The sequence below is a fragment of the Mustela lutreola genome, chromosome 10, assembly GCF_030435805.1.
Source record: "Mustela lutreola isolate mMusLut2 chromosome 10, mMusLut2.pri, whole genome shotgun sequence".
NCBI lineage: Eukaryota > Metazoa > Chordata > Mammalia > Carnivora > Mustelidae > Mustela > Mustela lutreola.
This window is the reverse complement of record NC_081299.1, coordinates 110,026,097-110,147,992: the sequence shown is the minus strand read 5'-3', so window position 1 is coordinate 110,147,992 and position 121,896 is coordinate 110,026,097. Positions and strand designations below refer to the sequence as shown.

The window sequence follows — 121,896 nt, the reverse complement described above, 5'->3', positions numbered from 1 at the left end:
GCCCAACTGAGGCAGTGAGGGAGACCACTGGAGGTTTATGAGCAGGTGGGTGATGAGATCGGCTCTGTGCTTGGAAGGCTGTGCTAGCTGTGGAACCTGGAATGGATGTGAGAGGTGTGAGCCCAGGAGAGGGGAAGTGTAACCCTAACACTTTCTCCCACTCAAACAGAATATATTTGTGCATTGGTCTCGTGCCCCATCTGAGATCCTTCCCAATTGAGGGCAAAAAGTTTATTGTGTTCATCTGTGGAACTATTACGATAGAAAATTGGAGTGTATTACAAAGTGGAAGAACTGGAATCCAGCTATCCATCAGCAAGTGAACAGAGGGCGCCTGGGTGGCTCAGTTGGTTAAGCATCTGCCTTGGGCTCAGGTCTTGGTGCCAGGGTCTCGGGATCAAGCCCCTCATTGGGCTCCCTCCCTGCTTAGCGGGAAATCTGATTCTCCCTCTGCCCCTCTCCCTACTCATGCTCTCTCTCTGTTTCAGAAGTAAATAAATAAAATCTCTTAAAAAAAAAAAAAGGAATTTGAGTGAAAGAAGCCAGACACAAAGGATACACGCTGTAGGATTCTAGTTACATAAAACTTTAGAAGTCGAACTATCTCTAATAGCAGTGGATATTATATGTAATAACCAGTGGTTGCCTGAGGGCAGGGATGGGGGCAAAGTAGGTCATTGGTGAAGGGGGCAGAGAGAAGAATTATGAAGGGAGACTAGGAAATTCTGGGGGTGGGGTGATGCATATGTTCATTATTTTCAGTGTAGTGATGTTTTCATTGGTATATAATGTATGTATGTCAAAGCTTAGCAAATTATACTTTAAACATGCAGTTTATTGAATGCCAATTATAACTCAATAATGTTAAAAAAAAAAAAAGTACAGGTGGATATGGTAGAAAAATGAAGGAAGGAAGGTAGAAAAAAGAAGGTGTCCCTTGAGCTGGAAGATAGAGCTTTGGCTTGAAAAGAATGCTCTGGCCAAGCCAGAAGGAAGGGGCAGTCCAGTCCAGACCTGAGCAAAATAGGCTTAGTGGAAGGTGAGCAGACCCTTTTCAGTAGAGCAGAAAATCTCCCTAACCTCACAGGGGACCAGTAGGAAACAGAGCTATAAAAGCAGGGAGAGGCGGATTCTGGAGAGTTTTGAACATCAAGGTTTTTGTTTTGTTTTGTTTTGTTTGTTTTCTCGTTTTGTTTTGTGTTTTAGGGGCCGGTGGAGAGGGGCAGAAGGACAGGGAGACAGAGGAGAATCTTAAGCAGGCTCTGTGCAGGCATCCCGGGCTCAATCTCACAACCCTGACATCAATGACCTGAGCAGAAATCAAGAGTCAGATGCTTAACAAACCGAGCCACCCAGGCACCCTTGAATATCAAGCTTTTCTTTTTTTTTTTAGATTTTTATTTATTTATTTGACAGAGAGAGAGAAAGAGATCACAAGTAGGCAGAGAGAGAGGGGAAGCAGGCTCCCTGCTGAGTAGAGAGCCTGATGCCGGACTCGATCCCAGGACCCTGAGATCATGACCTGAGCCGAAGGCAGAGGCTTAACCCACTGAGCCACCCAGGCACCCCGAATATCAACCTTTTTAAAAGCATACATTGGACTGCAGTTCCATCACTCACTTCCCCACTGATCCAGGACAAGTTCACTTCTCTGAGACTCTGTTTCCTCCAACTATAAAATAAGGATGATAATAGCGGAACCTACTTTCACAGTGGTTGTGAAGATGAAATGAGGCAACGCAGGTAAAGCCCTTGGCTGAGGACCCTGGAAACAGTTAAGCGCTCAATGAGTAGAAGTAATTATTATTATAACAATGACTATTATTAACCCTAACATAAGCAAATGTATACAGATGTTTGACAGGAGGAAAAAGTGATCAAAGAGGATCTTTAGGATTAAACTCACCATCCCTAAATTAGCTCCCCTCCAGAGTTAAAATTCCAAATTCCAAATTCATCTTTTCCCCCTTCCCCGCTCTACAACTTCCTTCCTAATAAACACTATGCCCAGATGGAGCCTGAAACCAGTGACCAAGACTCTCTCATACTAGTAAAGGGATTCCAGCAGGTAAGTAAGTTGAGGTATGGCCTCTGGGTTGGAGACCCAGAACCCCCCAGTCCCAACCCCAGGGATTTCAGCCACCACCACTGTCACCACCATAGATTTATACACAGGATGCATCCTAAAGAGAATAAAGCAGGTGATATTCCTTTTAATTTTCATTTTAAAGCCTAAACAGTCCCCCTCCCCAACACCAAACTCCAGGGAGGGGTCCAAGGCGTCTAGAGATTGATCTTACTTCCTCAAATCCCTTAAACCCTGAACTAGGAGTTTATTCTCTGGAGCATCTGAAGAGAAGCCTCTTTGTGCCTCAGTTTCCTCATCTATAAAATGGGAGATAATAATGGTGACTATTTCATGAGGTTCTTGTGAGGGTTAATTATGTATAAAGGCTTAGACCTGTTGTCTGGTCCATGGTAAGTGCTCTATAGATGTTAAACATTTTTAAGGATTTCGTTTCTTCTGTCTTGTTTATAATGCTTCTTATTTGCGGTAATGTCTTTTTAAGTGACTAGGCCTCATAACAAGCTACTTCAGCCCCAGTGCACCTCTTGGGTAGAAGTAAGTTTGGCCAATGGCTTATAAGTAGTCATCCACCAAGTCAGAGGCAAACAGCTTTTCCACAGACCCAGCAGTAGTTTTATCTAACTTCATTTAATGAGAGAATATATCACAGATAAAAGGAATCCAGGCAAGCTTTTAAATTAATGGGTAATTTTATTAATAACAACAGCATCTACACATATTTGAAAATACATGTAGGAAACATAAGATTAATTCAGTTTACAATAATGTTTGGAGTCCACTTGAATTCGTGAAACCCTTAGGATCAACTCCAGGACCCCTTAGCCAAAAGTAGAGTTGAATAGCTGATCAGACCATCAGTGTCTTCATCAGCAAAAATCAAGGCTTGGACAGAAGGAGTGAACATTCTGTATTTGCACGAAATAAAACTAAAATGCAATTGTCTGCGCATTTAAGGATACAAAGGTGAACAATGTTAACTGCATGACCAGCGAACCAATTCCTTTGCTTTTCTCAACCTCCTCTGTAAAAAGGGGTTATTTGGCCTTGACTTTCTTGCAGTGTCTATCTTTACAGGGTTTCCTGATAAGTGAGAAGATGAGTATAAATTGAAAGCTCATCTTCCATGGGGAACAGAGTATCAGGATGGATACGGTGGGTGTCAGAAAAGGAGATGGGAAAAGGATCTTTCCAGCGACCAATACTCTGAATTTAATGAAAATCCAAGAGAGGATACACCACCAGAAGCATAATGGGAAAACTACCACAACCACCATTTTGGTGCAGAAAAGGAATCTTAACCTAGGCCTCCTCAGAGCTAATGCCCTGAAGGGACCCTGGACTGACTTGCCAAAGAGCTCCAAAAACATTTCTGTTTTCATCTTCACATTTATCGAATGCAAATGAACGGCACACATCATCCACGGAAGCGATTAAGAAAGGGATGGGGTGGGGAAATTAATTTGACAAATATTAATTAAGAATTTAAGTGTCCACCATGTGCCAGGCAGACTGTCGCTGATAATTTAGCAGAAAACCAGACCAACAAAGTCTCTGTTAAGGGCTTAAGGAGAAAGACCATTAATAAGAAAATAAACGAACCGGACAATTTCTGACAGCTGCTAGGAGGAAGAGAAAACAATGAGATCAGATGATAGGCAGGAACGAGACGCAAATTCCTGAGTGGGACGTGGAAAGGTCTCCGAGAGGTGACTTTTTGAGCCCAGCCCTAAATGACCAGCGCCTTGCAGTGACGCAAGGCCGGGGCGTTCCGAGACTAGAAAATTAAATGCAAAAACGATCCACAAACCGAGAAATAATTGGGATGTCAAAGCCCCAAAGCAAGCGTCGGAAACCAGAATCTACGAATTCCGGAGAGGGCGCGCGATTTTGAATATTCATGTCGTCCAATCAGGGAAAGGCTAAGACCCAGCAGTGGCTTAGGCTCCACCCTCAGTGCCCAGACCGCTGGTATCACCGGAGGCCACACCGCAGGGCAGAAGTGGTGACTGGACGCCCGCAGCTGCCAAACACTCAAAATTCTTCAAGGCTCTGACGCAATGTTCTCGGGACCTGGGTTTAGTTGTCCTGGGGCCCTCCTTAAAAGTGAAGATGACCGAAACCACTCATTTCGTTTTAGAACACCGATGGAACGTACACCCAACAGAGTCACCAGGACACAATAGTCTGGGGATGGAAGTTGAGAAGCGGATTTCCGTATTCTAACACGAAAAGAACTTGTAAGAAAACTAAGCAGTTGCGGGGTTAAGACGCGCCCCAGATTAAAAAGCAAAGACAGTCACGCGCCAAGATCTCATGTAGGAAAGGCTTAAAAAGCTACGTGTACCATCTTCCAGGATCTTTCACAAGTGGAGTAACTTACTTTGTGGGAGCAAGTGAGGGAAAATAAGTGAACAAAGCTCTTTTCTGGTGATTAGGTGGGTGGCTCTGAAAAGAGCCTTTGGAGTCAAGCGGCCGGCGACTCCTACGAGCGCCGTGTCCCGGCAGGGACTCACTTAGAGCTGGTGTACTTGGTGACCGCCTTGGTGCCCTCGGACACGGCGTGCTTGGCCAGCTCGCCGGGCAGCAGCAGGCGCACGGCCGTCTGGATCTCCCGCGACGTGATGGTGGAGCGCTTGTTGTAATGCGCCAAGCGGGAGGCCTCGCCGGCGATGCGCTCGAAGATGTCGTTGACGAAGGAGTTCATGATGCCCATGGCCTTGGACGAGATGCCGGTGTCCGGGTGCACCTGCTTGAGCACCTTGTACACGTAGATGGAGTAACTCTCCTTGCGGCTGCGCTTGCGCTTCTTGCCGTCCTTCTTCTGGGCTTTGGTGACAGCCTTTTTCGAGCCCTTCTTGGGCGCGGGAGCGGATTTGGCCGGCTCAGGCATTATAAAACACCACACGGGTTAGCAAAGAAAAGAAGTGCGAGAATGGGCGGGCCTGATCCTTTTATAACCACCGTATGCAAATTAGGGCTCCAAAAGCCCTTAGTTTCTATTGGACCTTGTAGGAACCTTGTGTTATCAGCAATGACTACGTAACAACACCTACTCTTGCCCTCATTGGCCAGTTCTGGAGCCAATTTAGGACCAATGAAAAGCTCGTTCATGACCCCACCCCTAGCAAAGCTTATAAAGGCTTTTCAATCGCAGGCATTTCAATTCTGTTTTGTTGTGCGGTTTCGTGGTTCTGGTGTTTTAGCTTCACAGTCAATCATGTCTGGTCGTGGCAAGCAAGGAGGCAAGGCCCGCGCCAAGGCCAAATCGCGGTCGTCTCGCGCCGGCCTGCAGTTCCCGGTGGGCCGAGTGCACCGGCTGCTGCGCAAGGGCAACTACGCCGAGCGGGTGGGGGCCGGCGCGCCGGTGTACATGGCGGCGGTGCTGGAGTACCTGACGGCGGAGATCCTGGAGCTGGCGGGGAACGCGGCCCGAGACAACAAGAAGACGCGCATCATCCCGCGCCACCTCCAGCTGGCCATCCGCAACGACGAGGAGCTCAACAAGCTGTTGGGCAAAGTCACCATCGCCCAGGGCGGCGTCCTGCCCAACATCCAGGCCGTTCTCTTACCAAAAAAAACTGAAAGCCACAAAGCCAAAAGTAAATAAAACCCTGACAAGCCAAAGACCAAAGGCTCTTTTTAGAGCCACCCAAGTTTTCAAAAAAAGAGCTAATGCGCTATTTCGTTATCAGCCCCTCCGTTGACCTTTTGGTGGCTCTTAAAAGAGCCTTTGGGGTTAGTGGGGATGGTCTCGACCTTCCTAATTATTTGTTCTTGCCAGGCTTGTGACTCTCCGTTTTCTTGGGCAACAAAACTGCCTGGATATTGGGCAGGACGCCGCCCTGCGCAATGGTGACACCCCCAAGTAACTTGTTGAGCTCTTCGTCATTTCTCACGGCTAGCTGCAAATGGCGAGGGATGATGCGCGTCTTCTTGTTGTCTCGGGCCGCGTTCCCCGCCAGCTCCAGGATCTCCGCCGTCAGATACTCCAGCACCGCGGCCAGGTACACCGGCGCGCCGGCCCCCACCCGCTCGGCGTAGTTGCCCTTGCGCAGCAGCCGGTGCACTCGGCCCACCGGGAACTGCAGGCCGGCGCGAGACGACCGTGATTTGGCCTTGGCGCGAGCTTTGCCTCCCTGCTTTCCGCGTCCTGACATTACGGCCAAATTGCAGTTACAGCTTCTTATTCAAGGAGAAGGAAGTGGAAAGGATAACCAATTTGGTGTAATTTATAAGAGCTACCGGGAGGGGTAAAGGGAAGTAGCCCAGTGAAACAGCCAATAGGAAGGCGGAAAGCAGCCTCTTCGTTTGAATCCTGCACTACGAGGAAATGACGGATTTCGTAAGTACCTACCAATCGCTGGGAGCCACATTAAAGCCCCTTATTTGCATGCCAGGATTTTTAAAGAAAGAAGGCTTTCGGACCAAACGCTGTTTTGTTTTGCCTTTTACTGAATGGGGATTTTCTTGTTTCCAGTTTAGAGAAGGGCGGGGGTCGTTTTCTCCGCCGCCCCCTCCCCCTTCACAGTTAGAGCTAGAAGAACAATCATAAGAAGGACCCACAGGGTCTCCAGAGAGCCTTCAGCAAATTGCTCCCACTCGAGGATACGGATTCTGAATCTGATTATCCCCTTGAGCTTTAAGTTATCCTCAAGTCTCGCCTTTTCTGTCTTCACAGCCAGACTTCCAAAAGAATATGTTACTAAGGCCGTCCGCTTTCTCTGCAATGGAATAGTGGCCTTTGGTGTGGTTTCGCCTCCTCCCCCCCACCCCGCCCCCAGCCGCCTACGCTCTTCCGAATCCACGTAACCAAGGACTGGACACCTGTCTTCCTGCTCTTGACCTCCAGGAGGCAACCGATACCGCCTTGAAACTTGCTGCCTTGGCTTTCAAAATGTCTTCCGATTTCCCTCCTCCTGCTCCTTTTTCTCTGCCCGTCCCTACAATCCGGTGTCCGTCTGGGCTCTGCCTCCTACCCAACACCTGCCTCCACCCTTCACTCTTCCCGGGGAGTCTTCCCACTTCCATGCTTTCAATTATAGACATCCAGATTTGTCCCGGAAGCTTAGACCCTGACCCCAAACTGCTTACCGGGTACTTCAGCCCATTTGTCCCAACAGTTCGAACTCTCCAAAAGGCCCCAGTCGCCTCTGTTTGCTCTTTCTCTGAATACAACCTAAGCCAGTGTCTTCCTTTATCTGCATCTCAACAGCACATCCGGTCACTTCCCTAACATCTCTTCAGCCTTTTCGCCGTGCTCTTGTCTGCCTCCCCACTGCTCGCTTAGACTTCAGCAACAGCCCAGCAGATTTGTTTTCCTTCATCCTCCAGACGCCTTCTAGAGAAATCTTTACTGAGAATCTTGTTTCCTTCTCCTCAGCTTCCCACCCTGGAGTGTTCTACACCTCTCACACCATTTGCATTCTAGAATGCTACAAAAAATAGACAGGGCACCTGGGTGGCTCAGTGGGTTAAGACTCTGCTTTCGGCTCAGGTCAGGATCTCAGGGTCCTGGGATCGAGTTCTGCATGGGGCTCCCTACTTGGCAGGGAGCCTGCTTCCTCCTTTCTCTCTTTGCCTACCTCTCTGCCCTGCCTACTTGTGATCTCTCTCTGTCAAATAAATAAAATCTTTTTTAAAAAAAAAAAAAAAAAGAATACACTTAAACCCTCTTCCTTGAGCCCATTTCAGATGTTTTCTCTTTCATCCTCGCCTTTATTGAACTGACCTTTATCAAGTACCTGCAAGGCAAAGGGGATAAAGATAGCTGAAACTGGAAAATAGAGGAAATTTAAACTCTGGAAGTTAAAATCAACTATTTGTAGAGATTATCTCTGGTAAGAATACTGGTGTAGATTTGTGAAACACCCATGTCCAATCAAAGGTTTTTTCAATAGCAGAATGTACCCGAAGGTGATTCTAACCCCATCAGCTGTATCACGGTAGAAGATGCATGTATTAATAGAAAGAGGTGGTCCACACAGAGTCTCAACAGGGCAATCACAGTAGGAATGTGTTGTTCTTCCAGCACTAAGAATGTATATTTATATGTCTGCTAGACACAAAGGTTTAGGCTATAACAGAAGGGTCCTTGGAAAAAGCTCAGCCTTTTCTCACAACCTGGGTGAAAGAGTTCTGACTGTCTCTCTTAGCTCAGATTCTAGGTTCAATTAACCACGTTCTGATTGTTCTACTTCAAGATACAAATATGAGACTGAGAAGGGGTGAGCCAGTTATGAGAAGATATATCACTGGAGGGTAATGACTTTGCATTCTAGACTATTCATAAGTTTCTTGTGTTGTTTTAGTAGTGTAAGTTCTCTCCCCAGTGAGCCAGTACCCTCTGGAAGTTCTGATCGTGTCAACTTTTCAGACCTATAGGGTCTGAACCCAGAGAGTGGGGACCCCACCACAACTCTGGCACCTTGAGAGGCCCTGCTTGAGGGGGCAGCTAACCTCCCCCTCTCTTTGACCTCTGGTCTCATTTTTACTTCTATGGCAGTGACCTGCTGCTATTAGGAAAGGTGAAGGGCAAAGAGATTTATACGGAACCTTATTGTGTGATAAGCTCTACGCTAGGGGCTACCTGTGACAATTGTTTGTGTCACAGATAAGGAAAGTGAGGCTCAGAGAAGTCAAAGCGCTTGCTGAAGGGGACACAGCCATTTACTGAGACATGATCTGAACTTGGGTCTGCCTGACTCAAAACCTGTGCTCTTCAGGGCATTCAAGCGGCCTCACTCACTAGGTGTCCAGCTGCAGGAGGCCACTTCACTTACACAGCCACCCTTTCTTCCTCTATTAAACAAAGGAAGAGAATGAGAGAAATTAGATTTAGTACATGAGATTCACCCAGCTATAAAACCTTATTAGATAAGTCTAGATAGGCCAATATCCTACAGATTATATGAGACTCAATTACTGTCTATCGCTCCCCAGAGCTCTTTGCCCAGCGCTCTTACTAGAGCTAGTAAAACAAGAAATAGAGCAGGCCATCCGTAAAAGTAGTGCAGCATCACAAACAGGCTGGCTCTTAGTTCCTTCAACAAAAAGGCAATTGGGATTTTTATTTTTTTTTAAGATTTTTTTTTTTTTTAAGATTTATTTATTTGAGAGAGAGAGAAAGCACAAGCAGGGAGGAGAGGGAGAAACAGGCTCCCAAGCAGGCAACTGGTATTTCTTGACAGGGAACTGAGTTCCTTTCCAGGCAATCTAGTTAATCAAGTATTTATTTTGTCTTCTGGCTCCATTCCACCACGTTCCTCTTCCTTCCCCTCTATAGCCGCCTTGCTCAGCACTACCCTCAGCCTCCTGCATACTGAGCGGCACACTGTTCGAGCAAGGCCTGAATGGCTAGAATGCTTTGTCCTCCTCTTGACCTGGCAGAACACTCCCCATCCTTCCGGGTTCAGATACCACCTGCTCCTTCATGAGGTCTTCCCTTCCCACACACACCGCCTCAGTGTGTACCCCCTCTCTGTTCATATCCTGCTGCTGGCACTTAACCACTCTGTAAGGTGCTTTGACTTTGCTCTCACTTCCTTTCTGTGACCCTCAAGGGAGAGACCATGTCTTCTTTGAATCTGCATCCTTAGTTCCTTCTATACGTGGCTCTATTATTAAATGTTTCCGGCATGAATAAATGGCATAACGCTCTTAGGGAATTAGCATCTTCTTTTCAAAAATCTTTCTCTTTACTCAACAACCACTCTCCAAATGCCAACTATAAACAGTACGTGGCGATAGCCAGAGTGATGGAAGATAGACCAAAAGCTCATCAATTACACAAAAATACATCCAACCATAATAGAGTTGTTAGAATAAATGACAACAAACGTAAAGAACCTAGTATGGAGCCTGGAACCCGAGAGGGCCCAAAACTGTATTAGGAGGCTGAAAAGGTTAACATCTGAGAGCCCATATTCTACAGCTTGACTCTGCATTGCTTTCCGGATCTGTGACTGTGGGCAAATTACCTCTCCTCTAAGGGTCTCTACTTCCTCACTGGTAGAGCAAAAGTAATAATAGTAGCTACTTCATGGGGTTAGAACAGTACCTAGCACCAACATTAACAGGGACATGACTAAAATTCTTTGGACTGATTCATCATTTCAAAAATAAACATTGGGTTTATCAGATAACCTAGCAATTCCATTCCTGGATATACATAAACAAACAGAAATGAATGCATGCAACGAAGAGCACATACCAGAATGTGGTATATTTGTATCCTGCCATACTATGCAACAGTGAGAATGAGCAAATTACTGCCACACCATCAGAGACAGTATTGGATGAAAGAATGCAAACACAAATGAATTCATGCTACGTGGCTCTTTTTATATGTAGTTTAAAATGGGCAAAACTAATCTATGGTGATAGATGTTAGAATAATAGTTACCTGTGGTGGGGTGGTATTGACTTCCCTGGAGCCTTCTAGGGTGCTGGAAATTTTCTGTATCTTGATATGGGTGTATTCATAAGGAGAATAAAACTGTATATTTATAAGTTCCTTATGTGTAAATTATACACAATAAGCACAAATTAAGCTTTCCAAGAACAAATATTGAAGTAATCATCATGGAGGGAAAGTGAGTATTTTGCAGGACATCCCAATCCTCATGTCACAGATTAGTGTTTACTGTTTTTTTTGTTTTGTTTTCTTTAATTACACATGAGGTGGCCACCCAGGCGCCCCTCTCTTGGTGTTTAAAGCCTCTAAAAGTCTCAGTCTGGCCATGACAAACCTTCACTACATAATAGATATTATGATTATGTTTTTATTAGAAACAAAGACACTAAGCTTGCCCTATGGAGTTTGCAATTTACAAAGCTTTTACAAAGCTTTCGTTCACTTTTGCAACAGAAATAATGATGTCATCAGCTCTCTCTTCATACATTAGTTCACATATCCATCCAATACGTTCAATTGAACACCCAGGTATGCCACTACTGACCTTGACATAACATATTTAGAACATAATGACTATAAGGGCAGGGGTGGCTCAGTTGGTTAAGTGTCCAACTCTTGATTATGGCTCAGGTTATATCTCAGGGTCCAGAGATCAAGCCCCAAGTCAGGCCTGTGCTGGGCGTGGAGCCTGCTTAAGATACTCTCCCTGTGCCCTTCTGCCCCACTCTCATGCTCGAAGAAAAAATAATAATAAAAATAATTTTTAAAAAGAACATAATGGATACATTTTCTCTGCCCAGATCTCTTCACATGGTTAGTTCCCCCTAGTCATTCAAATCTCTGTTTAAATCACCTCCTTCGCAAGGCCTTCTTCAAACACAGCCTCCATCATTCCCCATCAGTCACTGGATTAGCAAGCAGCAAAGGCCTGACCAAAAACAACTCCTATAGATTCCATCTCTTTAGCAGTATTCTAATCGATCTACTTCTCTCTAGCCCATCTCCTGCCTTCACTCAGATTCTTTCACCAGATTACTGCCAACGGCTTTTCTATTCTTCCTATCCCTCTAATACATTCTTCACACGCTAGCCAGAGCTATTTAGGAGAAAATCGGATTCTCTCTCATCATATACTCTCTCCTGACATGATTCTACCACCCCTACCCACTTCCCCACCCACCTATCCCAAGATAACCTCATTCCGTCTTCAGTAACCCCTGCTTCAGATACCTTCTCAGATGCTAAAATCAGTAGACAAAAACTTAATAACAAGATAACACATAGATTCAAAGTATCACCCACAGTTACAAGTGGAAAAAGAATAAATTTATAATGATGAAAACTGAAATATACCAGTTTAATAAATGATCGGAATTATCACCAGCCATGACATGTCAAATTACATGCCCATTGGTATGGTTCACTGAAAAGGGCTCAATATCACTTCTCCAGTATTCCTGCCAAAAATGTGTATCCTGAGTCTGAATCCTAGAGAAATAATAGACAAACCCAAATTGAGGGATGTTACAAAGTAAATGGTCTGTACTCTCCAATAATGTCAAAGTCATAAAAGACAAAGACTAAGGAACTATTCCTGATTAACAAAAACCAAAGAGACATAGCAACTGAATACAACATGTGACCCCGAGATTGGATCCGGAACCAGAACATGTTTTTTTCATTTTATACAAAAGAGATATTAGTGGGGAAATTAACAAATTTTGAGTAAGATCTGTATATTAGATAAAAGTACGGTATCAATGTCAATTTCCAGGGTTTGACAATTATATTGTAGCTATGTGAGAAAATGTCTTTTTTTTTTTTTTTAACTAAGTACACATCAGTAAATACAAGAGTTCTCCAGAGACAGGCGCCTGGGTGACTCAGTGGGTTAAGTGTCCAACTCTTGATTTCGGCTCAGGTCGTGATCTCAGGGTTGTGAAATCAAGCCCCACGATACCCCCTGCACTGGACGTGGAGTCTGCTTAAGATTCTCTCTCCCTCTCCTTCTGCCTTCCCCTCACTTAAAAAAAGCAGGGAGGGGGAGCTCTCCAGAGAAACAGACTCATAGGATATATAAATATATTTGTATATATGTATATATATGGAGAGAGAAGGATTTATTATAAGGAATTGGCTCACATGATTATGGAGGCTGACAAGTCTCAAGATTTGGCAGATGGGTCAGCAAGCTGGAAACCTGGGAGAGCTGATGAAGGCCTGCAAACAAGGAGAATCAATGCTGCTGTTCCCATCCGAGGGCCAGTAGGCTGGAGACCCAGGAAGAGTCAATGTTTCAGTCTGAGTCCCAAAGCAGGAAAAAAGCCATAGTCCCAAGTCAAAGGCATCCAGGCAGGAAAGAACTCCTCTCTTTCTCAAAGAGGACCAGCCTTTTTGTTCTATATTCAGGCCTTTGACTGATTGATGAGGCCCATCCATATCAGGAAGGCAATCTGTTTTGCCCATTTAAATGTTAATCTCATCCCCCAAAGCCCAGAATAATGTTTGACCAAATATCTGGGCACACTATAGCCCAATCAAGTTGACACATAAAATTAACCATCACAGCTGCTTAGAGGTAAGTGGGGCTTTATCTCTGAAACTTATTCTCAGATGGTCCAGAAAAAAATTATTTATGTGTAAATAAATACATAGAAATAAAGCAAACATAATGAAATGTTAATATTTGGATAATCTGAGTATCAGAGGAGGGATTATGTATTGGAGACACTCCATTTTTCACCCGTGTTGCAGAATACCTCAGTTCAGTCTGTCTCCTGTGTGTTTCTTCCCTGTGAGTCTCCTCTACTGGTCACATAAAACACCTCACTTCCAAATGTGTGGTTTTCCCCCAACACTAAACAATCTTCCACAACTCCAGCTGGGTGGCCTACAATTTAATTCATTTCTGACACCGATCCACCCAGGGACAGTATCACATCCCGCAGGTTACAGGGCTCAGTCCCACAGGACTATCCCCCACCCACACACACATACACTTCAGACACCAGCTGTAAGCCCAGGCTGTCTGTCACCCGTCCTCCTGACCAACTGACTATAAATTAGGGTTCCAATGTTCCCCTCCTTTGGGTTCTAATAATTTGCTAGAGCAGCTTACACACCTCACGAAAACATTTTACTTACATTTACCAGTTTATTACAAAAGGATATGATAAAGGATACAGAAGAACACCCAGATGGAAGAGAAAGGGCGAGGTATGTGGGACGGGGCTCTCCTACAGGCCGCTCTCCCAGTACCTACATATGCTCGCCAGCCCAGAAACTGCCCAAGCTCCATACTTCTGGGATCTTATGGAAAATTTATCACATCGGCACGATGTATCATTAACTTCATCTTCAGCCCCTCTCCCTTCTCAAGAGAACGGGAGTGGGACTGGAAATTCCAAGCTTCTAATCATGACCTGGTCTTTCTGGAGACCACCCCTCAGGCAGGATCCCCCCTCAGAGTTGCCTTATTAGAACAAAAGACACTCCTATCACCCATGAAGTTGCAAGGGTTACAGGAGCACTGTGTCAGCAACTGGGGTCAAAGACCAATATTAGAACAAGAGTTGCTTCCAGTTAGGATCTTACAAGGTTTTTAGGAGTTTTATGCCAGGAACCTGGGCCAGGTACCAATATATATATTTTTTATTTTATATATATATAAATATATATATTTATATAATTCTATATATTTTAGTATCTCACAGGTATATATAGGAATTATTTGTATCATTTTGGGGATTTCTATAACTCTGAAAGTACTTCAGAAGGAAAAGTTAATAATAAAATACACGCACATAGAACCATATATCCAGCTTGCTATCTCTTCTAGAATGCCATAAAGACACTTCAGACTCAAGCCCAAAACTGAACTGGGCGCCGAATCTTCCCCTTCTCCACCCTTCAAACCGGGTCTCCTTCCAGCATTCTGTATCCTACAGAACAAACGCCGTCCATCCGGACGTACAAGCCTGATAGTCATCCTTGACCCGTCCCCTCCCATAACTAACCTATCACCACATCCTGGGATTTTACCCTGCTAATATATGTATCTTGTAGTCACAACTTCTCTCCACTTTCACCTTCACCTCCACCACCACCACCATCCAAGTCATCATCATCATCTCTCACTGAGCCCGCTACAAATAACTCTGCAGCCAACCTCCCTGCCTTCACCCTTACCTCTCCACCCATTCACATCACCTTTGCAAAATACAAATTTAAAGATAGCTTAATGCAATGCATGACCCTTGATTGGTTTCCCCAAAATAAAAAGTTATAAAGGACACTAATGAGACCACTGGGGAAATTTGCATGTCAGCTGTGTATGAGATAATAATATTGTATGAATGTTAAATGTCTTGCGTGTGGTAATGTTATTGTGGTTATGTAGGAAAAGGCCTTGTTTTCAGAAGATAGATGCTCGAGTTGATAGTAGTGCAATATAAAGATTTTTGCAACTAACTCCCAAATGACTGAGCAAAAATAACAATGATTTTATTATTGTTATTATAGACACAAAGTCAAAGAGAGACAAAGCCAGTCTGGTAAAATGTTGTCAGTGAATCTGGATGAAGCGTAAATAGGGAGCTCACTTTACTAATCTTGCAACTTTTCTGAAAGTTTTAAAAATTTTTTTAAAGGCTAGGAAAAAATATGTCATTATGTTCAATTTCTTGAGCGAGATAAAGATATTATGGTTATACAGGAGAATATACAGGTGATACATGTTGGTGTACTTGATGGTGAAATGCCTCTACTATCTGCAACTTATTTTCAAATTTGATAAGTATATTTTTAAAGTATACAGGTACTTGAATATATATTTATAGTACTTGAATATATATTTATAAGCATATACTATACATAAATGTAAAAAATATTGAAAAGTAGCTATTGCTTTGGATTCTATTTTTCTGCAGGTTTGACATTTTTCAAAATTAGAAGCTGGGGAAAATACTTGGGAATATATGGGAAAATAATCGATAACATATTAAAGATAAAAAATAAAGTACAAATTGAAAACTTACATATCATCTCGGAAAAAAGCTCATCCCGTTAAAGCCCTACTTAAAACCTTCACTAGCCTCCCACTGCTACCAGGATAAAGACAAAGCCACCTAACAAGGCCTACAAGGTCCAGTGTAGTCCAGCCCCTGCCTTCTACCTACTCACTCACTCCCCATCATTATCCCTGCCCCTCCCCCCGCCCCCCTCCAGGCTCCGACTACACTTAACTAGACCCTAAGTAACCACTCCTCCAGAGTTCTCTCTCCAGGCCTTTGCGTTTGCGACTACCACAGCTTGACTATGAGGGAACTGAGACAGCGCTTTGGAGCTGTCTCTTCTAAACCGTTCTCCTAAAATCTCCTCTCTGAAGTTTCTTCTGCGCCCCAGGTCTGGCTGACATGATTCCTTAGCACCCTGTTCTCCGTCCCATCATAGCACTTAGCACACAATATTGTAACTGCCCGCTTGCTTGTTCATCCTCAGTGCTATCAAAAATTCTCGAGGACCAGACCAGCTTTATTTCCCAGTCTTCAGGACTGGTCTGCGCACAGTAATTATGTGTCCAGTAAATGTAACAGATTCCATTTTCTTGTATGTAAAGTAAAGGAGTTCAGCTCGATGGCAATAAAATGTATCAAATAACAGCAGTCCCAACTGAGCAGGAATTCCCGGATTTTTTCCAACTCTGCTTCACAACCTAAGAGCACGAGTCGCCAAAGCTCATAGACTACAATTCCCGTTAGCCCTCGGGGCATCACGTGGGGCCTGCGCCCATGCTGCCTTTGCCGCGTAGCCAGGACTCCATTTCCCAGCGTGCCTCAGGACGCGACGACAGCATTTGTCCGAGAACTTCGGGAGTCGGGTCCCTGAGCCACAACTGCGGTAGCCAAGGCTGAGCGGAAGGTAGAAAGGGTCCAGCCTGGGGTTTAAAGGGGACACTGGCTCAACCGCAAACCCCGAGTTGCGCGTACCCGGTCTTTGCAACCCCTGCACTCCCTGCTAAATGGGCCTGCTAAATGTGCCTTGCACTTCCTGCTAAATGTGCCTGTTCGCGGGCCCTTTCCGATCCTTCGTAGGCCCTCTGCTGCTGGCCAAATTCCCCCACGTCACACAGAGGGGAGGGTTGGTGTCTGGAGTTGAGGCGGGCACCCTGCAGGAGCGGAGTGTGGATGTGGGCGGTTTGGGGTGGGAAGCCCTGACCCTCACTGCTCTGGGCCTTGTCTCTGCGGTAGCCGATGCTGAGTGGGCAGCTGCTCCGGCGCCTGTTCTCCATGGCTGGTCGCGTCTGTTTGTCCCGGAGCAGCGCAGGACTGGGGACTATCGGTCCCGTCGAGGCAGCCATTCGCACGAAGTTGGAGCAGGCCCTGAACCCCGAGGTGCTGGAGCTGCGTAACGAGAGCGGCGGCCATGCGGTCCCACCAGGCAGCGAGACGCATTTCCGCGTGGCGGTGGTGAGCTCTCGCTTTGAGGGACTGAGCCCCTTACAACGGCACCGGCTGGTCCATGCTGCCCTGTCTGAGGAGCTGGCTGGGCCAGTCCACGCACTGGCCATACAGGCACGGACCCCGGCCCAGTGGAAGGAAAACCCTCAACTGGACATGAGCCCCCCTTGCTTGGGTGGGAACAAGAAAACTCGGGGAACCCCTTGAGCCCCAGGAGAGGGAAGACCAGGATGCTAATGGTTTGTGAATAAACTACGGGCTTTCTTCCGGTCAATACAGTCTGGTGTTTGTAAGGGATAAGGATTCTTGGGCCCCATTCAGCCAGCATATATATATTCTCTGGAGATAGCAACTCATTTCAGATCAGAGCTTACCCAAGGAAAGAGTAGCCTCGGGTGATCGAGGAAGGGCTTCCCTGGGGGGAGTGACCTAATTGGATCTTTAAAGGAAAGTCTACTTAAACCGAAAAGGAGAGGAAAGATGTTACAAGTAGGGGGAAGAGCTCAAGCAAAGGCAGAGAAACTGAACGAGACAGTGACTTGCTTGGACAAGACAGGAGTTACAAATACATTTGAATTTCATACCAGGGAAATGTTTGCCTTTCTATCAGCCTGTCCATTTCCAAAAGGATTTGCCTTTTTTTCTCAGAAAAATCCTTACCAAAACAAAAACTAAAACACACTAAGGCAGTGCAAAGATGATATTACAAAAAATGGATATAGAAGGAGAAAACTTCATATATAGTCCTTTTCTTTAGGAGTCTTTTAAAGTTGTATTTCTGAGGGGAGCTGAAGTGATGTCCAGATAAACAACTTTAATGACCTCAATGTGGTAATAGACTCTAGATACTAAAGAAAAAGATGAACATAAATCTTGATCATTTTGAGCTATAGTTTAGACTGCATCTGGTTGGACAATAGGAAGTCAGAGTTTTGAGGAAGGGCATACCACAGAGCATTCTGGGGCAGAGTGACCTGGCAGTGATGTGTAAGTGAATTGGCATAGGAGATGAGAGGCACAGAGATCAACCAAGAGGGAAGGTGGGACCCTGACTTCAAGGTCAGCTGTAGGCATGGAAAGGATGGAGTTTTATTAGAGAGCTACCATTAAAAAAAAAAAATCAGAAAATGGCTTGATTAGAACACAGCACAGACATAGCCATTTGGGATTTTAAGGATTTATTTCCTTTTTATTTTTCATCGTAATTTTTCATTTCATTTTTCACATCAACAGAGTTGAGTTTAGGGGGGTTCTCCAGGAGAGCAGGAGAGATGGATGGGTCCTTTCAGAGGGCACAAGGGAGAAGGCTGCGTCCAGCAAATGAAGGGTAAGGAAAGGGGGTACACACTTGTACACTGGGCACTGGAGAAGGTGGTCCTTTGAGCACAGACACCAAAGAGTTAAACAGTCCCCACCTGGTTCAGTGTTACAAAATGGGGGGAGTGACCACAGCGTGGGGGCACCAGACGCAGCACGAGGAGGGTGAATTTGGATTTTCTTGTTGTTGTTTTCACTTTTTTCCTTTTAACTTTTTTTTTTTTTTAACATTTTACAAACAGCTAAAAACTACAACACGTCACAGCTACAGTGGGGGGAGGGGGAGCAGGAGGGCACCAAAGAAAGCAGCCACACAGTGGGGTGAGACAGGGCAGCTTAACTTACTGGGGCTATCATGTAGAAAGGGTGAAATGGGGAAACTGAGGCTTCTGGTCCCACATTAGGAGGTCCCTGGCTTATTGCCCAACCTCTTCCCACTTCAGAGGAGTTGCTAGGAGGGCCCCTGCTTTCTGCCCCTGCCCCAGCTCCTTGTGCTTTTTGATCTGCTGGTTTGACCCCATGCCTGGTTTCTTTCCCTCCCCTGCTACCCTGCCTGTGAGGGGACAGGTTGGGGGTGGGAGGGCAGCTGTGCGGTCCCTGTCTGTGCTACTGTGGGTAGAGCCTCTCACTCCAGAGGCCTGTGCTTCTTGAGAGGAGGTGAGGAGATGGACCTCGTCAGGTGCCCTTGGTCCGGCTAGACTGCAGGACTCCTCCTTGCCTGACCTGGGACTCCTCCCTCCTAGGCCTGGCCCAGAAACAAGATTAGGGGAGGGACTATGGGAGGCAGGTAGTGTGTGTATCCACAGAGATCACTCTTGGCTTATATCTTAGGACAGTGACACCCTGCCCCATGGCACATACATACACATACGTGAAGTGTTACACACACAATCACATACACACAGGCCTGCTGAGCTGCCTCAGAACTTAATATATAAATAAATAAGAATCAGCTAATTTCATAAAACTCAGGCTCCTTACTTGTAGCCCAAATTGGGGGGTTGGGAGTGGAGGCCAGGGGGCTGAGGTTTATTGCTACTCCCCCAGCATCTGACAGCTGTGAGAGGGCACCTGAGGCCCTTCCAACTCTGAGAAGTTCTTTTGGTCCATGGACTACACAGAGCCCCAGCCCCCCGCCAGCCCACAACCACATGCCCATGGTTTCACCAGGGCCTAGGTAGAGGGGATGAGGGGGAGGGCAGGAGGCCTGTTCTGGACCCCCTAGAGCCGGGAAGAGCTAGGACCCCTCACTAACACTGGGGGAGAAGGGGGATCCCGAGCCTTCTCCTGTGCAAAGTCAACGGGGGGAGGGGGTAGGAGGTGGGGAGGAGAGCTGCATCCCCAAATGGGGATGAAAGAGCCTTCCCTGTAGTTCCTGCCCACGGGGTCACACACATGCACACACGCACGCGTACACACAAACACACGGCTAAGACATGGAACACAGGGGAGTGGGGAGTGAGGCTGCTTGGGCCGGGATGGCAGGGCAGGGAGGGAGAAGGAGCCGTTGGCCTCACAGTGTGCCTGCCACCCTCGAAAGCCCGGCGGCCCTCTCACTGCAGCACCTGCCCCCGGGTCTCAGGCAACTTCAGGGCCAGAGAGCTCCCGAGGGCAAGCGCAGCCGAGGCAAAGAGGATGGGGGCAGCCTTGGTGATTCCCACAAAGGATGTGAAGATGCTGATCCCCAGCACGGCCGCCAGTTTACAGAGGGCGTTCAGGAAGCCGAAAGCTGTGGTCCTGCTCCAAGTCCCCAGGGCAGTCCGAAGAGGAGATAACGAAGAGGCACGGGAGGATTTGTGGGGGATGGGCAAGTAGGTGGGAGGGCAATGGAGAGATGGCAGGTGGTGTCCAAGAAGGAGAGGAAGGATGGAAGGAGAGGTGAGGCATGGACATCAGGGAATAGAGATTGGGAGGCAAGGTGAAAAGAAGACCAAAAAATTTGGTTAATAGCTAAGACTTCAAGGAGCAAATACTAAAGTTAACAGCCCTTAGAGGAGAAACTCCATGGGAATGTGCATCCCTCTAACCCTAAAGATGATCTCCCATTTAGCCCACTTCCTTATCCCACCTCCCCCAAAACCGGCGGCCCTGCCCCCACGACACTCTGACTACCTCTTGTCCGAGGGGTAGAGTTCAACGGTCAACACGTCCAGCGCGTTCCAGGATGCAATGCTGACCCCCCCAAAAAGGCAGAGCAGGGCGATCATGGCTGACTCGCTGTTCCCAAAAGACAGGAAGAAGCAGGAGACACAGGACATCACGCTGGAGCCAGCTGGAGCCAGGAAAGGAGGGAACATGAACCCAGCCACAGTGATGCCCATCCACGACCCACCCCATGCCATCAACCAGGCTTGAGGGTAGCCCAGGATGAGACTCTTCTTCCCCAAGGACTCAAAACGAAGGCTCCTCCCTCATCCCCAACCTCACTTATAATTCTCTTTCTACTAGTAACGTTGGTAACAACCATCTCTTCAATGACAGCTATAGGCCAGCGAGCCTGATCTTTACATGCATTGATCTAGTGCATCAGGCAAATACTGTCATCACCCCCATTTTGCAGACGAGACACCTGGGCTCAGAGAGGTGAAGTAACTTGCCCAAGGTAGGTGGCAGAGCTGAGATTCAAAACCCATAGCCTCCAAGCCTGCGTGCTCGCTATTCTGCCTACTCCTTTACCCCCCCAGAGAAGCTTCCACGCCAGGCCCCACCCCACCTCGCAGCCAAGACCTAAACAGAAGAGAGAACCTTCTCTGACTAAGCTTTTCCTTCAGAATCAGGGGAGAAGTGTGTTGACAGCCTCGCCCTGGGTCCCCGGCCCCCGAGTCAGTTCTGACACACCACCACCCACCAGCCCCCTTACCAAGCATCCGGAGCCTGCCAATCTTGTCCATAAGCAGGGCAGACACGATGTTCCCGGGAAGCACAGCCAGCGTCCCCAAGAAGCTGACAAAGTATACCATGTAGGCGCCTTCGCCGGTCCCTGTCACGTCCAGCGGGCAGCCCTCCTTGTTGTGCAGGAACGTACTGTTCACCAGACGGCTGTTCACAAACTTGTACTCAAACAGGTCTGGGGGCCAAGACCAAGGAAGGCAGGTGGTCAGTGAAATGTGATAAGGAGGCTCAAGGCAGGGCTCAGGGCGCTGCCTTTGTGGGGTTAGTGGGGCAGGGTGGAGGGGGTCGTGGGGGGCAGGGCTCTCAAACTTGCTCAGGGCATTCATTATAAAATATCAAATGAGAGCACCTTGGCAACCAGGATTGTTCCTATGGTGCAGGAAATGACCACAGTCTATGAAACGGAACAGTGGTACCGGCTGTTTCCAAGTTATCTCACTAATAATCTTTGCTTCTTAGTCATTCCTTTTGTCTGCCCTAGCTGACTTTAAGCAGTAGTGGTGCTGTGGGTCTAGGAAAAATTCCTGAGCCAGATATTAAAAATCATTAGAAGTCCTTTCCATTATTTTTCCTTGCAAGGTGGGAAAAACTTACCCAGTACTCCATTAGAGGTGGGATCCTCAGTCTAGCTGACAAAGCAGCAGTTCATGTTTGAGAATCACTGTTTTAAAAACTGGACTAATGTGGGGTGGGGGGTCACTGAGTTAAGCAGCAGACCCTTGATTCCCACTCAGGTGGTGATTTCAGGATAGTGGGGTCGAGCCCTTCGTGATGCTCCCTGCTTAGCAGGAACTCTGCTTAAAGCTCTTTCTCTTTCCCTCTGCCCCTCCCCGCCCCACCCCTCAAATAAATGTTTAAAAACAAAACAAAAATAAATACAAAACAGGGCACCTGGGTGGCTCAGTTGGTTAAGCAATTGCCCTCAGGTCAGATCATGATCCTGGAGTCCCAGGACCGAGTCCCACATCTGGATCCCTGCTCAGTAGGGAGTCTGCTTCTCCCTGTGCCCCTCCCCACCCATGCTCTTTCTCTCATTCTCTCTCTTTCAAATAAATAAATAAAATCTCTTTTTTGAAAAGATTTTATTTATTATTTATTTGACACACACAGAGAGATATCATAGGTAGGCAGAGAGGCAGGCAGAGAGAGAAGGGGGGAAGCAGGCTCCCTGCTGAGCAGACAGCCCAACATGGTGCTTGATCCCAGGACCCTGAGACCATGACCTGAGCCAAAGACAGAGGCTTTAACCCACTGAGCCACCCAGGTGCCCCCACAAATAAATAAATAAAATCTAAAAAAAAAAAAAAAAAAACACCACCAAAAAACAGGCACTTAAAAAAAACACACACACAAAAAAACAGACTAATGCAATGATTTCCAAACTTTTACCCACCAAATATCCCTTTTATGATTTTTTTCCTGAAGACCCTGTTGGAATGAGTTTTGCCCTCTTCCAAAGTGCATTCATAACATCACACAGTTACTTGAATTCCAGCTCAAAGGCAAATAACTTTGATGTTTTTGCCAGGTAGTCTTAAAACAGAGAACGTTTACAACGTTTAATTACAGAGAATGTTCCATTTCCGTTCGATTTTTTGAATTCTTGGTAGTAGCTCACAGGCCTGCGTACCACCTTCCTGCAGGGCCTCACAGATCTCAGCTTGTGAACCCTGAGCTAAGGAATGAGCAAGGCTCCTTCTCCCCCCTTCAGGGTCCACCCAGACCTTTGGTCTGACAGCCACCGGCCACACCACCTTACCAGTGTTATAGAACACAGTGTTGATGAACGTGCAGTTGCGGAAGAATGTGTTGCTCGAAGTGACATCCTCGAAATAACACTCCTCAAACAAGGAATCCTCAAAGGACACTGACTTCAGACGCAGCCCAATGAACCTGGAAGGCCAGGATGATGAGACATACTTTCCCTCATCCTCATACCCTCCTCCAAGACTCATTCCTTGGAAGTGAGGAGAAACCCCAGGTATTTACCCCCCAAACACCCTGTCTCCGAACTCCCAGGCTCATACAAGAAGTAGAAAGGACAGGGATGAAGTGACATGGAAAGCTCCCCATGTACTTGTCATTGAAGTACTGTCCCCCACGGTGGATCTGATTCTCCAGCGTGAAATTAAAGGTCACGTGTTCCACACGCTCCCCAGAGAACAACTTGGTCCGGGCTGCGTAGTCCACTGCCTGGAGATGGCGGATCATATCAGGAAACCAGACAGTCAGGCCGTAGTAGCTGGAGAGTCAAGGACGATGGCATCAGACAAGGCTCAGGATTAGGACCAAAGGGTCCAGAAATGAGGGGGAGAGTCAGGACCTTGCTCACCTCTCTAGCCTCATCCCCCCCCCCCCCCCCCGCTCCCTTCACCAACTGCCCAGGGTCTGGGGGGATTTCACATTGGTCTACTCACCCACCGCACTCTTATCTCCCATGCATCTGCTCTTCCCTCGGCCTGGAACAGTCTCCCCACCCCACCCCCAGCCTGTCCAACTTCCATCTGGTCTTCAGGACTCTGATCCCCACCGCCCCCACACACCCCCTCACCTGAATGACATGGTGAACCACACGCCCATCATCATCAGAGTGATGCGTCGATATTCGGGACCAAAACAGGAGAGGAAATTGCCCCAAACCTAGGTGGAACAGAAGAGTCAGACAGAGGCTGCACTAACTTCTAGTACCCCCAGGTCCCCCCTTCTCCAACTCAACCCCTTCCCTTCAGGTCACCCACCATCCCCACACACGGGCTCCAGCCCTGCCTTCACCGCCACCTCTCCCGCTCCCTTCTCTCTCTTCACGGAACCATCCCTCGTTACCTGCCCCCCCAGGCTCAGGGCCCGGACCCCCCAGCGCTGGTACCAAGTCCCCGTGTCTGACTGGATTTCGATCAACTCATCCTCCTGATGAATCGTCTTAATGTGGGTTACCTGGGGTCAAGAGAGGGGGTTAGCCATCATATAGTCTCTATTTCCCAACCCCATTCTGGAGCCTCGGTTTCTCCTCCGGGAGCAAAATGCAAGCAGGGGTCGGGGGACAGACGTGCCACGATACCCCAAGAGATGACATCGAGGGAGGGTATGGGGTATGGTTGGAGAGGTCAGGGAAGGTAGAGAGGGGCTGGTGGGGCTGGGACCGGAGTGCTATGGAGGATCATGGGGAGGGCTGTGGCTTACAGAGAAGACTCGCTCAGGATGGCCCTTGGCTCGCATGTTGGTGTCATGAACCTGCTTCAGCACCATCCAGGCCTCATCATGCTTCCCGTTCTAGAGCCACAGACACAGTTCCCATATCTGGGTTAGCTCCTGCCTGAGCCAGGGCAACAGGCCCCCTCCCTGTGGCTTCTCTAGTCCCAAGATACAAAAAGACTCCCCCCCACTACCTCCAACCTCTGGGCACAGACATCACCTGCTCTGAATGAGGCCCAAGAAGGGATACGGCAAAATATAATTGGACTTGGGCCATAGCAGGGGGAGTCCCGGAGACAGATACAACTACAGGTCCTAAGGATCCATGGGGACAATAAAAGAGAACTGAAAACAAGGGAATTGATGGTCAGAGGAAGAGCAGCTTCCTAACCCTGCTGGACCAAGATCTACTTGGAGAGGGAAGAAGTAGAGGATGGGAACGTCTCTTGAACTCTAAAGTCGGGACCAGGCCCACTGCCCACAACATCTTAAGCCACTCCTGGGTGAGGAGGTACCCTCGTTTCTCTGTGCACAGAGACCACCCCCTACAGAGATACAGCGCCAAACAAAGGAAGCAAGCCAAAGTCCCCAGAAGTATGGACCCTGCGAGGGTCCCCCAAACCAAACCTACCGTGAGTGCTTGAACACAGAACCCCCTGCCTCCCCTCCCCCAGGCCACCCCCCGCCCCACTCACCTCCAGGAAGAAGCGGGGGCTCTCCGGCTGTGTGGTCAGTGCGCCAATGGCAAACACGGAAGGGAAGGCGCAAACAAGGACAAACACCCTCCAGCTGTGGAACTGGTAAGCAGACCCCATCTGAAAGCTCCACCCTGGCAGGGACAAGTCAGCATCAGCAGAGAGGCCTGAGGCTGGGGGGGCTCCCACCACCAGGCACCCAGGCGAAGAGGGAGACACTGGGGCACGTTCCCTGGGGGCTGCTCACCGTAGTGGGGGATGATGGCCCAGGCCATGGCAGCGGCATACACTCCACCAATCATCCAAAACATGCAGAGCCAGCTCAAATGCTCCCCACGTTTCTCCTGGGCCAGAAACTCCGAGAAATAGGAGAAGACAATGGGGATGGACCCTCCAATCCTGGAGGGCATCGCAAGAACTGAGCATTAGAAAACAGCCCGTTCCTGATCCCTTGCCCCAGCGCTCTGCATCCCTGAGCGCCTTTCATCTGCCACACCTTAGTAAAAAGATTTCTCCCACAGTGCCCTGCATACTCCCTCCCCAGGAGCCAGGAACACCCATCCTGGGGACCCTGAGAGACAGGCAGGGAGGCCTCAGGGGCAGAGGAGGCGCAAACGTTGAATCTTGAAGATGACTGCAGAGTTGCACGAGGGAAGATAATTATGGACAAGAGGGGAAATGCCCAGAGGAGAAAGATGGGAAAAGAGTCTGAGGGCAGGCCTGTGGGGAGCAGGCCAAGGACAAGAGCTTGTGGCCCGGGCAATGAACACATGCTGGTACCTCAGGGAGTGTGGGAGTGTGATGGGTCAAGGCTTCCAAGTTCTGGCCGCCGTGGGTGTTAGCAAGGTCTTTTGTCAAATGCAGGAAATATGTCAGTAAGAAAAGGGATAACTCAAGGGTTCGCAGGCACCCAGGGCTAAGGCTGAGACCCACCAGGCCTCTTCATGAAGCCAGTCTCAGAATGGAATTAGAGGGTGGGTGGCAGACTGAGGAGTGCACCAGACAAGGGATGGTGTTCTGGACAGGCGGTAGATGGGTCCTGGACAGGGGGAAGAGGGCCTGAAGTTGGTAGGAGAAAGGAATTCATTCAACGCATACAGATTGGAGGGACATCTGGTATGCCGGCACTGTGTTGGGCTCTAGAAATACAACAGCGACCATGGACGGTCCTCCTTCAGGACTCCTCCAGGGGCTTAGGAAATGGCCACTCACCCAACCCCGGAAAGGAGGCGGCAGAAGAGGAAAGTGCCATAACCCTGGACGAAAGATGAGAAAAAGGCGAAGACGCTGTTGACCGAGAGCGAGATGAGCAGACACTGCCTCCGGCCCAGCCGATCAGCCAGACCTCCCCAGAGGAAGGCTCCCACCATCATGCCCAGGTAGACTATAAGGCCTGAAGGAGGGAAACAGAGGCAGTAGGGGTATGAGAGGACATGCTGCCTTTCTCGCACTTTGTGAGCATTAAGTGAGATAGAGCTGCAGCAGAATGGATTGAGGAGCTGGAGGACTTCTAGAATAGCTAAGTCTACCCAGAGATGAGAGCAAGTAAGAGAAGGTGAAATATGAGCGAAGATGGAAGGCCATCCCCGCAGGCCAGGGATTCAAAGGCAAGAAGGCAGACATGAGAGACCCCAGAATTCTTTCTTTCTCGCCCCACCCCCCCAACCCCTGCTCTCTCTTGCTTGCTCTCAGCTCTTGCTCTTTGTCTCTGTCTCTCTGTCCCTCTCTCTCTCTCTCTCTCACACACACACACCATCCCCATCTCTGGCTTGCCTGGAAGGAGCAATGGATTGTCCCACTCTCCCAAACCCTCCTAGGGTCACCTCTCCCCTCCCAGCCTTGATGCCCTCAAAGCAGCAGGAGGGGTCTCTCATGTACCTGGGAAAGCAGCTCCATTCCTTCTGCCCCCCCCCCCATGAAATCCCCCACACAGAACCTGTCTTTCACTCCTCCTAGCTCCAGGGCTTCTGGACCTAAAACTCTCCTGTTTCTTACTTCTTTCCTATATTCGGAGTTGGAGCTGATCTTAAAAATCATCTACTCCAAACTCTGCATTTTAGCCATGCTTCAGCCAAGCCCCAAGGAGTGGGGATCTGCCCAAGGTCTCATGGCAACTTGGGAGCAGGGCAAGAACGACAGATCCTTTGTGGGTGAGTCTGGGGAGTTTCCTCCCTCAGGGTTCACATCAGGAAGGGCCATTAGAGACCACTCACTGGCCCTTGAGCACTCCCAAGCCTGGCCAAGAGCAAGTATGACCCATCTTCTCTGGCTGAAGACAGGCCTAGGATTGTTCCCCTATCCTAGTCAGCCTAAACTGACTTCCCATCTAAACTAGGAAGTTTAGACACTGATTTGTTTCCCAGATCAGGGAAAGGGTCAAGTTGACAAAAGAGAAGTGTCCAAAGAAACATGGCCACCTCCTGGAGAACTAAGCAGACCACCACCCAAGCCCCAGCCCAGCACAAACGACCTCACTGTGACCCAGCCTCAAGAGTAGGGTGTGTGAGGGGAGAGTGTGCAGAGGAACTCCAAGCTCTCTGGGCACATCTTGGGACCAGGCTTCTAGGAGCCCAGTGGTAAGGACAGGGGTTCTCACGACCAAAGGTGTTTCTAGAGTTTGGGGCAGGACAGGGCTAGAGTGCCTCCCCAGTGTGTCTTACCTAGCATGCCTTTGTTGGAGTCTGACAGGCACATGTCTTTTTCAGCGCTGGGCAGCACAAAGCCCACCACAAAGACTTCGACACCATCAGCCATCAGTGCCAGGCCAAGCACGAAATAGAGTGTCCACTGGAAGCGGCCATGGCCACACTCCCGGAGGATGGCTTCATACTGCTGAGCTAGTTCTTCCCGTTCTTTCCGCCGTTGCGCCTCCCCCCGGCCGCCAGGGGGGCCCTCCCCGTCACCCAAGCCCCCCCTCCCTCCAGCCAGGGGAGCCCCATCTGCCATCCGCTCGCCTTTGCCCCCAGACTCTGCCCGGGGGATGCCCTGATACTCCCCCTCATAGATCTCATCATCCTCATCGTGGCCCTCAGTGGCATCACTGGACGCACCACCTTCCTCCTCGTCCTGGGCCCCTTCCCCACGGTAATAGCCATCAGCAGGGGCAGGGAAGTCATCGTCATCGTCCTCCTCCTCAAAGCGGGAGTAGGATCTACGGGAATATTCATCCTGGACTCTGTCCAGGCCCTTCACCACCTTCTTGGCCGCATGCTTCTTGACTTCCTTGGCAATGTCTTTGGCCCCACGGATGAAAGCTGCCCGGTCTCTGAAGCCTTCTTCCATGATGTCTTTGGGAATACTTCACTATACCTCCTCCACTCCCTGCTCCTTATTCAGATTTTGTTCAAGGATTTGTGAAGTTAGAAAGCCTCCTTCCTCCAGGTACTTAGATGAAGTGTGTTCAAATATCTCTAGCCACGGAATGAGAAAATAGGAAAGTCTAGGAGGGGAAATGAGGGTGAGGAGTGCTGGCCAATTCAGTTGGATACATGGGGAAGGGAGATGGGGAGCAGGGGAATAGGAAAGGAGAGGGGAGCCAGGTTGTGGGGGCTAAGACGAAGAGCCAGGATAACTCAGGAAAGTCCGCCTACTTTTCTTCTAGAAGCTTCGGGAGATCTAGAAAATATAAAAGGGGGGGGGGGAGGAGGTTGTGAAGCCTAAGATGGTAAAGAAGGCCAAGATAGAGCTCCCATCAACCAGAGCCCCTCTGGGGCCATGTATTACAGATGGTCTCCTTGCTTCAAGCCCACGCTCAGTAAAAAGGGGTGATTTCCTGGACCAACTGTGGACCGTTCAGTATAAGGTCCCTTACTTTGACCTTGGAGATCAGCCCTATGAGATTTCTCTAGAGTCAGGGTCACCTAGAGCCCTCCTCTTGATCCCCTGTCCCACATAAAGATCAGATTTCTTGCTTTACCACCAACCTGCAAAGAACAAAACAGGAAATATGGGAAACCAGAATTCTTTATTCTAATCCGCTCTGGCTTTCTAACTTGGTGCAGAGCTTGGAAAGAATGTGTATACAGACCAAGTCCTCCCAACTGTTGACTTCAGTCACCTGAAGTGAGGCTTCTGCGCTCCTCCCCTCAAGTTCTATGTTTGTAGGCCTCACAGGGAAGGGTCTTCTCAGTGGGTAAAAGATGGGTTCCAGAGTTGGAGAGACTTAGGTTTGACTTTTTGGCTTCAACACTTACTAGTTAAGTGACCTCAGGCATAACTCTGAACACCCAAGCCTCAGTTTCCTCTTCCTTAAGAAGGGGAAAGAAAGGACTAAATGACACAGTATGTGGAAGTTCCTTAGGATAGTACCCAGCACATACAAAGTGATGAATAAATACTAGTCATTACTCCTTGCAATGATGATAATATGGTGGGATCCTCTCCACTCCATCACGAGACCCCAGGACAAAAGCCACCCTGAATGTTCATGGAGAAAGCTGGTTTGGGGCAAAGCACATGACAGTTATATGACCTCAGCTGAAATCCCAGCTCTGCCATTTACTTTACTGACTGCTTTTGGGAAAATTATTTAATTTCCCTCAACCTCAGTGTCCTTATATTTAAACTGGGGATAATTTTATTTTTCTGAGTCCACAAGAGAATTCAACCTCATAGGAGATATTCTACAAATATTAGTTTCCCTCCTTCCTACTAGACTTAAAAAAAAAAAAAATGTGAAGGAAGCAGGAAGCAGCAAGGGAAAAACTGAAGGTTGTACTTGGAGGTTGTTGTCCGGTATCCTCCCAAAACAGAGTCCAAAGACCCCTCTGTGTTCAAATTAATTCCAGCAGATGGGCCCACACTGTCTCTCTCCAGACAAACTAGGAAAGACTCAAAAAAGGGGAGACCTGGAACCTGAGGTCATGGAGAAGAGGCAATGTCTGGCTGCTGCCACTTTCCCTCAGGACATCATCCATGGCTCCTTCCCTGGTGTGGGCAGGAATAGAAATGGCTGACCAGATCTATACTTTTCCAGCATGGGGGTCTAATGTCCATAGCTGTGACTCTTTTCTCCAGGGCCTCCCTTCCTAACCTCCCTTAATCCTTTCTGCTCCTCCTCCAGGAGTCAAGGAAAAAGGAGTCCACAAATACCGTACTGCGTAGGAGGCCAGGATAGAATGAAGGGGGCCTTGGGCCTCCCCCCAAAAAAGACATCCTCCAGAGGGAAGCACAGGAGAAACCCCTTTCCTTCACAGAAAAAGAGGAAGCAGGATGAGATTCTGATCAGAGAACATTCCCCTAAAAATATCCTGCCTCCTGCTCCCACCCATCTAGGGCCTTCCTTAAATGTCACACATGCATACAGAAGCTTGGGTAGAAGGGGTAAGTCACACTATGTGGCTCAGAGAGAAGCACTGACAAGCAGGGCCTTAGCCCCTTGGGCCTGATAAGAGCAGTGGACCACAATGACCAAAACCAGTGACCCCTAGGTCACCTTCTTTTCTTTGTGATTCAAGTCCCCAACCATCCCCCATGCAAGAGAGGGAAATGTGGAGTCCCCTCACTGCATGTCCATTTGCTTTCATCTCCTTTGATTTCCATCTAGGATCTCCCGCAACCCCCAAACCCTGAAGGAGATAGATGGACCCATCAGGAGCCACATCCTGTGTTTGTCAACACTAGTTACCCCAGAGAAGGTATATGGAGGGTAGGTAGATAAGGCCCCAGAGCCACATCCGGATTTGATGGCTCAACAGTCAGCTCCCCCAGGGCCAATGAGCCCAGGAGGTCAGAGGGAGAGAAAGAAGAAAAATTCTTCCAGTTGGTGAGGAAGTGGTGCTATTTTTAGCCCCCAAAGCAGCACAGGGTGGCTAAGCCTGTGGGAGAGAGACAGGACTTGAAGAGGTGGAGGTTATAGGAGACAAGATTCAGGGTTACACGTCCCTTTAAGGTTGGCTGGCTCCTCCTGACTGGAAAAAATGGGCCCAGGAGATTTTACGCAGAACAGGGGAGGGGGGCTCCCGAGCAAAGGTTTCCCTTCTGGACGATAAGGAGAGGGTCCAGAAGCTCCCACCCGCCATCAAAATCCCTGACTTTGGGAGTCACCCGCATTCCCCAACCCTCCCTAGTCCAGGTGACAAGGTCATTAAGAAGCAGTCAGTTAAAACATCCACCAACCGGGGAGGCTGGGGGTAAGACAGGAGCGGGTGGGGGGGGGGGGGGGCAGGGCTGGAGCTCCCCTTCTTGTTACAGCTGGGTGACTGAGCCTCGGCTTCCACCCAAGATGCCCCAGGCTGCACCTCCCCTCCTTACATCCTATCCCAGGCTTAGGAAGATGGAGCATTCACAATTCGGAAGGGGAAAAAGATGAAGGCACAGCGGAGGAATACGGAGACGCTGGGCGGCAGGGAGAGACCTCTACAAGCACAGGCATAGAGACCGCCTCTACCGGCATTTGCAGCAATAGCCAACCCCCTAGCACCCCCCACCCCATCTCCCCTCTGCTCTGGCGTAAAAGAGGAGCCCCTAGAATTGACTGAACCTATTCTCTGAGTGCCTCCCACCCCCCACCACCACCCTTAGTCCTGCCTCTGGGCAAGTGCCCATCTCGCTCAACACCCCCCGTCCCCGCACTCGGGAGCAACGACCCAAAGCCCCCTCCATGCGCGCTTCAATCCCGGTGGTTTACCATCTTTCTACCCAGCATCTCCATTCTTCCTTTCTCTTCCCTCCCTCCTTCACCTGCCCTTCCTCCTCTGTCCCCACCTCCCCAACTCCAGGCAAGCCGACTGAGGCAGTGTCCATTCTCTGGCCCCAGCCAAGGTCACTTATCATTGCGGGGGGGGGGGGGGGCGGAGGGTGTGCAAGGTGAGGAGGGCATTGGACTTTGAAGGAACGCTAGCCCACCTAACAAACCCCCCACCCCGTCCATATCTGAGAGGTAGTAGCGACTTGGCTAAGGTCGAGAAAAACACCCCTACTCCATATATGTATTCTGATCCTCACAGCCACTGAAATAAATATCCATTCAGACCACCACCAGCCCCCTCACCCCTAAAGTGGGGACGGTCAACCCCCCTCCCCACCCCACCCCCCACCCCCAGCAAAGCATCGGAGGATAAAATGGCTGCAAGGCAAAGCAAGGATGCTTCTGCCCCGGGTGGGGTGGAGGTAAGACACTGAGAGACGGGTCTCACCTGGCCGGGGCGCCCCGGGTAAGGGGAGTCCCGGGTGCGGGTGGGGGTCCCGGGCGCAGGGCTGGCGGCAGCGTCGACTGCTGCTCCGGGTACCAGGGGAAGCGGCAATGCAGACCTGCCCCCCCCCCCATACACGCTCCGGCCCCGCCTCCGCCCGCCTCCTCCCCCCCCCCACTTCCCCCCCCCCCCCCCCGGCGCCACTGAGCACCGGGAGAGACCATTGTTGGGGGGTGGGGAACGGCAGAAGAAAAAAGGAGGGGATGGCCTCAGGGCATCGGGGAGCAACGATGGAGGGGCTAAGGGGGTTGTCACAGACACAGCTAGAGAGGACACACAGCACTTCCCCAGCCCGCTCCTAATAAAAGATGAAAGGAACTAAGGAAGGAATAGTGATGTTAGGAAGACAAGTGGGCAGACAGAAAGGGAGGTGGGGAACAAGGAGCCCCTTTCCCAGCGCCCCATTCCTAGTATGACACGACTCAGGAATTTCAGGGCTTCTCTCTGCCTCCAAAACACCTCCCTTCTTCCCCTTCTCCACTAATCCCAGCCATACCCTTTTCCCACGACCCTCTCCCCAGTCCGGAGTGCTCAGAATCCAAGTTTACCTGGCCGTTTTTGAGAAAGCAGGAATAGCAAGGTTTTTGATTCTGAACTGCCAGAGGCGAGACTCGTGGAGAGATCCCTGCCATCTTTTCCCAGAAGCAGAAGCAGCCCTCATGAGTTATTTCCGGTGCAGACGTCCCCCGTCCTCCCTTCAGCTGGTGGGGCAGAGGTGAGTAGGGGAAGAAGTTGAGGGCGATTTACAGGCCTAACCAACTAGACATTAACCCTTCTATTTATTTGCTCCAATGACTTCAGAAGGGACTCCTTTGACGCCCCATCCCATTCCTTTTACCACACGTGTACACACACACACACACACAGTTCTGCTCTGGGGGCAGGAGATCCAAGACATACCCCTTAGTGACCAACCCTGCTCCAGAAGCGAGGGGAGCCCTGTGGTTTGGGGATATGCATACTGAATGTCTATTCTAAGAGGTGAGGGCTTAGGATATTCTGGACAGAGCACTGACCAGAGGCTCCCACCTGAGTTCTCACTTCGGTAAGCTGTGGGCTCTTGCTCAGGTTCTCTGCTTCTGGGAACCTCAGTTTCCTCATCTGGAAAATGGTGCGCTTGGCACCCTTTCCAATCTAGCAGTGTGTGATTCTACTTTACCAAACAAACATGGCAGTTTCAGAAGATGGGAATATGGTGGATGGAGAGGCCTAGCCGGCTGCGCCCTGAGAGAGCACTAGGAAGGATTTACAGTGTTGAATGTACCACTAACAAGAATGTCCATCTAAAAACAAGAAACCAGTTCAAAAGTCAGAGTGTTTATTTCAGATCAAAGAATTACAATCCAGGGTACATTGATTTCGGTTGAAACCCAGACAGTGTCCCAGTTACAGGAGGTGGACTCCAAGTTTTTATTGGGGGGAAAAGGAAGATTAGATAAGTTGCTTTTATTTTTTTTTTTAAAGATCTTATTTATTTATTTATTTGTCAGAGAGAGAGAGAGAGAGCGCACAAGCCGGGGGAAGGACAGGCAGAGGGAGAAGCAGGTTCCCCACTGAGCGGGGACTTGATCCCATGATCCCAGGACCTCAGGATCATGACCTGAGCTGGAGGTAGAGGCTTAACTGGCTGAGCCACCCAGCGCCCCTGGACTTCAAAACTACATCTTGGAAGTACTTGATTGTGCCAGTGAAGTTTACAATCAACTGAAATATGAAGCATAATGTAGCAGTATTAATTTACCATGAGAAATTTTACTGTTGCTCAGACTCATATCCAGTAATTCTCTTCTTTAAATCAAATCAGAATCAGAATGTCAACATATAAATGCACAATGACATAATTGAACAGGAATATTTTTATCTTTAATGGCATCTGGCCATCCCCAGTAAGGAGTCGTGCCAATGGGTTCAGAAAACTTTTCTTGGCTACAATTCTCCACCCCCATCTCTGTTCTATGGGCAGCTTTGCCAATACTCCCGGACTACTCTAATTCTGTTGGCTAAAGCACTCTTTCCAGGATGGTATTTAGTAAGGCGGTGCCCGCCTGGGCCTCAGGGACTCTCCCTTTACTAGGCTTCCATCGCTGACCTCTCTTCAGCTTGATACATTCTTTATTTAAATATGTTAATATTTTCAATTAGGTTACAGCCAAATCTTGCTGGCAGAGAGCTGGTTCTTCTCTTTAAGGTGACTTTGCATACTCTCCACTTATCCATTACTTGCTAAAATAGAAATATTATAGTCATACAGAGAAAAATTGTATATATTTTCCAGTTCTCAGGAAAGATTTGATTATTTTTCCCAGGAACTACAGACCCATGCACCCCAAAAGCTACTCCTCCACTGTCTCTCCTTTGCTGGGTCCATTAACACAAGAGTTCCTAGTGGATAGGTCCTGGCCTCTTTCCCCCTTCAATTCCCCCTTCCCCATTCTCACTTGTCAGATCAGATAGTCCCATGACTTTAGTCACATCTATATGCTGATGATTCCCACATTTATCTCTCCGGTGCAGATATTTCTGCCAAGCCCAAATTCAAAATCTCCACCTGTAAACTCAATATCACTGCATGGATATCTCATTAGCATCTCAAATGTATTATCTGTAAACAAACTTCAGATTGAGGTCTTTCTCGACTCTTCACCAAGGTGCTCAGGCCAGAAACCTTGGAGTTATCCTTGTTTCCTTTCTATATCAAGTCTTGTTAGCCCCACTTCAAAATATATTCTAAAATCTGTCCCTTCCCTGCTGTCCCCTAGTCTAACTCACCACCATCTCTGTCCTTTGCCACAGCAGCCTCTTAACTGATTTCCCCACTTCTAGCCTTTCTCTGCTAAAACCCATTACTCACAGTGGTCAGGGTGATTCTCTAAAATCAAATCTAATCCAACAGATACTCTCCCAAGAGAAATGAGTGCCTATGTCCCGCAAAAAAGACAGGCAAGGGAGTTTTCCTAGTGGCCTCATTCATCATATTCAAAAACTTCAAACATCTATCAGCCAAAGATTGGTTAAACGTAGATAAACAAACTGGTATATTCATATAGGGAATACTACATGACAAATTTTTTAGAGACTAAAATACTATAGGCAACAGGATAAAAAGATCTCACAAACAAAATATTGAGCAAAAGAAGTTAGACCAAAAGGAGTACATACTGTATGTTTCCATTTATACACTGTTCAAGGAAAAGCAAATTAATAGTAGAGGCTACCACCAGGAAGGGGAAACTGACCGTGGAGGGGCACAAGGGAACCCTCTGGGGGTTGGAAATGTACTAACATCTTGATCTAAAAGGTGGTTAAAGGGGTACTTAAATATGTAAAAATTCACTTAAAACCAATGTGTTTTTCTGAATATGTTAACCTGCAATTTTTAGAGAAAGGTTTTTTTTTAATTTTTAAAAAAGATTTTATTTATTTATTTGACAGAGATCACAAGTAGGCAGAGAGGCAGGCAGAGAAAGAGGTGGAAGCAGGCTCCTTGCTGAGCAGAGAACCCAATGCGGGGCTTGATCCCATGACACTGGGATCATGACCTGAGCCGAAGGCAGAGGCTTTAACCCTCTGAGCCACCCAGGCGCCCCAAAAAAATTTTAATGAGATTTTACCACTCCCCTTTCTTTAAATCCTCCAATAGCTTCCTACTGTACTAAGAATTAAATCCAAACTCCTAATCATGGCCTCAAAGGCCTTGTAAGATCTGGCCCCCAGCTGCCTCTCCAACCCTCTTCCTCATATCTCTGCTTCAGCCTCACTGATCTCCCTGCTGTGCCACCAACATGCCCAGTGCAGACACAGCAGAGGACCCTGGCACTTGGGGGTCCTGCCGCTAAAATTCCCTTCTCCCAGATCTTTGTCGCATCTTTCAGGTCTCCACTCAAAAGTCACCTCTTCAATTGGCCCTCTTAACTCCACAGTCACTATCCTATCACCCTGCTTTATTGTTTTTTCTTACAAGATATCCCTCTCTAAAATTATTATTTTTCTTTATTTACTTTTTAAAAGTTTTGTCTTCTCCTACGTAGATGGTTGGTTCTAAGGAAGCAAGGACCTCATCTGGCATATTTACTGGCTGACTATACCCCAGTATCCATCAAGTAAGCATGTAATGAAAGAACATTCCAAATAAGTTAAAGACTATTACCTTTAGTGCCAGTGATAGGTGTTGAACTAATAGATAAAGAATTTGTTGGATGGGGTGCCTGGGTGGCTCAGTCAGTTAAGCGTCTGCCTTCAGCTGAGGTTACAATCCCAGTCCCCCCACATTGGGCTCCTTGCTCGCCAGGGAGCCTGCTTCTCTCTCTGCTTCTCCCTGCTACTCTGCCTGCTTGTGCTCTTGCTCTGATTTAAAAAAAAAATTATATCTATATATATGGATAGATATAAAACCTTTGAAACAAAAAATCTGAAGGAATATAAGTTAATTGCCTACTGAGAGTTGCCCCATTTTTAGTCTCTTTCCCACAACGGCTTGTATTAGGTGAGGGAAATAAGACTATGGCCCAGGAGGTGGTGAGTGGGTATGTGGTAATGATGGTTTACCTTGTTAGAGCCTGACATGGGCAATTTTCTGACCACTTAACATCGAAGAACTCACCCCACCTCCCCATTAACCCTATGAGATCATCACCATTTACAGGTGATGAGATTGAGGCCCTGAATGGCTAAGCAACTTGACCTTAATCACACAACTCAGAAGTGGCAAAACGAGGATCAGAACCCAGGCAATATTGACTCAGTGCCCTAATGCTTTCAGAAGGTACCCATCTAAAGCATACGGTTCAATGGGTTTTAACAAAAGTCTGCACCCATGTAAGCGCCCCCTTGATCAAGATAAAGAACTTTTCCTTTATCCCCCCAAAATACCCTCTGCAGTCCATATCCCCATCCCTGGCAACCATTGATCCCCTTTTGGTGACCATACATTAGATCTGTCTTTTCTAGAGTCTCATAGAAGTAGATTCATACAGTATCTAGGTGTCTGGCTTCGTTGTTCTGGGTCTTAGAGCTTCCCAGGGTTTTTAACCACTGCCTTATATAAAGCTTCCTGGTATGGTTTCTTTGCCCACTTACCTACAAACTGGCTCCTTCACATTAGCAACCCCCCTGCATTGCGTCAGCCTTCTCCCCACCACACTGTAAGTACATGAGATTGTCAGGATGGGGAGAGTAGAGGGACAAAACAGGGTCAATGATGGCACCTCCAAGATACCAGAAAGTTCCAGGACAGATGCTAAAAGCACAAAAAGAGCTCCGATCCTTTAGGAATTTATAAACCGGTTAAAAGGGAATGTCTTATAAGAAGAGTATAAGTGGGTGCCTGGGTGGCTCAGTTGGTTAAGCGTCTACCTTCGACTCAGGTCAGGATCCCAGGGTCTTGGGATGGAGCCCCGCATGAGGCTCCCTGCTTCGTGGGGAGCCTGCTTCTCCCTCTCCCTCTGCCACTCTCTCTCTTTCTCTCTCTCATGAATAAATAAATAAATAGTCTTAAAAAAAAAAAAAAAAAAACCCTGATAAGTACCAAAGGAAAAGATTCATTCATTCAGCAAGTAGTCAGTAAAACATAATATATGACTACGAAAGTGGCTCTAGGGCTGGGGCAGATCTTGGTTCAATTACTGCATTTCTCACTTCTTAGCATGTGACCGTGCTCAAGTAACTTAATATCAGTTAGTTCCCTGATCTTCAAATGGGGGTAATAACAAAACCTAACTCAGGGGATTGTTATGAGAATAAATGGAGATAATGCAGATAAAACACTTAGGACAGTACCTGACGTATTAGTAAAAGTTCAGTAAATATTAGCTGTTATTATTTTTACGATTATTATTGTATAGGCCAGGTACCTTTCAATATTCTCGGGAGACAGATTAATAGAATGAGATTCCTTAAGTGTTCAGTGTCATACAGGGATACTTAGATTGGGATCCATGAATTTTATGGAATTTTTGCTTCAGGGTATTGGATATATATGAAAATGTGTATTTTTCTTGGGTAGGGTCCATAGTTTTTGTTATATTCTCAAAGGACTGTCTGTGGCCCACAAAATATTAAGGACCCATGGTCTAGAGCATGCATGCATTCTCAGTTGACCCCAAGGGGTCAAAAACTGGTTTGCGCAGCAGGAATCTTAGATGTAACAATGGTTTGTGTTCCCCTGAAAAGGGCCCTAGTACATAAACAGATACACAGCTTATCTGTGTATTAAAATTTCATGCAGGGGTGCCTGGGTGGCTCAGTGAGTTGAGTCGCTGCCTTCAGCTCAGGTCATGATCTCAGGGTCCTGGGATCAAGTCCCGCATCAGCCTCTCTGCTTGGCAGAGAGCCTGCTTCCTCCTCTCTCTCTCTCTGCCTGCCTCTCTGCCTACTTGTGATCTCTCTCTGTCAAATAAATAAATAAAATCTTTTAAAAAAATGAATTAAAAAAATTTCATGCAGGGGGGTGGAGACCAATTTGAAAATGATGTCTCCTGGTGGGAGTGGTTGGGGGGGGGGCAATAAAAAAATTGTTGAAAAACCCTGGTTTGGTGAGTAACAAACAGATGTGTGGAGTGAAGTAAGGAAATGTAGGAACAACACTGGTTCTGCACAGAGAACCGCTGAGCACTGGCATCTGTAATGGTAGGGGAGTGGGTAGTTAAACTCAATGACTGGAGGAGGCACTCCAAAATTAGCACTGACTGAATGAAAGTGCAGAGATTCTAAGAGTGAGTGCCTGAGGAAACAGTGATTCCGAAGAGGGAAGCAGGGTATTCAGCAAAGGCACGAATTCACTCTGTGAGGGTGGTGAATTCATCCACATGCCATCTATCAGGTAACAGCTGAAAATGCCACACAGGAGCTTATATGAAAAAACAAGCAGGTAATCATCAGCACGAGGGTAACCATCATTGACGTCCTCATGGATGATCAGTCTGATGCCGTGGAGGCAGAAAGGACACAGAGGCTGAGACAAAGCCTCCCACAACCTGGGGCTGCTGGAGTGCCAGCCTGGGGAGCCTGGGGCCAGAAGCCAGCTGCTAGCTGTGCGGGGTTCCCAGCGCAGCCAGGTCCTCAGCTTCTGGCCACTGCAAAGCAATTGTGTAGCAGAGCTCTGTTTAAAATGGGGAGGTCAATTTATCCCACTGGGATTTAGAAGCCTGGCATTCTTAGTCATCCATGGTGTGAAATAATCATGCCGGAACTTCCTCAAGCTTTTGACAGATGTCCACTAGATGACCCTACTTGCCTATGTCCATTCACCTCAAAGTCAACATACCTGAAACTGAACTTACCATTTCCATCTCGCTCCCCAAAATTCTTCCTGCTGCATACCCTCATCCTGATTCTGCTCTCCGTCATTTCACAATACCCATTCGAACACCTCATCCTGCTACTTTGCCTTTTAATAAAATACCTCCCGGGTATATCCCTTCCTCTGCATCCCGGCTCCTTTCACAGCCCTCGTTTAGGACTTCGTCTCTCACCCGAATTATTGCCAAATGCCCAGCTTGGCACCTTGCCACCAGTCATCTCCCTCAAACTACCTTGTTTCTAAAATGCAAATCTGTCCCTCCCTTGCTTAAATCCCCACTGTGGCTTCCACTCATGGAGAGCAACTTCCTGCAACCTGTGTGCATGACGGGGTGCTCACATGGGAATTCCCTCAGCATGTTGGGCTGCTCAACAGGGCCTGGACGGCAAGAATCCCTGAGCCATTAATAGCTTCTGGCCTGAAGCTGCCTTCTCTGTCAGTGCGGTTTCAAATGGTTCTCTGCCATGTGAGAAAGGACAGAGAAGCACGGATCCGTGGGAGCCCCCCCTGCCCCACCCCCGCTAGCTCCAACACTAAATCCAGTGCATTTTCTGTTGTGCCATTCAGCAATCTCTGCTTCCACTCAGGAATATTCCATCCATCTGGAATGAGCTTTCCTTTCTTCACCTGGGAAACTTCTGCCCTTCCTTGAAGATTACATGCAAATGTATCACTTTTTTCCCAGGAATTTTCTTGGACTTTCATGCTCAGTTAGATACCCTTTCTCATGCTCTCATAATATTTTGTTTCATAACAATCTCTTATGTGTCAGCCTACTCCCTTGGTAAAGAGCAGAACAGAACTGCCTTGCTTGTCTGTGCATTACTTAGCAGCCACCAGCGGAGGTTGTGTCGCCATCAAGTCACGTGAACGAAAACTGCAAGAGAATGAGGGCCAAGCTCACCTTTTTCTACCTAGACTTCAGGAAAGTTCATGATCACATAAACCAGAAAAAGAGCTTTAGGAAGGGTGCAATATCAGGGGATTAAATGCAGCAAAGAACAGAAAGAAGGCCTTTGGATTTGGTCTAATTACTGAAAGTCTTTGAACACAGATTTAAATGGGATGAAAGTCAGGTCTGGAAGGACTGGGGAGAAAAAAAACAGGGATAAACCCGAATACCTTATTCCTGATGTCTAAAGGTAGACAACGTAAAAAAGTAAAGGTTTACTGAGTCCCTACAGTCCCAATTTCAACGGTTTTGCAATTATGTAAGACACTTATATATATGGCGTCAAAGGAAACCGAGTTTAACACAGTATGCTCAAAAAAATCTGGCTTCCTTCCATATCATTCCCCTCTCCTCCACCCCTGCTGTGGGATCAATTTCCATTCATTTTTGTCTGTTTTTAAAATACAAACAAAGGGGGGCTCCCGGGTGGCTCAGTTGGTTAAGCACCTGCCTTAAACTCGGGTCGCAGTCCCAGGGTCCTGGGGTCCAGCCCCGCATCTGGCTCCCTGCTCAGCAGGGAGCCTGCTTCTCCCTCTCCCTCTGCTGCTCCCCCTGCTTGTGTTCTCTCTCTCACTCTCAAATAAATAAATAAAGTCTTCTAAAAAATAAAATATAAATAAATGTATAGATGATCACATACCACCTCTTAGATGTGGTGGCATACTACACTTTTTGTTCTGGTACTTTCTTCACCTGATGTATGCTAGAGAGCTTTCCAAATCACCACGTAGCCTTTCCTCACTCCTCTCTGCTGCTGCTACACAGATTTACCAGTTTATTCAACAAGGTCCTTACTACCAATGGATAGAAAAGTTGCTTTCAGCGTAATGTCATTACATACAGTGCTGGGATGGGTGGCTTTGCGCACATTACCTCGTATTTTTGCCAGCACTATCCCCAGGAACTTCACTTCTGTCCTCGCGTCATGGTCACAATAACCTGTGTGTGTCATGGCTTCTGGGTCTCAGCTTACAAACTAAACAGAGCCTTTTAAAAATGTGATAAGCACCCTCACTCCTACCTTACCATTCTTCTCCCAACATACTTCCTAGAGAAAAGAGAGAAAGTTACTCTGCCAAGGAAAACAGCATGAAGCATAAACAAGGAATTTAGTTTTATTTTCTCTGTGCATTTGCAAAACACTTAGGACCAACATAGAAAAAAACAAAAAAACAAAAAAAAACCTCCTGTTTTTTAAAAAAAAAAAATTACACCCAAGGAAAAAAAAAAGGCCTGAGAGGGATTAATGCCTTAGCCCTACGGAGCTACAGCAACTCTGATTGGTCCAAGGAATTGAGAAGATATTGGGAAGATAGAACAGGAGGCAAGACAATGAAAAATTATTGCGGAAGAGGGCCTCGAAGTGGGCCACGAGGGGGAACTGGAGGACGGGGGGTGGGCCGGGGTGGAGGGAGGGGCCCCCGCTGGTAGCCATAGGGGGGGGGTCGTGGAGGCCCAGTGTATCCATGAGGAGGCATCAGCGGAGGAGGTCCACGCATCCCATGCGGAGGCATAGGACCTGGGTGACCTGCACAAAGGAAAAGAAAAGTCAGTCAAGGCAAGAAATAGGAAGTGTTGATGTGGGGTGAACACACAGAGAACACTAACAGGGAGACCATGAGCAGAAATGCAAATAAAAGAAAAGGGAGGGGACAGGGCTGTGACAAGGGAGTTGTAGGACTCTGACACTCAAGGATGACGGAGGTGGCTAGAGCCTACTCACCCATGGGAGATCCAAACGGAGGCCCTCGAGGGGGCATGCCCATTGGAGGAGGTCCAGGATGAGGCATTCCAGGTGGTGGTCGCGGTGGTGGCTGACCCCCAGAGCCTGGAGGCCCAGCATGGGGGTGTCCTAAGCCATGAGGGCCATGGTGGGCCAGCTGCATCTGAGACATCCCTGTGAGAACAAAACAGACACAAAGAGCAAGGAGACAAAAGGAATACAGAGAGCACAGAAGATGGAGAAAGGAAAAGAACAAAATTGAGAAGTAAGTCACATCAGGACGTCTCGAAGAGAAGGCTGCTATGAAGTGCCTTTATCCTCAACCCCATTCCAAGGGTACAAATAAGTCAACTACTCCCAATCAACGGTCACCCACTCCACTGACAGGATTTGGGAAGGTAGCAGTGATCCTGTCCAAGCCAAGATCTAATTCTAAAGAACGAGTATGAATTTTTCAAGTGGACAAGAGTGGACTAGAATAACCCAGGCAGGAAACGTTAGCATGTGTAATTCACAGGGGCATCAAACAGCTAGTTATGTTCAGGGAAAACCAGTAACCCAGGAATGGAGAGCAGCATGTAGTCAGGGGAGTAACTGGCAGGCACTGATCACGAAAAGCCTAGAATGCTATGGTGACAAGTGTGGGTTTTACTCTGCAGGTCAAAGGGAGCAACAGAAGAATCTTGAGCAAGGGTGTGTAAATGTCTGTGTTTTAGAAAAATAACTCTGTGCAAGTGGATCAAAGATAAGAGAAACGGGAGGCAAAATATTAGAAAATTACTGTAATAAATTCGGTGTGAAATAATGAGTATGAAGGGGCCTGAACGAGGGCACTGGCAGTGGGAGCCAATGCCAGAAATATTAGTAAGATTTGGTATCTACAGTGGGGTGATAGGAAGTAGTTAAAAGTAGTTCCCAGATTTCTGGGACGCCTGGGTGGCTCAGTTGGTTAAGCAGCTGCCTTCAGCTTAGGTCATGATCCCAGCATCCTGGGATCGAGTCCCACATCGGGCTCCTTGCTCAGCGGGGAGCCTGCTTCTCCCTCTGCCTCTGCTGCTCTCTCTCTCTCTCTCTCTCTGGCAAATAAATAAATAAAATCTTTAAAAAAAAAAAAAAAGTTCCCAGATTTCTGAATTAAGCATCTGAAAACAAAGAATACTAGAGGTAGAATAGGCTTGAAGGGCAGGATAGAACAGTGGAGCTGTCAGGCAGTAGTTGACTTAAGGTCACGGACGAGGGATACGTATCTTGGAGGCATCAGTGTACAAGTAACGGCACTATGTGGAAAAGAGAACTAAATACAAAAAACCTAACTACATGGAGAGAGAGAAAAGCCTATTAAGATTAAGGAATCAGACATAGATGAAGACTCCAGAAAAACCAAGGAACAAGATTTTCAAAAAGGATGACATGCCCAGTTTCAGGTACACCAAAGGGCAAACCAGATAAGAATGGAAGCACCCCCTAGATCTGGCAATCAGGTTACTGCTTTGGGGTAGAAGTCACAGGAGAGAAATTAGTAAAAGTTAAAGGGGGAAAAAAGCAAGTAGTTATACACTCTGGATAAATTTAAATAAGAAATGGAGACAGAGTGGTAGCTGTTAAAGTAAACAGAGAGCAGTATTTTGTATGTTTTTATAAAGTAACGTCTGAAGAAAAGTAGAGCTCTGGAACTATCTATTACTATTATTGCTGGGCAACAAGGGCAGCACCATACGCAGCAAGAGAGCTCCTCCACCAGGCTCCTCCCTCCCTTCCCCAGCAAAGAACACCCACCTGGATGGGGCATCCCACCCGGTGGGAATGGGTGAGGATGTGAGTGCCCATGTCCAGGATGTCCAGCCCCTGGGGTTCCTGCTGATGGTGGGCCATGCCCTCCAGCCCCAGGAGGCATAGGTGGCGGGGGCATGGCTGGGGGTATCCCAGGTGGAAGGGCTCCAGGAGGCGGCACTGGGGGTGGGAAGGACCCAGGAGGAGGCATGCCTACAGAGGAAATGGAAGAAAAGTTAATGAAAGTAAGGAGAGAATGTCTTCAGAGAGCCTGTTCAATGCAGCCTCTTTAGGCAGGATAAGCTCTTTTCCCTTCCTCCCTGCCCTCAAAAGTCAGAAGCAATACCAGACAACTCTGAACAACTTTCTTCCCCACCACAACTGTCACCCCTCACTCCTTTTCTCATCACCTACTGACCCCACATCCCCCTTTATCTGTTCTTTTTCCTTCCTTTTGCCCCACCCTCACCACACCCCAAACCCAAGACAAAAATATTCTGAGTAAAAGCTTTACCTGGAGGAGGAAGCCCAGACCCCAATGATGATACCACAGGATTGGGGGCTGAGGGCGGAGGGGGTGCATCTGCAAACAGCTGATGAGGACGGTCAGCCTGGGAGAGTGGGTTCTGGGCTGCCAGAAGTCGTTCAGCTGCTGAGCCATGGCGCTCACCCTTGGAGTCCTTCTTGAAGGCATAGGACACAGTGATAGGGCGGTTACAGAGATACTGCCCATTCATAGCCTCAATAGCTGCATCCGAAGCATCAAATGAGGCAAAATTAATAAAGGCATAACCTTTGGAGTTGCCTGTGTCAGGGTCCCGCATAATCTTCGGGGTTTGTAAGATGACCCCAAAAGCGCTGAAAGTATCATAAAGCAGCTTCTCATCAATCTCCGGGTCCAGATTGCCAATGAAAATGTTGGCTCCCACGTCCAGGTTCTTGTTGTGAGCTGATGCCTTGTTCACCCGTATTGGTTTCCCATAGAGTTTGATCATGTTCATGATCTTAATGGCATAGTCAGCATCTTCCTCACTCAAGAATTCCACAAAGCCATACCCTGGGAAGTAGAAGGGTGGAGATGAACAACTTAAGTGAAGTGATTTAAAATGGGGGTATAACTCATTCACCTCCCAAAGCACAAAGAACATGAAATAACAACCTCACTTCAACTGGAAATGGTCCCGGAAGCAAACTGTGAGCTACCCTTAAAGGAAAGAATCTGCAGGTGATTTATTCCAAAACAGATATGAAAACTGCTGGACCCCTCCAGGGGCAGTCTGTCTGGCAACAGGTAAACATTCCTCTTGTCATGTACTCACCTTGGTGCTGACCTGTGACTCTATCTTTTGGCATGTGGGTGTTGACTACCGGCCCTGCCTGGAGAAATAGCTCCCACAGCAGCGGTTCGCTAACCTTCTCGTCCAGGCCCCCGACATAGACAGTGGCATCTAGAAGATAGGAGCAGATTAGGGGAGGGATGAGATAATGACAGGAAAAAAGAGGTGACAGGAGGGGGAACTGCGAGTGCACATGGGGTGTAAAAAGCAAAAAAGCAAGATTAAGCCCTTACACCTCCCTCATTCGAGAACTAGAGAACCTTAAGTCCAACTGAAGGTTCTGCAGCAAATTCTCTGTGAATTGCTTTGTTTCTGGTTTTCGTTTGCTCGGTTTTGTTTTTTTGTTTTTTTGTTTTTTAAAGAGAAGGCAGAGAGGATTGGATAGAGCATCACACCTACAGGCCTCAGTCTGCACCCGGCTCCCCGCCCCCAGCAGGCACGAGGGCCGGTCTCCCGCCCTCCGGGGGGATCCGATCTCCCAACCCCGGCGGAAACACTGCTGGCCCTAGTCGAGGCCTCCCAGCTTCCCTGGGCCCAATCCCGGCTGGTCCCCTCCAATCACCCTGGTTCCGCTCGGAGATCGGCCCGGCCGCCATGGCGAAAGAGCTCCCGCCGTCTCCAGGCAGCGATCCCACCCCCTGACCTTAGTCACTACTTCCACTTCCGGGGCGAAGGCGGTCTTGAGAGCGGCGGGCGGGGCCGCAACGGAGGAGGAGCCGGAAGCGGCTGCGGCCATCTTAGGAACCGCGGGGTCTACGCTATTTGTGCGACCAGCTGTTCCTGTCGTTGGTTTTGTTTAGAGTCGCCGCTGGGGGCGATCAGAGCGAGGAAGGCGGACTGGAAATGCCCAGACCCTCTTAACGCAATGCTAGACGTTAAAGGACCACAGTTCTCCCAAAAATGTAAATTCGACAGCTCAGGTCATGATCTCAGGGTCCCGGGATCGAGTCCCACATCGGGCTCTCTGCTCAAGAGGGAGCCTGCTTCCTCCTCTCTCTCTCTCTGCCTGCTTCTCTGCCTACTTGTGATCTCTCTCTATCAAATAAATAAGTAAAATCTTTAAAAAAAAAAAATACTGTGTTGGCAAAAGATCCTTCTTTCTGTTCCCCGGAGAAGGGTGTGCTGTGGAAACCTCCCCTTCCCCCATCCCAAGGATTCGGCTACCTTAGGGCATGGAGGCAGCCCTCCACTCTGTCCCGCAGTCTTTAGGAAGCGGCGGCCTCAACAGACCCTGGGCTTGAGGCATTTCGTTTTTCCCCAGGGGAGAGGATTGTGGAACGTCTGAGCTGGGTTCATGTCCGAGCTCACCTAGTCCTATTGCATGAGGGGTGATGGAAACCTGAGACTCAGAGGAAGTGTGATAAAAGCCGAGGGGTGGTTGATATTAGAGCCCAGAGGCCTCAGTTTCAACCGCCAGAACACCCCGGGCCCAGCAACCAACGTCTCAGACGGTATGCTCTTTGCTGATCTAAGAAGATGCATGTGGACTTTGCCTGGCCTATCCCCGTATTTCCTTAAGAATAATGTGGTGGGTCGCATCCTCTCCTGGTTTATACCCAGCAGTTTCTTACCTAGGATCTTTTATTCAGACACAAGAGATAATGCCAGCAACATGCATAAATAACTGTGCTTTAATGAACTCCTTAAATAGAAATGTCACTACAAAATATACAGTTGTCAGAGACAGGGTGCCTCCCATACCCACGACATACCCATAGGAAAGAAAGGGAAGAAACAAACTGGGATTAAGCAGCAGGAGGAAGTGAGAATGAGTTGTGTAGACCATCTTTTTAGAACTGACAAACAGTATCTCTCATCTCACATTTAACAGCTGGATATCCAAAGGGATAGAATTGCCTTGAAAAAAACAAAGGTAATCTTATTCAGGATTGCTTTTGTTTCTTAATTCCTTAAATCCTAAGAAACATCTTGAGCAACAAAACAGGACAGGGCAAAAGTTGGAAGGTTAGCACCACCCATCTGCAATGGAAAGTTGATCAGTGAGCTTGTTGAGGGCTGGAGTGTCAAAAGCTGAGACAGCAAGACCAGATAATAAAAATTGGAAAATTAAAAAGAACCCTCCCTCACGCCCGACCGCCCTCTGCCAGGCCCATAAAAAAGACAGCAATTTCAATGGGATTGGGAGAGAATGGTATGTGAATCTCTTTTCTTGGAATGATCCTCAGGAGATACTCTTGGTGTCCATTTCCTTAAAAGTTCCTGAAGATGGGATAGCTCATCCTGGAGGCCAGAGATTGTGGGAGCTGAGAGGCCTTTCTGGGGTGACGAGAGGCAGAGAGGAATATTATTATAGCTTTAGTTGCCTGTTTTATGAGAGCTGTCCATTACTTCTGCCATCTTTTTCTATTATTACTATTACAATTGACATACAGTATCCTGTTTCAGGTGCACATCCTAGTGATTTCTTCATACTTTTATAAGATTTTGTAAAATTATACTTTTATAAAATAGTACTTTTATGTAATTTTTATACAAAAAGTTGATCTTTTTATATATTACAAAGTGATCCCCGTGATAAGTCTAGTTCACATCACCTCTGGCATCTTTAATTCTCTTTCCCCCTCCAACTACCCCCCTCTCAGCTCTAGGTTCTACTTGATCTGAACCACAAGCAGTCTTTCCCATACATACACACATACTCCCAAACCTATCTACTCTGATACCAACAAGAATGGTACTTCAACCTCAATCCTCCTCAGTCTCTTGGTTTTCCAGCTCCTGGACACACCTGGTTTCTCCCAGAACATTTGGTTTAGCAGTCAAGCCCCTTCTCCCACTCCTAATCCCTATTCCTGTCTTCCCTCCTCACCTGGACCTCAGGCCTTCCCCTCAGGTAGCAGCGTCTCCACAGCCTGATCTGGGGTCCCAGATATCCAGGCAGCAGCAACCCCGGGGGCAAAGGGCAAGCTCCCCAGTGTGAGGGGAGCCCCCACTCCTGATCAGCCAGGCTTTCAGAGGAGATAGCTGGTCGAGGGAGCCAACGAGAAGAGACACCCAGTAGGGAGGGGCTGTCCCGCCAAGGACAGAGCTGATTCAGGGGGGTCAGGGCCCCTTTGGAGAAGAGCCACACAGAACTGGGGGGTCCAGGAACCAGGAAGCTTGGCTAAAGGGAAAAGAGAAATCAACTGGCAACCTAGAAACCAGATGACCCCTCTTTCACCAAACTGGGTCAGGAAGGAATATCTAGCTGCCGCCTGCTCACACTGCATTAGTGATCAACCTACCAGACTCCCCCCTGAGAACTCTTTATCTACTCTCCTCATTAGGCCTCAAACTAGGCCTCAGGTCTGATTAAAGTCAATTTAAGGGAAACTTATAAAATGTGTATAAGAAAAGGGTTACCGGGTGGCTCAGTCAGTTAAGCATCCAACTCTTGATTTCAGCGCAGGTCATGAACTCAGGGTTGTGAGATCCAGACCCACATCGGGTTCTGCGGGTGCTCAATGGGGAGTCTACTTGAGATTCTCTCTCCCTCTACCCTCTCCCCAGCCCCACCCCCACTGGCATTCACATGCTCTCTCTTTAAAATAAATGACTCTTTTAAAAAATGTGTGTCAGAGGTAGAAAAAGATGAGGACAAGAAGGACCCCCTTTGTGCTATTCTAGGATTTCTGCCTTCCTGGGGACAGTCAAGGACTCTGACAGCACAGAAGTATAGGGAAGCTTTCCCTGGGGCACTCAGACACCATGTCTTTCCACTTCTCCCTACCTAGTAGGATGAGCCTGTGAGAAAGTCGAGGGAACCTAGGAAGTGTAGACACCTCACCTGCTGTCTAGGGAGCCAGGAATCTGGGCAGTATTCCGGGTCATAGCCAGGATTATGGAATTGTAGTATCTGTTCACTGCTGTAACGTAAATCCCAGTCCCAGACGGACAGTTGTGGGTTAAGAGAGTTCCCAGCAAGGGGTTGGGAGTACCCTGGGGTACAGATTTGTGTATAGGAGTTGAACTGGACAGAGAAAACAAGAAAACGGATGGTTAAGCAAAAAGTAATCCTTTTCCCAAGTCTGGAGAGAAATCGTAAAAAGCTCACCTCTTCCTCTGGGAAATCAGATGTGGGGTGAAAGTCAAGTCATGAGAATGAGCACCAACTCCCCTCTTCCCCCAGCCCCACAAATTTCACTTTCCATAAATCAAGACTAAACAGAGGGTATTTCTCAAGAAGAAGAAAAGACAGCTCAAAAATGGAAGTCACTGACTGACCTGTCCGCTCTGCTTTCCGCGCTCCCAGGGAGTATTTCTCAAGAATGTGAGAGTGTCAGGAACTCTGGCACTGTCGTGAAGAGCAAGAAGGAAAAATTCTGAGAATTCAAACTCAGCTGGAAACTGCTGGAGGAGCTGCCAGACACAATCAAGGAAGAGAAGAAACACTGGAGCCTGAGAAGAGGGAAAGTGAGAAGTTAGAAGGGATTGTAGGGGGAGGATGACACCTAAAGGGGGAGGATGACAAAATGATGGGGGACAAGGGACACAGCCAACAGGGCCACTAAGGTCAGGGAATGGAAACCTAGATTGAGGGTTCTAAGGGGTTGTGGCGCCTTATTCATCTAGGTCTCCCTTCAAGCTCAACCTAATCTCAGGATCTTTCTAACCCAATTTCACTTCCAGTGGATTATACTATATAGTTTTCTCATTCCCTTATACCTTTAGTAATAATCTCCCCCCAGTACCCTCCCCAAATGATCTTACCTCTTCACTGGCTCCAGTTACTCCAAGTCGGGTCAGGAAGGGATGTCCAGCTGCCACCCACTCTCGCTGCACTAGTGATTGGAAGCCAAGCAGTGTTCGGGCTCCAGGGGCTGAAAGCAGCTGGACGAGTGAAGAGAGGAGGCCATTGAAATCACGATCACTGCGCTCTGGGTGACAAAGAGGGAGAAGGGACAAAGAAGGAGGGGCCAAGAAACTAGGGCAGAAGAACATGAGAAAAGGAAACGTGGCAAGAAGAAGAGAGGGACACAGAGGAGCAAAGTGTGGGTTACGGAGGATTGAGAGGGCAAATAGAAGTGAAGAGAAAATAAAGACCTTGAATGATTCAGTTCATAGACTCCACCTAGATAGCAATACCCAGCTTCAGTGTAGGAGGCAGAATCATAAATCTCAAACCAGCCTCCTCACTGTCCTTCCCACCCCAACCCAGTCACCACCTACTGATGGAAGGACAGGAGCAGCAGGCAAAGAACCCTGCTATGAGGGACCACAAGCTTGTAACACTACAGCTAGTAGTAATACTACTGCCACTGGGAGGCAGGGTAGCACTGAAGGATGAGTTAAGGCCCATGGGTAGTTCCTAACGACAGGAGAGGAGGATTGTAGTGCTAGCTGGGGACAAGGAAGACTTAAAGATCTTCCTCCCATTGGGTGGGTAAAGGAAAGAGGAAGGCATGGAATAGGTTAACGCAAGAAACTCACCTTGGAGTACTACAGAGCGAACCCTGGCTGTCACTAAGACTGAGATGTCACTGGCCTTTCGAAGACAAGACCTGAGGGGGCAGATAAGGAAGAGGAGGGAAGAATGATAAGCCTGGAAGAACGGACTGATAGGTCACGGGATGGAAAAGAGGCAGACTCCAAAATTCTGCCCGTTCTTCTAAGGAGCAGCAAATAAGAGTTTTCTTGGGAAATCAAAAAAGCTTATGAAAGGCCATTCAGGAATTCCAGTTAACAGAAAATTGGGGTAGGTTGAATTAAATAAATTGTGGCTGGAAAATGCAGGTGTACCTGACATAATCCAGCCATCGTGTTCCTTCCAAGGCTGAGAGCCATTTCTCCTCAGCTGCAGATGAATCTGAGAGAGAGGACAGGGGTCAGAAGGACAAAGAGATCCGGAGAACTCAGAATTTATGATTCAGGGTCTGCAGCCTGAGGTTTAAGAATAAGTTGGGTAAGGGTTACTCAGGACTGGGGATAGAAATAAACAGTAACTGTAAATGGTCATGAGGCTACTACAATTAAATTGTGGGGACAGTTGTACCACCACGTAAATGTAATAAAATTCACTGAACATTTAAGATGGGTGAAGGCTAGATTTTATGGTATGTAAATTGTATCTCAATAAAGCTGTTAAAAAAAAAATACACTAGGGATAAGAAGACAGGAAATCAGTGAGTCTGTGGGAGATGGGAGTTGAATAGAAAACTGTGGATCTTTGGCCTGAAGGGTTGCTCATACTGTGACAGGCAAAAGGGTAAACCAGGTTAGGGTGAGCAGACCTAGGGGTGGGGGTAGGGGTCAGAGGTCATCTCACCAGGCAGGCAGAGGGCCCTCAGCTTCAAGTGGGCAAGTTGAACATCTGTAAGACTAGGCAGTTCATCCACAGCGTCCACCAGCACAACATCTGAATGCCCAGCCTGGAGCATTGACTCCACTGCTCTGGAGAGGAAGAAGTCACAAGGTAAAGGAACAAGTGTGGCCAAAACCTCCAACGATTCTTCTGCTCATCAAACCTCCCCTCACCTGATATCCTCTTTGTTAGGGTCGCTGGCTGTATAGAAGCCACCACAGCGGAGAAGATCACTGCCCCCAGGGTGATGCCAGGACAGGCGCTGCAGATGGTGGGAGGTTAGGATCACCATGGGAGAAACTCCTAGCCCCACCCTATCCCGCACCCATCCTGACATCCCTCTACAAGGACCCCCCTCTGACCTCCCACAACCATCTAATCCCCAACCACCACCCTGGCCCCACACTGACCGGTCCACGGCCCTGATGGAAGTGGCCAAATGTTCTCCTGACCTCACTGTCCAGAGTTCGCTTCGGGACCCAGAAATAACGTGGGAGGCTATGAAATTGAGAGTTATAGTCACAGCTTGGCTCAATGAGCTCATTATAATGCAGACCTGTCATTACAAGGAAGTTGCTCAGGAGGGAATTATTTCAAGGGACCCCAGGTTTAGAGATCTAGGCAGTAAGGAGGATAGCTTTACGGATCTCGTAAGAGGCTAGGGTTTGTGGGCAGTCCTAGCTCTAGAGGATCTGAGAACTGTGGGAAGATCAGGAGGGCAGCGGCAGTTGGGGTAGACTGGGGGATCACCTGGTGGCTACGTCGAACCTCTCATTGACAGTGCTGACTCTCCAGCCCTTGGCCCCCTGCTTTTTCCGCTCAGTCTCCCAGTCTTCTGATGTCTCCAAGAGGGGGATAGGTGGTTTTCTGGACCCTGAACTCTGGCCTAGGGCAGGAATGAAGCACAGAAAAGAAGGAAGAGGAACCAGAGAGAGCTTCTCAGCTCTACTGTCCTCAGCCAGCCTCTGCTCTTCCCGATTCTTTACCCTTTCCTACCCTAAAGCACCCTCACTCACCAGCCTTGCTCAGGGATATCCCTGCATACTGTTGGGCTTGACTGCTCTGAGCTCTAGCTCGGACAATGGCCATGGTCACCTGTGAAGGAAAGGGCATCCCAGCCTTTTGGCTCAGACTGAAGAAGTGAAGAGGAGGACATTGGTCCCATGTGTTGCTCAACTGCCTTTGCCACCAATAGGGAACCGAGAATACCGTCCCAAGGAAGGGAGCGTCCGCAAGTGGTGGGGACTAGGGTTAGGAGAGAGAACACATCCAGAACCACAGAATCATGGAATGTCAATTCTGGGAGGAATTTCTGAAACAATCTCATCCTGTTTTTCAAAGGAAGAAGCTGCCATACTCCTGCTAATTGGCAGTGCCGGGTTAGAATTAAGGCCCCTTACTCTCATTACAGTATCCTCTATCCTAGCCCTTTAGCCTCTCCTTGAGGAGAGAAGCAGATAGAAGGATGAGGGGGGTCCTAGGAGATAGGGGAGTAATAGGAATGCCAAGGAAAGGATCCCAAGGTTCTAAGGGGAGGAGGAGTCTTACCTGAAAGGCCTGAGGCTCTAGTCCTCCAGCCTCAAAAGCAACTCTGAGCAGCCGGAAGTCCCGGCCATGAATGAGAATCTCCTCAGGGATAAATTTAAGTGGGGACCCTGGACGGAGAAGCTGGACTCTGGACAATCCACTCACTGAAACCAAGAATTAGAAAGCAGTGTAGCCATGGATCAGGGTCCCTCTACAAGGAAGTCTTCCAGCCCATCTCACTCCATCCCTGCTGCCCTCTAAGAATAGAGGAAGGATGAGGAAGGGTGAGCCCCCAGTAAGCCCCTTCACCAACACCTCACCCCCCACATCACCCCACTCACCAGCCTCTAATCGTCCAATGTTGACCAGGACAAAATCATATTCACTGCTCAGGGGAGTCTCCTAGAGGAAGCGCATGACTGATGCTAAAGACATCTGAAATCTTGCTCATTATCCTACCTTGGCAATCCCTAACCTCCCTAGAGACAACCCCTTAAGCATAAGTCTCCCTGTCTCACTTATCTAAATCCTCCTAGACTCACCAATCCATTTCTCACTGACTGTCCTTTCCACTGGCCTAACCATCTCACCTGACTCCGTTGCCATCCACAGGGCTGGAAGGTGACCCTCAAGTTGGTGCAGATCAGGGTTCCAGGCAATTCAGGTTCCAGCCCCTTCCTTACTCCTGGGGCCCATGCTAGGATCTGCTCCCCTACATGGGAAGGGGGAGGCCAGGTTATGACTATTCCCAGTGTCACCTACACTGGTATACACCTACTCCTCTGAGACAGAAGGCTGTAAAGAAGGAAGATTAAGATCCTCCCCTAACTCCACTAGAACAAAAGCTTAGGAGGAGGTCATTTGTATTCTTTTACTCTAGAGCTTAGAGCAGTGCCTGGCACCGAGTAGGGAACTCAAATAACTCTTGAATAAATAAATGAGGAAAGGGAGTAACAGAGTCTGGACCGTCAAGGTCCACACTCCTAGCCAGCTCTGACAGAGAAGAGAGCAAGCCTCAGCCAGAAGCACTTTGAGCAAGTAGAGGAATACAGAGGTATCTTTGGTGAGGTTTGAAGCAAAGTTTGAGCAGGATGAAATCTGGAAGAGTCTTTGGAGATTGGAAGTATTGGAAAGGAAGTTATTACCTGGGAGGCATCCCGTGGCCAGCTGACGGCCAAGCTGACAACTCCTGGACTCCAGCATCCCAGTCCTCTGGACGGACTTTGGTCCAGAGAGCTGTGAAGGGTGTAGGATTAATCCCCAGACCTCTCCAATCCGGGGATCCGGGATTACCTCAGCAACCACGGTTGGAGGCCTACACTCAGACTCTCAGGGGAAACTGAGATCAGCGGTTGTGAGGAGCTTAGGACCCAGTTGGCAGACAGTAAAGGGAGGGGCTGGTTAATGGATAATGAGACCAAGAACTTGAGACTGTGAAAAAGACAGACCAAGCTTCATCAAGAAAAGTTGATATGGGACACACCCTCCTCCTCTTCTAGCTCCTTTCTTAGCTCCTCTTCTATCTCCATATCCTCCTCATTCACACCGTCCTGCCCATGGTGCCCTTCCCTCCCAAGCCCAAGTCTCCCCCTCCTTACCCCCATGTCTGGCTCCACCTTCTGGGGGGCAATGTTGAAACTCTGGCCCCGACCCCCCCACCACATTTCTCTGGCTCCATCCGGGGACGGAGCAGTGAAGGGCGGGGGAGACCTTGAAGATGCTCAAACCCCTTAGGAAGAGGCTGAATCTTGTAGTTAAGAAGAGGAAAGTCAGGGAGAGGGGCAGGGGACAGCACCAGGGAAAAGAGCGTTTGAGGTGCACAGAGCACGATTAGGGGTCTTTTGAAAGGTGTGTCCAACCCAGCTAGGGAGGCTCCTCGGAAACTTCAGTCGACTCTGGAGAGGGCGGGAGAGATGCCCAGCCCCTTAAAGGGGAATACGCACAGTTTTGGAAAAGTGGAGAAGCCTGGAAAAGGTGAGGAAAAAATGGATAACTGGGGAGGAAAAAACCCAGATTCTTTCCCCAACCCTAGATCCTATGCTCCTTCTGTTCACAAGCACTGGAAAGTATTTGAGGGAAGCAGTAATACCGAGTATTAACCCAGAGTAATTTGGGCTGGGTTTTTTTGTTTTGTTTTGTCTTCTTGAAGTGGGTGGTGCAGTGGGAGGAATGCAAAAGCAGTTCAGGCTTCCTCGCTGCCTCCCCTGACACACCTGTTAAAGTAGTAGGGAGTTGGGACTTAAGGGATTTTTTGCCTGGGGAGGCCCAAGAAATGAGGGAGAAGAGTTAAAGCATGTTGTATATGGTTCTCCAGGGAGCATGAAACATACCTCGTGTGGAGGGTGCCCTGAGAACACTGGAGAGAGAAATGGAAATATCTCTTGGTCACAGACAAGTACAGGAGGGTATGTGCAAGTTCTGGGAGTAGAGGGAGGCCCAAGGAAGAGATCTTACTCCAAAACACACACACACACACACACCCCATGGGAAACCAGAGCCCATTCCAGGTACATGATCCCTCCCTCCAACCCAGACATCAGATCTCCAAATTAATGATTCATGTTCTGGACCTGCAAAGCTGAGGGCTTAAAAACTCTCTCAGTTCAACAGCCCCATCCCGCCATGATCTCCCCTGCAACCCCCTCCCTGCAACTGGAGAAGCAGAGGTGGGTGGGGAGGACCCTAGGAGGGAAATAAAGGAATTGCAGTTAATGGCGCCTGGGTAGAAGGCTAAAGTCTGCATTTAGATGCAGAAAAAGACAGGAAATGCAATACAAAATAAGGGTTAGCGAGCTGCTGTTTTATTGATGTTTGAGTCTATACTGAGGCAGCAGACCTTAGGTGGGACCCAGTTTTCCAAAGTGACACTCAACTCTCCCCTCAGCACACACACCCTTCCGGCCTCAGCTGTAAAAGTTCCCTGTCTTGGCTGCTACTGTGGAAATAGTGAAGATATTGGGACACAGGAAGTTAATTTGGAACTAAGAGGCATATACCTGGTAGGAAGGTGGCCCAGAAGCCTTATTCTAGAAGTCCTAAAAGCTCCCAAGCACCCCCAACCCCACCTACTTCCCATGGTCCTCAATCTCTTAAGGGAAGAAATACTTCCCAAGGTCTCTTGCCATAGGAAGAGCTGTGTTCCACAATTATAAAATCCCATTCCCCATTTTCCTTCTCCCCACCACCCTTCATTCAAGAGCCTCATTCTATTCTTCATATTTTGAGGTATAGCAGCAGCAGCAGCAGCAGCAGCAGCAGCAGCAGAGGAATCGGGGGGGGGGGGGGGGGGGAATCAGGGGAATGGGGGGAGCCGGAAGCCAGAAAATGGGAGGACCACCTCTCCGTATCCCCCACACCAGCAGAGGTTTTAAGTGGATGAAAGGATGCAAAAGCATGGGGCTAAATCAGATTTTTCCATTTTCAGGATCCTGGTCTGGTTGCAGGTCTGTGCCAAGAGTGAAGGCTGCTGGGAGGGGCAGCTGGGGGAGGCGGAGCTGAGTGACTCACTAGATGAGTCATAGATCCAGTTATAAGCACAGAAAGAGGCCATCGTCCTCCCCACCCCTACCGCTACCGTGCTATGGTTACCGTCAGCCAGCTTCCGTTCCTCTTTCCTACCGCCCCTTACCCACGTAGCCAGTGAAGGGCGGTGGCATGGAGAAAGTCTCCATGAAGACTCATATTTTGTTAAGCTACTTAAGTACAGGGCCAAAACACCCTGAGATTTGCAGGCTGGGTATTGACAAAGTGAAAGAGACAGGAGTGCCTGTGTGACTCACTGAATCTGCAGTTGAAGGGCCTGGAGGGAAATAGAAATTAGAAAAATCTGGGGTGCAGGTGATTCCAGGCCGGGAAGGGCTTCCAATGCCGTCATCCCATCTGTGTCTAGGGCACTGACTGGAGAAAGAAGACAACCCAGAGTCTAGAGTCACTGGTGTCTGAGTAACTCAGAGACCGTTATCTCCAAAAGTGTCTTCATGGGAAAGACAAATGTGGCTGGAATCCTGGATGTGTGGCTGTTTAGAAAGGAGACCATTCGGAACCAGCTCCATTTCTTCTACTTCTGTATCACTTCCCAAATACGAAGGCATTGCTAACTTTTGTTTTATTGGTCTGGGAGCTTTAGTCTCTCTTGAGAAGAAACTGAGCCAAAAAGAGTGCTTCCCTCTAGGCCTTGTACAGCACCAAGTTCCACACCATCCCCACTCCACAGAGAGACTGAATCTTTAAAAAAAAAAAAAGGTTTTGATATAATCTTTTTATTTTGTAGATAGAATCCAGTATGGGGGGAAAACTTTTTATTAAACCTTGTAACTCCCAATAAAACGAGCACAGATTAAGGTAGGAATCTGGAGACCTATCCTATAGAATATCTGCTCCATCAGGGCTGGGGTGGAGAATGTAGGGAGGAAGGACAGCACTGTCTTAAAAGGGAAAAAATAACAACCCCAAATATTTCCCCTCTCCAATAAAAACCTCGGTAGGTAGCCCAATGCCCTGGATTAAAGGAACTAAGTGCACTTATTTAAGACCAAGAGATCCCATCCGTCAGCCAGGATTACAGGATCCGCCTTCCCCTTCACCCACATACCCCTCCTTAACCAAGGGATTCTTGCTCATTCTGGGTGCACATCATGTACCCCTCTCCGCCCCTCTCCCCAACACAGTAATTGCATGGGCTTGCCTCTCCCACCCCCTCATCTTCCCAAAATACCACAAACCAACCAGAGTCTGTTTTCATTTCCCAGGCATTATTTCTTCACCCTCCATCCCACACAACCCCTCAAAGAATAAAGCAAAAAACAGTCTTTACTCATCCCTACAGAAAAACATCCATTGACTCAGGGCCCCTCATCCTTAGAATGGAGATTTTTTTTTTTTATGCTTCAATATATAGTTACCTTCCCAAATTAAACAAAAATAATTTCATTCTGAATAAAAAGCTACAGGGCCTAAATAAAGCCCTATTCTATCATATTCACCCCTAGACAACCCTCCAGAATTTCTTTTATTTGAAAAGAGGTCAAATAAACTGGGATTGGTTAGTTTAGAAATCAAAACAAAAACAAACATGACACATGGTTTCTGTTTTTGTTCATTTGTCCTCAGTTTTTAAAAACAAAACTATTAACTAGAATCTAGTAACAAATCAAATCCAAACACAGCAGTCCAAAGGAGAATTAGAACTTTCCTGGTTTTACTCTCTGGGAAAACCCCTGGTTTGTTCCCATTCCTCTTGGTCCAGGCTAGAATCCTGTGCAGCAGACAGGCGTCGAGAGGAAAGCTCAGTGAGCTGTGCCAGGTGCAAGCTGGGGCCACCTGTTGTTTGGGTGCACGTAGGGGATGGGGATGGAGGCTCAGAGGTGATGGTCTCACCAGTGCTGTTCTAGCCCCAGAGTGAGGTGAGCAAGGCACTCACTTCGGGCACAAAATTTAAGTGGTGCCCCAAAACTCAATAACCAATATACCATTTAACACAGTTATTTTTTGAACATCAAAACCAATGTAAAACATCCACAATGAACTAGCTATCAAAATTGTAAAGACAGGAGTCAACCCCATACTTGCTCAGTTCAGCTTATTTCCCCGACCCTAGTCTCAATCCCATTTGATTCTTAAGATTTTGATATTTTATTCATCATGCAGGTTTTTTTTTGCATTGTATTTTAAATACTGCATTAAAACAGTATTTATCTTAACCACTGATATTTCAGTACCCCTTAAAGTTCTGTACCTGAGAGAAGTGCTCATCTTGTACTAGTCCCAGCCCTGTCCAGAAATATGTACATCCCCCTCCTTTGGAACTGATTTCCTTTAACATCAGTGCTTCCTGAAAACCATTCTATTTTCAAATAAAAGCCCAAGAATTAATAGCCATAGGAAATGATTAAGTCAACAGACTATCAGATTTGAAAAATGAGTGACTTTCGAGTCTGCTGAGGAGAGAGGAACCTTTCTAAACTCTGAGCAGTTCCAATGAAGAGGATAGTCTTGACAGGATTTGTTACCAAGGGGGAAATGGGATGACAATTTTCCTGATTGGGCAGAAGCAACATATGGCAATTACAAATGTCCCCAACACACACACACACACACACACACACACACACACACACACACAACCAGCCCATATCCAGTTTAGAGCAAATCTGGGGATGACATTCCATGAGATGGGTTAGGAGTACATACCTCAAAAGAGAAATCCACATACAGGAAAACAGCCCCAATTAACACTCTGAACACTTAAGTACACTTATTCCCCTTCTTCCTATTTACCCAGGAGTGTATACAATTGCATAGTTGATTTTCCCCCCCAGGGGGGGAAAAAAGGAAAGAAAGAAAAAGGAAAATTGGCCCAGGATAGGTCCTCCAGTTTAAAGCTCTTAGAAGTGGTGCTGGCCAGAGTGAAGGCTGTCCAGACTTAGGCTTTGTGCAAAATGCAAAGGCACTCCCCCATTCTGTGTCCATAGGCCCATTCCCACGCTCTGGGGAAAAGGGCGGAGTCAGGGAAAGGGGGAAACCCAAAGACAGATCGGCTCATTGGGAGTAATCTGTGATCTGTGGTTACAGTTCACTAAAATATATTTCTCTACCTTTTTATAAACTGCCCCTGTGTTTCAACATCAATCCTATTATCAAAAATATGTCTTCTTACAAAGTATTTTTTGTCTTATTTTAATAAACTAACCACAGATTAAGGTCAGCTATGGCTTAACAAAAGAAGCCGGGATGTTAAGTACATTCTCCAAAAGTAGATAGGAAGGAGAAGGAATCACTTAAATAGGAAGAAAAAAAAAATCATTTTTTAAAATGTTTTTGCTCACTGGGGTTTTGTTTCTTCTCCTTTAAAAAAAAAAAAAAAAAAAGTTAAAACAAGTTGCTTCCTACAGAAACACAGCAGCAGATGATGGTAGTACTCTATTTAGGTTTTTGGTTTTGTTTGAAACAGTCTGGCCAAAGGTCTGTCCTGCTCCCGCCCCAGAGTGCACTCACAACCCAATGTGTGGTTATTGCTAAGTAGTTACAAATGATCCCCTGTGCACCCACTCACCTGGAGAAGATTCAGCCCACACAGCTGTTCTTCTCATCACTCTTCCCTTCCCTTAGGGAACTTTTTTTTTTTTTTTAAATAAAATTAAAGTCATTAAAAAAAAAAATCACAATCTTAACTTAGCTGAGCTCAGCCCTCAAAAAGGATGAGCAAAAGATACAGGGCAATCAGCAATCTCCTCTCAAACTAGAACAGATGACAGATGGCTGTTTAGAAGGAAATAAAACTTGAGAGGAAAAGGATTCCCCTTTTAAATTCTTCCCTTTCCCATCTCAATAAATGGATGTAAACTAACCCCCCTCCTAATAAGCACCCGTGAGCACACATTACTGCCTTGTCTTTCCAGATCCTTCAGGAGGAAGAATTGATCCAACCCTAATTTTTACCTTAATTCAATTCAATAGCAAATCTAATTCCCCAGTTTCCCTCCACACTCCCAACTCCACAGTCATGTGCTTTTTTCCAACCTACAAGAACTTTGGTCTGTTTTCTCTTTTATTGACTGAGAACCTCCTTTGCCTGTTCCTGCCCTGGACGTCTGCCTGCCTCCCCACCCCCACACATTAAATCTTCCCCTCGTTTCCCTTGGTCTTGGGGTGTACCCAAGCAGTTATGAGACAGAAGCATTGCCTTTTCCCCTTGTACCTCCTCAGTCCCAGGAGGACTGACGAAGGACAAGCACGGCCCTCCAGGCACCGTCCAGCCCTGACCTGCTCTGCCCAGCCTGGCAGCTCTCCAGCGCACACACACTTCAAAAGTTTCCAGCCAGGCTCCCACCATCACTGCATTTGCCCCATCCGCATGGGGGCTGGGTCTTGATGAGCTAATTCTTTGAGCTTAACTCTCTTTGTTTAGCCCCCCTTGCCCTCCAGGGCCTCCCCTCAGAACCTGTGCACCAGCAGCTCCCCACCCGGTTCACGCTCCCTCCTCCGCAGTTCTTCCCTGTAACAGCAGGAGCAGAAGTTGTTTGTCTCCGGGTGTCCGTAGAAGCTGCAGTTCGGTTGTTTGCATTTGGTCTGGGTTGGAGGAAGCCCCCGGGGACCTCCAGCCCATCCATCTGGCTCAGGGGGCTCTCTGTAGCCATTGCTATAGGAATCAGCCACGCGGAAGGGGGGTGGTAGCAGTGCGCCCCTGTGCCCGTCCTTGGAGTGGCTGCCTGGCTCCAGAGATGGGATGCAGTCCTGATGGGGGTAGGGTCGCCCTGGAGGGCACTGTCTGGGGAAGGTGGCATAGGGTGGTAGGCCCCCCCCACAAGGACCTCCTGCCAGCTGCCTCCGGGGTTCCTGGCAGTGGACTCCAGCCCCAGCAGGGCGAGGGATCGTAAAACCCCCAGGATAGCCAGCAGAGAACGCCACTGGCTTGGATTCTGCTGGGGGTGCCGGCAGCAACTCCTCCCCGCCATCTGGCTCTGGCTTCTTGGCTGGAGGAGGCCCACTCCCTAACCCCCCATTCAGGATCTTCCTCTCCACTTCCTTCTGCTTCTGCTCTGCCAGGAATCTCTCCTCAGCATCAGCAAGGTAGCGCTGGATCATCTCCTCCTGGTACTGATGACGGTGGCCCATCTTCAGGGTGCCAACAAAAATAAACTTCCCCTCCCCTTGCATCGCAATCCTCATAATGCTCAAGCTCTGCATCACCTCCTGGCTATACTTGCTCCCTCCGTTACCCACAGATTCAGACGTGGGCTTCTCAGACACGGCCCCATCCCCCACTGCATCCTCCTTGCCACCTTTCCAGCTCTTCAGCGAGTTCTTCTTCTTCTTCTCCAGTGTCTCGGTGCTGGTGCCGCTGCTAACCCCTGACCCCGTCCCCACCCCTCCCGGCTTAGAGCCCTTGCTGTGCATCAGGCCTCCCATGTTCTTCTTGAGCTTGCTGCCCAAGGTTTTGCCGAAGCTGCCCAGTTTGTTGGCCACAGAATCTGCTCTCTTCTTGTCTTTCTCCCGACCTCGCTTTGACTTCTCTTTCCGCTTGCTGCCCTCATTGCTCGTAGAACTGCTGCCAACTGACTCCTTGTCTGAGTCCCCAGACTCAGGAGTAGACCGGGGCTCATCTCCAGCTGAGGCTGTGGGGGACTCAGGTTGTGCTAGGGGAGCCTGGAGGATGTAAGAACAGGATTAATGGTTCTAGTCCCATGGAAAAGGACCAATAACATCACCCCTGTGCACTCCCTCTCTGGAGTGCCTGCCTAGTTCCAGTGAAGGGCGGCTGTCATGGTGGGGCAGGGTCACCCAGGAGGGCACTGTCCTTCCCCAGCTCCAGTCAGCTCTCCCATGGACCAGGGAAAGATGTACCTACTATCTAAAATGCAATCTGACTCCCTTCTGTAATAAGGAGATAAAAAAAAAAGTGTCTGACATTCTTCTAGAGCAACAGGCAACTATACAACACATGGAGAGGAAGAACATTCCACAGATACTAGAATATTCTTCATTATAAATTTGTCTCTTTTTTAAAGTTTTTATTTATTTGGCAGAGAGAGGGTATACAAGTAGGGGGAAGCGGCAGGCAGAGGGAGAAGCAGGCAGAGGATCAAGTGGGACTTGATCCCAAGACCCTGAGATCATGACCTGAGCCAAAGGCAGAGGCTTAACCATCTGAGCTACCCAGGTGCCCCATTACAGATTTCTCTATGCCTGGGGTGCCTAGGTGGCTCAGATGGTTGGGAGTCTACCATTGGCTCAGGTCATGATCTCCAGGTCCTGGGATAGGTCCTGGGATCAAGCCCCATGTCAGGCTCCCTGCTCAGTGGGGAGTCTGCTTCTCTCTCTATCTCTCCCACTGCTTGTGCTCTCTCTGTCTCTCTCTCAAATAAATAAATAAAATCTTAAAAAAAAAAAAATTTCTCTATGCCAGAATCTGCCCCAAATTAATCTCCAGGAAGACGTAACTAACCACAACCAAGCCTAACCATTCTGCAACCCCTCAACTTTTAGATATTCAGCACTGGGGTCTGGCTGTTTGCCCTGTTCCTGTGTTCCTGTTCTATGAAGAATGATGACCTTCTCAGAACCTACTGGATCAGTCTCTTAAGGAGACTTAAGCAATTCTCTCTGGTACCTGCACAGAGGTCTATATATGTAAGGCTTGGAACAAAGTAATGACGATCCAAAGTTCACCAAAAAGTCTAGAAAGCTTTTCTTGAAGAATGTGTTTTAGTATCAAAAAGCAGAGCTGGAAAGGAGCTACGGAAAATAGAGGGCGCTAACAGGTAAAAAGGCAGGAAAAAGTGTCTTTTGGAACTCATCTGATATTTTCCAGTTATTCCTAACCTTGAATGGTTAGCTATCACTCAGAAGCGATTTAGAAGACCATCGCCAAATCACCTTGCTAACCAGTCACTGAAATAGAGGCCAGACAAGGGTGGCGTGGGAGAAGTCCTCACCTGTGCATCAGAGGAAACTGGGATCCACTTCACATTCATGTAGCCATGTAGCAGATGCAATTTGACCTCTAGGGACAGGATTACACTGTGAAGAAAAAGAATTAAAAACATCCCATGAGGGGCGCCTAGGTGGCTCAGTTGTTAAGTGTCTGCCTTTGGTTCAGGTCATCTCAGGGTCCTAGGATCGAGCCCACATCAGGCTCCCTGCTCAGCAGGATGCCTGCTTCTCCTTCTGCCACTCTCCCTGCTTGTGTTCCCTCTCTGTTTCTCTCTCCGTCAAAGAAATAAAATCTTTAAAAAGAAAAAAAAAGAAAGAAATCCCATGACCTTTAAAAAACAAAGTGTGTGATCCAGTTGGGAGGATGGAAGAGGGCTACATGGCTTGGGACTCAGATAAGGTTGGGTCTGAATTATAGCTCCACCAATTAGTACTAAGCTTTATGACCTTGAGGCAAGTCACTTCATCCTCCCTGAAACTCAGCTGGGGTTGGTAATGGACATAAATAATATCTACACTGTAGTGTTGTTGTGAAGATTAAAACAGTATTGGAAGGGACCCAGCATAACGTCTGGAAAACAGGAAATATTGACTGAACAGTAGCCACTATTGTTGTTGGTGTAAATATTATTAAGATGGAACTTTTGATATTTAGGTGAGAACTTATTTTGAAAGCCATGAATTCTGAGTTTTTAAATCAAACCCTCTCCATTAGATCCCAATGTCAGGAGCCCAAAGAAGGAAACACTGGACAGGAGGTAAGAGAGGAGCTTTTATACCCATACCCTCTCTAGGAAGCCGTGGAAGGCAAAGGCGGAAGACTAAACCTGTTTTGGGAGGCCGCAGGGAGGGGGGCTGTCAGAAAGAACAAATGTTTCTTGCTATTTAAATTCAGAAAGGCAAAAATCCAAAGCAGACTAACTATTTTGGTCAATTACTTAAAAACCCCTCTCATGGACTGCCTGATTGGCTTAGCTGACAAAGTGCACTACTCTTGATCCTGGGGTTGTGAGTTTGAGCCCCATGTTGAATGTAGAGAGTACTTAAAAAATAAAATCTTAAAAAAATTTTTTAAATAAAATAAAAACCCTCTCACTTGGGCTGGGATTAAAAAGTGTGACTTGATTATCTTGATTTTCTGATGACTATTTTGGAGATTCTGGGATGTATCAGTAGACGACCATTCCTCATATTATAAAGAAAGAACAAGTTGCAGTCCCAGGATTTCCCTCTCTTTCATGGGGAGAAAAAGCATGTTCCAAGAATTCTAGTGCCCAACCTGTCCCCCATGTTTCCATCTTCCCAAAACTCCGGAGCTAGGCTGTGACTGTCTTGCCTCTAAGCTGAGAAGAGTCTCGGGGGAAACAGATGCTGAATGTGGAAAAGACACTTCGTAGGTGGGAAGGCTACACCTGCCTCACCTGGCCAATCGGACGTTGTCATTGTCATCTTTGCCCCACTCCCAGCCCCTTCCAGGGTCCACAGCAAAGTGCAAGGGCAGCAGCTTGTGCTCTGAATCTGTAAGTGGGATCACAGCTGAGGAGGAAGAAACATGTCATCAAGGAGTTTCCTTAAGAAGAGAGGAAGGAAACTGAACACAAACTGACTTCACTAAAAAGGAGGCTAGATCGTATCACAGGTCTCAAACTGAGATCATTCCTCAGTTTCCACATGTGAATTACACTGGCATCAAAAACTGACAGACTGGTTTTCCCTTACTAGCCAACACACAATTTAGGCCACTAATCTCCATGACTCCCCACCAGTCAGTCAACGAACACTCATGATGTTCTTGCCAGTTAATGTGGATTCAAAAAATTCAAAGTCATTATTAAGACAAACACAGCAAAGCATCACTAGAAAGGTTCTATGACCTTAACACACACACACGCTCTTCACTCCAGAACAGGAAGCAGCAAATACAGGCAGGCTACTGTTTTTCCCCCAAAGTTCTTTGTCAAAATGTTTTTATGTTTAATTTAAACACCCTGGAGTATCTTTGGCTTAATAAAACCGTATCAGTGTGCACTGCCTGGGCTTGCATGTCACTTAGTTCTTCCCTCCCATACTCTCTCCCATTTCAGGTTTTCCAAGTGAAAATAAAGCACACCCAAAGACAACAACACCGCATTCAGCACCTTGGTCCTTGGCGTTCTCCTTCTGTTCCATGGACACAAGTGCAGAGAAGTGGGCCTGATCATAGGCGAGCACCAGAGGGGAGCGGTGACACTGGCTCACTGGGACCTCCAAGGGCAGATAGATACCCCCAAAGGGAATAGGGGCGAATGCTGCAGCAAACCACAAAGACTGTTATTCAGGATGTGTTCTTGCCTAGAGGGCAATCCCCAGGCCCCACTCTACCCAGTGAGCTCCCCTTTCACTCACTCTAACCCCTGGTTAATCATTCTTTCTTAAGTTAAGAATCCTCATCAATTAACCCCAATTGCTTAGCATTCAATCTCTATAGAGAATTTTGTATCGTTCTAATGTATATCTTGTCTCTCCCCAAGGGTCCATATAGCCCCTTCCTTCCCTCCTCCCAGTGCTTAGCCCAAGGCTCTGCAAACAGAAGGTGCTCAGGGCAGGGAGGACTGACTCACCTTCCCCTCCAGAGTCCCTCAGCATGGTGTCAGCCACAACGACTATGGGCCTCCTAAGCACATGGGCAAGGACAAAGACGTGGAATTCTTCTAGGCTCTCATATACAGGCTCCTCTGAACTCTCCACCCTGGAGTTGCAGGAGGGGAGACAGTGGAAGGGGTACAGCGGGGGGAGAGGGAGGAAAATAAAACAAGACACCCCTGAAGACCAGTCCCACAAAGAGGAAAAAGAGGAATGTCTTTCCTGGTTTTCTAATCTTAAGGCTGCCATGGACATAGCTGATTATTTTATGCTACCATGGCTATTTCTATTCCTGTTTCAGAGATGAGGAAATCCAAGAAACATTTGAAGGCCCTAGGGCTAAAGTAGTGTTAGGAATCTGGAAGTAATCCCTTGGTTAAAACCAATCTTGCTCAATAGCCTTCCCCAATCTGTTTTATCCTATAGCTCAGGACACAACTGTGTAGCCTCACTTGACCACTTTACCACTTCCACCACAACCGCCCACACATGCATCAAGTCCTACAAAAAAAAGGGGGAAAAAAAAAGGACACAAAAATTCCTCTTCCTACATTCCCTTACATGAAAAAGAGCATCTCACACCTCACCATATCTACCTAGTAGCCTAATCACAAGTCTGAAATAGTTACTCTTCTTTATCTCTCATCTTAATTAATCACCTAGCTTGACCAATTCCATCTCTTACCTGTCTCTTGTGTCTCTCTCCTCCTGCCTGTCTGCAACCCACCACTCTTGATCACACCCATGGCCTGTCTCCTGGATTACTACAACCACACCCAGTCTCACTGTCCTCTTCTTCATCAGCCACTCTGCTAGCAGTGTGCTCAAATACACGAATTTGCTCCTATCACCCAAGTATACACAATTCAGTGGCTTCCTGCCCCCTGCAGCAACATGATTCAATATGGGGTATTTGGTACAAATGCAGATTTCTAGGCCATAGCTCAGTCCAACTCAACTGAAGTTCCTTAGGGTGGGGGCCCCCAAATCCACAACTTTAGCAAGCCTCCCAGATTATTTTTATGCACACTGAGGTCTGGATAGGTTATAATTTTTAACTTTGTATTATAGAAAATTTCAAAATTTTAAGCATTCAAAACTATAAAGAATATTATACCTAAACTCTCATGTAACCATCACCCAGCCTCAACAATTATAAAACACATGGTCAGTGTTGTTTCATCTAGATCTTGATCTATTTCACTATAAACCCCCACTCCAACCCATCAGATTATTTTGAATCAAATCCTAAACATCATATCATTTGATCCATAAATTTTTCAGTTTCTATCTCTAAAAAAAGAGAGGACTCCTATTAAAAACAACCACATAATCATTAATATCAGACTTTTTAAAAATTTAATAATAATTAAACACATAGACATTGTTCATGTTTCCCCAACTACCTTATAAACAACCATATGTTTCCACTGGCTGATTTGTCTAAGAGTGTTTAAACTTGGGTTCTCTCTCCTTTATTATTTTCTTTGCAATATATTTATTGAGAAAACAGAGTCATGTCCTGCAGTTTCTCAGTCTGGACAGGGTACAACAGAACCCTCAACATGGCACACATGACTCTAAGTTATCCAGTCTTGTCTAGCACTCTAGACCATGTACCCTGTATACTGGCAATGCCCAACTACTTGTAGTTCCCAGAACATAGCATGACATTCTTACACCCTTCTGTATCCTTGCCACAGCCCCTCTCTTTCCTTCTAATATCCTCTTGGCATGAAGTTCTTTGGATGCTGAGGACTCAGTAAAGACTACTTCCTGGGGCACCTGGGTGGCTCAGTGGGTTAAAGCCTCTGCCTTCGGCTCAGGTCATGATCCCAGGGTCCTGGGATCGAGCCCTACATCAGGCTCTCTGCTCAGTGGGGAGCCTGCTTCCTCCTCTCTCTCCCCCTGCCTCTCTGCCTACTTGTGATCTCTGTCTGTCAAATAGATAAATAAAATCTTAAAAAAAAAAAAAAAAAAGACTACTTCCTTCCTACTCCCTTGCTGAGCCACACTTACCCACCACAGTTGGCTCCATTGGTACCTAGATGCATGCGGGGTTCACTTGAGGCAAGCTTGATCAGCTCATTCCATTCCTTCTGCCATTCGTCCTCTGTGTACACCAGCCCTGACTGTGAAAGACAACAGGGGAGAATAAGCAGTTAAAGACCAGGTTCACGAGGCAGCAGCAATTCCAACTCACTCACGCTGCCCCCTCCCTATCCTCTTAGCACTTGGCTTATAATCTGTACTACAAAGTCAAGTCTCTTCTCCCTTTCCTAGTCAAGGTCCACAATTTCTCTTACAGTTCTTTTTCTTCCATTCTTTTCCAGCCCATTTCGGTCCAGCTTGTTTCTGTCCTCCGGCCTATACACCTTACCCCACTTATACCACTTCATCTAACTGACTCTGGCAAAGGACAATGACCTTCTAATTGCCAAACTCAGCGGACTCTGGTTTTCATCTTTCTTAGTCTTCATGTAGCATTTCAACTGCTCATTAAACTTTTTTCTCCCTCAGCTTCTATAACTTCTTCTCTCTCTCTCAACTCTGTCCAACCCTAACAATATTGGGTTTGTGTCAACAATATTAGCAGCCTTGGCTCCTTCTGAGTAATCTCTTCTACTGCCATAATCTCATCTACTGCCATTTATACTCGGATGCTAAAATCTCCCTCTCCATCCCAGGCCTCCTCTTAATTTCTATATTCACATCTAGCTGCCTAATGAAGACTGCCAACTGCCCTTGACTGCCTCAAAGTCTATACAGTTGAAACTGAACTCTTGGGCGCCTGGGTGGCTCAGTGGGTTAAAGCCTCTACCTTCAGCTTGAGTCATGATCTCAGAGTCCTGGGATTGAGTCTGGCATCAGGCTCTCTGCTTGGTGGGGAGCCTGCTTCCCCCTCTCTCTCTGCCTGCCTCTCTGCCTACTTGTGATCTCTGTCAAATAAATAAATAAAATCTTTAAAAAAAAAAAACAAAAATTGAACTCTTGCAAAACCCACTCTTCTTCCTGTACTCTTGCCTTAGTGAAGAGCACTGAATATCACCCACCATCTAAGCCAGAAACAAGGGACTAACTGAAGACTCCTCTCCTTTTACCCACCCCACACCTGATCTCTTATTCAACAATTATTAAGCATGAACTACTGCAATGGTCCTTAACTGGTTTTACTACTTCCAGTCATGCATTCCACTGATCCATTTTCTACAATATTACCAAAAAGATTTTTCTAAAATTAAAATCTGATGTTTGCTTCCTGCTATAAATCATTTTAAGAATCATCATGACCTGGGGTACCAGGTGGCTCAGGTCATGATCTCAAGGTCCTGGGATCATGTCCCACATCAGGCTCTCTGCTCAGGGAGTTTGCTTTTCCCCCTGCCCCCTGCCCCACCTCATGCTCCCTCTCTCTCTCAAATAAATATAATTTTTTAAAAAGAACCATCATGACCTATTAAATATAGTTCAAAATCCTTAAGCAAAGCATACGAAATCCACTTCCTGGCCCTACCCACCTCTCTAATACATCATTTACTTAGCTGTAGTTCCCTGAATGCACTGCATTGCTTTATACTTGAGCCCCTGTCTAGCTTGTTCTTTCTGCTTGGAGCAACCCACCCCCTATCCACCTGGTGACCAATTTCACAACTGTCAGGGCAGAACTCAAGTATTTTTCTTTCTTTCTTTCTTTTTTTAAGATTTTATTTATTTATTTGACAACAGAGATCACAAGTAGGCAGAGAGAAAGAGAGGAGGAAGCAGGCTCCCCGAAGAGCAGAGAGCCTGATGTGGGACTCCATCCCAGGACCCTGAGATCATGACCTGTGCCAAAGGCAGAGGCTTTAACCCACTGAGCCACCCAGGAATCCTTTAAGTATCTTTTCTATGAAGCCCTTCCTAAATCTTCCTGGTAGACTCACTCTTTCCTTTGTGCCCTCCCTCCTCAACTGCTATACAGCCTTTATCACAGTACCAAAGTAACCTATTACTTTGGTACAATCATGTATTTACATGTCCATCTCCTCCTACTACCCTTAAGGGCTGGGACCATGTTTCAGGCAATATGCTAGTGTCTACGATATGATCAGTAATTAATAAATAGATGCTGAGTAAAACTATAATTTTTATCAAAGGAATGGGAAAAGTGGTACAAACAATTTAAAAATATCATTTGCAGGTGCCTCGTTAGCGCAGTAGGTAGTGTGTCAGTCTCATAACAATATCATTTGCCTTTAAGATGTATATGGTAATATGACAGACAAGTCTATGTTATTCATTGTATTCAGCTTACACTGGTATTTAAATGAGTTTATAAGGCTTAAACACACACTGACAGTAGAAAGAATCACACTGAAAATGTGAGGGGCATGAGCAGCAAAATTTAAGAAGAATTAAAGAGCTGTTGTAAGCACATTTTAGTTTATGTTTTTTTTTAAGACTTTATTAATTTATTTGAGAGCTAGCTCATGAGCAGAGGGCAGAGGAGAGGGGGAGCTCCCTAAGCAGTGAGCCTAAGGCCAGGCTTGATCCCAGGACCAAGGGATCACGACCTAAAGGCAGATGTTTACAGGACTGAGCCACCCAGGTGTCCACATTTTACTTTAATAATAAAAAAAAGACAAAGCTATGTTCTCTTTGTAAAATGCTGTATCGAAGCTTTTCAATTAAATATTGAAATACACTGAAATATACTGTATATACTGATTGGTCAGTACATACGGACTAGGCATTCTGGTCACTCTTCCTCTCACCTATTTCAGCTTCCTGTTTTCATACACAAAGCCACTAGGTGGCGTACCCTGCCAACATGAAACCTTCCCTACTGGTTTGATTTTTTTGTTGTTTATTTATTTAAACAATCTCTACACCCAACATGGGGCTTAAATTCATGACCCTCCCAGGTCAAGAGCCACATGTTCTATCTACTGAGCCAGCCAGGTGCCCCCATTCTCATTGGGCTTGACCACTAATTTCAACAAAAAACAAGGCCTGGGAAATCAAAACCAATTTAGTTTGTGTGGTGTTTGGTCCTTATTAAAAGAAGACCCCCACAGTCCCTCACGCCTCCCTCTATTCTCATGCCCAAGGTGCAGTATAATGCCATAAACAGTCTCAACTAAAACAATTCTCTAGGCTACATTTCCAGTATGGAACCTTTAATGTGCTGGGCAAAAGAAGTGTTCCTTTGATAGCCGCTATTCTCTATGCATGTATTTCCACTGGGGACTTTGAGGGGGAAAGGTGGCTGACCAAGAACAGAACTTGGGTATTTCTAGGTCTCCTAGCTAAATCCATAATAATCTAACCCTATCTTTAAAATTACTACAATAGCTTAAGAGCTGGAATTGGGCATGCCCATTCTCTGACTGTTGCTGTCACTTTGACTTAATAGCTGAATGCTCTAGTTTGGTCTTTTCTTGACTGTGGAGTGGTCAAATGTAAGGTTAGGGATGGTGTAAGTTAAACAGTGAAGAAGGCAAATTTTCAGCTGGCTCTAGTTTAAGCAAAAGAAGCTCTCCACAAGGTCCAGGTCAGCTCACCAGGAAGCCATGGGACCTGGCAATAATAAAGAATGCCATCTACTTGGCCTTGCCCCTGTGCATTTATTTCCCCTCAGGAACCCTCTGGAGCAGACTAACTGATCAAACACACCATTCTGAGCTTAATACCATCCCAATTTTAACAATTGGGTTCTTTGTTTTTAATCTTCAGGATATAAAATTCTAATAACTTAAAAGAAAAAACCTCTTAGTTCTATATAATGGCCAGTTATGACAGAGCAATAAAAGGTGACAAGAAAGAAGATGAAAAGAAAGAGGGCAGTATCTGAAAAGACAGTCCCATATTTATGCTAGAGCACCCAGCCATATACATGGCAAAAAACCACCAGATACTCACAAAGAGCACAAGATAAACACAGAAGACAGAGCGAGAACCAAGAGAAAAGAGGGAGACCTGTTATCTTTATGTAAGTGGACAGTGTCATTTTTTTTTTTTTAGTATTTTATTTATTTATTTGACAGAGAGAGATCACAAGCAGGCAGAGAGGCAGGCAGAGAGAGAGGAGGAAGCAGGCTCCATACTGAGCAGAGAGCCCAATGTGGGGCTCGATCCCAGGACTCTGAGATCATGACCTGAGCCGAAGGCAGAGGCTTCACCCACTGAGCCACCCAGATGCCCCGACAGTGTCATTATTAAAGTGAGGGGTCAGCAAACTCTTTTATTGCTCCGTCATAACCGTAGCTAGTAAATCTTTTAGGATTTTTTGGGCCACATGCAACTACTTGACTCTGCTGCTGTTCTAGTCTCCACAAGGCAAGCACTAAACATAAACAAACATACATAAATGAATGGGCAGGGCTGTGTTCCAATAAAACTTTTTTTTTTTTTTTTTTTAAATAAAACTGTTGGTGGGATTTGTCCCACAGGCCATAGTTAGCTCAACCCTTGTTACGGGGATGGAAAGTACAAACAGTCTATTGTTACTTTCTTATACAAAAGCAGTCTCAACATCTGCTAAATTTCTGAGAAGTACCATTCAAACTCAGTTTAACAGGCATGTTTTTAAAATTTTTAAACAAACAGGGTATGTGAAAAGCAAATAGTATATACAGCCAACGGAATTTTTAAGCATTTAGCATTTCTATAAGATTGAAAACATAGGGCGCCTGGGTGGCTTAGGGTTAAGCCTCTGCCTTCGGCTCAGGTCATAGTCTCCGGGTCCTGGGATCAAGGCTGGCATCGGAGCCTGCCTCCCGCCCCCTCTCTGCCTGCCTCTCTGCCTACTTGTGATCTGTCTCTCTCTGTCAAGTAAGTAAATAAAATCTTTAAAGAAAAAAAAAAAAGAATAGAAAACGTTAAGTCCTTAAAAACTGGTCTAGCATTATCATAAGCAAAACACCCCCAAACAATACAAAAATCCTGTGGACCTGTCAGATCTTATTTTGTAAAAGATTACTACTGGAGACTTGCTGAGCATCTTTCAGGGAGAAGCACATAGTTAGCTGCCTCCTCTATGGGTCTCAGCTTCTCCATGCTAGTTTTCAGGACTGTATCAGAAAGGCATGGGCCCTGTGGTGTCTTCTGCATTTCCTACAACTTCCAGGATTACAAGGAGAGTACCACCAATTAAGCACCAGGAGACACTGCCTGTTGGTACGCACTGAACATTTCCTATAGCCAACTCTGGAGGACAAGGTGCTCCCACCCAAACTCCCTCACCTCTTTGTTCTGCTGTGTCTGCTGCCACCTCCAGCGCCGTTTTAATGCCTCCTTCTCGGCTCCCTTCTCCATCAGTGCATACAAAGCTTTCCGCAGCATCAGGTCCCTATCGTGGAAACCCCACATGCCTGTGGCAAGGAAACATACAGTAGGATACCTTACCTTTATTAATTATGATGCACATACCCTAGTAGCATGGAAATCAGGCTTAAGGCCAGGTTCAAAGAAACCCCTGTAACTTAGGGGAGAGGTGAAAAGATGTTCCTACTCTGGAGGTTCAGAAACTTCGAGAACTTACAAGTGGGGGATACACCACATCCTACAAACTCCTGACAGAAAGCCCCTTATTAATATGCAAGTCTAATAAACTAAAATACAGAGTAGCAGCAGAAAAGATGGGTCTGGCACATGACAATCAGCATCAAAGCTAGAGGGAGGGTTGGAAAATGAGGACTTTTTTAAAATCTAAGGCAAAAAACATATTGAATTATAAATAAGTTTTATAATTAACAAATTTCACAAAAACTGATGAAAACATCTTTTTTAAATACCAAAAGAATAAATATTAAGGAGAATGATATACACATAGAGCTTTATCCTGCTTACATATTTGCTGCTCAATACTTCTGCAGGGTAGCTCTCCAAGTGGGACCCCTGCTAAATCCTAGGTTCTACATATGTTCCCTGAACAAGAGACTGAAAATCCAGGGCAGGGCTCTCTTCCAACCCCTCCTGCATGCCCACGCCCATGCACACGCACACACACACACACACGCATGCTATACAATCACTTCTGCCTAAGATCAAGGTTAGTGGATTAAATCCTGCACATGAGATCTAAATTCTGTTGCTTTCTTTCTGAGGGTGTGGAACACCATTTTCAAGACTCACCCAGAGAGGCTGCATGCAGGAGGCAGTTTCCATCCCCAGTAGTTGCCAAAGGAAGCAGCCTCTGGCAGGTAGGGTCTACACTCACCCACCAGTTCAAACGCCCTACAGAAACAGGAGGAAAAGGAGAGGAGCAGATTATCCATAAAGCCCTTCCCACTTCCCGAGCTCTCTAACAGACTCCAAACTTGCCTCCCCTAGGAAGCCAACCCAGAATACTGCTACTCCTTATATCTTCTTCACTTACACCTAGTCAATCAGAACCTGAAGAACATGATTGGTGAGATCAGCAGTTCTTACATGGGGACCCCTGATCTAACCAATATCCAAGGGGACATTTGGCAATATCTAGAAATATGTTTGGTTGTTACAACTGGTGGGGGGATGCTACTGGCATCTAATAGGTAGAGGCCAGAGAGATTGCTAAACAAAATATAATGCACAGGCAGCTCACACAATAAAGAATTATCTGGTCCTAAATGTCAACAGTGCTGAGACTGAGCAAGTCTGGGTTAGATGATGGGGCCCAGGTCATAGGTTGAAATCTGTGTTGGTCACCTGGTCTGACTCCTTCACTCTGCTCAGGAGACTAGTAAACATCATAACAATGAAGCTCAGCACAAATCCATCATCAGTAAAAGAAAAACAACCCAAAGCATGTATTCACAGGGTCACGTAGGTATCATCTGCACATATGACAGCATGTCGGCTTATATGTGGTAGGACTTTAAAGACATGCGCAACAAGATAGCACATGAAACACCTTAGAAAATGAGCCTTGATTCTGTCTAGTCATCCGTCTTCCCATTATTCACATGAGGAAAATATTTTGTGAATCACACTTCAAAGTCTCCTTGAATTACTGAAAAGTCAACAGAAAGAAAAACTGACCTATAATCTCACTAGCTAGGTAACCTGCTAACTTTTTAAAAAAGTATAGAGAGGCACACAGTTACTATAGAAGAGTGCAAAAGAAAAATGCAAGCTTCTTTCCCATGCCCCCACCTACCAGCCCCCAGCCTTTCTTCTAAGAAGTTTAACACCTGATTAGCTTTTCCCAGAATTCAAGCAGCCTCGCCCCACCATATTAACTAATTTTAACAGTAATTTAAGACAAATTTAACTGTAAAGGCAGATAAATCTTTGGGGAAAGCTCATGTAAACAAATGGGACTTTTAAATTAATCACCATTGTGCATCATCTGTAGTATTGGTTCTTTCTGGTCACAAGGGTGTTCCAGAGCCAATTATAATTTATTTCTATATTTTTCTCTATGTATGGATTTTTAGGTACTAATTCCTGTGCCTTTCACGTGTATATCTGGTTTCCCTTCCATCATATGGGAAATTTCTGGGGTAAAGTGTCTAATTTTATGTGATACGGTGAGTGCTGTGAAATGTGTAAGCCTCACAATTCACAGACCTGTACCCCTGGGGCAAATAATACATTATATGTTAATAAAAATAATTTTTTAAAATAAGTGTCCAATTTGTGTCCCAAAAAGAAGCACCTAGCTCAGTACATGTTGATCTGACCAACTCATGACTTTGCAGTCAGCTCCCAGACTTAAACTAGAAGCTACTGGTCAAGGCCAGCCCCTCCATGTGGCTGCCTACCAGCGCAGAGCAGAGGGAAAAGCCCATGAAAAAGAGCACTCACTGACCTGCCTGTTCCAAGGCAACCAGCATGGACTGTTCAATAAGGTCTCTCTCTATGAAGCTGCGGAAGTCTTCATTGTACACAGTGAGATCTGGAAGCTGGAAGGCACAGATGGGCATTTCCAGGGGGTGCTCACTGCTCCCCCCACCCCCACCATTGGAGGAGACATGGGACCGGGCCAGGGAAACAATGCTGGAGCTGGCGTGGGAGATGCCCCTAGACAGGCGTTTTTCTGCAATGAGAAACGGAGTTACCTTAGAACATACACAGCCCAGAGAACATTCCACTCATGTGTGATGATTACCCCTTGACAAGGCAGGGAAAAACTGTGAGTCCAACTAGCTACCAAATTTCCCAACCCTCTTTCTAAATCCAAATAGAAGTGGGGAAATATGGAGAGTAGTATTTTTGCAGGCACTTATATTAGCACCAACTATACATTCCTCTTTCCACCCTTTTTAAAAAATTTGCCTGAACTTCTCCCCATGACTCTGTCTTCTTTCACTTCCATTTCCCAACATAACAGGGACTCATTCATTTGGCAACTTGGTCACTGATAGGAAAAAGAGGCAATAAGAGAAATGGGGTTTCATTTTGCTACACTGCATCAAATAATCACTCTGATAATTTTCACAGTTTTGGAGAATATAGGAAAGACTTTCCATTATACAAAATTAATGATAAGGGTGCCTGGGTGGCTTAGTCAGTTAAGCATCTGCCTTTCACTCGGGTCATGATCCCAGGGTCCTGGGATTGAGGATTGCGTTGGGCTCTCTGCTCAGCAGGAAACCTGCTTCTCCCTCTGCCTCAGCCTCTTTCTCTCTCACGAATAAATAATCATAAAAAAAAGTAATGATAAATCTTATACATCTGGAAACTTTCTTATCTACCATTAATAGCATTTATTTACATTATTTACTACAACTTCTCTGGATTCATATTTGTCAGAAATGTATAGGTACAGTCATTCTCAATATATTAGAAAAAGACAGTAATGTACACAGTGCCCCAAATTATTTTTTTTTTAAAGATTTTATTTGTTAAAGAGAGAGAGCACAAGCAGGGGGAGTGGCAGGCAGACAGAGAAGCAGGCTCTCCAGTGAGCAAAGAGCCTGGATCCTGGATCCAGGACTCGGTCCTGGATGCAGGACTCGATCCCCGGACCCCAGGATCCTGACCTGAGCCAAAAGCAGATGCCCAACCAACTTAGCCACCTAGGCATAGTCTGTGATCATAATCTGCCCAGTGTCATATTACAATCCATTTGCATGACTTGAATTTATATATAAAGATTATCGAAAGCTAAAAATTGTGTTGGGAAGTAGTTCTTAATCCTGTACTTGCCAGAGATGGCATACAAGAGTTGTCTAAAGTTATTTTATAGTGATGTTATTTTTTAAACAATTTTTTTAGGTATTTTAAAAAGTATCATAAGCCCATGGTAAAAAAGCAAAACATTAACAAAAGATATAAAGTATTACAAAGAAATCTCCCCTTTATTCAAAATTTCTGATTCCTTCCCCAGAGGCAACCTTTTGGATCCTTCTAGAATTTTTTATACACATAAAAACACACATAGCTTTGGGCGCCCAGATGGCTCAGTCAGTTAAGCGATGGACTCTTGGTTTCAGCTCAGGTTGTGATCTCCGGGTCATGAGATAGAGCCCTGCATTGGGCTCTGCACTTGGAGTGAAGTCTACTTGGGACTCTCTCTCCCTCTCCCTCTGCCCCTCCCCCTGTGCGTGCTCTCTCTCTCTCTCTTGCTCTCTAAAATAAATAAATAAATCTTTTTTTTAAGCCCGTATAGCTTTTAAAATCATTTTAAAAATAATTTATGTTTTCAAAACATAAATAAGAACATACTGTATAAACTGCACTGCATCTTACCCTTCTCAATAGATTTTAGAGACTTTAAAAACAGCAGGTTCTACCTAATTCTTTCCAGTGGCTGCGAGTACTCTGCAACATAAATGATTTTATTTAACTACCCCTCTACTAATGGACATTAAATATTGTTTCCAAGCTTTTAACTTTCAAGCTTTATGCTGCATATGTGTATGTGCCCACTGAGGTCTATTTATTTAAAGGATATCTCCACGTGCACATACACATATATGATAAATTCCTAGAAATCAAATTGCTAAGTCAAAGTATACATGCATTTCAAAATTTTGATACATACTGGCAAATACTAACCTCACAGGTAGATGGCGTGATCCTCTGAATTCTACATTTATGTACTTTATCTCGACAACTAGATTGTTCTCCTTTATCCATTTCCCTCTCCGTATGTGAAAAAGGCCTTCACAGAGGGGAATACTCAAGAAACAGTGGGACAGTGTGGGGCTCCTGCACCGAAATAGACTGAGGCCACCTCTGAACAGTTTGTCAGGGGAGCGGGGAGAAGAATAGGAGCGTCTCCAAAAGATGGCTCCATTTAGCAGTCCCCTCACTTCCTTTCTACTCCCGCCTACAGAAACAGCCCTCAGTTACCCCAGTACCTTGAACGATGTCATCCTGCCGCTGCAGGGTGGGTCGGGGAGGGCGGGCAGACTCTCTATCTGAAAACCCTTTCTCAGGGGTCCTGGAACCACCACTCCCTTCACTAAAGGGTGGGGGCAGGTTCCCAGCATGGACTTGACGTAGCTGTTCAAAATCACTGAGGGCAGCACTCATGTCCCAATTCTTTCCTGGCAGGAGACAAAGCAAAAAATGAAATGGGTACTCAGAGTACAGGGAAACTGGGGAAAGACATAAAACAATCACTCAAACCACCCTCTCAAAACTAACAAGCAAAATTCATGCGCATTTCCACCATTCTCCTGTTCCTAATTTTCTTCATTAATACTTCAGTCTGTAATACCACAATTTCTTTATTTACTTGTTGTCCTTCCTAAGTCAGTTCTGTGAGCATTGAAAATTTGTGTCTCTGATCTGAAAGGGCCCACAGAGGCCACAGATAAAACAGAGGAAGCCTAAAGTAGTGACTTGCCCAAATGCACAGCTAGCTTGCACCACAGAGATGTGTGACTAAAGCCCAAGTCTCTTGATTCTGAGATCCAGAGAGTGCTTAGCCTAGACATGCATGCACTATAATGTCCTATACCATACAGAACTATATACAAAGGTATATAAAGAAAAAGAGCTGACAGCTCTCATCAGATTACCAAAAGGAACTGTTAACTGCCCCCAAATTTAAGAATCACTACTCTACTGAAGAGAAGACCCTAAATGTCATACTGGATTTTTCTGTTGCTTTCTCCAGTTATATTATTCTGTAAATAATATATTATATGATTGTTCGCATTTCTTTCTATTCTATTCCACCTGCTACCCCCTCAGTTCAATTCCTATCATCCACTGTTCCACCTCCGATCCACTCTAAAGTATCCCATGAGATAAATCTTTCCAAAGCACAGTTCTGTTCTGTTTCAGTTCTGTTCTGTTCATTTAAGTTCCAGAATCAAAACTGCTAACTGCCTGCCACTGCCTACAGAGTAAATTCTAGGCCCTTGTGTCTGACATTCAAGACTTTCTATGACCTGGCCTATTTCTCCAGCCTTTTCTCTGTGCTTCAATTTCCCTGGCTGTGAAACTGGAGATGATTCCATGTAGGACTGTTATGAAGATCAAATGAATTAAAAGCACTGATACACAGAAAGTGGTTTTTTGCTTTTTTTAATATTTTATTTATTTATTTGACAGACAGAGATCACAAGTAGGCAGAGAGGCAGGCAGAGAGAGAGGAGGAAGCAGGATCCCTGCGGAGCAGAGAGCCCGATGTGGGGCTTGATTCCAGGACCCTGGGATCATGACCTGAGCCGAAGGCAGAGGCTTTAACCCACTGAGCCACCCAGGCGCCCCCACATAAAGTTTTATATATGTCTTTATTGCTGTTGCTGTGATATCTTGTTATTACTGATTTTCCAGTTAAGCTGTATGAATCATTAATACCTGATGAATTTACTTCTGAGCCATTACATTCACCACTTGTTCCAACTCCCTTTGCTCACACCACTTCAGTGGCTCTGGCCTCTTTACTGTTCCTACAAACATGCTAAGACTGCTCCCACCTATGGCCTTTCCAACAATCTCCGCGCTGCCTAGAAGGCTCTCTTCCCAATTTATCTACACAGACAATCCCTCAACTCTTTCAGATATTTGTTCAAATGTCACATTCTTAACAAGGCTTGCCTTAACTACCCAAGTAAAAATTACAACCTGCCTCATCATTTCCCATAGCACTTCACACCTTAACACACACTTTACAATGATTTGGTTATCATGTTTATTATTTATTGACTGTTTTTCCTGCTAGAACATAAGGGCTGGAATTTTTGTTTTGTTTTGTTTTGTTCAGCACCTAGAACTTGACACACAGTAGCTACTCAATACATATCTGTTGAAAAATGAAGGACTTTTGTCCTGACTCAACAAATAAATGAATGAATGTTTACCACACAGTTGGAAATACAGAACATGTATTGAACATTGGCTCTGTATTTGCAGTTGTGTGGTAAACTCCTTAAAATCAGCTCCTAATAGCCAACTTGTCCAAAACTGAATGTCCATCATTCTCCTTCCTAGGACTTGCTTCATCTTCTCTTTCTCTATTCCTCAAATTGGTAATGGTATCAAAAGCCCTTCAGGCCAGAAAATTCCACCAGAAAATGCAGTTCCTCACTACTCAGACCCAACTACTTGTCTGCCCTCATTATCTAGTCAGTGTTTGTACTCATGAAACATCTCTCAAATCTGTTCTTTCTTGTCCATTTTTATTGTTACTGTGCCCACGCAGGCCCTCAAGATTGTTCCCTGGTCTTTGGGAGAGGTTCAGCTAGTCTCTCTTCCCCTAGCATGTCCCCTTTCGAATTCGTTCTTTACACCAAAGTTAACTTTTAAAGGGAAAAGCAAGAGATAAAGACAGAAGCAGGGAGAAAATGAAGATCAGGCCCTTTGACTTCCCTTCTAAGTTCTATCTTAAATCCATCCACTTTTCTCCCTTTTGACACTATAGTAGTTCAGGCCCCCACCATCTCTCACCTCAACTGTAGCAACAGTCTTAACTGGGTTGATCACTTCTCTGGCCACAATCCAATTTGTTTCATATCCTTCAACGAAAATTCAAATCCCATCACATCACTCCCCTGATTACAACCCTTCACCAGCTTCCGACTAAACACGGAATGACATTTAAACTCCTTACCACAGTCTACAAAGGGCCCCAAATTCTGCTTCCTGCCTTTTCTACTCATTTCCTATCACTCTTGCCTCACTCTTCGTACCCAGTGCCAAACTCTTTCACGTTGGGTCCTTGTGTAAGCTTCTCATATCAACAAACACTCTCTTCTCTGTCCCTTTAGTGTTGCTGCTACTCCCATCCACCCTTCTGGGTTTAGCTCAAATGTCACTTCCTTAGAAAGGCCTTTCTGCACCCTGTATCTAAATTAGGTTTATCTCTTACACTCGTATAGTACCTTCAACCTTTCCTTCATAGCACAGAAATGTATGCACATGTGTGTGAGAGAGAAAGAGATCACACAAATATTAACTGTAATATAAATGTTAAGAGCCAGCCTCTGAAATCAGATCGCCTGATCTCAAATCCCACTTAACTTCTCTGAACCTCAGTTTTTAAAACTATGAAAGTGGGATAATAAAACTTATATTGTAGAGTGACTATAAGAATAAAATAATATATCTTGGGGCACCTGGGTGGCTCAGTGGTTAAGCCGCTGCCTTCGGCTCAGGTCATGATCTCAGGGTCCTGGGATCGAGTCCCGCATCGGGCTCTCTGCTCAGCAGGGAGCCTGCTTCCTCCTCTGTCTCTCTCTCTGCCTGCCTCTCTGCCTACTTGTGATTTCTCTCTGTCAAATAATAAAATCTTTTATAAAAAAATAATAATAATAATAATATATCTCAAGTACTTCACACATACAGCATTCAACACACGTTACTACAGGAAGAGGAGGCATTTGAGCTGAATCCTGAAGGATGAGGAGAATTTCAGGAGAATAATGAAGGAAGGAACACTGCAGACTTAGAAAACAACTTAATATGACCAGGGAAAGGTGACAAGTTGGGCCAGGCAGAAGCATAAGGAGGAGAAGGTAGTAGGAAATAAAACCAAAATGCCAGTCAAGGGCAGAGTCCTACTGGATTAGCAAACTGGAGTCTAAACCCAGATCTTCCATTTCTCTTCAGGCTTAGTGATCTGTGTCATTATATATTTCCATCCTCAAAAAACATCTGTTAATTATGACTCCAAACAAAGAATTCTACTGACTTGATTCCAAGCCTTAAAGACCTTAAAATCAGAATGTTCACACTTATGTGTACATACAGATTTAAGTAAATAAAGGTAGCAAAATAAAAACATTAACTTAATTCACTCTACACAGAGTCACCTATACAAATTAGAGAAAGAAACAAAGCCACAAATGATCCTAAAGTCATTTATATGTAAAGAAAAAGACTTACAGATACAGAATTGTACTTTTAGTGGATTAATATAAAATTTCACTTACACTACCTGAGCATACATTCACAACGGAGAAAGCTACACCAAAAATTCAAGGTGAAAGGGGATTTCTGCATTTTAAAATTATGGTGAGTCACACATAGGTGGATTATTAGAAGCAACTTAAATGTAAGGCCTGCCACACACAAAGTATCTTTCTGATCACCTTTAAATGTTCCAAGTCATCCTAACAATAAACATTGTATTATACTTTCTCTCTTCTCATCTTTCCCCTCGTGACTCCTTACCTTCCAGGAGATCTCGGGCCAGCCCAGGCTCTGCGCCTGTGGAACGGACAAAATCTGACAAGACAGCATCCATATCCAGGGTCATGTGATCATTAAGTACTTTCAGGCAGCTGAGGTAGGGTGGACATAGATCAAAATTCAGCCCTCCACCTGAGGAGGAAATAAACACATAAGGCTCAAATTACACTGAAATAGGATGATCACAGCCCAATTTCAGCAGCTTCCTCACCAAATGGATAAACGATCCTGGTTCATTCATTTCAGCTGAATTTATTATGAAGAGCAACATTTAGTTTCCTAATTCCTCATTAATTGTTTTTTAAGATTTTATTTATTTATTTGACAGACAGAGATCACAAGTAGGCAGAGAGGCAGGCAGAGAGGGGGAAGCAGGCTCCCTGCTGAGCAGAGAGCCTGATGCGGGGCTCGATCCCAGCACCCTGGGATTACTCGATCCCAGCACCCTGGGATTACAACCTGAGCAGAAGGCAGAGGCTTTAACCCACTGGGCCTCCCAGTGACCCCCCTCATTAATTTCTTAAACTACTAAATTAATCACAGACCTAATGTCATTCTGAGTATAATGCTTTTCTTCTACCTCTCTAGAGTATTCCGTTTCCATCCATTAGTTTGCTTATCTAAGCTAATGGAAGAAAGCAGCAGACTACCACCCTGAAGAACTCCCCACCTTGTTTATTTCCTTGCCGGCACTTGATTTAACCTGAAATTATTTTAATAGATTGCTGTCTAGGCTCCCCCTCTAATACGTCAGTTTCTTGAAAGTTCAATGCTTGTGTGTCTTGTTCATTACTGTGTCCTCAGCATGTAACACTTGGCACAGTAAATATGTGCTGAATGAATGGATAAATGAACAAATGAATACTATACACTGAAAAACTTTAGAGTTGACTAGTGTTCTGAGGCTCGCTGAGGACATGGAAGGAGCAGGCTGATTAAGCTTAAACTACTCAAAATAAAATAAGCTTTTACACAAAGCAGAGTGGAGATCTCCAAGGTACACGAAAGTTAATTTTTGCCCACTAATTTCATGAACCCAGGAAATATGCCTTTCTCCACTGCGGACAAGTGAGCCAAGTAAAGTTCACCTGAAAAAGATCTCTTCTTTCAGACTTGACTTTGGCAGAAACTCTGTCCCTGACCTGATAGCCTGGCACCAATCCACATTCCTCTAAAGTTAGCAGTCCCAGCTGAGGAAGCAATAACAGAGTGAAGAACAATCTCTGACCAATTCTACCACATTAGACGGGTTCTCTGGAAAAGAGGGCCTGATCCCAAAGCAACCATAACACACCTGCCCCGCCACAACCACCAATCCCTCGCCTTTTAGAGAAGACCAAAAGTAGAATTCTCAAAGGTAAAAGGTGACTCAGGTGACTGCAGAAACAGCTCCTCCTAAACAACCTGAAGTCTAAGGGTGACTCAGATCCCTTTTCTTCAGACCTCCTCCAATCCCATGACACAGCTTGTTTGGTGGTATGATCATATCCTGATTTTCTGCATTCCTTAGAAATATTAAGCAAATAAAGAGCAACGATTTGTGGGTCATAAAACCAGGAAGTCACTAATCTGAGTGCAGGGACGTGTTTTGGTCATATCTGTAGCCCCGACACCTAGCACCTAGCACAGCACCTACAACACTGCAGGCAGTCAATAAACGCCTGATGAGTAAATGATTAAATGACTAAGGGAACCTCCACACCAGCCAGCACCAAACCAATCCATTTTCGGTTTAACTTGGCAAATGAGAAATTCTAGGGTCTTTCAGACTTCCTATCACCCTCAATTTCTAAGTCTTCCATGGTCCCAATCCATTTCTCCGTTTCAGAAACTCTTTTTTCTTTCCTTTTTTTAAAGATTTTATTTATTTATTTGACAGACAGAGATCACAAGTAGGCCGAGAGGCAGGCAGAGAAAGAGAGGAGGAAGCAGGCTCCCCGCCCAGCAGAAAGCCCAATGCAGAGCTCGATCCCAGCACCCTGGGATCATAACCTGAGCTGAAGGCAGAGGCCTCAACCCACTGAGCCACCCAGGCGCCCCCAGAAACTCTTTTCTGAAGAGACATCTGTACTGTCACTAGTTCCATCATGCCTGTATCGTAAGATTTTTACCTACACCTATATACGTTAGCCTGGTGGCTTTGGTCCAATTACTTACAGGGTTTCAGGTGCCTCTTGTTTATCCTAGACTTGTATTCGATGACCTCTCAGATCCTTCCCAGGTTTAAAAAATGAACTTTTCCTGTTCACTATAGCCTCATAAACCATGATCCTGACATTCTCTTTTAGTCTGTGTATTATCGATATCTAATTTCCTTCCATTTCAATATCCTAATTGTCAGAAAATGCTGCCAATTCATGGAAACTTTTGGCCTAACAACCTCAAATTCAAAATGTCAAGTTATAAAATAAACTAGTTCCTTTCATTTTATACTTAAGAATTAAATTCCTTCAGAATTCATAAATGAATGAATGGTTTCTCCCTCCCCTAATACAAGCAAGAACTTCTTCTCCAAGCCCATTTCGGTCACTTCTTAGAGGTCACAGGAGATGACTGCAGCCCAAATAACTTGAAAGTATGACTAATCCAAGACCAAGAGCATAGCTTCAAAATGAATTTCAATCTTCTCTCTTTAAAAAAAAAAAATATTCAAAGGAACTCAGTAAAGCCACTTTAATAACTTTCTGGAAAGACTGTGGGAGGTATACAGTAAGCAGACAAATAGCAATCAGAAAAAAGATGCTCAGCAGAAGAGAGAAGAGTTGATTAAGCCATGGGCACGTAGGCAATTTCCCAGCCAGACACAGGCCAATAAAAAAAACCATCAATGTCACAGCATCACAGACCTCATTTGCCAATACAGTAGGTCTTTCTTCAAAAAATTATTTTTGAGAAGTAATTCAGAGATCCAAAACTATCTAGAATGACTTGCCAAAAAATTCAAAGCACTAAACCAAACTTCTTGGCAGCACATTCATTCTTCTATCTGATGCCTCCAGGTGCAGGCCACAGGCTCCACCCGAACCCCACCCAGCAGGTGAGGACAGTGGCTTCTGTTACGTCACCACCAACACTTGGCTGGCACTTCTCAAAATCCAAACGGGAAATAGTCACAACATGGACTAAAACACACAGTCCTTGGCTCTGTCTCAGCACACAGGAAGAAAAAAAAAGAAAATACTGGCTTTTAAACTTTCAAACAAAACAGAGGAGACACTCAAACATCTGTTGATTGAATGGTGTTTAGACAAATCTCAACTGGGGGCAAAACCCTCCAGTCCTCCAACTGGATGAGACATTAGTGATTACTTAATTCAGTGTCTGCCCCCAAGCAGAAATCCTTCTTTTACATCTCTTGACCGAGAAATCACCCAGTCTTCACATAGATACAAGCCTTGATGGAGGACTCATTCCTTTGCCACCATGTCCGTCTTACTTTGAACAGACCTAATCATTACAAAATACTTTTCTAAATTAAATCACCAGCCCACCCCCCTCTGTGACTTCCACATCATGGCCTGTGTTCTTCTTCTCCAGAACAATAAAACCACACCCAAGAATGATGGCATTTGCATAGACAAGGATTAGAGAAAGCATTTCTTCACATAAAAATGTGTTAACAGAGAAACAAACAAGGCTTGAAAAGTCGGATGCGTTGTCCAAAGTCTGAACCCAGATATTTTGGACACATGCTCTACTATACCACACCGCCCCCAAAGGCACTAGGGCATTACCCCAAAACAGGACTGATTCTTACCCACTGAATTCTTTCACATAGGAAAGGGCTGTGCCTATCTCTTATATGTATTAAAGACTTAGACGCCTGCCTTATATTGCCCTCATTTTAAATCCTACCATTTTCCTCAGCAAATTCAACACCCACCTACACCATCCATCCAATGTTTCTGCTGTAAGAGTTTCATAATCTCACCAAATGCAAAGACCTTCATCTCCACTCCAGCACCTCAGTCCTGGACTCTGCCATCTCCTAAACTACTACACCTCTATATTTTCAACATCCAAAATTTTACTTTGGCTACAGTCTCATCTTCCTTCCAGCTTTCCCTTTCTACTACTAAACCTGCTATCTTTTTTTTTTTTTTAAGGTTTTTTTTTTTCTGTTGTTCCAAAGGTTTTATTTATTTATTTGACAGACAGAGATCACAGGTAGGTGGAGTGGTAGGCAGAGAGAGAGGAGAAGCAGGCTCCCCGCCGAGTAGATAGCCCGATGCTGGGCTCGATCCGAGGACCCTGAGATCATGACCCGAGCCGAAGGCAGAGGCTTAACCCACTGAGCCACCCAGTCGCCCCTAAACCTGCTATCTTAACTCAATATATCCTCACCTCAGACCAAGTCATCCAATTCCTTAACTACTTTGTTCACAATTCAACAAAAACCATGGCGTGCCTACTATGTGTTAGGTGCACTATGACCAAGACTAGAAACACAACAGTGAACTAGACAGATATAATCTTTATCCTCAAAAAGATTCCAGTCTGGAGGAAAAAAAAAAAATCACAGAAAATTGTAATAAAGAAATGCTGGAGAGGTGGGTGTGATCTCCTACAGGGAGTCTGAAAAAGCTTTCCCAAGGAAGTGATATTACATCTAAGGACAAAAAAATGAGTAGGAATTGGAGGGACAAACTGGGAAAGAAAGAATGCTCCAAGCAGAAGAAACATATATCAACGTTCTATGTCAGGAAAAAACACAGAGGTGAGAATGGTACAAAATGAGATTTAAGAGGGGGGCCTGCTGGACCCTACTAAACATGGGAATTTTATCCTAAAGATAATGAAAAGCCATTGATGTAAGTCACTGTTGTAAATAGGGGCAGGACATGATCAGACATGAAATATTAAAAGATCCCCCTGGTTGTAGTGAGAAGAGCATGGAAGGAACACAAGTGGAAATTATTGCAACGACAGGATGGTGAGCTAGACTAGGGGACACGATGGTGAGCTGGAAAGCAGTGACGACTGAGGGGAAAAAAGTGGATTAGATGCCACTTTGTCCCTTCTTGCCTAACTGAATGTGAGCCCCCTGACTGATCACTTATTTTCCAATAAAAAACTAGTTCCACTATTCTTCTATTTCATCTGTCCAACCTGATGCCTCCCACACTCAACTTCTCTGCTACTACCTGGGCCTACTAAGCAAGATAAGATCAAATAATCATGCAGAGGAACCCAACTACAAATAAATGGCAGTCAGTCTCATTACTTTCCATGGGACACTGCTGCCTTCTGCTTAACTTGGGGACAAGTCAACTAATGTTCTCAGCTACTATGCCACACCTCCAGTATTCTTCTACTCAGCTCTTATCACTCCCTAACTCCTGATGCATGGCCTTGCCTTCAACTTCATAGAAAAAAATATGAAACAAAGCAAGAGGAGTTCCTTTAGGTTGACTCCCCTGTTCCTACCTGCCAGCTGTTCTTCTCCTCTACCCTGTAAAACTCCCTAAAATCAACATTCACATGTTACTTTCTCCTCTAGATGCAGTGCTCATCCTACCAAAATGGGCTTCTATTGAAGAAGAATGGCACTGACTTACAATAAGATCACAATTCTCCTTACTGCTTATCTAAAATGATCTCTTTGTAGCACGTGATACTTATCACTCTTCCTGCCTCTCTGGCTCCATGTCTTGGTCACCTTTGTGGACTCCTCTTCCTAACCAATGGTTAGTGCACTGAAGGTTCTACCTCAGGCCTTCCATCTTCTTAATTCATATCATCTCCTTGAGAATTTCATTCATGCCCCTGAACACCAAATGCTGATGACTTCAAAATGTATTCACAGCCCCAAACTCTCCAGCTCACCTAGGAATCCCATATGCACTTCAAACTCAGCATGTTAAAAGCATGAGCTCATTCTCTCATCTCTGCCCTTCCCCCTTTCAAACTACCCCTCTTCCAGTGTTGCCTATTCTAGCAAAAGGTACCATCATCCGTCCTCTTAGCCAAGTCACAAAAGCCGGGGAGCCACCCTGGAATTCTCTTTTACCTTATTCTCATTCACAAACAGTCCTTTAAGAAGGACTACTCATTTCACCTTTACAATTTCTTAAATCCATCCCACACTCTTCGTAAGCTAAAAATATTTTATTCTCTCAAGTTTTTATAACCTGGACTCCAGGAAATGGCTTCCTAATTTCTCCCCCTTCCTCTCTCCAGGCATTGGATGCTGTGGAGACTGATCAATCTAAAATGCAAATAGGCCTTATAGCTCCAGGCTCTAAATTCTTCAATGACTAAAGCATCAGATCCCTTCACAATCTGGCTCTGCCTAACTCTCCAGCCTCATTCCCCTGCCACCATTCCCCCTTCTGTCCTGGTAATTCCCCAGGTACACCATGTGCTCACATTTCAGTTCCTTTGCCCTTGTTGTTCCTGCTGCCTGGAATGACTTGTGGTCTAGCAAGTGATTTCTTACCTCTATGAAACTACCCTGAGTACCACCTCATTTGCAAAACTTTCTCTGGGTTCCCAACTTAAATTGCTCTCTTCCTCCTTGCTGCTGCACCTGCTATTACACCTGTGATTTTATTTACACACCACAGAGTACTTGTGTTTATTTACACATTTATCTCCCCCACTAAACCATGAGCAATTTGAGGGCAGGAATTTTATCTTGCTCATCCTGTATCCCTAAAACCCAAGCACCACTCAGTTTTTGTTCAAGTAAACTAAATTGTATTTGTATAGTACCCCACCATGCGCACAAACATGCACTCACACACACACACACCAGTATCGATGATGATCAGATCATCAGTGTTGTAAACAGGCAGGTCTAAAAAAATGGCTCATCTCAAAGACATTTGCTTAAGATTGTTATATGACATTATTTGCAACAAGTTTCTTTTCCTAAACATTAACTCAGACTAACATTACAATCAGTCTGCATGCTCTGCATGCCCAACTATTTAGTAACGGAGAAAGATGACCCAAAATTAAATACTGATTATGGATAACTATTATAATAATAGTTAAAATGCCTGAGAAACTACTGACCCTACATTTTCTCATCTACTACATCCCCAAGCATCCACATTCTCACACTATACCCTCTCCCAGTCCTAGTGATGCACTACAGCTGTGCCTGAGTCCCCTCCAACTCCTCCCAAAACTCACTGGAAAACCACAACATTCAAGACTGTCAAGAATTTTCAAAGGTCAGAGACTCCTCCATGTCTATGATGTCAGTCCCAAGGAATCCAGACAGGGAGAAGGAGGAGGGACAAAAACCCTTAGAAATTTCACACAATTCCTGATTAGGTGGGAGGGAAAAATCAAAGACTCTCTTGGCAGATTGTTCTTAATTAAAATGGGTCCTTACAAGTGAAAGAAGCAAAATATAACCTTCTTTTAAAAAAGGAGAGAGAATATGACCAAATTCCATACCAAAGAGACCTATGCAGACCTATGTTACAACTGAGAGACAGAAAGATGGGTCTAAAAGGAAAAAAAAGAAGTGACAGGAAGTAATATGTGTTAAAGCTTCAGATATTATTTCATTTTAACTTCCAAGTAACTCTAAGAGATTTGTTTGTATCATTAACCCTACCTCACCAGATGAGATTGCTAAAACTCACAAAGGTTAAGTAATTCACCCGAGATTACAAATGGAAAAAGCCGCAGAGCCAGGATTTTCACAAACCCAGCCTACTGGACCCCAGAGGCCAGACCCTTGCACCACAGCACCCCTAGTCCAGGGAGGCAAATGGCAAAAGCACGTGCCATCCACCCATGTGCCAGTCTACCCTCCCAGCTGCAACTGCTTTCAACACAGAGACAGAGAGACAGTGAGAACTGGCTCTGGATTTGGACAGATTTAGGTTCAAATACCAGTCTACCTACTAAGGGTTGAACTATGGGTAAATAATATAACCACTTGGTGCCTCCATTTCTTCACGTATCAAATGGAGAAAATATCTGCATTTCAGATCTTTTGTTAGCATTAACTAACTGAAAATACATTAGGGCAGTGCCTGGCATAAAGTAAACACTCAAAAAAGGTCAATTGCCTTTCTTCTGCCTAACTCCCTCGACATACTCCACCTCGCTCCACTAGTACCCAGTACAGCCCCTGTACCTTTCCTCCGAAAGCACTCTCTACTCATCCCCAGCAAACCCTCCAGGCCCACAGCCATTGCAAAGGTACCATCAACACATGCACACAGGACCTAGTCAATCATTTCCATTCCAGAGTCTTTCAAATTCGTTAAGCCTTCAAGAAAATGTTGCAAAAGGACTTCTTGGGCTGTACTTTCTACCAGATGGTCCCTCAAAAATAAGAGCAAAAGAAAACTGTCCTCTCCTCGATGTACAGACACAGCTAAATAGCCGATTCATTCCCAAATTTCCAATAATAGCAAACTGACACATATTTACTGAAATTCTAATGCCTTAATCTACCAACCCTACCTCCTCCCCACGTTTATCCCTTACTACACTACTCATTCCAGATTCAAAGATTTTATAATATTCTCTTAATCCCATGCATGTTGTCTATTTCTTGGGATAAAATGTTCACATCTCCTCCTACATACGCTGCACAATTTCTGGGTTGTTTTCTACCTCCACGACACTATATGCTCAAGGAAGAGCCACTTACTCTCCCTAAATCAAACTTAAGAGAAAAACTGAACCCCCAAAACTCAATCATATAATTTACCATTCCAAAACAATTTATTAGTTTACTATATGCTACTGTGGATACAACCCAGTAAGGACTCAAGAACTGGCTTCATGGTTTTATAACTACTACTAGCATGTGCATGTGTCAGAACAAGATTTAACTATTTTTTCAAGAATTTCCAGTTTGGGGGTACCTGGGTGGCTCAGGTCATGATCTCAGGGTCCTGGGATTGAGTCCCGCATCAGGCTCTCTGCTCGGCAGGGAGCCTGCTTCCTCCTCTCTCTCTCTGCCTGCCTCTCTACCTACTTGTGATCTCAGTCTGTCAAATAAATAAAATCTAAAAAAAAAAGAATTTCCAGTTTGTTTGTTTTTTTTTAATCAGGCCTACCAATAGCAAAATGAATCTCTAACGGACAAATCCATTAACAGCCAAATCCTGATATAAAGATCAGGGAGAAGTTCACAGAGAACTCCTTATGAACTGGCATTTGTCTTCTCAGTGTTACTGACAAAAGGCTCCTTGGATTACAATTACTTGGGAAATTTAATAATTCGGAAGATGTGTACAACAGAAGTGACCTTTAGAAAAATAAGGGTAGAGAGAGTCAGAGAGAAAGTCTATTATTATAAAATTGGCACAACAACAGTAACTTGAATAGAAACAAAAGTCATGTTAATGTTTATTTTTTTTAGATCCAAACCAGTATTTCTATTTGCCACATACAATGAATTTTTTCTCTTTCAGTGAGGGTCAAAGATAGTTCAAGGTTTGAGTCTTAGTACACTCAACTTTTAAAAGAACAGTCTGTAAAAATAAAAGTTCTACTTAAGCCCTTATAAAGATTCTGATTACTAAACTTTTGATATGGGAGAAAAAAATAAATACTACAGATCAACAGAGGCTAGTAAAACACATTCTCTGAATCAACCAACATTCCCTAGTTGAAGACAATCTTCTCTCCCCTTCTTGATTCTTAAATCAAGTACACAACTACTAATTTTTTAAGAGCCCCAAACAATTAGAAAAAGAAATTTGTCTTTTATAAAATTATGTAACTCCTTTCAAAGAAAGCTATCTTTTATTACTATTATTATGTTTAAAATTCTCCATCTGCAAGTTTCATCTATCCTGGCCATATCTAGACCTCATTTGAACTCCTCTAGGCCCCGTATGTGCAAAATTCACTTCCTGTTATCATATACTGCCTTGTAATATTAGTTGGCCTTCCTGATACTAGCATCTTATCTCTCCAATCTGATTATCCGTCCTTCAATCAACATTTACTGGGTCCACCATGTACCAGGCACTGCCCTAGGGCCTTAGAGATACAAATGAAGAGAAGCCAAGAGTCCTACCTTCGGGGCACTCCAGTCTGCTGGGAGAAACCTAAACATGTTATTCATCCCCAGTGGGGTAGGAAAAGGTTTAAGAACTAGTTTACCTGGATGGGTTAGGAAGGTTTCTCAAACTGGATCTTAAAGGATGTGTAAGAGATCATCAAGATGGAAATCAAGATACATTCTAAAAAGAATTAAGATCCTTGAGGTTGGCACCTTTCTTTTATACTTAAAAAAATTCTAAACAGGCCTAAAAAATTGCTTGGCACATAGTAGATGTGTAACAAATATTTGTCATTCTAAATTATTCAAGCTAGCCCATGTGTATGGATGACTGAGAGCTAATCTATATCTAAAATAGGCTTGTGAATTATTTACTGGTTTCAAATGTCATCATTCACCCCCTGGATACACATAATCAAGGTCTATGCAAATATATCTGTACACCTGTCTGTTCAGTAAAAATAGCTTCTTTTGTTGTAATTTCTGTTTTTAAAGCACTTTCACAAATAAGGCCTCATTTAATAAGAATTCTAAAAATTAAATACTCTTTTTGAGATTTCTTTTTTTAAGATTTTATTTATTTATTTGTGAGAGAGAGAGAGAGAGAGAGAGTGAGCACAGGCAGGCAAAGGCAGAGGGAGAAGCAGGCTCCCTGCTGAGCAAGAAGCCCAATGTGGGACTCGATCCCAGGACGCTGGGATCATGACCTGAGTGGAAGGCAGCTGCTTAACCAACTGAGCCACCCAGGCGCCCCTCTAACCCCCTCTTTTCTGATGGAAAATACATGCATACAGAAGCTTACAAAGCTTAAATGATCCCCAGGTAGCAAGGAGCTTGGACCTAGGTATCCTGAATTTAAATACAGGGTTTATATTAGTTCTACAGGGACTTATGACAAAATCAAATTGCTCTACGCATGCAAACTCCACAGAATAAGAAATTATTATTTTGCTTTTAAAAATACTATCCATATTCATCCACACTACTAACCCCATCCTCCCCACCAACTCCACCAATACAAATACATTTCTTTTTTTTTTTTTTTTAATATTTTATTTATTTATTTGACAGACAGAGATCACTAGTAGGCAGAGAGGCAGGCAGAGTGAGAGGGGGGAAGCAGGCTTGCCGCTGAGCAGAGAGCCCGATGCGGGGCTCGATCCCAGGACCCTGGGATCATGACCTGAGCTGAAGGCAGAGGCTTTAACCCACTGAGCCACCCAGGTGCCCCTACAAATACATTTCTATTTCTAGGTTAGAGTTAAGAATTAGAAAATCCAGCCCAGGATATTTTGAGACCCAAATAATTTTGGGTCTCCTTCATCTGTATAGGTTGTGCCATTGGTGGTAATAATTCTTCTTTATTTTGTTTTTAAAGAGTTTATTTATTTGTCAGAGAGAGAGAACACAAGCAGGGGGAGCGGCAGGTAGAGCAGAGGGAGAAGCAAGCTCCCCGCCGAACAAGGAGGCTGATGCAGAAGATGTGGGACTCGATCCTAGGACCCTGGGATCATGACCTGATCTGATAGCAGATGCTTAACCGACTGAGCCACCCGGGCATCCCAATAGTAACCGAACCGTGGGTGCCTGAGTGGCTCAGTTATAAGCATTCGACTCTTGATTTCTTAGGTTCAGGTCTTGGATCTCAAGGTTGAGACACCCAGCATGGAGCCTGCTTAAGACTCTCTCTCTCTTCTCTCTGCACCACTCCACCCCCACCACCGTGCACTCTCTCTTTCTTTACAAAAAAAAAAAAAAAAAAAAAAAAAAAACTTTTAGGGGCGCCTGGGTGGCTCAGTGGGTTAAAGCCTCTGCCTTCGGCTCAGGTCATGATCCCAGGGTCCTAGGATCGAGCCCCGCATCGGGCTCTCTGCTCAGCGGGGAGCCTGCTTTCTCCTCTCTCTCTGCCTGCTTCTCTGTGATCTCCATCTGTCAAATAAATAAATAAAATCTTAAAACAAAACAAAAAAGACCTTTTAAACCACTTTCAGTGCAGAGTCTACTTGTCCCTCTCCTTCCCCCTTTGCTCCCCTCCCTGTGCTCTCTTCTCACAAATAAATAAAATTTAAAATAAATAAAAGAAACCATGCCTCTTATATTTAAGCACATAAAATTAGTTATAAGAATATAATATAATCTGACTTCTAGTCTATCTGGGAACACAGACTGGGAACACTTCTATTTTTACATTTCGGACTAATGTGGAACAAGCCTGGTGGTGAGATGCAGAAAGTCAGCTTATTTTTCCTTGTTTGGCACTTTGGAATTATAGACATTATCTGGAATTATGGAGAATTGTATGTAGAACCAGGAGATTACTTCATTCCACACCCTCAAATTGCAGAGGAGAACCCTGGGAACCAGGTGAGTGACATTAAGTGGCTTGCCCAAAGTCACAGGGCTAACTAGAACTGCGTAATAGAACATAAATCTGTTGACTACTATTCTTTTTTTTCTCTCTAGATATTTATTTATTTTAAAGAGAACGAGAAAGCTTATGTGTGCACAAGAGTGGGGCAAAGGGCAGAAAGGGAGAGAATCTTTAAGCAGACCTTCATCTTCTCCCCATTAAACATGGAATCCAAAGCGGGGCTTAATCCCTTGACCCATGAGACCATGACCTGAGCTAAAAACAAGAGTCAGATACTTAATGTACTGAGCCACCCAGGCACCCCTCTTGACTCCAATTCTAGCAATCTTTACCTGACTTGACATGTATCGATGACTTTCAGTTCTCCATGTGATCTATTTTGTGGATTTATCTATGAAAACTTCTTTCTTCCTGCCACCCAGATAAATCTGTTACTTCTACAGATGTGTACCAAAGAAAAAGATGCATAATTAGGAAATTTAATCACTTAAGCAAACCATATTAAGGGAAATCATCTATACAGATGGTCATGAAGGCATGCTAAAATCAAATCCCCATTTTTGTTTGACTCATCACCACTATAAAGATATAAACTGGATTTGGAAATATTCTTCTAGCACTATACTCGAGGTCGGAAGTTGTGTAGCAAGAGGGTAGGATTAAATTAAGTGTGACAAAGGGATAGATTTTTCTTTTTCTTTTCTATTGATAGTCTGAAGCTATAATATAGTTCTCATATGCCATTATGGAATCACAGCAATTACTAAATTTTAAATAGAATCCAACATAAAATAAAAACCAAGAGAGAAATAAAGCATCAACTTTCAACACATGACCTCTTCCTGTCCGAAAGAGTAAATAAAATGCCCGCATCATCAAAGCAATCACTTTCCTCACATTCACTTTGATTCATGTTGATTTGTGGGAAAGCTATATCTCTTCTTCCTCTTAGGAAGGGCCACCATCAGCACAATAGCACCGGTCACTGCAATTCTCCCCTAATGAAACCTGAACTTCCTGACTCAATCATTCAGTAAGCACTTAGTAAGGACCTACTCCAAGCCAGGCAGGCTGCTAAGTGAAGGGGATGCATAACCCAGTAAACTGTCCCTACTTTCTAGAAGTTCATCTAAACAGGCTGATTCCAGAGAAAACCCCAAGATAGGTATTGGTTAACTTCCTTTATTTAACACAGATTATTGAGTTCCAGGCACTGGTGACAGAAAAAGATTAAGAGTAAACTTTTAAAAGTAAGAGTCTTTTCAAAATTTACTGAACAGGGCGCCTGGGTGACTCAGTGGGTTAAGCCTCTGCCTTCAGCTCGGGTCATGATCTCAGGGTCCTGGGATAGAGCCCCGCATAAGGCTCTCTGCTCAGTGGGGAGCCTGCTTCCCCCATCTCTCTGCCTACCTCTCTGCCTACTTGTGATCTACTCTCTATCTCTGTCAAATAAATAAATAAAATACTTAAAAAAAAATTTACTGAGTAACTTGCTCTTCTGAATTATTGAAATCACATGTTCTTCTCCAAGAATGCCAATCATCAGAGGTTGACTCTAAGGGATTTTGATGGTAACACCTAGCCAAATATTTTGGTCAAAGGCACTGTTTCCTTAATCTTAACCACTCTAGAAGGCCATACTGTCCTAGACTGGTACATTTTATCAATATAGGATCCATAGTAACAGAATATAGTTGATCTCATCAATGAACTGGAAGGAGTTGTTTCCTATATAGACAGATGCTTCCAGTAGAATGGACTATGTCAAACATATGACAAATCCTGTTTATGTTGCCACAAGAGTGTATATCTAAGTACTATAGGCAACCCTTCATGATCACATAGCCCCAGGCCAAGTTTTCAGGGTGACGAGTCTCTGCTTTTCCTTTTCCCTTCCACAAAAAGCACAAAAGGTATGAATTAGTACACAAGTCGTCCTCTGAGGTTTTCTCCTTGAAATTACTCCAGGAAACCAACCATCGTTAGAATGAGTCCTATCCCATTGATCTTTTTAACATTATTTTATTTTCACATTCTCTGGTAGTGGTGGTGGTGTTAACAAATGCCAGCTCTGGAGTTCACAAAATACCTTCAAATATATTACATCACTGAAAAAAATGCAGAGGATAAAAGGAAACATCATAGGCCAAATATCTCAAATATCAAAAACCAAATCGAGTTTAACTGGAATAGAAAAACAAGCACTTTCAACTCTACCACAGGATTGAGAATCTATTTCTATCAAAAAAGCATAGGATTGACCCTAACAAAGCAAAATCACGAACCTCCCTTTAAATTAGGTCTAACTGATTTCAATTTGTATATGTTAAGACCACAGTTTCAGCAAGGATTTGATATAAATCTTCGATACCCCAATCCCATTTCCAAATGTTTCCCCACAGTTAAATGATCAATACATATTATTCTAAAGAAGGAATAGCTAATGATGAGAAAGCTGCCCTAGAATGACAAGCTGACAACACTCACCATTCAAGTATCTTTAAAGATTTAACTAATATTTACTCTGTACCAATCAAGTACTAAGCACTAGGTTAGACACATCCACATAAATCACCTCATTAACCTTATGTGTCATGCACAGATAAGACTAAATCCCAATCCTTAACTGACCTAGGTCCCTAAAACCCACTAGTTCTACCACTAACTACCTCGATCCCACCTAATAAATCCCTAGAATGCAACTAGAACTCAGCTTCTCAGTCTCACAGACCTAAGCATTTTTAGTGCTTCTACTAAGTAATGCTTACCACAAAACCTGTGTGCCTATTTTTAAGCTCCTAACTCCAAAACAAACACGGTTCATCCGAGATATGGCACATGGTGATAATGGACATAATCAAAAACAAGTAACTCTCTTGGATCACACTAGCTAAGGAATAGACCTAGAATACTAACAAAACTGGATTTTTTAAAAAGATTTCATTTATTTATTCGGAAGAGAGCAAAAGTGAGAGAGATCACAGAGGGAGAGGGAGAAGCAGACTCACTGCTAAGCAGAGAGCTCTGTGTGGGGCCGACCCCAAAACCCTGAGATCATGACCCAAGCCAAAGGCAGATGCTAACTGACTGAGCTGCCCCATAAACTGAATTTCAGCTGTTCAGACAACACTGGATTTTTTTTTTTAAGATTTTATTTATTTGAGAGAGAGAGCAAGAGAGAGAACACGAGCCGGGCGGGGAGCAGAGGGAGAGGGAGAAGCAGAATCCCGCTGAGCATGGAGTCCAATGTGGGGCTTGATCTTAGAACTCCAGGATCATGACCTGAGCCAAAGGCAGACGCTTAACCAAGTGAGCCATGCAGGCACCCCAGACACTGGATTTTAAGTCTTCCCAACCTCAAGACTATTTTCTGGTCCTCTGAATACAGAAAGTCTTCTCTATTTGAATGAACTGCAGAAGACAAGTCTGACCCAAGAGTCCTTACTCACATACTCATCAGAGATAACTGGTAGAAAAAGGAAAAAAAATATTCCAACTGGTATGACCACATTACAACGTTAACAACACATTACTCACCATCATGCTACAAGAAAGCACTTGCAAGTGGGCAAGGAACATTCAGGAAGCCAAGGAAACAAACAAAACTCTCCCAGTCCTCAAAACACAAACACATCCACATGCCAAGGAAGGTTACACCGTCCAGTTTATACCGAGGTATGAGCAAGTGGAGAGGGAATGGGGAGAAGGGAGGGGAAGTGAGAAGCATTATTTGGCAGGTGTGCTTGTCAGCACCAACAGATTTCTTTCTTGGACTCATGAAAAGCCTTTTTGTTTTTTTAATTATGTAAAGATCCCTTGATTTTTTTTTTTTTAACATTTTATTTGTTAGAGAGAGAGAGCATACGAGTAGTGAAGAGGGGCAGAGGGAGAAGCAGACTCCCTGCTGAGCAGGGAGCCCAACACAGGGCTCTATCCCAGGACCCTGGGATCATGACCTGAGCCAAAGGTAGACAATGAAGCTTAACAGACTGAGCCACCTGGCACCCCATGGAGAAATTTTTTAAACAAAGAAATACTGGGAGTAGCACCCATCTTTATAACTTGATTTATTTAAGTAATCACAGAGAACATGCAATATATATAAATGGCAGCATGTTAGAGTAGTTGCATACATTCCCTCTGAAATTCACCAGATCTGTATGTAAATCTTAGCTTTGTCACTATCTTGCTGTGTGACCTTGGACAAGTTATTTAACTTCTCTGTGCCTTAGCAGGGACCTCATCTGATAGTCACTGTGATATCCTGAGCAATTTCAACAATACTTAAGTATCTTGGCTGAATTGGTAAATATCTTTATTAACAGTAATAAATATTTTAGATGAATTAATCTGTAAACAGGTACAAGAGTTTCTACCTTATTGAACAGTTATGAGTATTAAGTGAGGTGATATATAAAGTACTTAGTATAACTCATGGTAGGGTCTCACTATTAAAGAGTAAAGTTTTCTTCCCTTTACTTCCCAGCCAGGTCAGAAGTTAATAACAGAAGAGTCGTGGCAAGGATTAAAATGGGGTAAGAACTATAGAACCCCAGTGTTGGAAAATGTTTACTACTAGGGCCCTAGTCATAAAATCTAGGAATATTTCATCTTAGCAGATGAAATTAAATAAGAGACCCTTGTAGTAGGTACATAATAAATGTTAGTTGATCCAGATAACGCTATTTTGAGTCTTCAGGTTATCTGTTAATACCAGATACAAGCCCGGCAGAATAAGAAAAGGGAAAGAAAAGGGAAGGAAAGGAAAACAGAAGGGAAAAGAAGTGAGACTGAGTTACATCTTAAATAAACCAGACTATGTATTTAAAAACCAAATATAAAGGATTTTTTATAAGGCTATTTAATTCTCCAAAAACTTCCCATTAGCGAAAACACTCTATTGATTCACAGTATTTACCAACCTTTTTAGGTAATAAGATCTGTGTAACTAAATTGTTCTTAACTGCTGACACGGTAAATTAGCTTGAAAGATTTGGGTCCAAAACTCTCCTCCTCCTTTTACTCCAAAAAGACTGATGGGGCCTTTTCTTTTGAGGCTACCTCACCTACAGCCTGTAACCACAGCAACCTATCTACATGCAGAGGAAAAGGCATTTCACTTCAAAATTGGGAATCAGAGAATATATGCAATTAAATCCAAAATCGGAAGGAATCTTTTTCCTTGACTACGAAGAACTGAATGTGAGAAGACAGCTCTAAGGAACTCGGGTCACTGTTGCCTCATGAGCCCGACAATATACACATTTACTGTCTGAAGATAAGGAAAACCTAAGAGAACTGAAACGGCTTGTGGGTAAACCTCATCATGATGTGCTCTTCAACTTCGCATTTCACTTCCCAGGCATCTTCCTCTGTGTTTTTAACCACTTGTCTCATCTCCTCTTAAGCAATAGGATATAATAGAGCACTGGCCAAGAGTCAAAAGAATGGGCTCTACACCAAGTTCTACTAACTTAGGACGTGTGCAAACTTAAACCGGTCATTTAAACTATGTATTCAGTATCACCTGAGAATGTTGGGCTAGACTCAGGGCTCTTGAAAGGCTTCCACCGAAGCATCCCTTTGAAGAGCAGATGCATTAGAAACCAGCCAAACCCAGCTCCTTTACTGCTACAACCCAGATGGAGAACACAGAACACACGCATTGTTATTATCTACTCTTCTATAAACGCAGTTACCAGGGGCGCTTGGGTGGTTCAGTCAGTTAAGCGTCTGCCTTTGGCTCAGGTCACGATCCCAGGGTTCTGGGATCAAGTCCCACACTGGGCTCCCTGCTCAGTGGAGAGCCTGCTTCTCCCTCTCTCTCTGCCTGCCGCTCTGCCTACTTGTACTCTCTGTCAAATAAATAAATAAAATCTTTAAAAAAAAAAAAAAGCAGTTACCAAATTCTATTTACTTTTCTTCAAATCACTGGACTCTCCTTTCTCTCTCCATTACTCTAACCCCTGTAGAGACTCCTTCCCCCAGGACTATCATAACTGCTCTACCTGGTCTTCTTCCACTTTACACTGCACAGCTGAAATTCATTTTCCTAAAATACTCATTTACATATAAAGTTCTGTGCTTGGTGATTTTTCACTGTAAGTATAAACCAAATTCTTCTGCCTTAGATTTAAGGCCCTCTCCTATTTACCTAACTCTCCAACTTTATTAATCTTGTTGCTTGTCTACTTTCTCTACCCTCAAAACAAAGCAGGCATAGTTCACTGTTCTCATGCCTTAAATGCTTTCTGAATGCTCACTGTTCTCACGCCTAGCCCTCTGAACTTACCTAGTCTCCTCTCTTCACTAAGATCTAGATTAGCCTAAGTATAAAATTTTCCCCTACCCATTCCCTCTAAACGTCTATATAATTACTGGGGCACCTGGCATGCTCAGTTGGTACACATCATGCGACCCTTGATCTCAGGGTCATGACTTCAAGCCCCTCATAGGTAACAGAGCTTACTTAAAAAAAAAAAAAAAAGTAATTCTGACAACTGTACTCCTCACTTGACACTTTGTATCCATGACTTCGTATTATTATTCATCTTTTTACGCAAATAATGCAGTCTTCACAACTAATTAAGTTCTTCATGACTTTAACTCTTTGTTTACTGAAGCCTAAATTTTCAGAGAGCAAATATTCAATAAAATGTTTGCTGTTTAGGGCGCCTGGGTGGCTCAGTGGGTTAAGCCGCTGCCTTCGGCTCAGGTCATGATCTCAGGGTCCTGGGATCGAGTCCCGCATCGGGCTCTCTGCTCAGCAGGGAGCCTGCTTCCTCCTCTCTCTCTGCCTTCCTCTCTGCCTACTTGTGATCTCTGTCGAATAAATAAATAAAATCTTTAAAAAAAAAAATGTTTGCTGTTTAGAGTAACTACTACCTTGGACAAGTCAAACTTTCTGGGCCTCATTTTCCTTATCTAGAAAATGATAATATGTAAATTTCCCTTCAGTTCTAAAACACTGTATGTATATAGTAGTATATACTAGTAGATACTATCTAGTATCTATATATCTATATCTAGATATCTAGATATACTAGATATCTAGTATATCTAGATATCTATCTAGTATCTATACTAAATAGTATATACTAGTATCTATATATCTATCTAGATACTAGATAGATATCTAGATACTAGATAGTATCTACTAGTATATACTAGATAGTATACATACTACTCCATAGTTATATTTGTTTCTCATATTTCTTTTTTTCTATATATCTATTTATGTATATGTAACTATTTCCCATTTAACACAGAATACAAATTCCCAAGGGGCCAATTCTCCTACTACTTGTTTAGTTTATTTGCTGGGTAGTACTTCCTTAGCATCTCCTTAGAGCATGTTGTCCAAATTCTGGTACACAGCAGGTATTCAGTAGAAAGGAATTTATAGTCTCAAGCTGGCAGCAAACAACAAGAGAAATTTATGTAGATGATTTTCTTATCTCAATTTCCATAATGAACTAGCATATTACAAAAAACTTCAAAGATGATGTGAGAGAGAAGGAACTTAATGTTGTTAAAACAAGAGGTCACCTTGTGCCAAATAGCTAGGAATTTATTTTAGGCAACCAAAGAAACCAGGATGCAGCAAATATTAAGTCTAACTTTCAAATTCTATTTTCAGAATTCTGAGGAGTTTGAGAAGTCTCTACCCAGAGTCATCAAAAACGGACCAAGTATTCTTCATGTCAGATCATTTCATTCTTAGTGCTGACGGAGATTTTCAGAAAATGAATAGTCTAACACTCAGCCAAGTGAGCTCTTTGTTCAAAGAAAATGAAAGCAAATACTCACAAAGGAATTTATAAGAGCAGGTAAGTTTTTAAAATAAATAAGAACTTGCTGTCTAAAATATTTTTGTTAGCAGTGTGATATTTTCCCATTGTCTTTCTCGTTATTCACATGAGACTATCTTCGCATAAAGACCAGGACTTACTAAAGGCTCAGAGTTATTAATGATTCAAAAGACAACAGTAGACCAACTCATTTTAAATGACCCTGACTTTTCAAAGAACTATTTTAGAACACAAAACTGTTATGTTCAAAGCTAAATTCTATATATGATGTTTTCCAAACAGGTGTGTAGCCTGGATATAAGTTTGATATAGTTAAGGTACAAGGGTTAGAAAGACTTCTAAGCCATGTTTTGAAGGATGAGAAGAAACAGCCTCTTTAAATTTTTATACCTATCCCCATTTTCCATTCCTGTTCCCCAATCCTATTCCACAGTATCTGCTAACTCCCACTATCTCTTTGTTGTTTCACTCTCAACTACCCCCACCCACACCCCACCCCACACCCCAAGGTCCCCTTAACCTAAGAACTGCTTAGGGAACCATAAAGTAAGAGGCTGGTGCCAGGAGCTAGGGCTCATACCATCTTCCCTATTAAGCCTCCAAATAAAATCAAGGGTCAGGTAATAAAATCAGGTAATTTTCTCTTCCATAGTTTTTCCCCACCACCGATCTCCCTTATAAGACTTAAAGAGACGATATGGGGGTGGCAGGAAGTTCGGGCTGGAGGTTCAACTCAAAGAAACTGAATGCTCCTTAAAGCCAACTCAATCCATTATATGCAGCTACTGATAGCAAAAGTTTTCATTACAGGCTTATCTCTGGCCTACAGTCCTCACAGAGTCCCCGACAACCTTCTCCAGTATCTACTAAATATGTGCTGAGAAATACAAACATTTTACAAAAAACTTGAAGCTTAAGATAACTACAAAAAAAAAAAAAAAAAAAAAAAACTGGTTACAAATTAAAGTTCAGAAATGCATTTTAGAATTATAAATGGATTTGGGATTATCCACCTTGAAAAGGTCCATGATAATGTTCTGCAGAACGCCAAGAGAAAATCAAGACTGGATGAATATGGTTTAACCATACAAAACTGCAAATACAAAAGTATTTGACTGCTTTTGCCTACAAAACTGCAATTTCATATAGTTCCACTTAATATTTAATTTCTACTTGGCAAGTGAGGGAAGAGCTTCTGTGAGGCCGAAATAATGTTATATTGGGACTGTACCTTCTAGAATGAAAATATTCTGCGGAGATACAATCTGGTTTCAATAAAAAAAAGCAAGTGTTAAACATATATGTACATATATACATACATATGTACAAATGTGTCTATTAGGCTTTCTTCTTTAGGTACCAAAGAATTCCTGGTTCCCAGCAGTGTTTATGAAGTGAACAGAAAGGAGAAAGGCTGCTTTTTCTCAACACCAGTATCCCATGGCCAGTGAGGGTGTCAAGACCTTGATGACAACAGCAGAATTTGATAGCTAGTGAAATGAGTCTGGCCACAGGAGAGCAGCGCCTCACAAATGCCATCAGGATCAATTCCCAGGAGTTTCCTCATTGGATGATATCACCAATCAATTCCCATTTCATTTCTCAGGGAATGTTTGCTCATCTCTTGCAAGAAGTTAGTCTTGACTACTCTCGACAATTATGTGCATTTTATTTAATTTTCATTGCTGAATATTTCTTTATAAGCTCTATTTTAATGGGGCCATTATCATGCTCATAACTAACAGTTCATCAGTGCAAAGGATTTCTTTTTTATTTTTATTTTTTAATTCATTGATTAACCATTTAGTCACTAATAGTGACTAAATGCCTACCATGTATAAGTTATTGTGGCAAGCCCCAGGAGAGACACAGAAGATAAAAGAAATTCCAGGAGCTCATAGTGTAGTAGAAATGGCATCCGAAGGGCACAAATAACAAAAACACAAAAATATACAACTACAAACAGACAAGTATGAATAAAATGATAGAATTCAGAAGTGGGAAAGATCACATCCTGTTGGAAAAAAAAATCGGAAAAGTTTTTATGGACAATATGACTTAAACGGGGACTTTGATAGGTAGGATATTTTTTAACAGGACAAGTGAAAAGGGCAATGGAGGTAAGAGACTTAAAGATTAGATGATTAAGTAAATTAGAGCTACATGAAGACATATCTGAAAAAAAAATGCTGAGGAAAAAACTGCAAAAGGATACATACAATACAATTCTGTTTATGTAAGATTTCAAAACTATATGTTGTTTGTGTATACATAATATATAAAAAAAAAGTATAAAACATGGAATTGAATGACAGATAGTAAATCAGACCAGTAGTCATTTCCCAAGAAAGAGGAAAGGGGAAAGGAAGCATAGTAGGACTTAGCTATATTTAACATTATATCTTAAACAGAGTTAGAGATCTAAGACAAGTATGACAAAATGTTAATATCCATTAAATTTGGGTTAGGTGCTCAAAATGTTGGGATTTTTTCTCCCCTTGACTTTTCTAAATATTCAAAATATCTTATTATTCAAAATTTTAAAATTAAGAAAGGGCCAGGTGAATAGAAAAATAGTGGAATCACTAACCCAAAAATAACAGTCAGGAGGAGCAACATGGTTCCCCCAAACTTTCAGGTAACACTTGATTAGTTCAGCTTTCAACAGAACAAGATCTTTCATATCCCTCAGAGAGTGCACAGAGGGTACTCAGAACAGGGTGGGGTGAAGTCTGACAGATATGGACAAGAAGTAAGTTCTTACTGCCATCCTAAATCAGATATCCGAGGGGAGCGATAACCACGATCCGACGCAACATAAATGCCAGTGTAACAAAGTCATCGCCCCCCCGACCTCCCCCAAAAAAGCCAAGAAAACTTCCAGATACATAGGAATTCTGATAAAGACTCACTGTGAGTAGTTATTCCGTGCCTCCTCTCTCCCCTCCTCTCCCCAAAACACTCACAAACAAAAACAAAATGTACCCTTGCCCACTTGAGAAAGAATTAAGAATTGGCAATTCTGCTAAAGTGGATAGTTTCCAAACTAAGGCCCATCTCTGAAGAAGATGTGGACAGAGCCCAGAGCAAAGAGTAAAGAAATCATAACTCAGTTAAGTTTTGAGGAAGACTTATCAGTGAAAGGTACCCATCCCAGGGCGCCTGGGTCACTTAGGGGGTTAAGCCGCTGCCTTCAGCTCAGTTCATGGTCTCAGGGTCCTGGAATCAGGCCGGCATCTGGCTCTCTGCTCAGCGGGCACCCTGCTTCCCCTTCTCTCTCTGCCTGCCTCTCCGCCCACTTGTGATCTCTCTCTCTGTCAAATAAATTTTTAAAAACTTAAAAAAAAAAAAGAAAGGTACCCATCCTTCCACACCCCCTTGTGTCCCAACTTTCCTCAGGGGAGTCTAAGAATCTCTAAGATATCCTTCTATCCTGTCCTGTTCTTCTCCAGCAAAATGACTAAAGCGTAAAACCCAAGTTTAAAGTTAGCACTTCAAATCCAAACAATTTCCCTTCATGAAAACCCAATGAAGGGGCACCTGGCTGGCTCAGTCGGTAGAACATGCAACTCTTGATCTGGGTGTCATGAGTTCAGGCCCCAGGTTGGGCCAAGTGCTTGCTTTAAAAAAAAAAAAAAATATATATATATATATATATATATATATATATAAATATATATATATACACGTATATATACGTATTATATATATATAATGTATATATAATTTATATATATAATTGTATATAAAATGTATATATAAAATTGGAGATATATATATATCTCCAATAAAATTAAAAACACAGGAAAGGAAGACTTAGAATACAAGTGTAATAAACAAATCTTGTTTTTTAAGATAAATATCCTTTTTGTGAATAACCAATTTATTTCTTCTACCAAAATTTCACTGGCACAATTTAAAATTAAGTTTTAAAGAACTTGAAGGGAACTTAGCAAGAGAGATAATTACATCTGCACATTCAGTAAAATAAATAACTTGACATTCTTCTATATCTGCATCATTAAAGATGAATAACCCTATCATCCTATTCACTCCCCTCCAGGGCACCCAACTGCCTCAGCTCAAAAGCCCTATTCCCTGAGGTACTCTCAGGGCAGATCTTCCTCATTCAGACCTGGGAAAATGCCACCATTCACTTCGGACTGGTAAAAACAACAATGGAATGGAATGTCTTCTAGCACAATGAGGAGTAGCAGGATGTAACAAACACTGGAATGGGACACAGAGGATCAGCGAGGTGAAATGATATTTATTAATCTCCAACCACATTATAGCCACTGGAAATGGAATTCCAGACGCTATCACAAAACTACTTCTGTGACCCTGAGTAAATCTCAGGTATGTCCTCTGAAAATGAATGGGAGACTAAAACAGTCCCTATAGTTCTCTGATTCCATGAGTCTACAAATACCAGCACTCAATAAGAACTGTTACTGTTAAGCATAATAAAGGTACTTAAAAAGCCTTTTGCTCTGTTCCTCTCCAATGTATGCCCTACACCACTGACAAAATAATCTTTCTACAACGTGAAACTTAATTCTCCACTCAATGCTTAAAAACCCTGAAATGCTCATCATACTGGAGCACAAGCTAAAGCTGTCCATGATCAGCCTTAACTCCTTCTCCAGCCTTATCCCTGCCCTCCAACCCTGTCCTCCAGCCACAATCATTACTTAAAAGTTACCTGAAGAAGTCTGGCTGTTTCGTTCCTTTAAGCTTTTACTCATGTTGTTTTCTCAGCCTGGAGTGTACTTCTCCCTGTCTTCCGTAGGCTACACCCTTAACTCCTCTTTCAAGACTCATCTCAAATGTCATCTCTTCTCGGAGGCACTTTCCAACCTCTGCACGCCCAAGGCAGAACTGACCTTTAGGTCCCTACCATCCCCCCTACATACTTCTATCTCAACAACAGCCACACTTCATGACATCTATATATTTATGCATCTGTCTCCTCCCCCTGGGCCCATAACTCCCTGTAGGTAGAGACCTTGTCTGACTCATCTGTTTCCTCAGAGCCTATGACAGAAAGAGACATTCAAGGGAGGTTTGCTGGCATTGGGAGGAAAGGAACAGAAAATGAGAAAGGACAAAGAAGAAGTCAATTAAGATGGCCCGAAGAGTGTAGAATAGTGTCTATCACTCTACCACTATCCCCAGTCTTTTGCTCTTTCCCTAAACTCTAGTCATCAGAGAGCTTATTCATTCCCTTGGCTACAGCTCCCACATCCATGCTGAGGAGCCACAAAACCGCGCTTCCAAAAATACTAACCCCTGCCTCTACTCTCCACCAGCTTCAGGTTCATCTAACAAATGGGTCAGCTTTCTCTTGGGTGTTTCATTCCTACTTCACATTCAATACCTTTCAAACTGAACTCATCAAATTCCCCTAAAAAATGAGGAATTCTTCCTAATTTCCTGATCTTAATGTCTCAGAAACCCGAGCTTAAAATGTTAAAGTCATACTTGATGGATCACTCTCCTTCATTGGCTACATCTAGTCGTCACTGACTTTAATTTTTACTTAACAATCTCTTTTTCCCTCTTTCTCTACTTATCTCAACCCACACCCCAACTCTAGCTCAGGTTTCATCACCTCATACACCCAAGGAGCCAATCTCCCTTCCCTCCCGGCCCACCTGTTTCTACTATCATCATATTGCTATTACTATCCTCAAAAATTCACAGTGGTTCACTATTTTCTATGATTTAAAAATCTCAATTTATAAGCCTGCCTTTTAAGACCCCTCTAAAACACAGCTCCAAACCAACTAAACCAACCTGCTCAGGTCAGTCTCATCACTGCCCCAGGAACACCCAAGCCTAGTCCAGGCTTTTGCTTGATCCTTCTCAGCTCCAAAATGAAATGACTTTGTTGTTGTTGTTGTTATCTGCTTCATCTTCACCCCTTGTACTTGATACAATTTTATTTTTTTAAGATCTGAAGTAAGTTACAATTCCTCTGTGATAGCACTCCTAACTACCTGAGTGCTCTTGTCCCCAAAGACATACAATATGAGATCTATACTGTGCAATCGATAATATAATTTCTCATTTTCTTCTTCTTTTTTTTCTTTGTCTGGCATATTAGAGGTTTAATAGGTATTCACTCCTTCCTATACTCCTTATTCCCAACTAGACTGTAAACGCCTCAAAGGCACAAAATCATTTTTCCTAATCCTCCACATTACCTAACATAAAATTGAACTCAACGCAGGTCACCAAAAATAATAGCTCAGTAATTTTTTCTATCCAAAACTATTTCTTAGAGAAATAAAAAGATGAGACAGAAACCTAAAAAACACAGTTGAAAATAATCCTGAACTAAACTATATAAATTAAGATTCCTGACTTCCACCTCTGATCTCCCCTCAAAAATACTACAATCTCCTGACTCAAGAGGTAAATAATAATCCTGTGCTCATGACATCATAAGCACATAGTTTGGTAATGACTGTGAGAAGGTAGAGGGTAGGCAGGGATGAAGGAAAGCAAGTCAACTGAAAGAACAAGGTTGGAAGAACAAGCATGTGATCCTGTTTATTAAATGTGAACACTGCTCCTCATTCCTTTTTTTTTTTTTTTTTAAATTAGCCATATTTTCAAACAACTTAATTTCAGGAGGAAAAACCTGACAGTTTTTTCAGCAGAGTCACTATCTGGAAGAGCCTCTACAAAGCCCAAGTGCTCTGAAAAAGCCACCTTCATCTTCATCGATGCAACATAACAAAATAGGATTCCTCCAGATACTGTGAGTAAACACTCACTCTGACTATAACACAGACATCATTTATAAATCGCTTAGGCATAAGGCAGACAACCTAAGTGGTCACAATGGACCTGCACAGATTTTGAAAAGAAACTGGTCTTCATTAACATACTCATATAATCCAGTCTTAATTATCCATAAATGAATTACCCAATTTACAGGATTTCTGAGGCATAATCTTTAAACCAAGTTTGACTGTTCTTCACCATCAGTATATACACTCCTCACCATCAGGTAATAATATAGGCTTAGAAACACAGATTCATTTCAACATCAATATGATCCTCAAAACATTAAAATAAATCTGGCTTAAGAAAATTATGCATTTTCAAACCAAGAAATTTTCATATTAAATTCTGAATTACTTAACATTACTGTACCCTACAACAGAGATAACTGGAAGTTAATGCCCTTAAAACATGATACTGTCCTTACCATAAGCTCTTGAAGATAAGGCAGCCACAGCCTACAGGCCCACAGTACAATGTGAGACAAGCACAAACAGAGCTCAGCATAGTGAGTAAAGTGTGAAGACAAAAACTTTACAAGAATCCTCTGTCTCCTGGATGATCCCTTTAGGCCAAGATGGTCCAGAAGAGAAACCGAAGAGTTACAATGTACCGGTGCTTGCCTGACTCTTTGCCCCTGAGTTCCTGGACCAGAAGGCCCAACATTTTTTAAATTCATCCTTTGTTCAAGGACCTACAATGACTCTATTGACCCTACCATGAACACCCAACAGAGTCTGGCCTCTGAGTCCCCTCCACCCTCTTGCCTGCTCTACCCATGATTTTACCACCCACATTCTCTCCAGTCCCTCTCATTTATTACCCCAACAAACACAACTTAGTCATTCATACCACCACTGCACACTGTACATTCTATACTTTTTGCCTGGAAGATCTTTCAGTTTCTTTTACTCTTAACACAGAATAGCTATTTCATTTACTTGAACGCTCACACATATTTCATAGATAAGGATGGACAAGTAAATTGTCCAAGATCACACAGTCCAGACTTGAACCAAGTTCTACCTCCATTGGCCATGCCTCCTTATGACTCTAATCCACAGCCTCCAAGTCCATTTCAAATTTTGATGATTCAGAAATCTTCCCTAATTAATTTCACAGATTCTCTTACTTCTAGTTTTCTAGCCTTTACATATTCCATTTGCAGCACATTAAACTTGGTTCTGTTTATATGTTGTGTCCTAAATGTTAAAGCTTGTAACAATGTGCCTTCCCCTTTATATATACCACCTTCCACAACCCCACCCCTGTCCCAAAGGCAAGGACACTTGTCTTTATATCCTTTCTATCTTACCAAAGCCTGTCACTGGAGCTTGGAGACAGCTTAATCCACAAGAATGCTCAATCATTATTCAGCAAAGATTCCTTACTTAAAAACAAAACAAAGCCCAGAGGCACCTGGGTAGCTCAGTCAGTTGACCATTTGACTCTTGGTTTCAGCTCAGGTCATGATCTCAGGGTCATGTGTGACCTGTGTGAGACTCTGCACTTGTGTGCACTCAGTATGGAGTCAGCTTGAGATTCTCTCTCCCTCCCCCACTGCCATTCCCACTTGTGCTCGTGCTTGCGGGTGCGCTCTCTCTCTCTCTCTCAAATAAATAAATCTTAAAAAAAAAAAAAAAAACTTTCTTCTCTCATATTAAAAAATCAACTGAGTTCAGGCATTCACACAACTGTCCTGCATCTATATTCCAGTTACACAGATTTTAATTAATTGAATTTATCAGGGGCTGTTGAGATTTCACAGTTCCTAAGTTTCCATAGGAAGACGCTGCTGAAGCCACAATTCGAAGCACTTTCTCAAAATTCTTCCTTGATGGGATGAATGTTTGGGTAAAAGAGGGAGCCTCACAAGGATCTGCCAGGATCCTTGGCATGCTTGAGCATGCTTGAGAAGCTCGAAAACTTTACAACTGGCCCACAGTGCCCCCATAACAATCCAAAATTTTATTTTTAATACTGTTACTCCATCATATGGTTATATATATTGAATCTCGAAACCCCAAACAACGATTTCTGAGAAATGGGAATAGTGGCAGACTATTAGGCTGCCCTAGGCTTATTCCTACTTATTCAACTGCTTCAATTCCCACCCCACCAGCCACCAAATAATAAATGTAAGAGGAAGTTGATATAAATAGACATAAATACACTTTCTGCCTGGGGACACTGTTCTTTTCTTATACTCCTAACAAAGAATAACTATTTAATTTGCTTGAATGCTCATACATATTTTATAAATAAGGATGGAGAAGTAAATTGTCCAAGGTCACATAGTAAATGCCATAATCAAGATTTGAACCAAGTTCTATCTAACTTCATAGGCCATGCCTCTTTATGACTCTAATCCACAGCCTCCAATTCCATTTCAAATTTTGCTGATTCCAAAATCTTCCCTAATTTATCTCATTGATATAACTAGAACTTCCCAGACATCACTAATATCAGCATCAACCGGGGCACCTGAGTGGCTCAGTGGGTTAAAGCCTCTGCCTTTGGCTCAGGTCATGATCCCAGGGTCTTGGGATAGAGCCCCACATCAGGCTCTCTGCTCAGCGGGGAGCCTGCTACCAACTGTGGAAGGTGGTATATATAAAGGGGAAGGCACATTGTTACGCCGGCCCAGTAAACAAATCCTCCTCTCTCTCTCTCTCTCTGCCTGCCCTCTCTGCCTACTTGTGATCTTTGTCTGTCAAATAAATAAATAATCTTAAAAAAAAAAAAACATCAGCATCCACTGACTCAGAAATTAAAACAATTATTAATAGTCAACAGACTCAGGGAAGGTGATTGTGATTTTTAAAAATTTGATCTTACTCTCCAAATTCAATCTTTTTTCAACAGGGGTCCCCAAAAGTAAGAGATTAAGGAAGTATTTCCAAGTTGTTGGTGACCTAACTCCACCAAGTCCAACTAAAATTACCATTCATTACTGTTCAGCCTGCCTTATACAAGTCAGAAGACAGCCCTTTCCCTGGCAAAGGTTTACATTTTTTTTTTTTTCACAAGGGAATCTCTGGCATTAAATGAAAGGGATAAGTCAGGCAACAACAAAAAATTAGTAATAGTTTGGGAATTATCTTCCTTCCATCTTTCCTTCCTGCTTGAATGCTTAATGCCCAAAGTGGATATCTGTTCAATTCTAAATTATTCATGTTAATGGATAATTATCGGCAGAAAGGTGCTGATAATCCGAAATGGAAAAAAAATTGAAAGATAATCTATTCCAGTTTTGGAAGATCTTTTCAGCATATTTACCTTCTCAATTATTCCTAGCATGAGCTAATATTTGTATTCATTTGCGATCACTAAGTACATAGTAACTGGCCACTTATTCAGGGAGGTGCTCTGAGGCTTGCGGGGTAAAGAGTGGAAATTAGAACAAGACTGGCATTCACACTCCAGATAAGCAACATCAATTTCATTTATTTTACAGTTCTGATCAGCCTTCAAAATAGCAATAGACTAGCACAGCAGGTTGGTTCCTAAACTTTAAAAGAACTGTTCAGAAAAACAATGAGGACAAAGAGTATAATTGTTTGTCTATAATGTATTCATTTGTAAATTATGCACAGCAAATGTTTAATTATAAGTTTGATTCTCCCTAGTCACCCAGTTTGTTCCTGCTGTCTTCTCCACCCCACAAGAAATGCAGTCTCGTTCACTAGGAAAGAAATTTTCTAGATGTTTTTTAAAAACTTAGGATTTGCTATCTTTTTGGACTAGCCTCACGACTACCTCTTCTTGCCCTTTTCCACCTTGGAAACAGATTCTGAAAGACAAAAGGATCCAACCTCCTCAAGGACTTCCTAAACATATAGAGGACAAGTCAAAGACTGAAAAATTACCAGCTTCTGGTTGTTCTAAAAGGCATTTTACATAGTTATAAAAATGAGGAAAATAATAAATTCTTATATAAAAATATGAGTAAAATAACAAATTCTGCTAATTCTTGCTTTTGCATTTACGAAAGGAAACCCCCTGAAGAGTGTGGCGGAGACTCTCTTACATATAATTTCACCAGTCTACTTCTTTCAACTTAATTTCCTATCCGTTTTGTGCCCAGAGGAACCACCCAGTTTAGACAGACTACCTAGACGAGACAGAGGGAGCGGGCGGGCGGGGAGACGGAGAAAGAGTCAGAGACTCAGGGAGACTCAGAGACTCGGAGCTCTGGTCCTTGTGAGCCGACAAGCTAAAAATACGCCGGCCCAGTAAACAAATCCCATTACATCCCGACCGGAGCCACACCGTTAACCTAGTAATTATGAGAAGAGGAGTGAGATCACGCAGCCCCCGGCTTACTCATCATCAGCTTCTAAAGTTTCCATCGGCTCATGGCAACTTTTCTTTTTTTCTAAAGTTCATAAGCCTACCCTAGAATCAATCGATCTCTCTTTTTCTCTCTCTCTCTTCTCTCTCTCTCTCTCTCACACACACACATTCTTTTTCGCTCCCTTCCTCCATTCCTGGACGCACCTCAGTTTGGCTATCTACAGGGGAGAACAAGCTTGTTTTCTTTTCGTTGCACTTTTATACTCAGACTTTACAATGAACTTTATCTTACTACAGGGATAGGACAGGCTCCGCACTCTTAACCACCTTAAAACTCCACCATCCCTCCCCGAAAGTCTCGCTGACAAGGGGGCGACCGTCCAAACTGCCCAGCACAGCTTAGGAAGAGAAGCCAGGAACCGGGGTGGAAGCGAGGAACACGGGACGCAGGTGAAAGGGAGAAGTAACGGGGAAAAGGTTGGGACGAAGCAAGGCACAGTCGGGGCGAGGAGGGGGTGCCGGGAGGCGGTGGCTCCGGGTGAAATATAATCAGAAAGGAGAAGGGGGACAGTGGAGATCAGAGGGTCGGAGTTTGGGAGTCTCAAGAGACGGGAGGGGCGGGAGCAGACGGGGGGGAGGGTGACAGGGCAGGGGGCTCCGTTACCCTCGCGACTCCCGGGGCAAGGCCCTAGGCCGGGGCGGAGCGCGGGGCCCGGCCGCCTCTCCTCATTCCTCGGCTGTGACCCCGGGGTCCGGCTGGCCCCTCCCCCGACGACGATGGAGGCGGAGGCGGTGGCGGAGACTGCGACCGCGGCTGTTGCTCCGCACAGGATCAGGAGCTGGAGCCAGACGGCACTGATCAGGACTGGCCTCCCCCAGTGGTTTTTTGCCTGCTCCACACCCCGTCGCCACTCCGACTCCGGCGGCTGGTTCAGGATCGGTGGCTTTCGGCCGTCCGGCCGGAAACTAGCGCCAGTTTCCGGCCGGAGCGGGTTGGTGGTGACACCCAAGCCGCCCCCAGGCCTCCTCCTGCCCGGCCCCGCCCCGCCCCATAGCAGCCCCGCCTTTAGCGCCTCTCCCCTGGCTCTGGCCAGTTTGGCGCCTGCCCCGCGCGTGACCCCGTGTTTTCCTGGCCAGTGTTTTTGAGGCCTCTGATCTGGAGAGTTCTTGGAGCGGTGCTGGAGGGGTCCAGAGACTCTTGAGACTTTGGGGCAGAGTCAGTTGGGTACAACCCTTTGGGAAAAAGCAGAAAGAGGCGGGTAATTCTGGAAAAGTGAGAAGGGTGAAAATACTTTCGAAGTAGAAGACTGAAATTCTAGTTACTCTTCGCGGTCATTCTGGACTGACCAGAGGAAAATTAACAGTGCTTCTTCCAGAGCAAGTCTCCACCCAGTTTTGCAGTCGTCTTCCGTCACATGTGGAATGAACATACCCTTCTCTTTTAACACTCAGTACTTACTTACTTGCACAATGATGACATGTATGCCTCAGCCCAGTAGAAAAAAGTTACGTATCGCTGTTTTATTAGTGCGTTTTAACAGCATCACAACATAATTCAATTCAAATATTTCTTGAGTCCCTACTATGTGCAAGGTACTGTGCTCATTGATATTGGGGACACAGAAATGAATAAGACATAATTCCAGGCATCAAGGATCTCACACTTTAGGGGTGTCGGGGTGGCTCAGTGGGTTAAAGCCTCTGCCTTCGGCTCAGGTCATGATCTCAGGGTCCTGGGAGCCTGCTTCCCCTCTCTCTCTCTGCCTGGCTCTCTTCCTACTTGTGCTCTCTCTGTGTGTGTCAAATAAATTTTAAAAATCTTAAAAAAAAAAAAAAGGATCTTACACTTGAGTAAAATACATGAAACTATATTATATAACAGCTCACATGTGTGCTCTGTGAGGAACAATGGGCTAGGGCATAAACTTCAGCATATAGCAGACCTTCCATATTTATTGAATAAACAAATAAATATTAGGATACTGTGAACTAAGAAGAGCTATTTAATCAATACCTCTTTGTGACAAACACAAAATGGGGCCAGCCCCTGCTATAACCTGACTAAAGAAATCCTGAATTTTAATTTAGATTCCTAGCATCGTGGCACCTGATCTGCATATTCAAAATGTTTATTGTCTAAATTGTGCCCATTAGGCCTCCTTAAGAACGAATACTGTACCACAGTCAACTTTTCCCCTTAATACTTCCTGAGGTCCTTAGTCTCTAAATGGCAAGGGTGGAGCATAGACATTTTGGAATTACCCTGCTCAGGACTAGAAAATGGACGTCTGAAACAGGAAACTGCCTAGACGGGTAGCTATATCTCCTGGGGACACCCAAGGTTTAGAGTTGATTTAGGGCTGTGCCAAGGCCGAGAAGGTCAGAGTGTCTTGCAGGAGGCACACCCAGGACCAACAGCACAAGCTGGCAAGCAGAGCCATTTGGCCTGGGCTTCAGCTATGGGGGGGACTGCAAATTTGGGCTACTGTTCCATGGCAAATTTGAGGAAGAGGGTAGAATAAGACTTGGTCATCTAAGTTGGTTCTAAGTGAACTCCATTGATCACAACCATCCCTTGCTAGCTAAATCTGAGGTAGGAGGACAGGTCCACAGATGAGGAGCCTCAAAAATCTATATTTTCTTGATTCACCAAAGCCCTCCCAGGACGAGGTAATGCTGATCTGTTGACTATGTCTTTCCAGTCTTAAATCCACTACCACCACCTTATTAGAACCAGGTACAGAGTTCAAAGACACTCTCCAGCCTCATTACTACAAGGCAGACTTTTACTTTTGGCAGTGACCACAAAAAGTTTCCATATTTGAAAGCAGGGCCAAACTCAATTAAGTAACCACAAATTTACAGTCTTGCCTGGAAATTTAGGGGCCAGGAAGTGATGGGGTTGCAGTTGCTTTGTGCCTGTTTCTTGCTCTGACCATCCATCACTCATTGTTGTTTGTGCAATTGCTCAATGGGCCGCTTGTTTTGGGTCAGCCCAGGCTATGTGGGTAGCAGTGTGGTCAGCCAGGCTGGGAGCCAAGCCACCTGGATTCTGGTCACAGCTCAGCCAGCCCCTGAGCCATTAAGTGACTCCCTTCCTATTCCTATGTGTCAATTTCTCTGCCTAGAAACTGGGGACCTCTTCTGTAGTGATCTGCAGCCATTTGAGCTGTCACATGCTCAGAAGCAGCTCTCTGATGTTGTCAGCTGCCAGAACACAGCTGATTATTTTTTGCTGCCAGGTCAAAGAATAGTAAAAATAAAAGCAAGCAAGCAAGCAGCAGAGAAAATTCTACAAGTGTACCAAGCCACATACCTTCATCTGCCATTTAGTACTAAGTTCTCTTCCAGTCTAAGGCCTGTTTTTGTTTACTCATCTTAGCAATTCGAAGGGATGCTCCAAGGAGTTCCCTGAACTTCCACTTTAAGCAAGAGCAGAAAAAACAGAAAAACTGAAAGGAGCATTGCACCAGAAAAACTAAAAGGAGCAACTATTTCAATACTAGCTAATGGATAGAGTGGGGGAAATGTTCAGAGAAAGCTATTTTGCAGCCAACCAGGAAAAAAAAAGAAATTGTTTGCATTTATATGCTCTTGTGGTGGGACAGAAAGAACACCAAACCAAAATAACTTCCTTTCCACTACCACCACTATAATTAAAACCAGTGGTCCGGTGGAGTTTTAAAACAGCATATTGTACGTGCCTAAGAACCTCACACTGACTGAGAATTTGGGAGACTGAAAATCAGGAATCTAAATATTTTTAAAATACACACAGTTCAGGGCACCTAGGTGGCTCAATCAGTTGAGCATCCAGCTCTGAATTTTGGTGAAGGTCGTGATCTCAAGGTTGTGGGATAGAGCCCCACATCTGGCTCTGCTCAGTGGGGCATCTGCTTGAGATTCTGTTCCTCTCCCTGTTTTTGCTCCTCTCCCTGCTCATGCGCTCTCTCTCGTCTCTCAAATAAGTAAATCTTTAGTAATAAGTAAATAAATAAATATACCCACAGTTCTTTTTCTTTTCTAGGTATAATTATCTTACCACATTGTATCAGCTTCTGCTGTACAGCATAATGAGTCAGTATTTGCGTATGTTGTGAAATGCTCACCACAATAAGGCTATCCATTATCATAGTTACAATTTTTTCTTGTGATAAGAACTTTTAAGACTTACTCTCTTAACAACTTTCAAATATGCAATACAGTAGTATTATTAACTGCAGTTGCCAACCTTTGCATTACTTCCCCGGGACTTACTTATTTTATAACTGCAAGTTGTATCTTTTGACCCCTTTCACTGGTTGCCCACCCTCACCGCACTCCTCTCCTCTGGCAACCACCAATCTGTTCTCTGTATCTACAAGCTCAAGCTCAGCCTTTTTGTTCTGTTGCTTTGTTTTGTTTGTTTGGGTTTGTATGTTGTCGTTTTTGTTTTTTTTTTTTAGATTTCACCTATTAGTGAAATCATACAGTATCTCTCTTTGTCTGACTTATTTCACTTAGCATAATACCCTCAAAGTCCATCTATGTTGTCACAAATGACAAGATTCCATGTTTTTATGGCTGAATAATGTTCCTATATATATGTTATATATATAAAAACATGTTTGTGTAAGTATATATATATATGTATGCCGGTATACCACAATTTCTTTATCCATTCAGCTATTGATGGACACTTAGGCTGTTTCCATGTCTTGGTTATAGTAAATGATGCTGCAGTGAACATGGGGTGCATATATCTTTTTGAATTAGTGTTTTCATTTTCTTTGGCTAAGTACCCCAAAATAGAATTGCTGGATCATCTGATAGTTTTATTTATAATTCTTAAAGGAAACTCCATCTTGTTTTCCATATTGGCTCCACCAATTCAAATTCCTACGAACAGTGCACAAGGGTTCCCTTTTCTCCACATCTTCACCAACACTTGTTATTTCTTCTTTTTGATGATGACCACCATAACGTGTGTGAGGGGATAGTTCATTGTGGTTTCGATTTGCATTTGCCTCATGATTACTGATGTTGAGCACTTATTCATGTGTCTGGGGGCCATCTGCATGTCTTCTTTGGAAAAAATGTTCGAATCCTCTGCCCATTTATTTTTTTTTTTAAGATTTTATTTATTTATTTGACAGAGATCACAAGTAGGCTGAAAGGCAGGCAGAGAGAGAGGAGGAAGCAGGCTCCCTGCTGAGTGGAGAGCCTGATGTGGGGCTCAATCCCAGGACTCTGGGATCATGACCTGAGCCGAAGGCAGAGGCTTTAACCCACTGAGCCACCCAGGCTCCCACCTCTGCCCATTTATTAATCAGATTGGTTTTTTGCTATTAAATTGTGTAAGTTCATCATGTATTTTGGACATTAACCCATTATTGGATAGATGATTTTGATTTTCTTTGCTCTTTGCATAAGTTTTTAGTTTGATGTAGTCCCTCTTGTTTATTTTTGCTTTTGGACTCAGAGCCAAAAAAAATCAAGACAGATGTCACCTATGTTTTCTTGTAGGAGTTTTAGGGTTTCAGGTCTTAAATTCAAGTCCTTACCCCATTTTGAGTTTATTTGTGTGTGTAGTGTAAGATATTTTGTGTATTGTAGTTTAGCTTCATCCTTTTGCATGTGGCTGTACAGCTTTCCCAACATTTATTGAAGAGACTGTCCTTGGCCCCACTGCAAGTCATAGAATATGTGGGTGTCTTTCTGAGCTCACTATTGTGTTGCATTGATCTATGTGTCTGGTTTTATGTCAATATCTTACTTTTTTATTATAATAGTTTTGTAATATAGTTTAAAGTCAAGGAGCATGATGCCTCTAGGATCTTCTTTCTCAAGTTTACTTTAACACCTCAGGGTCTTTCGTAGTTCCATACACATTTTAGGATTGTTGAAAAGTGTCATCGGAGTTTTGATAGGGATTGCACTGAATCTACGGATTGCTTTGAATAAACATTTTAACAATATTAATTCTTCCACTCCCTGAGCATGGACTATTTTTCTATATCTTCTTCAGTTTCTTTCATTGATGTCTTATAGTTTTCAGTGTACAAGTCTTTCACCTCCTTGACTAAATTTATTCCTAGTATTTTATTCTTTCTGATGCAATTGTAAATGGGATTTTCTTACTTTCTTTTTTGATACGTCATAAGTTAGTGTATAGAAATGCAACAGGTTTTTGTATATTGATTTTGTATCTTACAACTTTATTGAATTCCTTTATTAGTTCTAACATACCTAGTTCTTATAAAGCTAAACACATTTCTACCCTATTACCCAACAATTCGATTCCTGGGTATTTACCCAATGGAAATGAAAACATATGTACACAAAAGCATGAATATTCAAAAACTGCTTTATTCATAATTGACTCAAACTGAAAATATCCTAAATGTCTACCAGCAGAAAAATAGACAAATAAATTGATCAAACAATGGGACACATATCTTAAAAATGAACTCCCTTTAAACACAACATGGATAAATCTCAAAATCACTCATTGAGCAAAAGAAGCCATTTATATGAGGTTTGAGAAGAGACAAAGGTTAATCTTGAAAATAGAAATTAAACCATGGTGGCTTGGTTGCTTAATTAAGCCACTGCGTTTGGCCCAGGTAGATCCTGGAATTCCGGGATCAAGTCCCACATTGGGCTCCCAATTCTGTGGGGAGTCTGCTTCTCCCTCTGACCTTCTTGATGGGGTCTGTGATCAAAGGAGCGAGACTGATACAAAGCGAAGGTCAAGCAAAACTTTATTTTGCGCCAGCACGGAGAATCAAACCAACTGACCAGTGATGTCTCTTACGGAGAGATCGACCACCCCCAGCTTCACAGACTAGCTTTTATAGAGCAAAGGCCATGTGGTTGAGCCTGGCCAATGAGATTGTCTCCACCTGGCCTAACTCGTCCTTGTATTCTGGGCTCTGTTACCTCCACCTGACCTGACCCATCCTTGTATTTGGGCTCTGTTCGCAAGGACTGGTCGACCATATTTTACTGGTTTCCCAGATTTGCTTTTAAGTAAGTTCCTCAGGGAAGGGGTGGGGGACAGGGTCAATTTAAGTTTTACTGCACAAAACAACAAAATGGCTGTTTAACCGAGATAAAGTCACTCTGGCTAAGTAGGCCCCTACACTTCTCACCTCTCATGCTCTCTTTCTCTCTCTTAAATAAATAAATAAATTCTTAAAAACAAAAACAAAAACAAAAAAACCCATGGTTGCCTATGGCAGAGGGTTGGGGGAAGTAGGAAGGCATGAAGAAACTTTCTAGGATGATGGAAATCTTCTCTGTCTTAATGGGGTAGCTGTAAACATGTGTAAACATGTGTAACATGTGTAAACATGTACCTCAAATCGTATACTGAAGCTCTGTGCATTTCACTGTGTGAATTTTACCTCAATTTTAAAAAGAGAAAACAAATATCCTGGGTTCCTTTGCAACACTTAACCAAGTTATAAATTCACATTTACTTGTGGATTATTTTACTGATATTTGCTTTATCCATTAGATTGTGAAGCTCCACAAGTTCATCATTTTGTTTATAGTACCTAACACAGTGCTTGACCCATGCTACACATTCATTAAATATTGAATGAATGAATGAATTGACAGTTGAGAACCACTGATTTGGTAGCATATATCAGACTCTTAACAGAGACACATCCAGGGATGCCTCAGGGCTTAACTGGTTGGCCAGATCCAACTGGATCTCACCTCAGGTCTATATCTTCAAGCCCCACATTGGACTCCACGCTGTGTGCGCAGCCTAGTTTAAAAAAAAAAAGAGTCACAGCCAGACTCATAATAGTATAACTGAGTCTCTATATTCGTAGGACCTCTGTGTCTTTGTGTACTATTGCGAAATTATGCTTCCTA

General features: G+C 44.6%; 8 protein-coding genes across 10 annotated transcripts; 2 read left to right on the top strand and 6 right to left on the bottom strand.

Annotated features, from left to right (window-relative positions):
- Positions 1 to 2,759: 2,759 nt before the first annotated feature.
- On the bottom strand, positions 2,760 to 5,026 carry LOC131809481 (histone H2B type 2-E). The gene has a single exon (XM_059136608.1). The coding sequence runs from the start codon at positions 4,977 to 4,979 to the stop codon at positions 4,599 to 4,601; it is 381 nt and encodes a 126-aa protein (XP_058992591.1). The 5' UTR covers positions 4,980 to 5,026; the 3' UTR covers positions 2,760 to 4,598.
- Positions 5,027 to 5,255: 229 nt separating this feature from the next.
- Positions 5,256 to 5,742, top strand: LOC131809480 (histone H2A type 2-C). The gene has a single exon (XM_059136607.1). It carries the CDS (start codon positions 5,307 to 5,309, stop codon positions 5,694 to 5,696), a length of 390 nt encoding a protein of 129 aa, XP_058992590.1. The 5' UTR covers positions 5,256 to 5,306; the 3' UTR covers positions 5,697 to 5,742.
- A 111-nt stretch (positions 5,743 to 5,853) lies between these two features.
- LOC131809479 (histone H2A type 2-B) lies at positions 5,854 to 6,823 on the bottom strand. The gene has a single exon (XM_059136606.1). The coding sequence runs from the start codon at positions 6,244 to 6,246 to the stop codon at positions 5,854 to 5,856; it is 393 nt and encodes a 130-aa protein (XP_058992589.1). The 5' UTR covers positions 6,247 to 6,823.
- A 9,453-nt stretch (positions 6,824 to 16,276) lies between these two features.
- BOLA1 (bolA family member 1) lies at positions 16,277 to 17,234 on the top strand. Its single transcript, XM_059136557.1, has 2 exons — positions 16,277 to 16,421; positions 16,751 to 17,234. Exon 2 carries the CDS (start codon positions 16,754 to 16,756, stop codon positions 17,165 to 17,167), a length of 414 nt encoding a protein of 137 aa, XP_058992540.1. The 5' UTR covers positions 16,277 to 16,421; positions 16,751 to 16,753; the 3' UTR covers positions 17,168 to 17,234.
- An 887-nt stretch (positions 17,235 to 18,121) lies between these two features.
- Positions 18,122 to 32,900, bottom strand: SV2A (synaptic vesicle glycoprotein 2A). 2 transcript variants are annotated; one of them, XM_059136555.1, is made up of 13 exons: positions 32,798 to 32,900; positions 27,717 to 28,671; positions 26,269 to 26,449; positions 25,304 to 25,455; positions 25,057 to 25,190; positions 24,350 to 24,439; positions 23,993 to 24,103; positions 23,721 to 23,809; positions 23,247 to 23,411; positions 22,929 to 23,062; positions 21,138 to 21,344; positions 20,390 to 20,549; positions 18,122 to 20,014 (listed from the first exon to the last, which is right to left on the bottom strand). In XM_059136555.1, the coding sequence occupies exons 2-13, from the start codon at positions 28,336 to 28,338 to the stop codon at positions 19,831 to 19,833; spliced, it is 2,229 nt and encodes a 742-aa protein (XP_058992538.1). In that variant the 5' UTR covers positions 28,339 to 28,671; positions 32,798 to 32,900; the 3' UTR covers positions 18,122 to 19,830. The 2 variants fall into 2 exon arrangements, with proteins under 2 accessions (XP_058992538.1, XP_058992539.1); XM_059136556.1 differs by lacking the exon at positions 32,798 to 32,900 and adding an exon at positions 32,193 to 32,307.
- Positions 32,901 to 41,597: 8,697 nt separating this feature from the next.
- On the bottom strand, positions 41,598 to 46,014 carry SF3B4 (splicing factor 3b subunit 4). The gene is made up of 6 exons (XM_059136482.1): positions 45,891 to 46,014; positions 45,311 to 45,439; positions 44,506 to 45,048; positions 43,998 to 44,204; positions 42,222 to 42,395; positions 41,598 to 42,026 (listed from the first exon to the last, which is right to left on the bottom strand). The coding sequence occupies exons 1-6, from the start codon at positions 45,922 to 45,924 to the stop codon at positions 41,839 to 41,841; spliced, it is 1,275 nt and encodes a 424-aa protein (XP_058992465.1). The 5' UTR covers positions 45,925 to 46,014; the 3' UTR covers positions 41,598 to 41,838.
- A 927-nt stretch (positions 46,015 to 46,941) lies between these two features.
- Positions 46,942 to 56,341, bottom strand: MTMR11 (myotubularin related protein 11). The gene is given in 18 exon segments (XM_059136481.1): positions 46,942 to 47,472; positions 47,474 to 47,605; positions 48,159 to 48,452; positions 49,116 to 49,298; positions 49,553 to 49,726; positions 50,039 to 50,205; positions 50,759 to 50,829; positions 51,068 to 51,134; positions 51,594 to 51,718; positions 51,803 to 51,891; positions 52,040 to 52,127; positions 52,380 to 52,515; positions 52,646 to 52,724; positions 53,178 to 53,320; positions 53,498 to 53,558; positions 53,747 to 53,868; positions 54,302 to 54,392; positions 54,755 to 56,341. Coding segments are annotated over 18 exon segments (2,148 nt in total). The 5' UTR covers positions 54,821 to 56,341; the 3' UTR covers positions 46,942 to 47,412.
- A 1,058-nt stretch (positions 56,342 to 57,399) lies between these two features.
- Positions 57,400 to 115,010, bottom strand: OTUD7B (OTU deubiquitinase 7B). Of its 2 annotated transcripts, none has more exons than XM_059135074.1 (12): positions 114,692 to 115,010; positions 82,749 to 82,898; positions 78,482 to 78,670; positions 75,985 to 76,212; positions 74,325 to 74,426; positions 73,434 to 73,561; positions 68,229 to 68,341; positions 66,188 to 66,315; positions 65,726 to 65,875; positions 65,009 to 65,123; positions 63,590 to 63,674; positions 57,400 to 62,300 (listed from the first exon to the last, which is right to left on the bottom strand). In XM_059135074.1, the coding sequence occupies exons 2-12, from the start codon at positions 82,831 to 82,833 to the stop codon at positions 61,089 to 61,091; spliced, it is 2,535 nt and encodes an 844-aa protein (XP_058991057.1). In that variant the 5' UTR covers positions 82,834 to 82,898; positions 114,692 to 115,010; the 3' UTR covers positions 57,400 to 61,088. The 2 variants fall into 2 exon arrangements, with proteins under 2 accessions (XP_058991057.1, XP_058991056.1); XM_059135073.1 differs by lacking the exon at positions 114,692 to 115,010 and adding an exon at positions 81,024 to 81,091 and having other exon boundaries at positions 82,749 to 82,886.
- Between the last annotated feature and the right edge of the window lie 6,886 nt (positions 115,011 to 121,896).

Excerpts from the sequence above, each read along its gene's own strand:
- SV2A (XM_059136555.1), bottom strand. The coding sequence starts at position 28,338 with ATGGAAGAAGGCTTCAGAGACCGGGCAGCTTTCATCCGTGGGGCCAAA. Across the intron at positions 21,345-22,928 it reads CACTGTGTTCTATAACACTG|ACCTGTTTGAGTACAAGTTT; the intron begins GTAAGGTGGTGT and ends CTTGGCCCCCAG. Across the intron at positions 20,015-20,389 it reads CTCTACCCCTCGGACAAGAG|GACCACAGCTTTCGGCTTCC; the intron begins GTAGTCAGAGTG and ends GACTTGGAGCAG.
- LOC131809481 (XM_059136608.1), bottom strand. The coding sequence starts at position 4,979 with ATGCCTGAGCCGGCCAAATCCGCTCCCGCGCCCAAGAAGGGCTCGAAA.
- BOLA1 (XM_059136557.1), top strand. The coding sequence starts at position 16,754 with ATGCTGAGTGGGCAGCTGCTCCGGCGCCTGTTCTCCATGGCTGGTCGC.
- SF3B4 (XM_059136482.1), bottom strand. The coding sequence starts at position 45,924 with ATGGCGGCCGGGCCGATCTCCGAGCGGAACCAGG. Across the intron at positions 44,205-44,505 it reads GTCTGGGCTTCCTCCTCCAG|GCATGCCTCCTCCTGGGTCC; the intron begins GTAAAGCTTTTA and ends TTTCCTCTGTAG. Across the intron at positions 42,396-43,997 it reads GGGTGGGATGCCCCATCCAG|GGATGTCTCAGATGCAGCTG; the intron begins GTGGGTGTTCTT and ends TTGTTCTCACAG.
- OTUD7B (XM_059135074.1), bottom strand. The coding sequence starts at position 82,833 with ATGACCCTGGATATGGATGCTGTCTTGTCAGATTTTGTCCGTTCCACA. Across the intron at positions 65,124-65,725 it reads GGAGAACGCCAAGGACCAAG|CTGTGATCCCACTTACAGAT; the intron begins GTGCTGAATGCG and ends CTTCCTCCTCAG. Across the intron at positions 62,301-63,589 it reads CAGTTTCCTCTGATGCACAG|GCTCCCCTAGCACAACCTGA; the intron begins GTGAGGACTTCT and ends TACATCCTCCAG.
- LOC131809479 (XM_059136606.1), bottom strand. The coding sequence starts at position 6,246 with ATGTCAGGACGCGGAAAGCAGGGAGGCAAAGCTCGCGCCAAGGCCAAA.
- LOC131809480 (XM_059136607.1), top strand. The coding sequence starts at position 5,307 with ATGTCTGGTCGTGGCAAGCAAGGAGGCAAGGCCCGCGCCAAGGCCAAA.